General features: G+C 43.3%; 1 protein-coding gene and 1 non-coding gene across 2 annotated transcripts; one reads left to right on the top strand and one right to left on the bottom strand.

Moving 5' to 3' along the window:
- The first annotated feature begins 29,735 nt into the window (after window positions 1-29,735).
- On the top strand, window positions 29,736-112,712 carry LOC126442777 (uncharacterized). The gene is made up of 4 exons (XM_050090806.1): window positions 29,736-29,823; window positions 69,954-70,530; window positions 81,427-81,597; window positions 112,233-112,712. Exons 2-4 carry the CDS (start codon window positions 69,965-69,967, stop codon window positions 112,609-112,611), a joined length of 1,116 nt encoding a protein of 371 aa, XP_049946763.1. The 5' UTR covers window positions 29,736-29,823; window positions 69,954-69,964; the 3' UTR covers window positions 112,612-112,712.
- Trnaa-cgc (transfer RNA alanine (anticodon CGC)) lies at window positions 81,941-82,015 on the bottom strand. Its single transcript has one exon. It is a non-coding gene; the product is annotated as a tRNA-Ala (tRNA).
- Window positions 112,713-144,179: the final 31,467 nt, after the last annotated feature.

Here is a 144,179-nt window from a genome sequence, read left to right as displayed (position 1 = left end):
ATTCAACCGCTAAATTATTGCGTGGCAGGTTTACTAGTGTTTATTGCCTTAACTTTCGGTGGCGAACAGTTCGTAGCTCTCTCAACAGGCACTGCTGGCGGTGTCTACACCTCAACGTCGTGGATCACTGAAAATGCAAGTGAAGTTCATCACGACACACTTTTCTTCATTAAATAACGGAGGGTCCAAGTCCTCTTTACGTCAAAACCTATCATGGATCACGAAAAGTGCTAGTGAAGTTCATCGTGATATGATCTACTTAGTCAAATATCGGCGAGGTTATGTCCTCTTCGAGTCCGAAACCTATCATGGATCAGTAAAACTGCTAGTGTAGTTCATCAGGATCTAATTAAATATCGGCGAGTTTATGCCCTAAGTCCGAAATCCGCTGTCTTTATATTGCCAGTCTTTCAAGGGTTCTCCCTAATTTCCGTGTCCATAGGAGCCTTCAGTCTGTACCCCATCATCTCTTGCCTCTGGAAACAAACCAAACAGCAACCTACTTCTCCAACTGACAAGTTCGGTCACGCTAATGGCTTGTGCTAAAGTCATTACGACCGCCGCCTCTTGCATCCAGTCGTAACGGCATGCGAGTCGCCGCCTGACAAGATGCGCCGGAGCGATAACATCAGGGCCTCTTTAGTAGTTAAAGGCTTAGCCGCTCCGCCTGGCCGTGAATAGGGGCCGTCGGCACTTGTCAGCAGCTGAGAGTGGTGCGTCAGCACAGGACCGCCGTGGACGGCTAGCCACGCCACGGCTCTGCCACGTGTTGGGTGGGGTGGGGTGGGGGGGGAGGGGTGTGCAAGGCTCCGTTCATACCGCCTGGCCCGTGCGTGCGCGCCCTTCCGCGCTCGGCTGCAGCACCGGGGCAGGTTCTCCCGTGTCCTTGCCACCGGGACTCGGTAAGCCGCCCTTTCCTCGCCATCGCCTTGCAACATTCAGACAGAACAATCGTCATTCTGTTAATTGTTAGTGGTCATCATCTCCTCATTTGAGTACACCAAGTACATTTCTCAATTAACCTACAGTACAAAATTATTTACAGGTTTCAAAAAATGGTTCAAATGGCTCTGAGCACTATGGGACTTAACATCTATGGTCATCAGTCCCCTAGAACTTAGTACTACTTAAACCTAACTAACCTAAGGACAGCACAACACCCAGCCATCACGAGGCAGAGAAAATCCCTGACCCCGCCGGGAATCGAACCCGGGAACCCGGGCGTGGGAAGCGAGAACGCTACCGCACGACCACGGGATGTGGGCTTACAGGTTTCTGCAAATAGTTACCAATACAAAATAATTCTTAACCTGTACATATTACATTTTGTTTGTACACAGGCCTCTCTGAAATCTTACGCTAATCTGTTTGGCAATTTACAGTAACTGAGTTCAAATACAGGTTTCTCGATTCGTGAATAATAATTACAACACAGGAAAAAAATACGTCTCCAAAAGGCGTTACTGTGCGGAAGACGTTTTATAAAAATTGCTAGCCTATTTTTTTGGCTACAGGTCATTTACTTCTCTCTGACAACTGTTAAATTCTTATGGCTGCTTCCTTAGATACCAATCATATTTGAGTGCCCATAAAGGAGCAACCCTTCTGTCTCGATTGTTGAGTAGGGCAGGTATCTTGGGTTTTGGGGATTGTTGTGTAAACCACTACACCACCACCACGATCTACCTCTCTATCTTCCTTCCTTCTTGCATGCTCGCATTTTCAAACTACTCGAGTATTACTGCAGACATTTATATGTCACACCACAACGTTTTAGATATTCCTTTCACCATCAAAATTTTCTAATCTACTATTATGAGAGATCGTTAGCAGTACTGACAGATAGCTAGAAGCATTATCCCAACGTTTTTTTTGTTTTTTTTTGTTTTGTTTTTTTGTTCCTTTAACACACAGGTAAAGCCAACACTGGCGACGTAACTGCTCATCCATTAGGTATGACCAGTTTATCACACCATCAAACACTGAGTAGCTAGTTACACATCACAAGAAATAACATAGAATAAAAGGTTCATTGGAATGATACCGCCTGGAGTTATTACCTCTCATTACAGTTTCATGCTTTACCCGACTCAGATGTTTCCTCTCTGTTTTGTCAAGTTCAGTCCGCCAAGAACAACTTACGGCTGTTTTTTACTTGGAAAAGACTCACAGAACATTACACCAACAACTCTGGGTCATCACATCAGTCCTCTTTACTCGCAATTTCATCTGAGGCCATTCTAATCAGCATCACGTCCCTTTTAGTGCTGTTTATTCCCTGGGAACAAACATTCAAGCACAGAAACCGCATACCACATGCTAATAGTTATAAATCTAAGGGGACACTTTACATCTTGTATCTAGAGTATCATCCTCTTACGTCAAGATGTCATTCGTGACTGCAGTCGGTACTCCCCCTGTTACCTCTCTGGGGCTTCCTCTTCATTCAGTCGTGCCTTCATTCCTCTGGATGGTTTGCCTCCAGGAACCTTAACTTGCCTCCGTCTGATTATCCTTGCTACGGTGTGTCACATACTCCTTACCAAGTTCAGCTCGCTCTCGGGGTCTCTCAAAGTCACCACCGCGTAAGTCAGTAACACTTTATAGCGCTGCGTCTCTGCACAACACTAAAACACAAATACCACAACCACACAAAAAAATTCGGTGCCTTTTGCAACCGACAACTGGTCCCGTCGCTACCTTGGCGCGATCCTTTACTACCACATAAGCGCATCTATGGCGCGTTTCCCCATCAATATACTTTGCAAAGGTCTACCTTTCCCAGCGTAACTACTTCTCGTTTCCCTTACGAGTGATCCTCGCTTCTCCAGAGCAAATCACCACCATAACGTACGAATATCTTCCTTTGACACTCGTTTTTTCCACATAGCTTCTAGCTTATGACCAGGCAAGGACAGCAAGAAGAGTACCAAATCCATTGCCCAAGATATTGTGGAGTACTATGATTACACTACACTAAATGGTTGCCTGTAAACGATGACCCTCCTGTCCCTTGTTCTTACTCTATCCATTTTTTGACGTTGGATATGTGGTGCAAGCCTCTTGGCTTACGAGACCTGACAGTTTCGATTTCACTGGCGTTCTGATGTGCGACACGTCTCACCCTAAAGGGTCCTGAATACACGTTGAAAAACTTACTGCTAATATGCCGGTGTCTTTTGGATAATCTATGAGTCCTCACGAGAACCTTATCACCAATTTCCAGTACTAATTATCTAATGCGTCCCCTTTGTTGCCTTTTTCTACTTAACGCCTCCTTCCTGATATTTGCAATTGCTAACTCTACCACTACCCTGTGTTGTTGCCGCCTTTCTGGTGGCCAATCTACCAGTTCCCTAATTCTATTGGGAGGTGCCTGATTGTTCAGGACCAGTGTAGGACTGAGCTTCATCGTCCCGTATGGAATTTCGTTCAGGATTCCTTGGAAGTCTGCCAGATATTGATCCCCTGTTTTCGCGTTCCGTATTACTGCGGGAGTTACGTGGCTCCTCTGACCTCCCGCCTGCTGCGTGCCACGAATTCTGCTCGTTAGGACGGAACCGCTCTTCCCTAGGGCGTCCCCAGCCTCTGCTGCGTTGTCGCGGGCTCCAAGAGGCACGCCCACGCCTGTCATGTCCACGACCGTGATTATTATTACCAGAAAACTGAGGTCTCCAACTCTGGTTGCGCCTTCGCCCGACATTCTCGTCGCGCTTTCCTTCAAACCTAACGGCGTTTTGCTGCTCACTTATATTTCTTTCAGTACCCAACTCTTGCAGCAGGTTCTGAAAGCCACTAACTTCGTCCATGCCTGTTCCCGCAATTGTAATTTGTTTACGCGGTTTGCTCGGGAGTTTAGTAAGACAGATTCTATTGAGTTCCTTAGGATCATACGGTGCATCAAGGAAGTGATTGCTCTTGACCATGTCTTTGTAGTACTCTACTGGGTGTCTGAACGTACTGTCGACGTAGTTCTCTCGCGTTACGTTGCTCAGTTTCTCCCGCTCTTGCATGCTCCGAGACCAGACCTCGCTGAGGAAAGCCGCCTTAAAGTCCTCGTACGTTCGACAGTCCTTAAGCATTATTTGTAATCGGGGTAGCCGCTTCACCTCTCAGGTGACTGCGCGCGAATTTTACTCTTAGCACATCTCCCCAGGAGCGAGGCAGAGCGAGTGTCCAAACTGATTGAGCCACATCGAGGGCGCTACGTCGTGGGTCGCGTCGGGGAAAAGAAAATAAGATTGCACTGAGACAAAGTGTCTCCTGCATTCTTCCTCGTCAGTATCAAAATTCATACCATGATCAGCCGTCCGAGTAGGCGGCTCCGGATTACGCCTTAAATTACCGAGTCTCCCTTCAAAATCACGGTATTCCTCTTCTTCTCTGCGCCTACGTTCACTGCTGGAACGTTCTGCTCCCCTAGCCGCATTACTGACAGAATTACTGCCGTTGGCGCTTTGATTTTCCTGCAGCTTATTATGCAGGTCAGCTATCATGTCCCGATTGCATTTGCTAATATCCGCCTGCACCCTTTTAAACTGCAGAAGTGACTGAATTTCTGCGGATTCCGCGACAGGTACTGGCCGTGTCCTATCCGAGTCCGTTCCATTATTCAGCGCGATTTCCTCTACCGCACTCGTCAGGACGCCTACCTGATTGATGACCTCATCAGTCTCGTCTGCTTGCGCCGTTAGCTGCTCACCCTGAGCGGCCACCTGCTCGCTCACACGAGCAACCACTTCTCTCTGTTCCGTGCAGACGCTCTCCTATACTTCTCTAACTTGCGACTCGGAAGGAAGCACTATTTCTCGCAGGGACAGGTCACTTTCAAGCACTGTGACCCGGTTTTCGAGTCTGTTTGTGGCCTCGCTGACTTCGGTTTGCACAGACTGTAACTCCTTTAACATGGAGTCAGCCAGTGCCTGGTTTCCAGCAGTGGCTGTTTCGACTCGGGTTTCTAACGCTTCTAGGCGTTCCTGTTGGTGCCCTAGCTTGCGTTCTTGTTCGTCAAAACGGCTATTAATTGCGCCTATCTGTTCGTCTAATTTTCTTGTTAGTTCCTCGCGTAATGCCTTATTTGAGTTATTAATTTGTAAGGTCAAATTATATTATAATTGTTTGAGTCCAGTAATGTCTTATTTGAGTCTTCTAACGCCTTATTTACCCTCTTCTGATCATCGGCTTGCTGCTTCACGAATTGCAAAACACTTGCTAGCAGTGGGTTCTCGTGGCCCGTATTTCCCGCGCTAGCCTGTGCTGTGAAAGTTGGCTCGGATGCACATTCCTGAGTCGCACCCTCACTCGTGCTGGTGGCTTCCGAGGCCTCCTCCGCACTGCCTGCCTGGGGCCCGAGTCCCGTTACGAACGCACGAGGCTCCACTGTTTGTCCGTGGCCCGCGGTCAGCTCGCCCCGGTTTGGTACTCCGCACCAGCCGGCAATCCCTGCGTGCTGCACACACCACCGTTTTCGTCGTGCAACATATCCATCTCTGCTATGCTTTTCGCGCGCACTCTAGTAATAATCTGACTCATTACCTATGTTTACGGTTTTAATCACTGTCCTCTACACACTATACAACGTACAACAAAATAACCCAGAAATATCTAATTAACCGATCTCATGTACCAAAACACCCGTAAATTCAACTATAGGCCAAGACACAACAAAATCAGCAGAACACAACATAGATAGAAGCAAAGCTCTATTCAGCACAAGCAGAATTGTGCTCCACTATACAAGAAAAAAAATTATTATTTCATTCAATTTTGTTAATTTAATGCAACCTAATTACTGATCAAAAGGACCTGTGACTCGATATCCAGGCGGGGTCGCCACGTGCAACGTAACCATCCAGTACTGGTGGTGGTAAAAGTCTACCTACGTAGGTAGATTACCGTCGCTTCGACATGTCCTACCGCTCCTGCAAGCTACCATCTGTAGTAAATGGTTTCTTAAGTTCGTGTGGTCCACGAAATTACTGGCCCCTGCGAGTTATTGCTGGGTATTAATAATTTCTAGCGGAAGGTTTTAATGAACCGGTAAAAATTGGAATGCAACAGATAAAGCATTTTTTATAACCATTACAGAAGGCACCTATACAGGGCTTAATAGGCAGTATATAGCTTTTATTTGCTTTCATGACCCATAATTCGCCTGGGGTACCCACTGCCACCTATTTTTTATGATGGACGTAGTAAAATCAGTGGGCATTAAAATCCGATACTTTTCCTAGTGGCACGTGTATTTTACTTAACGCACAACATCGCCAGCAAATCAGATCGTTATGGGGGTGCACAAGAAACATCACTGCAACGCAGTTCAACCCACATGGCCAAGTTTCAGTAGCCAACAGAAACCCAGAAAAATATGGACACACACGATTATCCCTTCCCTATTTTACCCTCGCTCACTATCGTATGATTATTCATCGTGTACAATATATTTTCAGACCGAAACTACAATATATCAATGCGGCGGTTGCTCCAACCGACCAAGTGGCGCGAAACCAATTCACAAAGAAAACATACGGAAAATAAATAAAAATCCCCAAAAATATTACTGTAAATGGAAGAGCAGATTAAAATACATTGAATGAGTGAATTTCCCTTTAGCACAGAGCAGTAACGTGACCGTGAGCTTAAGGCACATGGTGCGTTGCCTGAACAAGGCACTGACGCAAGGTCTACTGAAATTCGAGTAAATTAAGAAAATCAATTCCCTTATGGTGTTCAGTGGTAATCTCGCACTAATCTCGCACCTGATTTCAACATCTGGACTTCATTACACAGCAGATTTGAGACAATCTAATACCTATGTTAACATTACCAAGACGGGAGCTGCGTCTCCATGTCTGTCCCGCACCACGACCCAGGAACAAGTGCTCTTCCAAGCGAATTCGCCTAACAGTTCCGCTTACAAACGTGGTGTGGATGGCGTGTCAACCTGACAGAGCCAGTACGCGCGCCCACGTGTCATCTTTGCCCTGACCTGCAAACTTGGTCTCTGCTAAACTTGTTCGCGCTTGGGGGGTTTGTACTACCCTAAGCCAGGACGACCATTCGTGCAGTGTTACAATCTGTGCCTAAAGCTTTCTGCTAGTTCACACATTCACTCATTTATACCGTCCAGGTCGCACAAATGAAAGCAAACTGGGAAACATGGGACACAACATAAAAAAATTCAATAAATAACACTGTTTAGTCCATTCTCTCGTTTTGGACACCAGCTGAGGTATTACCTGCAAGAGAAGAAACTCTTGCAAATAATTTCTGCGTGCTAGCAATTTAATAAAACATTGGAACGGTACAACAAGTTCCGTTTCAATAGGAACAATGATACATTTGTGGAAGTCTGTCGGTATCTCTCCTGTGTTGTAGATGGACCTAATACGTTTAAGCAGCATCACTTTCGTGCTGTCACCAAGGTTCTTCATTAGTTCTGCAGGGATGTCATCAATACCGGTTGCTTTGTTGTCTCGTAGTCCTTTTAGAGCTCTATAAAATTCTTCTTGCAGAATGGCTTCTCCCTTGTCACCTTCATCTTCTTGCTCTTCTCTTCCTATTACTTCCTCGGAAAGAGGTGTTCCGGCGTACAACACCTCTATGTATTCTTTCCATCTCTTCACTAAGTCTTCACCAAACAGCAATTTCCCCTCTTTATTTTCTATTGTGCCTAAGAGTGTTGTTTTACGTTTGTTAAAAAACTGATTTGCCTTTCTGTAGGCTAAATCAGTTTCTTCCGTTTTGCATATTTTCTTCCACTTCCCTGCACATTTCTGCAGAGTGAAAATTTCATTCCAGAAACATCCCCCAGGCTGCGGCTAAGCCATGTCTCCGTAATATCCTTTCTTTCAGGAGTGCTAGTTCTGCAAGGTTCGCAGAAGAGCTTCTGTAACGTTTGGAAGGTAGGAGACGAGGTACTGGCAGAAGTAAAGCTGTGAGGACGGGGCGTGAGTCGTGCTTGGGTAGCTGACTTGGTAGAGCACTTGCCCGCGAAAGGCAAAGGTCCCGAGTTCTAGTCTCGGTCCGGCACACAGTTTTAATCTGCCATGAAGTTTCAAATTTTCTTTTGCTTTCCTAGATTCTCTATTAACTAAATTCCTTAGTCTTCTGTATTCAGCTTTTCTTTGTTCATCAGTTGCATTTTTGTATAATCTCCTGTTTTCTATAAGCTCAATAATAATAGTGGTAATGCTTCATTAAAAAAAAGAAACAGAAAAACAGGGGATACTGGTAGTGGTCAAAATCACATGTACTTGTCTGCAATTGCAAGTCAAACCCTGATACATGAAATCAGCCCCTTGAGTATGGAGCATCCAAACTGACAACGCACAGACATCTGTTTGGATGTCTACCACCAGTGCTGGTGTTATGGTAATGAACTGCTAACTGGTTTTCATCAGTCATTTTTAGCCTACCATGCAGTCTCATTATCATTCTACATTTTGTTTGACCAGTACTTAATTAACAGCTAGTTGTCTCATCGTTTCCAGTGCAAGAAACCGCCTGCTCTAATCAAATAGTTTCTGAGTCGCTGAGTTACTTTTCTGTGATGGACATTTCTATTGGTAATTCGCACCTCTGTGTGATTGGCTGTTAAGAGGCGGTTAACTAGATTATGTGATCAAAAGTATCAAGATACCTGGCTGAAAATGACTTACAAGTTCTTGGCACTAGCCATCGCTAATACTGGAATTCAAAATGGTGTTGGCCCACCCTTAGCCTTGATGACAGCTTCCAGTCTCGCAGGCATACGTTCAATCAGGTGCTGGAAGGTTTCTTGCGGAATGCAGCCCATTCTTCACGGAGTTATGCGTTGAGGAAAGGTAGTGACGTCGATCGGTGAGGCCTGGAACGACGTCAGCGATCCACAACATCCCAGAGGTGTTGTATAGGATTCAGGTCAGGACTCCGTGTAGGCTAGACCATTGCACGAATGTTACCGTCGTGAACCACTCCGCCACAGACCGCGCATTATGAACAGGTGCTCGATGGTGGTGAAAGGTGCAATCGCCATCCCCGAATTGCTCTTCAACAGTGAGAAGCAAAGAGGTGCTTAAATCACCAGTGCAGGCCTTTGCTGTGAGAGTACCACGCAAAACAACAAGGGGTGCAAGCCTCCCCTCCCGCCATGAAAAGCCCGATCACACCATAACACCACCGCCTCCGAATTTTACTGTTGGCACTGCACACTCTGACAGATGACGTTCACCGGGCATTCGCCATACCCACTCCCTGCCATCAGATTGCCAGATTGTGTACTGTGATCCGTTACTCCACACAACGTTTTTCCACTGATCAATCGTCATATGTTTACGCTCCTCACACCAAGCGAGGCGTCGTTTAGCATTTACCGGCGTGATGTGTGGCTTGTGAGTAGCCGCTCGACCATGAACTCCAAGTTTTATCACCTCTGACCTAACTGTCATAGTACTTGCAGAGGATCCTGGTGCAGTTTGGAATTCCTGTGTGACTGTCTGGACGACCCTCTTCAACTGTCCATGGTCTCTGTCAGTCAACAGACGAGGTCGACCTGTACGCTTTTGTGCTGGACGCGTCCCTTTGCGTTCGAAAACATTGGACTTAGGGATGTTTAGGAGAGTGGAAATCTCGCGTGCAGACGTATGGCACAAAATGTCTTTTTCCAAAGTTGTTTCACAGAGGAAGACTGCACTGTAGTTCCTTCTCTAGATTGTCGCACAGATTACAAAATGGTAGATATCGAAATAGACGACAGAGGGATAGAGAAACACAATTAAAATCACCCAAAAGAGGAAAGGCCGCTGGACCTGATGGGATACCAGTTCGATTTTACACAGAGTACGAGAAGGAACTTGCCCCCCTTCTTGCAGCGGTGTACCGTAGGTCTCCAGAAGAGCGTAGCGTTCCAAAGGACTGGAAAAGCGCACAGGTTATCCCCGTTTCAAGAAGGGACGTCGAACAGATGTGCAGAACTATAGACCTATATCTCTAGAATTTTGGAACACGTATTATGTTCGAGTATAATGACTTTTCTGGAGACTAGAAATCTACTCTGTAGGAATCAGCACGGGTTTCGAAAAAGACGGTCGTGTGAAACCCAGCTCGCGCTATTCGTCCACGAGATTCAGAGGGCCATAGACACGGGTTCCCAGGTAGATGCCGTGTTTCTTGACTTCCGAAAGGCGTTCTATACAGTTCCCCACAGTCGTTTAATGAACAAAGTAAGAGCATATGGACTATCAGACCAATTGTGTGATTGGATTGAGGAGCTCCTAGATAACAGAACGCAGCATGTCATTCTCAATGAAGAGAAGTCTTCCGAAGTAAGAGTGATTTCAGGTGTGCCGCAGGGGAGTGTCATAGGACCGTTGCTATTTGCAATATACATAAATGACCTGGTGGATGACATCGGAAGTTCACTGAGGATTTTTGCGGATGATGCTGTGGTGTATCGAGAGGTTGTAACAATGGAAAATTGTGCTGAAATGCAGGAGGATGTGCAGCGAATTGACGCATGGTGCAGGGAATGGCAATTGAATCTCAATGTAGACAAGTGTAATGTGCTGCGAATACATAGAAAGAAAGATCCCTTATCATTTAGCTATAAAATAGCAGGTCAGCAACTGGAAGCAGTTAATTCCATAAATTATCTGGGAGTACGCATTAGGAGTGATTTAAAATGGAATGAACATATAAAGTTGATCGTCGGTAAAGCAGATGCCAGACTGAGATTCATTGGAAGAATCCTAAGGAAATGCAATCCGAAAACAAAGGAAGTAGGTTACAGTACGCTTGTTCGCCCACTGCTTGAAAACTGCTTAGCAGTGTGGGATCCGTACCAGATAGGGTTGATAGAAGAGATAGAGAAGATCCAACGGAGAGCAGCGCGCTTCGTTACAGGAACATTTAGTAATCGCGGAAGCGTTATGGAGATGATAGATAAACTCAAGTGGAAGACTCTGCAGGAGAGACGCTCAGTAGCTCGTAACGGGCTTTTGTTAAAATTTCGAGAACATACCTTCACCGAAGAGTCAAGCAGTATATTGCTCCCTCCTACGTATATCTCGCGAAGAGACCATGAGGATAAAATCAGAGAGATTAGAGCCCACACAGAAGCATACCGACAATCCTTCTTTCCACGAACAATACGAGACTGGAATAGAAGGGAGAACCGATAGAGATACTCAGGGTACCCTCCGCCACACACCGTCAGGTGGCTTGCGGAGTATGGATGTAGATGTAGATGTAGATGTGACATCTATCACCTGACCATATTCGAAGTTCGTGAGTTCCGCTGATATGGAGTAGCTGGCAGTAGGTAGCAGCACACTGCACCTAATATGAGAAACGTATGTTTTTGGGGGTGTCCGGATACTTTTGGTCACATAGTGTAGCAGCGCTGGCCCGCCGCTGGACCGAGTGACGTCAGCTGGAACGAGGGGCCGGCGCCACGTTTGAAGCTGCCGCTCCCGTCTCTCTAAAAACGTCGAGCGTCCACCGTTGTTTCCTTTCAACATACAATGGCCGCGCCCACGCTCTAATAACTGTGTTCCCCTCGTCTCTTTCAAAACTGTTGCTGATCACTCTAATCTCATTCAAAAAATGGTTCAAATGGCTCTGAGCACTATGGGACTTAACTTCTGAGGTCATCAGTCCCCTATAGCTTAGAACTACTTAAACCCAACTAACCTAAGGACATCACACACATCCATGCCGGAGGCAGTATTCGAACCTGCGACCGTAGCGGTCGCGGGGCTCCAGACTGAAGCGCCTAGAACCGCTCCACCACTCCGGCCAGCTAATCTCATTCATCTCTTTTATAAAGGAATCCCAGTATGTTTGACACGTGAGCTAGGGCTCTCGTGTTTTCGAACTGTAGTTCACGTCCGTTTTCCAAGTAAAGGTCAGTTATGGTCAACTTGACAAGCTCCCCTTGTTTAATATCTTATGCTCAGTACAACGCTCTGCAACTGTGAATTGTCTGACGCATGTAAATGCTGCCACATTTACAAGGAACGCCGCACATACTGGGCGCATGAACAGCTGTGCTGTCTTTAAGGGGGTAGGACGTCAAACGGCCCAACTTGTAGCAGGACAGGCACCACAGGACATTTTATTCAGAAATCACACTCATAGCAGTGGAAGTTCAAAAACATAACAAAATAATTTTCTTTTTACATGTGGAATTTCAACATTTTTCACCCACTATTGGCTGCATTTGTTGCTATAGGTATACTTTTCTTGATAAGTAAGAGAGATTCTATTATGAATTTGGCACAGCATATAAACCATACTTACAGCCGTATGAAGCTCTAGAGTTTACTTAATTTATGAAAAAATGAGTAAGCTGTTACATTTTAAAATTTACGTTTAGATAAAAAATCTAATTTTATTGTCAATTATCTCAGTTTTTACCAGAGTTTTTATAGATTTGGAAAATTCTAGATTTTCATACACCTGTAAGCATGGTTTGTACGCTGCGCCAAATTAACCGAAGAGTCTGTCTTACCTATGAAGAAAAGCCAATAGCAAGTGAAAAAATGATGAAATTTAATTACTTTATTTTTCTGAATTTATCAGCAATAACAAAATTAGGACGACGGTCTTCGTATTACATTCGCATGTTCTGCGCGGGTCCCTGGAAGCGCTGCCCCCTGTGTGAGCCCCCGTAGCAGACTGCAGTTGGTACCTGCCGGCCTCGCAGCCGTTGGCAGCACTGACTGCGTGCCACAGCCCTGCCGCTTCAGGCGTCTGTCGCATTTGTAGCGAGTCGTGCACAGTGTGACGTTCTGCGTTGGGATTTCGTGCTGCTGTTTCTGCGCCGAAAATTTCTTCTGCTACACCCACACCCTTAATAAGGTAAGGACGACTGTTTTCATGCGTTCCCACAGTATTGAATTATTTTCTTTGTTTTCTTTTGGTTTGTTTCTGCAAAGTCATGGCAGCTGTAAGGTTTCATTTAGGTTCACTATGGAGACTATCGCGTATAAAACAAACCGCGTTCGTTTATTACGCTCTCAAAATACTAACGAATTTCGTATTACAAATCTTGATATTTTAAAGTCCTACCGACGTTCCTATTAATTCTGCTGTTCTACGGACTTCAGGCATGAGTGAAAAGCATAGGCTCGGACGAGATTTCTACTCGTATTCGCGCCATTTTGTTGAATTTTTTTTCCCGAAATGTAGGTTCGTGTTTGTACACATGTGATCCATAAAAGGATTATTCTGCTTCTTAGGAATAACAGAACAGAATGATGGAACACTGCTCGTGCAAGTAGATAAGGTGCTATGGCAACTTCGACTATAGAGGAATTAAACAATTACTTTCCGTCAGGATAGTGCGTAGACCTTGGGACAGTCTGATCCTACTCCTAATGGCTTGAAATCAAACCAAGCTAGACGCATTTTGACAGTTCCATAGTGGAGCATTGAATCAGATATTTCCCGAAGCCGTCGGCTCCACGAAAACTGCCGAATTTAGTACAACTAATATGTTCGCGTCTTTCCCCCAGTCCTGCATTAGCAATCGTCAGCACGTTAAGTCACGCAAATGTACTTTAGTACACAACGCTGTTCCATTTAATTTCGATATCTTCACTTTTCTAGAGAAATGTTTTTGGTGACAAGGTAGTCTGTTGGGTAGTCAGTAAGACCAAATGTGTAAATGCAGAAATGAATGAATTCTTACGTTGACCTAAAATTGATCCTCTTGCTAGAAAAGTTGTCAAAATTCCCGGCGTTAGGGGCTTAGTCTTCACTTCTGTTAATAATCGTGCATCTCCAGGCAGTGACTGTGCCGTACACTTACCAGAAAAGTAGTCGGCTTTCTGCTAAGGGGGTATCTGGACGAGTGAAGCAGTATCCCACGTAAAGGCCCAGTACTGAAACAGTGTGGCAGTAAAACCAGCCAACCTCAGAATCCTTTCTGACAAGCGTTTGTCAGTGCTCAGAACGATATCAAAATACAGAGTATCAGTTACAAATCTCGCTGCAGAACTCAACTGTTACATATATTCTTGATGGAACAGTCCATAGCTGTACTTTCGGTTCATAGCGTGCACGCTGGACACTACGAACAGGCAGTTCACCTGTGGACTGTTCCATCAAAACTAAGCTGGGAGAAACTGAAGATTCACATACATGTTCTTGTCAAACCAAACGGGTGCTGCTGAGTAATACTTTATTAGGACAAATAAAGAATTATTCAACTGTTGCGGCTTTAAGAAGAACGCATTGTTACATCTGTAGTTGCCTACAGTATAAAGTGTGTTGCTGTTGCGTAGAGAAAAATACACAGTTTATATCATAGCAAGCGGATCTCTTGACATTAATACGTTAAGAGTAATTTCATCGTCTTTTGTGGAAGTAAATGAAATATAGCAATGCAGGTGGTTGTAGACAAACTTCCACAAAGAAGGGCTGATACGATAGCCACCTCCTCACCTCCCTGAAATATGGGTTGTGTTGACAAATTGGTCTGCATACATACATACGTACATACATACATTCATTGATCCTTGTTGCATAGAGCATTAATACATTTCGTAATGATGTGGGATGTCACTTTAACATAAGTTTTCTTTACACAAAATAGTAAATATTTTTATAGTTAATACTTCATGTCTAAAGATTCATCTATTCAGTAGGCGCTGTCATTCAGGAATACTTTCATTTTCTTTTAAATGTTGCTTGGATATCTGCCGGATTTTAATTCTATTTGGCAAATGACCAAATATTTTTGTGGCAGCATAATTCACACCTTCTTGTGACAAAGTGAGATTTAATCCAGAGTAGTGAAGATCTTCGTTACTTCTAGTGTTGTAGCTATGCACTTTGCTGTTATTTTTGAATTGGGGTGAGTCATTGACAAATGTCATAAATGAATATACGTACTGCGAGGGTACTGTGAATATCTCAAGTTCATTAAATAAATGTCCGCAAGGTCATCTTCGGTGGGCTCCAGCTGTTAGCCTGATGCTATGAATACTTTTCCTCTTAGTGACGAACTGCCCCCAAATACGATACCATGTGAATGAAAATAGGCATAGTAGGCTAATTTAATGATGTTCATCACCAAAATTTTGCAATAACCCCAGTAGCATAAGTAGCTCAACCTAATCATTTCAGCAGATCATTGATGTTTCTTCAAATTCAATGTCTCGTTAGTGTACACATCCAGAAATTTTGAATACTCTGCCTTAGCAATAGACTTGCTTTCATAGCCTATATTTATCAATGGTGTTACGCCATTTACTGCACAGAATTGCATACACTTTTTTCTCAAAATTTAATGAGTCCATTTGCAGAGAACCACTTAGTAATTTTGTGAAAGACATTATTTACAATTTCCTTGAGTGTGATTACTGTACTTGTATCATTAGCAAAAAGAACTAGCTTTGCATGCATTAATATATATTGAGAAGAGTAAGGGACCCAAGACTGAACTCTGTGGGACACCATTCTTGATACCTCCTCAGTTAAAGGACTCTGCTGATTTTTGCAGACAATCTGTAGTGCTAATTTCAGCCTTCTGCATTCTTCCAGTTAAATATGAATTAAACCATTTGTGCACTGTCCCACTCATGCCACAGTACTTAAGCTTGTGTAGAAGAAATTCATGATTCACACCATCAAAAGCTTTGAGAGGTGACAAAATATCCTAATGGGTGATGTTTGGTTATTCAGTGCATTTAATATTTGATCAGTGAAAGCACATATATAGCATTTTCTCTTGAAAAGCCTTTCTGAAAACCAAATTGACATTTTGTTAGTACTTCATTTTTACAGGTACGTGATGCTACTCCTGAATACATAACTTTTTCAAGACTTTTGAATAAAGCTATCAGAAGTGAGACTGGCTGGTAGTTGTTAGCATCAGACCTATCCCCATTTTGGAAATACGGAAGCGTCCGATCCCGCCCGTCTGCTTTGACGTCACAAATATGGCGGAAACGACCATAAACCACGATTCCAATATGGCGCATATAAAGTCGTTACGTACACATTATGAGGACGAAAATACATCGAAAAACAAACACACACACTTTCCACAAAAAGCCTAATGACACTAACGGGACAAGCGCGGGAAATGGGGTGTTTTTGGGTGGGGGCAAACTAAATATAAACTAATTTACACCCACCCCAATACAAAACAACACAGAACTCTCCAAATACCACTAAACACAAATCATCTGGAATCGGACACTTCCCTTGACCTATATAGCTCAACAGCAGCTCCCGATCCCATAAATTAGGATCAAACACTTTCCTTGGCCTATATAGCTCGAAAAACATCTCCCGATACCAATACCAACATACACAGCCACACATTGGGATCGAACACTTCCCTTGACCTGTGCACTGTTAATTTTATCCGTCATATCCATTGCTGAACAAAAACAACAACCGATTAATTTTACTAAAATTACCACACGATGTACAGCGAACACTAAATTAACTTTCACACAAAATCAGTTTACTCACTGAAACGAATTCCACCACAAACACAGCCAACACTCGAACAATTCTGGATAATGATCAAAAGCAAACTGAGCCCATTACACCACACAAACGAAAACCCTGAACGTACAACCAGAGCACAACAAACCACAACACGACGACATCTACAAACACGCCACACTCACAAACCAAACTCCGCGACGTCGTGACGTCACACACAACACCCTTACGTCACGGGTCAAAGCCGACGCGTGGGATCGGACGCTTCTGTCGACCCCTCATTTTTACGCAGTAAGTGTTCGGTAGGTTACTAGTATGTCAGTGCGGAAGAACCTTTCAGACATTCTGACGTATTAACAGCCATCAACGTCTATCTTAATCGTACTTAACCTACATAACTTTTATCTTAAATTGTGTACAGTGTCTCTGTAACCAGTACGTGTGCTCTGATTGTCTCGCTGTTCAATACGTACCGCGAAAATGGACGACACTGCTTCCTGCTTCGTAGTGAAACACGCGCCTGGAACACCGTTAATGGCGAGAAACAAGTAGTTAATGTTCTTCACAAGATTACAGACAAAAATCAGCTTTTGACTTTTTCGAGTAGGACTATGTATCAGAAATAAGGGAGGTGTTAACTACATGCGTGGCGTGATAGACAGGGTCGTAGACTGACCATCGTGTGTGCCGGCGGGCGGTGGTTCTACACTCCACGTGGTGCGCAATTTTCTTTGTTGGGTTTGAATACCTAAAGCATATAAATATGAAACTCATCACATCTACATATACATCTATATGGTTACTCTGCAATTCACACTCAAGTGCTGGGCAGAGGGTTCATTGAACCATTTTCATACTACTTCTCTGCCATTCCACTCTCGAATGGCGCGTGGGAAAAAGGAACACCTATATCTTTCCGTTGGAGCTCTGATTTCTCTTATTTTAATATCATGATCATTTCTTCCTACGTAGTTGGGTGTCGACAAAATATTTACACATTCGGGAGAGAAAGTTGGAGATTGAAATTTCGTAAATAGATCTCTCCTCAATCAAGACTGCCTTTGATTCAGTGACTCTCACCCCAACTCGCGTATCCTGTCAGTTACACTCTCACCCCTATTTCGCGATAACACGAAATGAGCTGCCCTTCCTTGAACTTTTTCGATGTCCTCCGTCAATCCTACCTGGTAAGGATCCCATACCGCGCAGCAATATTCCATCAGAGGATGGACAAGTGTGATGTAGGCTGTCTCTTTAGTGTCCTGCCAACAAAGCGCAGTCTGTCTCGCCTTCCCCACAATATTATCTATGTGGTCTTCCCAATTTAAGTTGCTCGTAATTGGAATTCCTAGGTATTTAGTCGAATTGACAGCCCTAAGATTTGTGCGATTTATCGTATACCCAAAATTACTCGGATTTCTTTTAGTACCCATGTGGATGACCTCGCACTTTTCTTTGCTTAGTGCCAATTGCCACTTTTCTTACCATACAGAAATTCTCTCTAGGTCATTTTGTAGTTGGAATTGATCGTCTGATGACTTTACTAGACTGTAAATTACAGCGTCATCTGCAAACAATCTAAGGGGGCTGCCCAGATATCTCCTAGATCATGTATGTAAATCAGGAACAGCAGAGGGCCTATGACACTACCTTGCGAACGCCTTATATCACTTCTGTTGTAGTCGATGATTTACCGTCTATCGCCACGAACTGTGACCTCTCTCGGAGAGGAAATCACGAATCCAATCACACAACTGAGACGATACTCCATATGCACGCAATTTGATTAATAGTCGCTTGTGAGGAACGGTATCGAAAACCTTATGGAAATCTAGGAATATCGAATCGATATGAGATCCCTTATCGACAGCACTCATTACTTCATGGGAATAAAGAACGATATTTCCTGAATCAGTGTTGGTTATGTATCAATAAGTCATTTTCTTCAAAGTGATTCATAATGTTAAAGTACAGTATGTGCTCCAAACTCGTACTGCAAATTGAGGTCAGTGATTTGGGTCTGTAATTAAATGGGTTACTCCTATTTCCTTTCTTGAATATTGATGTGACCTTTGCTACTTTCCAGTCTTCAGGAACAGACCCTTCGTCAAGTGAGCGGTTGTATATGATTCATAAGAAAGGCGGTGTTGTCTGCATACTCTGAAAGGAACCTGATTGCTATATCATCTGGACCTGAAGACTTGCCTTAGTAAAGTGATTTGAGTTGTTTCGCAACACAAATCTACTTTTGTCACTCACGCTAACAACTGTTCTGATTTCGAGTTCTGGAATATGTACGTCGTCTTCTTTCGTGAAGGAATTTCGGAAAACTGTATTTAGTAACTCCGCTTCAGCGGCACCACCATTGGTAACTTCTCCATCGCTATCGCCCAGTGGCGGTGTTGACTGCTTTCTGCCACTGCTGTACTTTACATACGACCAGAATCTCTTCGGGTTTTCTACCATATTTTGAGACAATGTTTCATTGTGGAAACTATTAAAAGCATCTAGCATTGACGTGCACACTATTTCGAGCTTCCGTGAATCTTAGCCAGTCCTCGAGATTTTGCGTTCCTCTGAATTTGGCATGCGTTTTTCGTTGCTTATGCAACAATGATCTAACGTGTTTTGTGTACCATGGTGGATCAGTCCCGTCTCTTAACTTAGGCGGTATGAATCTATTGCTGTCGATACTGTATCTGTGAATTTGAGCCATATCTTCTCTACACTTACTTAGCTTGGAAGGAATGGAGACACTCTTAGGAAAGCATCAAGCAGGATTTTTATCTGCTGTTGTAAATAGTTATATTTTGCGTTTGTTTTTAGTGGTTTTGGTTGATATGGTTTTGCGCCATATATGGCAATTAACTCATGAGTCACCAATTTTAAGAAAAATGCAGATCTTGTAGTTCACAATTACATATCAACGAAAATTTCTGGTTTTCATTGCAAGTATAAATTCTCAATTACCGATATTTTATAAAAGATTGCAAAAGATGGTTGAAGATAAAACGTTATATAAATAAGTTTCTTGGAGAAAAATTGTAAAGTCAAGTACGCTCTTCGCATATGCCCATTGTTTTGTAGGACAGATGTGATCTAACATGAGCCAGAGTGATAAATGGCGCAGAAAGATGGAAGACAATTTTGATGGCGTCGAGCACGCTGCACAAATGGACTATTTTTAGAGTTGTGGTCGTAACACTGCAGTCTGAACCCGGCAGAATTGATATGGAGCCAAGTTAAGGGATTTGTCGCGAGGAATAACAAGACACTACGCTGTCAAACGTACTGCAACTAATGCGCGAAACTTTGTGACACGTCGCTGCCTAACGATGGCGAACTGCAGAACAGCACGTCACGAAAGAGGAGGAGGAAATGTGGACATTTCTGTGGCTTGGGGTTCTGTCTCTGATAGACTCGTTATCAACGTAGCTGTACTGAAGTGTGTTCAGCGGTGTCCGATGTGGAAGGAGTTCAGAGATGACCAGACAACTGACTCCGATACCTTCAGTGGCTTAGTATTTTACTACATTGCGCTTTTACGCCACGCACAGCTCATGTAGAAAAATTACCCTCGTTAGTCACGAATTTTCATCACTCCTGCTTTTAATTAAAATACTATGTTCGCTAATATAGATGGCATGTTATATTTTCCGTCGGGTCACCTGAGTAGAAAATCACCCGAGTTTTGCCATATATTATTTCCTTCTGTTTAAAAATTCACATCCAAAGCTGTGTTGTCCTCTGCTCGTCTCTTTCTACGTCTGAACCGCCACTGCTGACACCAGTGCACGTTAGCTGGACCACTTGCCCGGCCAGCGCTGTCAGAGCTAAACGCGCCGGTAAAGCTGTTGTCCCGTATTACAGCACAAGTCGATACGCACAGCATAAAACGAACCCTCATCATCGTACTTGATTGCACTTGTGACCGCTTGGTATCTGCTCCACGTGAAACTAAATCCAAAGAGGTTCCAGGAAACGCGGGAGAGTACATAGTGTAATCTTTACATGAAGTTTATTGTGATGAACGGACTATAGTCCGATGTCCACATTTGCAATACATTCAACGCACTTTTCCGCATATATCATGCCTTCCAAATTAAAATCATAAACTGCTAGGGCACAACCACGTACCGTAAAACAAGACTCCCCACCGAGTGTCCTAGCGACGCCACACACTGGCTTTGACCTGTGCCGTAGTTTCACGGGACTCTCTCTCTACTCCCAGTGCAGAGGAAGAACACAGCACCGACGTTTGTTTCCCTCCCACATTGTTGCTTGGAAGGCAGGGTGTGCTGACACGTTTCTGCAGCTGAGACTGAAAGGGCAGTTTGTGATTTGGTGAAGTGTATGAATGTGCTGTGATGGAAACAAACTAAATAGTCCTTGTTACTACACGTATTTTACGCATACTGCGTTTTGGTGAGTGGTTTATCCGGCATTTTCGTCGTCGGTCAAACACGGGCAGTGGTACCAACACGAACGGTATTTTCTTACGGGTAGTGTGGACACATCTTGTAGGGTACTGGTCCATATTCCCTTTCACGAAATTCGTACAGCAAGAATCGTCATGTGCTGTTAAATGTGCATTCAGTCTGCCTCGGAAAACAATATCTTTACTATTCACTCTTTAGGTGTTTCTTCTGATGTGATCTTCTGATGCAAACCTGTAAAGTGTTATATGGAACCCAGAATTCAAATGATGGTTCAGTCATCAGTATGCAAATGAACAGAGAGTAATAAATTTGTCATCGGGATGGAAATTTCATTTTTAGCTACGTAATGCATACGAAGTTGTACGGAGAATTTTCCCGTCATTTAGAAGTCAGTAGCTTTTCTCATGACTTCAGTTGTGTCGTTTTGTTTGGTGGGAAACAGCAGTCGTAGTAGACACCAGGTTATATTCAGTTTCCGCGAAGCGTAAGTGGTGCATTTCGGAGTCATTATTTATTAAGTTGCACACCACGAAACTCTGTGATACATTTTAGGGTACATAGGTATTGGAAAAGTGAAACGCCCTTCGCAAGTGTGCAGTCCAGGCATGCAGTACGAGCATTGGACAGCGTCTCCAGTACTTGGAGCTGGAACAACGGTTCTGCTCGCTTGGTCGGCTGTCTTCCTGTGAAGACAAACAAAGGAAATGGCGGAAGACCAGACTTTATGTGGGCCGTCAAGACTGGTTAAAAAAAAGAAACTTATCACACCGTTACTCCGTGAGTTGACATTTGCACGTGACTATTATAATTATTTATGCATCAAAAAAGTTGTCATTTTTCATGGCTGCTACTGGATATGAGGTCCTAAATTCCGTATTATGAAACAGCACCGTTTCAAGGCAACTGTACATGGAAAATTTATAAAAACACGTCACTTTCTTTCGGATGTGTTATAATCAGAAGTCATATAAGTACGTATCGGCTGCTAAGGCCTTCATTACATTCAGTTTACGGTGCGGGGGCTGATCTTCCAGCGGTTGATTGTGAGGCAGCGGTTGTAAGCAGAGGGGGGAGGGGGGGCTACGGAGGTGACTCGCGTCCTACCATCTCACCTTCACGTTTACAAAGGTTCTGGGACTTCTTTATTAAGTTAATTGCAGTTAGTTCTTAAATATTCGATATTGTGTACATATAGTAGTTCCCTCTCTCTGCCGGCCGGAGTGGCCGTGCGGTTCTAGGCGCTTCAGCCTGGAACCGCGTGACCGCTGTGGTCGCAGGTTCGAATCCTGCCTCGGGCATGGGTGTCTGTGATGTCCTTAGGTTAGTTAGGTTTAAGTAGTTCTAAGTTATAGGGAACTGATGACCTCAGCAGTTAAGTCCCATAGTGCTCAGAGCCATTTGAATCATTCCCCTCTCTCTCCGGGCGTGTGCGTATCATCTGGCAAAGCTAATTACCATTCAAAATAAAAAGCGTAGAACTGACTGACACATTTGCAACAGAATAAAAAGGTGGCGTGGTCTCAGCTATACATAAAATGTAGCCATATGTGAAGTGTACAAAATACAATTTATGGGCTAGTTTTTCTAGGCCACTTCTTTCCCAGACAATCTCCCATCTTCAACCACTTATATTACGCTTTTCTTGATTTTATTACACCAAATGCTACATATAGTGACGTGTTTTCGAGATGTGCTAGCTGTGTTGTTTCGAAACGGCTTTGCTTACTGGACACAAGGTAAGTGAGCTGATGGTTTACCTCACTTGTTAGAATGGCTGCCCCCCTTTTTTTTTCTGGCTTCGGACGAACTCCACACATCAGTTTTCAGATGTTTTAAAAATTTTATTTTCTTGAAAAACCTGAATGAGCAGAATATTGGAATCTGTGCGGGCTGGCTTAAGATTCTTTTTGCTTGTAAATCAGTTATTGGTCTCACTTTTGGTGTTGATGAAGGCGTATTAGCAAAAGCAGTTGGCACAACTTTTTCAGTAAGTTTCGGAGCTAATTCTTGCCAACATTATAATCTCTCCCTTATCCACAGCCCGGTCCACATGAATGCAAAACTTATGGCGTCAAAATAACGTCACGTTTGCAGAAACTCCTCTGAACTGTAGGTTGCCCTTAACACAGCTGCAAGATCACACCGCAGCGTTAACTCTACGGAAGACGAAATACACTACTCGCCATTAAAATAGCTACACAAAGAAGAAATGCAGATGATAAACGGTTATTCATTGGACAAATATATTATACTAGAACTGACATGTGATTACATTTTCACGCAATTTGGGTGCATAGATCCGGAGAAATCAGTACCCGGAACAACCACCACTGGCCGTAATAACGGCCTTGATACGCCTGGGCATTGAGTCAAATAGAGCTTGGATGGCGTGTACAGGTACAGCTGCCCGTGCAGCTTCAACACGATACCACAGTTCATCAAGAGTAGTGACTGGCGTATTGTGACTAGCCAGTTGCTCGGCCACCATTGACCAGACGTTTTCAATTGGTGACAGATCTGGAGAGTGTGCTGGCCAGTGCAGCAGTCGAACATTTTCTGTATCCAGAAAGGCCCGTACAGGACCTGCAACATGCGGTCGTGCAGTATCATGCTGAAATGTAGGGTTTCACAGGGATCGAATGAAGGGTAGAGCCACGGGTCATAACACATCTGAAATGTAACGCCCACTGTTCAAAGTGCCGTCAATGCGAACACGGGGTGACAGACGTGTAACCAATGGCACCCCATACCATCACGCTGGGTGATACGACAGTATGGCGATGACGAATACACGCTTTCAATGTGCGTTCACCGCTATGTCGCCAAACACGGATGCTGTAAACACAACCTGGATTCATCCGAAAAAATGTTTTGCCATTTGTGCATCCAGGTTCGTCGTCGAGTACACCATCGCAGGCGCTCCTGCCTGTGATGCAGCATCAAGGGTAACCGCAGCCATTGTCTTCGAGCTGATAGTCCATGCTGCTGGAAACGTCGTCGAGCTGTTCGTACAGATGGTTGTCGGTCTTGCAAACGTCCCCATCTGTTGACTGACGGATCGAGACGTGGCTGCACGATCCGTTACAGCCGTGCGGATAAGATGCCTGTCATCTCGACTGCTAGTGATACGAGGCCGTTGGGATCCAGCACGGCGTTCCGTATTACCCTCCTGAACCCACCGATTCCATTTTCTGCTAACAGTCATTGGATCTCGACCAACGCGAGCAGCAATGTTGCGATACGATAAACCGCAATCGCGACAGGCTACAATCCGAACGTTATCAAAGTCGGAAACGTGATGGTACGCATCTCTCCTCCTTAAACGAGGCATCACAACAACGTTTCACCAGGCGACGCCGGTCAACTGCTGTTTGTGTATGAGAAATCGGTTGGAAACTTTCCTCATGTCAGCACGTTGTAGGTGTCGCCACCGGCGCCAACCTTGTGTGAATGCTCTGAAAAGCTAATTGTTTGCATATCACAGCATCTTCCTGTTGGTTAAATTTCGCGTCTGTAGCACGTCATCTTCGTGGTGTAGCAATTTTAATGGCCAGTAGTGTATTAATAATAATAGTAACCTCAGAGTTTTTCAGATGATCCAGTTATCTGTAATGTATTGTCTGCAAGAAGCTGCATAAATATTCAGTCAGATCTTGATAAGAATTCAAAGCGGTGGAAAAACGGCAACTTGATTTAAATGTTCATAAATGTAAGACTGTGCCTCCACAAAACGAAAAAAATGGTGTTCTATGACTATAATATCAACGAGTCACTGTTGGAATCGGCCGACACATAAAAAGTACCTGGTATGAAATGGAATGACGACATACGCTTAGTTGTGGGTATAGCTGGTGACTGACTTCCGTTTACTGGAAGAATACTGGCGGAGATCAGTCAGCCTACAAAGGACTTTGCTCACAAACCACTCGTACCACCGATTCTACAATGTTGCTCAAGTATGTGGGACCCGCACCAAATAAGACTAACAAGGGATACTGAACGTATACAGAGAAGAGCAGCACGAATTGTCATGGATTTGTTTGAGCCGTAGGAGTGTAACCGAAGTACGCAAGGAACTGAACTTCCAGACTCAGACACACCCAAACTATCCCGAGAAAGTGTATTAACAGTTTCAAGAACCGCCTTTAGATGGTAATGCTAGGAATATACTTACAACCCTCTACGTACCGCTCACATAGGGATCGTGAGGATAAGATTAAAATAACTACCAAGCGTACAAAGGCATTCAGTCATTCTTCCCGCGCTCCATACGTGACTGGAACAGGAAGAAACCCTGACAACTGGTACTGTGGCGCACACACTCTCTGCCACGGTCGTTTGCAGAGCATGTAGATGTAGATGCAAATGTAGATGCTGTTTAGCATCGTATTATCACAGCGTCTTCCGTAGTTTCGGGCAATTCTCGTTCTCATTTTCTTTTCTTTTTTCATCGCAGTGCATCTTAGTTTTCGTTACATCACAGACGCAGGATTTCTGCTGCTGATTTCTTCTGCACTTTCTCGAGCCGGCCTATTCATCCACAGTTGTTCCTACTTGTACTTCGGTCGATTCCCAAGTTGAGCTCCCATTTTCTCTTTCAAAATTAGCTAATGCTGTTTCTAATTTCAGCTCGCAAGTACTGTGGATTCCTATAAAATTTTAATGATTCCAGTTTAAGTGGATTGGCTGTAGCTATTTGTTATGATTTGCCTAAGGCTTCTGTGCATGTACTGTATTTGCAACATCGAGCGTTTCCTTAACTGTACTTTCCAGTTCCAGAACTCCTGCTGTTTATTCCCTCCAAAGTGTCTCGATAATGTCCGCACTTGGCGTACATACAGGATGGCGCACGAAATGTGTTACCATTTTGTTTTTGAATATAAACTTTGTCAATACAATCTGAAAGGAACATACACTACAATGACGAGCCGTCCATGGAGATTTGTTCTAACTGAGCACATGCTCAATATGTCCGCCATTGGGGAGCCAATTTTGTCCGTCATTGAAGCGACCTGGAAGCCTGAGTGAAATGATCTCCACGTCGAAATGCTCATGTAAAAACTCACAGTCCAGACCTCAATCCATGTGACTTTCTTCTTTGGGGGTACCTAAAGGAAAAAATTTCCCCGAAACGTCCACTTGATTTAATGGAGCTCAGAAAACTTATTTTTCAAGCTTGCACTGAAATTGCGGAAGACATGTGCCGTAGGTAATCACTAACTTCAGTATTCGTTTGAAGGAAGGTCGGAAACGAAATGGTGGACATATTGAATATGCGCTGAGTTAGAACAAATCTCCATGGACGGTTCTTCATTGTAGTATATGTTCCTGTCAGATTGTATTGACAGTAAAGTTCATATTCAAAAACAAAATGGTAACACATTTCGTGCGCCACCCTGTATGTTGCCAGTGAACATGGGCATTCGTTTTAGTAGATTAAAGAATTCCCTATGATCACCATCAGTCACATTCCCCATGCTCCTGTTCTAGCCACCTGGCAACCAGCCTTTCCCGCTCACTCTTTTCTGTTCTCCTTCTATCCCACTTAACCTGTTTCCTGCCTCTCCAAGTGCCGCGAGGTTTGAGGCGCCGTGTCACGGATTGCGCGGCCCCTCCCGCCGGAGGTTAGAGTACTCCCACGGGCATGTGTGTGTTGTTCTCAGCATAAAGTTAGTTTACATTAGTTTAAGTAGTGTGTAAGTCTAGAGACCGATGACCTTAGCTTCTTCAAATTGCGCAGTGTCGTCCTTGATTTTAAGTTCTGAACGTTTCTTCCATATCATCATCAATTTCTGAGCTCAGTGATTCTACTGTAGTCGTTAGGGTGCCATATTCGGCAACTAAATCTCAGTTCAGCTCCTCCTTTGACGCCAGCAAGTCTGCAGTCTGCCTTTAACTCTTCGCTGTGTGCTTATTTTTATCAGCGTGGCCAAATTGGCCAATCATGTTCTGCTCAGAGCTACATGCTCTGCTGCCCTCTGTTCACTTATCGTTCCTTCAGCCTCGCCCGCACTCACACTTAGTAAATTGTGCACTCGACCCGAAACACTGCTAGCTGTGAGTGGAACAGGCTGTGCACATCCTAAATCTAAACATCTCCGCTGCACCACTGAAGTCTGGCTCACTTATTTGCCTCGCATCGGAGGAACCTGCTGTTTCATTTTGCACATTTTCGTCGCTAAAAGTGGGGAGAATATGTCCCTACACTTCTCTGTACCTTCGAAGTCTCTTTTCTAGGCATTTCGTCTACTCACCACCTTTTTTCTTTTCTCCTCGTACTGCTTTTGGAGCGACTACACGTAACTATTTTTGAATAACGCAAATGAAAATCTTATACTGAAAAAACAATATCTGAAACAGATTCACTTAAATAACAAGCTAAATTTTTACTAAGTTCATCACACTGGCTAAACAGGAGCATTCATCACACGCAACCTAATAGAATGAAAATGAGCTTCACACGCAATTCCCAGCGCAAAATTATCGTCACACGAGCATTAATTACATTTAAAAAACTCCACAATGAAAAGGATTACGACGAAAAGCTCCCGGAGTACCATAAACACACTTCACACAAAATTCAAAACAAACAAAGACGACACTTTCATAAAGCAAGCAACAACGCTGATCAACCACAATGAAGTATTTGTGTGAGATCTGTAGAAAATAAAATTTACGTGTTAGTGCACCCTAACAATGTCACAGCATCAACGTAAGATCCCTGGGGTGACCGAAATCCTGTGCAAAAGGGTCTCGCCATTATGAAGGCTACCTGTTCTCCGCAAAATTTAGATTTAATGGCAAAGTCGGTGTTCCGAATGAAACCTGTTCCTGACTTCAAATACCAACAACCACCAGGCAAACAGAGGTTATTTTCGTTTTCGTTTCATTGAGCACGCACCAGACACACAAACTTAGATTGTGGCTGAAATTCGTTCAAGTACTGGAAAAATAGCCGAGAAAACCACCACCTGTCAGGCTGTTGTATGAGCTAAGGAATGAAATATCCTCGTACTGGATACACAAGACAACATATTACAATTTTATTGATTGATTGCTATTAAGGGAAGATAAGAACTGAATGATTTGAGGCAGCTTGACTAGGAAGCAGAGTGGCTCTATGAGGTGGTATGTAAAGAGCCACTCGACGTTTATGTCTGAATTAAAACACACGAAAATATTAAATGGTGCTTAAACTTCGACATATGGTACGTCTCTCTCGAATGCGGAACCCAATCTGCCAAATATGGGGTAGGATTTACTTGATGCAGACACTGACCATCCATACATTATATAGTTTTGAAGAATGCTTGCTTGTTCTGCTTTTAAGTACACTGGGACAGAGAGCAACTACTTTCGGCAGTCAACTTCTGAGGACAAAGGCCCATTGCAAGAATTCACTATAAATCCAATAATTAGACAGTACAATTACTGAATAAGAGCACCTCTACTCTGTACTTGACAAAGAATTTTATGTTCGTTTTTGGCCTCTAATATGAGACACACAGCTCGTGTGGGGAATGAAGTGGTTCTAGCACTACACATTCCACCCTCCAAAGGGACTTCACAGTTGAAAATATTCTTTCCACAACAATATTTGTGTATAGTACAGCAGGAGCAAAATTCACAAGCGTGTCTATATTTTTACACGAAGTACCTGTACTTTTAAGTGTGTGGAATATATCACACAGTCTCTTAACTGTTTCCAAATTAGCTTTTTCCAATTCCTCAAATTTCTGGGATACAATGTTCACGCATCGTATCTCGTCTGAAATGTTGCACATTAGTCTACTGCCTTAAGAATTATCAGAAAATTTAAAAGTTCAGCCCAAGAAACAGTTTTTTTTGTGTTATCCAATGAGATGATTTCAGAGGTTGAGGTGGAGAACTCTACTTTCCCAAACAAGTCACAAAAGTGTCTTAGAATTGGTAAAAGGCTCGTATTTTGACTGAGTGAAAGTACCTTCTTTTCCAAGTTAATTAAAATGGTATTATTTCTTGAAGCAAGCTGAAACTGTGGTTGTTTCCAACTTTTGGATTGAATTTAAAAAAAACATTTTCAATGGGCATTGTGTGAAATGAAGCCAAAGAAGTGACTGTCGGTTCTCGAAAATTTGTTTCAGCAACGTGGGACATGTATTCTGAGATAGAAAACAAGATTTCAAAGGTTCATACATGTCAATAACTTTTGTAACTCCTGGCAACAATGACAAGCATCTAGTTTTAATACTACCTAGAACTTTCCCGTATCCAGTATCAACGAAATCACAGAAAGATTTCAGTTGGTCCACACGTTGAGGGTAAATGTGTGTCGTGCTCAGTGTAACTTGTTTTAAGTTAGAGCAAGTAGTACGTGAGCCCAGGCACCGATGATCTCAGCATTGATATCCCTGTAACGTTCTTTAACGACAACTTGTCACACTCGTCCGTCATTTCTGGAGTAGGAAATGATCGATACGAATCGCGAAGCTCGCGCGTAAGTCACTGGCACTGAGCACGATGACGGAAGATGTTGTGTTCACACCTCTCCTCATCCCGTGACCAAAATGCAGCGTCTTTGTTTCATCTTTGCGTTGACCAAAAGCGGTACTGGGAAATCGGTTGACGAAATCGGGTTTTTTGGGGCGCCAGGCGAAGGGGGTGCGTGTTGCCAGCTGTATAGCGCGGTTCGAGATAACTGACTGTGGCGTGGATGGGACGCAGGCGGTCCGGCAGTGCCGACACAGACGTAGACGCCCCGCTGCAGCCGTTCCCTCGCCTGCCGCGCGAGCTGGCAACGCCGCCCCGTGACGTCAGCGCTGGGGGGGAGGGGGCAGCCGGCTGTCTGTCTGTGCGGCCCAGTTGTGACGCAGCAGCCTGGAGGGAAGCAGCGTGCCACGTTGTCCTGCCTACCCAGACAGAGCTTGTGTATCTTGTGTCTGCACAGGAATACCGCAGAAAGGTAAGGCAGGAATTTATGGGAGCGGCGGATGTTTTGCACGCTTTTGTGTGGTTTTTGTCTCGTAACTCACTGCTCTGGTCTAATACTTTGTCTTACTTTGAAAAATTACGACCGCTACGAACAAAGGGGGTGGCTAACAGTGTGTTAAATTACCGTTTTGAGTGTTCAGTGATTTATTGTTCGTTACTTATGGCCTTGCTCCAGTCTATGAAAGCTTGAGCGAGAATAACGTGGAACGAATGGAAAATAACGCCACATTCAGTCGGCTAGTGTAGATTTCCACGGTATTCACGTACAACAGGCATTTAAAATGAAAACCTCGCGTTCTTGATTATGTTCGTAGGACGCAAGTTTACGAAAACCATCAAACGCAGAACTTTGCAGTAAGCGAGTTTTAGTGCGACAAGGCGTGTAGCGGCTTGCAGGCGTAGCAGAAATTTATTTTTTAATGTTTCGCATAATGTGGCGGAATTCAGACATCTGAAATGTTGTCAAGATGTACTCATTCAGAGGTATAATCTTAAATTGCGATTGTCACACAGTAAGAGAAGTACCGCAGTTGGAAACATTGCGCGTCGCGAGGTAACGTGACTAAGGGCGCTGAAATACGCGGACGTTTGTCAGGCAGTATTTCAGAATGAGGGCAGTTACCGACTTCCAAGAAACTGCACGCAAGACTACGAGAACTGAAGAGATTTTTCCGCTACCCCCCGGCGACGTTGTAGCTGTTCATGGAGTCAACTTAGACATCAGATGTTGCAGACATATCCCCACACCCCGTAGGGTATCTGCAAAAATTACATCGTCGTACGGCCCATACATCAGTAGACATGACGTGTCAAAAATTTAGACGCGCGATAAACGGGCTTTTCTTTAAAAAGCAGCGCAAATTAAGCAGACTGTGTTTACCCAGTATTTCGGAATGAGCAGTTGCTTTCGAACACACATTAAGAACAATTTCAAACCGTTTCTAAACTTTATCTCGCTTACATGCTTAACGTCACATGTTACACACGTAAACTGGTCTGCAAAGTAATGAGACGTCGGAAGCTGTTTCGTGCGTAGGCGTTGCGGATCCTGAAGTCCGTTCGCGAATCACAACTCGTGGCGTGACGCCGACACGCTTGTGGCGATGAGACGCAGCACTCGCGTTCATTTTAGTATTTTCACAGTGTTCTGGAATTAAGGTTACGGTCAACGAGCAATCTGTAGCTTTCCCCAACACCCTCATTACACAGAGGCGTAGTAGTTGGCGAATTCTTGAGAATTTATCGTAATGTTTGTGCTTCACGAAATAAACATTTCGTATTTTTCATCGCTCTGTCACGTCTCCTCGTTTGTGATTTGCTGATGAAATTTTTTTTAGCACTCTACAACGCAGCATCGCTTTGTTGGGCTGTTCTCGTGTTACTATTTGTCTGATGAGAGAGCCCGGTGTGTCGACCAAGCAACGCGTCAGCGATCTGTGAGGCGCGCCGTGTTGTGTGCGGCCTGCGCTTCAGTCGTGTATTATGTGAGGGAGGAATGAATGTCGGTGATTCTGACGCCGTCACTTACCAGCTTCTTTATTTGACGTTGAAATGACACGATTAAAGTGCAGTGTAGATTTCTACGTGCAGCCTGTAACGGCGGCAGAATCTAGATTTAATTTGTGCCATTTCCAGTGCAACAATTGCGAGAGTCGAGGTAGATTTGTTCTTAGTTTCCGTCAGAGGCTGAATCACGTCAAAATTATAACATTTGTGGGGGCATTTGCTACTTATGTTTGACAGAAACCTACAGTAAACATTATTTCGTTTAGCCAGATACTGTTACAGAAGCCTTACCCGTTATTGATGGTAAGTCACAGTTTCGGAATCGTCGGTGGCCACTGATGTCGCATTTACAGACACTTCGGCATGACAAAGTACTGAAGACGACCCGTCTTGAAGAGTTCAAAAATGCCATGTGAGACTGCACATCGTCGTAAAACGCAAATTTGAATACCAAAACCATAAAATTGACAATTTTCTTGGCAAACTCAACACGACGACTGTTGAGTGTGCTCCCCTCATCCACTGCCAGCAAAGAACGCGTGACGTCACGGAAAAGTGACTGTCGTCACACGTGACGGACAGGATGATTTGATAAAAGTTGCACGAATTTTATGTATAATAAGTAACCCGGAATCGGTGCTGTAAATGCCCTTCACTTTCGTGACGTGGAACTATGTGTGGTGGTTTTCGTATTTATACTCGCCTATCACAAAATATACAACGCAATTGATGCACGCCGTATTAAAGAGCTGTTCAAAACGTATCGTGTGTAGCGAGATAAGATTTTCTGAATTGTAGAAAACTGTGGCATGCACGGATGAACAGTAGCGGCAGCCAAAAGTTTCCTAAAAAAGCCTCCATTTAATCGCGATTGTGTGGAATCAGCTCTTTAGGTGACACATAGATATCCAGTAATAAGGGAGTAAGGTCACTCGTGACTTGGGAATGTGTACAGTGTTTCCTGGTGCTTTCAATTCATTAGGTGTTCTGTCCACCAGTAAAATGTGATAGCCGCATAAAATTTCACACTGTGGTGTCTCACATGATACTTGGGCTGGCAGTAAACGTGACTCAGCGTGGAGACGGCGGCGAGGTGTCGCCCTGACACGCGGCTGAGGGTAACCTGCGTGCAGGAGGAACCGTGCTGTACCGGTGTGCGGACATTCGCCACGATTTTAGCTGCTCCGAAGGGCTGGGTCCCTTGTCTCCCCCTCCTCCTCGCCCCCCCCACCCCCCCCCCCCCCAGCGTAGTAAAGGTACTTACTGAGCCTTTCCGCTGGTTTACTTAACACAGGACCAGAATCTCTTTGGATTTTCCGCCACATTTCTAGAGATACTTTCGTGAAACTATTAAATGCATCTTGCATTGAAATTCGCACCAAATTTCGAGCCTCAGTAAAACTTCACCAATCTTGGAGATTTTGCTTTCGTCTAAATTATACTCGCCTTTTTCGGTGCTCCGGCGGCAGCTTTCTGTCGTGTTTTGTGTACCATGGGGTATCAGTTCCGTCTCTTATTAATTTATTTGGTACGAATCTCTCGAGTGCTGTTGATAACATTTCTTTGACCTTTAAGCCTCATATGGTCTTCACTTACATAGTTTGGAAGGATTGGGGAGTGTCTCTTACAAAGAAGTCTACCGATTTTTTAGCAGCTTTTATAAATAGATATATTTAGCGTTTAGTTTTGGTGAATTTCTTTGTTACGGAATTGATCCTCGCTACGACTGTGTGTTCACTAATCCCTGTATCCGTCGTGATGCTCGGGATTATTTGTGGCTAAGAGGTCAAGTGTGTTTTCGTAACCATTTCCAATGTGAATGGTCTCGTGAACTAATTGTTCAAAATAATTTAAAGAGACCATTTAGAACAATTACAGAAGTTGTTTTGTATAGGGTCTGAAAATGAACTTTTGACAACATATGGAAGGTAGATTGAAGTCGCTACCAACTATAATTGTATGAGTAGCGTACCTATTTGTGATGAGGCTCAAGTTGTCTTTGAACTGTCCAGCAACTGTTTCATATGAGACCGGGGGTCGGCAAAAGGAGCCAGTTATTACTTTATTCAGGTAGTCGAATATAACCTCTGCCCACCCTAAGTGACAGGAACTATCTGCTTCAATGTCACTTGTCAGTTGGAACAGGCATTACATTATTTTCCCTTACGTTGTGCTTCTTGTTTCTGTTGTAGTGCAGATCATTACAATTACGGTTTTTCCCTCCAAAACCTAGCATGTTTTCTCTGTGACTCTGTAAATACCAGAGCTAAACAATGTAGAACAACAACGTACGTTACAAGCATAGCATTCTGTATTACTACAGTTCCTTATCTCTAACATTTTAAAAATGTACGTAGACTTTAGATGACATGTCAATCATAGAAGTTCTTATCTCTATTTAGTAGCGTATTTTCAGTCATGTTTTGAACATTGTCCCGCTACACTTTATTAACTGTTTCGCCGCAAGAGATACCGGATTTTAGAGAGTAAATTAATATGGAGTATGTCGTTCTTCTTTTCAAACGTTCACATACCCATTTCTTCTTCCCTTATTGTCTTTTGGGCATGCAGTTGTAGTAATTAAAGTAGGCACATTGCAGTGACCAAAAAGAAATGATTAGCGTACATGCGCACTCTCTTTTACATCTTTCCGTTCTTGTTGTTCCCATACCAATACTGTTTCCATCTCAATAAGTAAGCGTGAAAGGAAGCTACCGTACAGAGGGATCTGTATTTATACTTGGCACAACTAATCACATACTGACTTAGTCGTCGGTATTGCTTTCGTTTCCCAAATGTTATAAATGTTGACATTTCGGAGAAGCAGCTCTGTATTTCCCCGAGATGTCGATGGAGGTCCCTTACGTACTGGTTGCATCGAGTAAGATGTGAAGACGGCGGTTCGAAAGCGGACAGAGGTAGTACGAGGAATTGCGTCCCTTACCTGAGGGATCGCTAGTCAAGCTACCTGGCGAAGGGGCAAGCGTGGCAAATGTCCGGCGTGGCAAATGTCCGGCATTCGCTGTACCACTGTGTGCTTGTAGTCTGAAGTTGAGCCACTCGCAGAGGTCCATCGTGGGCTGTAACTGCTGTATGGCAGCGAAACTTGGTATGCTAATGCGCCCTTGCGGAACCGATTTACACTGGAAAGAAATGTTCCCATATGTAATGGATTGGGAACGGAACGTGCACAGGAAGGGACAAAGAAGTGAGAAAGGCAGAATGTCGATATTATTAACCGCCACTTGCAGAACTTGTTCAGTATGAGCACCGGAGACTTCCGCGAGGTGTTGCACAGTGACAGATTCGCACCTGGTATTGGAATTGATTTCCTCCGGCGCCAACTGGTTTTGCGTTAACGCATTAGCATGTCTACAGTGTTTCGCTGCCTTACCATACTCACAGACCACAGTGGACTTCGGTCAGTAGCTGCATTTTACTTACGAGCACCCGGTACTTGAATGTCTCAGACGGAGAAAAAAAAATGGTTCGTGAAAATTTCGCTGTCGCCTTGGTGGCCCATGTGGTCATAAACCATTTAGTAGTTCATCAGTGAAAAAAATCTGCAGTTTTCTCAGACTTCCGTCGTGTGTTTCACTTTTCTCAAAGCATCAAGGCTCTGCAAGTACCCGTATTTCCAGTACAGGCGGCTGCCTAAACTGGAGCAGCTCGCAGCTGCTCATAGCGGCCGTCGACATTGACCCGTGGCGTAATGGTGTGCTGCGTGACGTCACACACACACACACTCACGGATACAACAGAACGCGTGGCTGCTATATTATTTTTTGTAAAGTGTGTTGTGGAGAAGTGATCCGTTGCTTGGCCAGAGTTCTGGTACAGGTTGTCAGGTTACAGTATGGTTGTTAGTCAGCGGAGCCAAAGAAATGAAATGTTACAGTAACGATTTTTGTGTGGCACGTATTTCACGCATGTTGGATTTCGAAGAGTGTTGTATGTCCGTTTTGGTGATGCACAGTTGGAATCGGCAGGTTCAGTGCTGGGCACCGCTTGTCCCTAGTGTGGAGGCAGGTTTACACCTGTGCAGCCTGGCCGGCCAGCCGACACGTGAGCACGGCGCCCCGCGGCAGCCAACACTCTCCGGACGAGTACAGACCGCGCTCTCCCGTCCACCGTTTTTTTGTCTGTTTTTTGTACTGCGTCTCACTGTTACGTTCCTGTGTTTCGCGCCCTTTCAAATTTTCGCAAGCCCATTGGCCGAGTGGTCTAAACAGAAACAAAATGGCTCTGAAGATCATCGTGCATACATACCTGTGGCGCGAGTTCTCGGTAACATCCAGTATGGCCTCTATTTTGTGTAATCAGTGATCGAGTGGTCTTCTGCTAATATTTCAAGTTCATTTGAGTCAGCCACAGTGCAATGAAACCCTATTTTAATCGCTAGATTTTCGAAAATAAACATTAACAGAAACAGGGCTGTAGTACAATTATAAACATTGACTTAAATATAGGAGACAACCGCAATTACGACACACACACACACAGTTTAATTACACAAACCCGTGACCAGTTTCAGATTTTCAAGCATCCATTGTTAAGTGCTTTTGCAAGCTGATCAGTACTTGCGTTAACCGCCTACGGCCAATCCAGCGATGCGAAATTTCGTCGTTTAGGTAGCAACAAACATCGATGCTCCCTGAAGGAATGAGTAGTCCAAACAACCACAACTGCAACATATCGAGGTAAGATGTACCCGGCACAGTTGTCTCACAGTATTAAAACGGCCCATTCAGCTTCGCCTGTCGCACAGCACAGGATACATTAACCCTCGGCGAATCTCCTTCATGCGCCGAAATTACCTGAGGTTTTTCAGTACTCCACTCGCTCACATTGCGGAGATAAACTTTTTCAGTTAAGTGTTAGTTGCTTTGTCGCTGAATATCAGCGTGGGGGCGAAATGTCCATCCTCAATTGATCCCTGCAATGTGGCGCAAATGTGGAGGCGCCGGCCGTAACAGTCCGCTTTTAATTGTTGTAAGGGATCCAGACGGTACGGTTTGAAGTGTAACCGCCGACGCACTGTCTTCCACACACTTTGCTGCGGTGTTAAGAGTTCGTGGCTTCTGCGTGCTGTTGACTTGTGTGGACTGCGTACAGAAATCTCGTTCAGCCCCCCCACCCCTTACACGGTTTTTTGCACCTGCCACATTTGGCCAAATACCTCGCATGTTCCAACACACGAAAAGTCTTCCCTTGCCTTGTCGGCATTTTGGCAAGGCGCTGAATTCGTAATGGCATGCAATCATATTCGTACACTTAATACTTCGGAAAAATGCGAATTCTGGAAACGAGTGAATCGTTCATGGTAGCCCTCTGTCTCGCCTTTTACCCGTCGTCTTTAGTTTCTGCACCAGTACGGTGCTGAGCAGCTCAACTCATGATATCGATCCCCTTGCTCATTTTACAAAAGGCCAAGAAGTCTTTAAATTCTTAGTCAGTCCGGTTGACAACATTGCATTTACGGATTATTTCAATAACGTACGTAATATCTGTACACGTAATGTGCCTCCAGGAACACCCGCGAAATGTTAACCATCAAAGTACTTCTGTGCCCTTACAATTAATCACTGCAGCGCCTAATTTTAATTCGCAGAATCTCTTACTTTTTGAACGCGCTTGGTTACACTTCACGTGCTGACTTTAATCCCAGTACATACACTGTGTACCTTACTGTTGGGAATCTTTCCGTAAGCAATGAAAGATAATATACGTAAATGATGAGTATATGCCTACTTCTACTGAACCCATACTACTCCTCTGTGGTACACAAGTTAATTACGTACGTACATGTAAACGATGCAGTTCCGCGTGTAACTGACGTATACGAAGACGCAGGTATCGTTAATACGTCGAGTGTAAGTGTTTGAATTCTAAAATTGGATGTAGAAGTTCGTTATGTGGAGAGCCAAGTACGGAAACCACTGCATCAGTGGCTTTATTCTTCTTTCAAAATAATGCTGAGAAATTTATACACAAGTGCTTTCTAACGCGTAAATACCTAGTGTATGGTGAGCTGTCAGTGTTGCTGTTCATTAACTTGTAATTCACGCCCTTCCTACCCTTAGCTCACTTAGTGTCACTGAAGCGTCGTTCCTTTCCGTACGTAAAACTGCGATTACAAGTTACGAAATGCCACAGTAGGTGAAGTAACGCCCTCTATAAAGCACTGCAGCACCTTTGCTTGTCTCGGAGTTGCACAGCTGATAACAATGAATTTTCGTTACCACTCACGAGTAATTCCGTCTCTCGTTTACTGACGATTAAAATGCTTAATACTTGGGCAAATCTGCTGATAGCAAATATCGTTCTCCTTACTGTTCATCAAAATATGTCCCCGACGTTCCATGTCTTCTTTCTTTCGTCGTGTAAATTTTGCCAACTCCAAGGAAACAAGACGACCGGCAAGTCAGGGATTTTTGTCTCCTTATCTATGAGTTTCAAACAGCTGTTTCTCTTTCTTTTTCTCTTACAGAAATTAGTATTGCGTATTTCTTTATACTTACCGCGTGTACAAACTATTTCCTCTTTTTTACTTATTTACTTAAAAATATGCGAATAATCGTTACCACCTAGATGGACGTAAAACATGAAAAATATATCTATGGACGGTTAGTCTCTAAATTGGCTAAAAGAGAATTACTACCATCTTTGTAGCCTCTTTCATGTAGGTGCTTTAAAAATATATTCATTACATGATGAACGGTGCAGTTTTTTATAAACTCACGCAAAGATTTATTAACGTGACTTTTCTCGACCGAAATATTTCAGACAGGACTAAACAAAACAACTATGGCGTCAACTCCTGACAGTTTTTGTGTGGTGATCCACAGTGCGGACCTTACTGTAGTTAGTTTCTTACTGTGCTTAGTTTGAAGCGTCAGAAATTAAACTTGGTATCTGAACCTAAAGTAAGTGCAGCTTGCGGGGATGACGTCATACAGCGATATTTTGCGCCGTTATATTGTAAGAATTCGTACATTTAACTAAGAGATTTCGAGGGATTTTTTCCTTGCTCCTGGTTCAATACAAAGCCACTAAATGTGGCACCAGTGCTCCGGTAGTATCAAACCGAATACGGCGACCGGTCAGTCTCTTCTGCATCAACGAATCAGAGCGCAGACAACAGCCACTTACTGGGAACCGCTGAAAGTGAGCAGCGCAAATATATAAGGGTTACTGCAGAAAAACAGCCGCCATAAAATAAGTTCTGACCATCGTACTCGGCGCAGCACAAGGGAGCAGACAGGGAAAATTTAGGTTCCTCTTCCGCCCACGAATGGCGTGTGGGTAGGGTGATCCTCGGTAAGGCGTCTTTATTGGCCGCAGTTTCTCGATTTTTCTCGTCGTTGTGATTTCCCTGCAAGCCTGGAAGCTTCGAGGAGACGCGCTGGCACGGCGGAACAGCGGTTTGTGGGCAGGAAGCGGGCGTCCGCGCAGTGCAGATAACTGCGGGTCGCCAGTCCAGGGTCAGCGTGTGACGTCACGCGGCGAGGCTGGTGGAAAGCGGCTGCAGTGAGAAACACAGCGTGACGAATGGGCGGGGGGGGGGGGGGGGCAGCAGCGAGACTGACGTCACGGCGCAGCGAAGAACGGCTTCGGTGAACAAAGTACCTTCCTCCATATTCCGCAAAGTCGTGTGAGTTTTGAATCTGTAGGTGGTTTCTTAGTTTTACTGCATGCCCCATCACGATATTAATTTTGTGGTGCTTTAGGTTTAGATTTGATTGATACACGACAAGTGTGTTGGAAAAGAGCACCATAACGTATTACGGTTATGCACATGAGGGTATACAGGTACATTCATGGCGGTGCATTTTGTGTGGTTCATATCGTTTGAAAGATGTTTCACGCTGATACGGAAAACACTGGGGCGTAAAATGTGTACGCCAAAGGAATTTTTCAGGCAGAAGAACGTTTCCTTCAGCTTGTATAAATCATACAGAAGTGTACATGTTGGCATAATTTGACAACAGTAATTGTATAAATTTTTCGTTCCTGTTTAGATATAGTAAAAGTTGTCTGTGGACTGGCGCGGAAACACCACACACACACACACACACACACACACACACACACACACACACACGAGTGGTCCTACAAGAGTTTAGTTTCTACCGACTGAGCTGCGGAGCCATGGAAACAGAATGAGGTGGCGGTGTTGGCCGGGAGATTTGCTCCCGGGGTTGCTCGGCCGGTAGGAGAAAGCCGTAACGTTTCACGCGACTTGGCCCATCTGCTCGGCGGTGAGATGAGCCGAAGTTACGGGGGCGGCGCAAACACCCAGACCCCGAGAGAAGGAAATTAGCGACTCTGTCGGGAATCGAACCTGGGACGCTAACCACGGACTGCGGACACTGCTGCACCGACCGTGAACACGAGTCTGTCTGGGATACGCTGTGTGGGGCTCACCACCTCTCTTCCCTGCTAGAAGCAGTCAGTGTTCCGAAATTCTTCCGTTCATTATCGCCTTAACAACGTCGCGTTTTGTCTCTTGGGGGGGGGGGGCGCCCAAGGGGGGGGGGGGGATGTGAAGATGTTCTACAAAGCAAAAATCTACTCGCATTTTCACCTAGAACATGCGAATTTCTTCTCAGATGGGTCTCTGATAAGAGCCATGCTGTCCGTTCAACGGAAAGAAAGATTGTGTTTTGCGGCATCGAATATCCGCTGACAGGCTTCGGGGTCACGTTATTCTGTTTACACTTGTTAATAAATGAAATGTCCATGCTAGTACTCGCAATTACGTAGGAAAATTATATTACAAATCGCCTACTTTCAAAAAGAAATTTATAGCTCAGATCCTCAATAACAGAATTGCGGAATTGTATACAAAGAAAGATGGGTTAAACGAGAAAGCTTACTTGTTGTATCTTGAAATATTGATGCACTATTCGAAGTCTTAAAATTATCGAATAGATGATTTTTGGGCACTGGCCAATGATTTCATTGGTAAACAGAAAGAAGAAACACGCTGCCAGTCATGCGAAAAAGCGTCAAATTTGTGTAAGGGTGTTATCAGAGGTAACCAACAAGGATGTTCGAATAATAAAGTTTTAAACCCACGTTCTGTGAACGTATTATTAGTAAAACTTATATAATATTTCCAACAGCTAAGACCCAGTTACTGTCCAAAGGGCTGAAATTCAATATCGCACCTGCGATTAAAGAACCGCACGTGATAGACAATTTCATAGCAGGCCTTAAATTAGGTTTGGAGTGTACCAAAACGCCAAAGAATGTTCAAATGCGGTTAGGCTAAGAATTCTGTGAAATCTTAGGAAATGAATTGTCTGTCGCTCGATCAAAGCATTACGTTATAGAACCGTGAAAAGTTTTAATCGTAAACTGGAGAATAATGGCGCCCTAGTTACGAAAGCCGATAACGGGAACTCGTTAATTATAGCTTCCGTATTTCGGTTACTTCGGCCGGCTTTAATTACAACATTATGTAAAAGTTGCATTTACAACTTAATTGGCGAAAAGTGGGTGTAATCATGAGTAACATGCGTTACATGATATTATTGTCCACTTATTTTGGTAGCTGTTCTGCTACACAGTATACAACTTGTCATCTGCAAACAGCAAAACGTAATTTATTTTAAATGCGAACATTTTTAGGTTAGGCTTTACCGTGACTGTTACTGACATTAAATGAAACAACAAGTTCACTGTTACCAGTCACCGTTTTATTTATTTCCACGACGCGTTTCGAAGGTTTAAACCTCCATCATCGGGTGGATTTACATTAGTATTACATTTGTGTGTGTGCTGTTACGATTTTTTGTTTGTTATGCATTTACGAACGGAAATAAGACTGTATCGCGTTTTCTTTCCGTAACTTACAGTTTTGAAGTTGTGGTACGTTTCCCTGTATTGTTGGCGAAGTAAATAGGCTTACTTCTGTGCCTTTGTTCGCGTGGCAATGCAGTTTGTCAAAACATGGGCGGAGTTTTCGCTGCCATTACGTGTTGTTGTGGCTGTGTGGCGTTCATTTGTTTCGTAGCGTGTTCTGCTGGGTGAGGCGCGCGAGCTTCAATTACATTTAGCGTTAGTGGTGTGTGTGTGTGTGTGTGTGTGTGTGTGTGTGTGTGTGTGTGTGTGTGTGATGAGTACTGGGGCAGAGAGAGAGAGAGAGAGAGAGAGAGAGAGGATTTTGTGTGTGTGTGTGTGTGTGTTACTTGTATAGTTCTTCTATTGTAGCGAAGAGGGTTTTGTTGCACAGTGATGTGTATTCATTGAGTACTTTACTTCCTTGGGCTCTTGATTTTTGGATGTGGTAGTTTTCTTCTGTAGCTAATTTTTGGTATAGGCTGCTGCTAGTTTTTAGGATGTGAAGGTCAGTTGTTGGGTAGTGGTTGTGTGCTACCAGGTGGTCTGCAAATGTTGAGTGTGTGCTATTGCTTTTCAGTGCTCTGAGGTGTTCATTATATCTATATAGTTCTGAAGGTCCTGCATGTTTGGCCCACATATACAGATTGACAGCAGTTGCAACTAAATTGGCTGTGTTGGTGGTATTTCTTCAGAGTCTGCTCTGTATTGTGTAGTTGGTTCTGTATGCTAGGTTGAGTCCTTGTTTCTTTAGTATATTACCCACCCTGTGTGTGACCTTGTTGTTGTAAGTCATTATGTGCCATTTGTTGCTTACTGTCTGCTGATTTGTTGTGTGATGTTGTCTTTGTGTGTGTGTGTGTGTGTGTGTGTGTGTGTGTGTGTGTTTGATGGTTATGTGCTGTTTGTTTTGTATTTTCTTGTTTATTTTGTCTACTCTCTTTGCGTCATATCCATTCTCCTGTGCAATTTGCTGTATCGTGTTCAGTTCTTGTGTGTAGTCATGCTTGTTCGTGGGTATTTTGTTCAGCCTGTGAAGTAAATATCTGAAGCTGGCTTCTTTGTGAGTTATGGGGTGATTGGATTGGTTATGAATAATGGTGCTGGTGGGTGTGGGTTTTCTGTAGATTGTGAATTCATGTTTGTTGTTTCTCTTGTGTATAGTGAGATCTAAGAAATTAAGTTTTTCATCTGTTTGTGTTTCTATGGTGAATTGTATTTGTGGGCAGATGGAGTTCATCATGAAGTTCTTTTATGTGAGACAGTGGTTCATCTACTAAGCAAATTGTCATCTATGTATCTGTAACAATATATTATATTGTACTGTTTTGGTATTACTATTTTGTCAAAGATTTGTTTTTCTATCTGACTGAGGAAAATGTCAGCTAGGAGACCACTGATTGGGGATCCAATGGGTAGTCCATCTTGTTGAGAGTGAAATCTGTTGTTGAATGTGAAGTAGTTTTGTTCTGTGATGAGCCTGAGTATGGCTAATATTTCTTGTATGTTTGTTGTGGGTATGTTTCCTTGCAGTTGGAGGTTTCTTTCTATTATGTTGATGGTTTCTTCTGTTGGGATGTGTGTATACATTGAAATTATATCACATGAAACCAATGTTGCTGTGTTTGGTATGTTTTCATTTCTTACTTTTCTAAGACATCTGTTGTCAGTGTATTTGTATATTGTCTGTAGCAGAGTGTGTGTGTGTTTGGCTAAGTGGTATTTTGGGTCTTTGGTGAAGTTTATTAATAGACATATGGGTATTCCGGGTTTGTGAACTTTAGGCAATGATTTTAGGGTGGGACCTTGGGATTTTTATGTATAATTTTTTTAATCTGTGTTTCTGTGAAAATTTGTTTTTATGTTTCTCAGGGTTTTCTGTAACTCACTTTGGTATCGGTTTGTTGGGTCACTGGTTAATTCTGTGATGTTGTTGCTTTGGATGAATTCTAATCTTTTGTGAATGTATTCCTGTTTGTATGACTACTATTGAATTACCTTTGTCAGATTTTGTGATGATGGCATTTTCTTGTGTTAATTTATTCTGTAGCATTCTGTAGGTTTTTTCTTCAGGAGTCCTAGTGTTTTCTTTTATGGTGGTTTCGTTCTCTTTGATTATGTTTCTTATTTCTTCAGCAATTAGTTCTCTTGTTAGGTTTGCATTGAATACAGGTGTGTTTAGCCTTTCTTGTTGCTTTATGATGTTTTCAGTTGCTGTTATGATATTTTCTACTGTCCTGTGTTATGTTTGGGACTCTTTTCAAGTAGGCTGCTTTCTTGTTCAGATAATGTTATGTCCATTAGATTAATCACTGTTTTGTGAAAGGTGTGTTTGTGGTATTGGTGGTGGTATTGGTGGGTGTTTGTGTGATGTAACATTCTCGTGAGTTTCTTTTGTTGGATTGTCTGTTTCCTGCCTATTATGGTATCTGTGTATGCTCTAACCCTGTACATTAGTTCATTATGTGATTAGCTAGTTCTATATGCAATCTGTATAATTCAATATTCAGAGTCAGTTTTTGGAATACAAAGACCGGATTTCTTGCTTTATTCACATGATTTCTGCCTCACGTTTTGTTTGCTGTGCTGCTGGTGACATGTTGTTTACAGTTATTGTTATATAGTTAGGTAAAATTTTATAAGCCAAACATAGGTTATTGAACTTAATGTTGAGTATGGTTTTATGAAGTCTGATGGTTGTTCTGATACTTGTTGAAGAGCTGCGATGGAAATACCTGGCTTGGTGTAGAAATAATCATCTTGTGGTGCAGTTCTTCTTGTTGTCTCCGTAATTGCTAAGAAAATGGGATGTATCACAGTTGGAAACTTGGCGTGTCTCGAGGTGACGTAACTCACAGTGCTGAAATACGTGGTCGTCATTCACCCAGTACTTCAGAATGATGGCAGTCAGCGACCCGGAACCAACTTCAGACAACATTTCAAACACTTGAGATAAATTCCCCTAATGTCACCCCGCCCCACACACATACACATACACACACCCACATAAACATGCGCGCGCACTGGGAGATTTGCATGTCGAACATTTAGTCGCGCGAGAGATTTTCTTTTGTTTAAAAAAGAGTGTCAACTAGCCACAGTGTATTCACGCTGTGTTTCAGAACGAGAGCACTTGCCCACATCGAACACACGTTAAGAATAATTTCAAACCGTTCCTAAACTCCCCTAATACATGCGTAACATAAGATATCACACGCGTTTAACTCATTTATAAAGCAGCCAGTCGTCGGGCGCTGTTTCGTGTGTTAGCATTGCGTGTCCTGTAATCGACTCGCGAATCAGAACCCGTGACGTCATGCCGACATGGTTGTGGTGCTCCGTTCATTTCAGGTTGTTGTTGTTGTGGTCTTCAGTCCTGAGACTAGTTTTATGCAGCACTCCATGCTACTCTATCCTGTGCAAGCTTCATCTCCCAGTACCTACTGCCACCTACATCCTTCTGAATCTGCTTAGTGTATTGATCTCTTGGTCTCCCTCTACGATTTTTATCCTACACGCTGCCCTCCAACACTAAATTGGTGATACCTCGATGTCTCAGAACATGTCCTACCAACTGATCCCTTCTTCTGGTCAAGTTCTGCCACAAACTCCTCTTCTCCCCAAATCTATTCAACACCTCCTCATTAGTTACATGATCTACCCATGTAATCTTCAGCATTCTTCTGTAGCACCACATTTCGAAAGCTTCTGTTCTCTTCTTGTCCATACTGCTTATCATCCATGTTTCACTTCCATACGTGGCTACACTCCATACAAATACTTTCAGAAACGACTTCCTTACATTTTGATCTATACTCGATGTTAACAAATTTCTCTTCTTCAGAAACGCTCTCCTTGCCATTGCCAGTCTACATTTTATATCCTCTCTACTTCGACCATCATAAGTTATTTTGCTCCCCAGATAGAAAATCTCCTTTACTACTTTAAGTGTCTCATTTCCTAATCTAATTCCCTCAGCATCACCCAACTTAATTCGACTACATTCCATTATCCTCGTTTTGCTTTTGTTGATGTTCATCTTTTATCCTCCTTTCAAGACACTGTCCATTCCATTAAACTGCTCTTCCAAGTCCTTTGCTGTCTGTGACAGATTTACTACGTCATCGGCGAACCTCAAAGATTTTGTTTATTCTCAATGGATTTTAATACCTACTCCGAATTTTCCTTTTGTTTCCTTTACTGCTTGCTCAATATACAGATTGAACAACATCGGGGAGAGGCTACAACCCTGTCTCACTCCCTTCCCAACCACTGATTCCCTTTCAGGCCCCTTGACTCTTATAACTGCCATCTGATTTCTGTATAAATTGTAAATAGCCTTCCGCTCCCTGTATTTCACCCCTGCCACATTTAGAATTTGAAAGAGAGTATACCAGCCAACATTGTCAAAGTCTTTCTGTAAGTCTACAAATGCTAGAAATGTAGGTTTGCCTTTTCTTAATCTAGCTTCTAAAATAAGTCGTAAGGTCAGTATTGCCTCACATGTTCCAACATTTCTACGGAATCCAAACTGATCTTCCCCTAGGTCGGCTTCTACCAGTTTTTCCATTCGTCTGTAGAGAATTCGCGTTAGTATTTTGCAGCTGTGACTTATTAAACTGATAGTTCGGTAATTTTCACATGTCAACAGCTGCTTTCTTTGGAATTGGAATTATTATATTCTTCTTGAAGTTGACGGTATTTCGCCTGGCTCGTACATCTTGCTCACCAGATGGTAGAGTTTTGTCAGGACTGGCTCTCCCAAGGCCGTCAATCGTTATAATGGAATGTTGTCTACTCCCGGGGCCTTGTTTCGAGTTAGGTCTTTCAGTGCTCTGTCAAACTCTTCACGCAGTATTGTATCTCCCATTTCGTCTTCATCTAGATTCTCTTCTATTTCCAGAATATTGTCGGTAAGTACGTATAGACCCTCTATATACTCCTTCCAGCTTCCTGCTTTCACCTCTTTGCTTAGAACTGGGTTTCCATCTGAGCTCTTGATGTTCATACAAGTGGTTCTCTTTTCTCCAGAGGTCTCTTTAGTTTTCCTGTAGGCAGTGTCTATCTTACCTCTCGTGAGATAAGCCTCTACATCCTTACATTTGTCCTCTAGCCATCCCTGCTTAGCCATTTTGCACTTCCTGTGGATCTCAGTTTTGAGACATTTCTATTCCTTTTTGCCTGCTTCATTTACTGCATTTTTATATTTTCTCCTTTCATCAATTCACTATTTCTTCTGTTACCCAAGGATTTCCACTAACCCTCGTCTTTGTACCTGTTTGGTCCTCTGATGCCTTCACTACTTCATCCCTCAGAGCTACCCATTCTTCTTCTACTGTATATCTTTCCCCCATTCCTGTCTTTGTTCCCTTATGCTCTCCCTGAAACTGTCTGCAATATCTGGTTTAGTCGGTTTATGCAGGTCCCATCTCCTTAAATTCCCACCTTTCTGCAGTTTCTTCAGTTTTTATCTATAGTTCATAACCAATAGCTTACGGTCAGTCCACAACTGCTCCTGGAAATGTCTTACAGTTTAAAACCTGGTTCCTAAGTCTCTGTCTTACCATTATATAATCTATCTGATACCTTCTATTATCTCCAGGATTCTTCTATGTATACAACCTTCTTCATTTCAGTATTTTCACAATTTTATGGAACTAAGGCTGTGGTGAGCGAGAGACCTGCTGCGCTCCCCTGCACCTCGGTTAGACTGAGGCGAAGGCTGGATTAGCAGCAGGCGGATTCTCGAACTGTTGTCGTGATGTTTTGCTTCGTGAAATCAAATATTGCATGCTTCTCTTTTCATCTGTGACGTCACGTCTCCTGCTTCGAGATTAGCTGATGAAAGGGAAGCTATCAGACACAACACTTTTTTTTTGTACTATGCAACGCTGCAGTGCTTTGTTTTGGCTGTTCTTGTGTTAAAATTTGCGTGAGAAGTCCATGGCGTGCTGACAAAGCAAAGCACAAGGGATATCTCCGAAACGCCTCGAGTTCTGTGTGGCTTTTTGTGCAAAAAATTTGCCGCAATCGTGCTTCGGCGTTAATAGCATCCTTTGTTAGGAAAGAATGGGCGACTGTGACGCTGTCACTTACAAACTTTTTTTACTTGAGGTTCAAATGACACGATTAAAGAGCAGTGTAAATTTTGACGTCCAGCCTACAACGACGGTAGAATTTTGTCATTTCCAGTGCAATAACGGCAAGATTAGGCGTAGACTACTATGTTATTAGTTTTCCTGAAGGGACTGAATGGCGTCAGAATTAAAACATTTGCGCATGTATTTGCTACATATGTTCGAGAGAAATCTATAGCAAATTTAATTTTTTTTTAGCCCTCTAAGGCTTATCCGTTGATGGTCAGTCACTGTTTTGGAAACATGGGCAGCCGCTGACATTACATATCTTGAGACTTACGCAAGACAAAAAGTAATGAAAATGACCCGTTTTGAAGAGTTCAGAAATGTCGTGTACAAGTTAAACTGCATATCGTCGTAATACGCAAGTGAGAGTAACAGAAGTATTAAATACGAAATTATAGCTTCGCAAACAGGTAGATAAACCCAGCGACTGCCCAGTCTGCTCCCCACATCCAATCGTGGCAATATTCAGAACTTGGTACCTCTACTTCAGCAGAAGCACCTTCCTCCGGGTTTTGTGCGTAAAACGTGCTTGGTGGTGCGTAGAGCTGGCCGCATCTTCGTCGTAGGTAGTTACAGAGTACACAGCAGGCAGGCACCGCATTCTGCATATTTTCTGTATCACTTTTTAAAGGACTGGAATGTGGAAGAGAGAGTCGGAAACACGTTCTCCACAGTTCTTCGACAACGGGATTGGCGATAATAGCAAACCACCTTCTCAGGATTTAGTACCTTGAGACTATAGGGATCAATAAAATCGTGCCTTACGCAGAAGGCATCTCTCCTGCAAAAACATACGGCAGTTTGTGACCTATGACACAAGATTCACACGGTATTCTTAACTTACTTTTCTTCGGTTTGTTGCAAAATACTGTGTTTCGCACAACGCCACCATCAGGTATCCCGTCATTGGTTCCAAAGCCTCCATAATTTGCGTTTACTGTTGCAAGCAGCACCATGTTGCAGTAGCCATTGTAGTTACCACTCTCCAGGAGGAGGGACGATTAATGCGCACGTGTTCGCCGTCGATATGATCAAGACATTTCGGAACTCTTTTGCATTGTAAATCCATCCCTCCTGAGACCTTGGGAACTGTAACATAGGAAGGAAAAACACAGCTACATATAACGTCAACCTTTTTTTTTAATTTACACCTACCTCCATGTGTTCATTTATCAAAGCATAGAAAATTGCGGCACAAGTATCTGGCATAATTTTCGAGAGACCCAGTTGTGAAATACCAACACTATGCTGCAGATGACGGTATGTAGGGCCAGTAGCTAAGTACCTTAATGTTGGTGCTGATTTCTCATGCGGTGCCGCAGCTCTCCCCATCTGTGTCTCCCGTCTTTGTAGTAAAGGGCTCACGAAGGGGGAGCAAGTGCTGGTAAGTTTCTCCATCCATTCTTAGGTAATTGTCGAAATCACCACACTCTAAAACTGGCAACATTTCTAGGTGAGACTCTCCTCTCTTCTTTGCAGCCATTTCTTCGTCGAAAATTTTGGTGTCCTCCTCCTCTTCTGGCTCAAGCAGCCGTATAGTTTCAGAACCGGAAGTGCGCATAGCGACAGCCAAACTACGTCGTCGTCCACCCTGCCCCGCTCCACACAGCAGACTGACAGTCGGTGCGCGAACAGCCGCGGTCGAGCGGTTCTGCCACCGAAAATCCGCGCGTTTTCTTCGTACGAACAATTTACCCGCGGCGGGAAATGCGCGCACTCCCGCCTACGCCCTAATAGCTTCCCCTGCCGGCAAACCGCGCATTTTCCCCCGCGGTAAAACGCCGTGTCGCATAGCGCCGACGCGTCGGGGAAACTGCCCGGGACGCTGAGCGCAGAGACGAGGGCGGGAGGGAGGGAGTGGGAGCCGCTCCACGCCCTCAGGAGTGGAGGGACGGCAGTCGGGCTGGCAGAGGCCGAACTACGCAGTGGGGTGGGCGAGTGCCAGTTTCTTCAGCTCTTCCAGGCGAATTGCGCTGCTGAACTCACGGATAGTAATATTCCCGTGTCACGACAGGGTGGCGAGCAAGAATATCACCGGATCGTTGCTGAACGGCTGTTTGAGACACTCGCCATTGGCCAATGTCTATTCTCAGAGTGCGTGTGTCCGTGACGTCCACAAATGCGCCAATAAGCAACTTACTTTCTGGAGTTGAGGTTTAAGAGTGCCGTTGGCGGCTGCTCCACACGTGGTACACCTTCGGTCGTACAGGGCGGCGCGAGGCGCGCACAGACTGTTTCTGCAGCGTCGTGGCGTGACCCCAGTCCAGACCAAATGCTGCCGAAGCTGCCGACACAGGCTGCTTGTAACACTGCAACCGGTTGTACGTAGCGTGTGCAATCAGATACCAAATTTGGTATATTACGTACTATGCCCCAAAACGGCAAATAGTCCTGTCCCGGAAAAGCCACGTATAACACTTCTGTCAAATACACCTACTGTTATACCATAACCTCAAAACTGGAGGCAGTTCGTATAATGAAATTATTTTTATTCAAGCAGTTATACTATAAAGAAGCAGAGCAGTGTTACCCTCTGACAGGAATTTCGTTATGTTGACCGTGTTGTACCTAACGGATGTGGTTTATCGGAAGTGAGACACAAAATTACGTAAATATTTAAACAGTAACAAACAATATCTTACCGATCTACACTGTTCAAAGAATAAAGAAAACGGTCGCCAGCCTAGTTGGACAAGAGAATGGTTGACATTCCTGTTCAACAAAATAGGTGTGAGTAACTTCACCGCATAAACACAACCTATACTTTGCCACACGCGAGTGCAATGAACTCTGGCACCTGAATACAGCATGTTCACGTTAAGGCTGGAGCTACCAAATCAGAACAAACTATTTCCATAAATATAACAGATGTTGCGGCAGAGAAGGCGGCGCGCCGGAGGAGCGCAGAAAGGCCCTGGTGCTGAAAGTACCCTCCACCACACACCGTAAAGCGGCTGGAAGTAGGTTACTTTCTCCTTTAGGATCACACCCCAGCTGTGCCGTGGGATTAAAATTTTCTCAGGTACTTCGCAAAGTGAGTTATGACATGGAAGTTGTATGCTTTGGGTTTTCCGCACTTTTGTAATTAAATCGCCCTTAATTCACTCACTCGGCTCGTACTGCTTCAGAGCGCAATTTCCAATTATTTTACACCTTGTCCATAATTCCTTCACGTCCATCATATCGAAATTAAATGATGCCTATTCAGTCTTAAGATACTAATACCTGCTTATCTACTATATCCATCATAGATATTCTCCTAGGCTTCGTGAAGCATGTGTTAGCTTCAGTAACCATCGTCCCCACGTTGAAATAGAAATCATTAATTCCTGTCCTTATAGTTGCAATATCTATAAAGTCAGGTCACTTTGTAGTTTCATCGTCTAAAACATTGCGAATGTGTGTGGGTTCCCGAAATGGCGGCTCAAGACAGTTCTCAGAAAAAGCGCAGTAGCACTTTCTCTTGCGATTCCACTTGGTTTTCTATCACATGGTCGCATCTTTCGATATCTGCTATTTTGACGTTTGTGCGATTATTAAAGGCGGAACTACGGACCAATATTCGTCAGTGAAACAGTTTTGGGAAAGGGCGTTTAGTATTTTGGGCTTTTCTCTGTAATCCAAGGTTTTGAGGTTTTCTGAGGAATTGGAAGAGAAGTTAAACGTAATGGACAGTGTCGTGGAAGGAAGATACAAGATCAACAACAAAAGCGATACAATGTAGCCAGATTATATTAGGCGATTCTGAGGAAATTAGATTATGAAAAGAGACGCTAAAGGTAGTAGGTGACCTTTGCTAGTTATGCTTAACTGATGGATGGTAGACAAAGTATGGCTCAAAAGGCTCTGAGCACTATGGGACTTAACTACTGTGGTCATCAGTCCCCTAGAACTACTTAAACCTAACTAACCTAAGGACATGACACACATCCATGCCCGAGGCAGGATTCGAACCTGCGACCGTAGCAGTCGCACGGTTCCGGACTGAGCGCCTTAACCGCGAGACCACCGCGGCCGGTAGACAGAGAAGATATAAAATGGACCCTGGTAAGGGCGAGAAAAGCGTTTCCGAAGAAGAGAAATGTTTAAAATTCGAATATAAATTTAAATATTAAGAAGTCTTTCCTGACAGTATTAGTGTGTAGCCTTTTCTGGAAGTGAAATGTCGACGATAAAAAGTTCAGACAGGAAAGGAACAAAGGTTTTAGATTGCAGTGCTACAGAAGAATGCACAAGAATTGATGTGTAGATCACGTAAGTAATGAGATACTGAATATAATTGCCGCGCAAAGAAATTTGTGACAACCTGACTAGAAGGAGGCATCAGTTGACAGGACACATTCTCAGACAGCAAGGGATCCCCAATTTAGTAGTGGAGGGAAGTGTAAAAACGGGGGTTGGGGTGGGCAGATGGTTTCGACCTATTTATTCACTTAAAGTGGGACTAAAACTTCTTGGTACCAGTACATCCTGTGAAGTTGGTAGACAGGATTTGAGTTCTAAATTCGTTGAATGCTGCACATAAGGCTCTCCTTACTATAATTTAGTTCTGCTGTGGGGTTTTGGCCGCGCGTAGTTTTGCAGTGGAGCTGTGTTTGCCTCCTAACGCTGGTGCGGAACCACGGCGGGTGTCGGCCCTCCGTCACCACTCTGGCCGGCGCACCCGTGCCGGAAGCGTGTCGCACAGTACTGCCGAACTCTGCCCACTGGAGCTCAAGACAGCCACTGGTGGTATTTTCATGCTGAGCCCTCACATAACCTGCCGGCCTCTGTATGTGTATTTACAGCCGTACGGAGTGATACTGAAAGATACAGTTACCAGTTTGATCTCTTGCTTCAGATGTTGTTGTGGAACATAACAGTGCAGTGATACTTTAGAGGTGATTAATCATCTACTTGTTGAATATTCTACTTTGGTAAAGTAAATAGCATCAAGGCTCGTCTGATGGACCCCATACAACCACTCACACGAAGAAACATCCGTACCTAAAGACAGGAAAGTCGCACGGGTCACACCAATACTCAAGAAAGGAAATGGGAGTAATGCGATGAAAGACAGCCTCGTATCACTGGAATCAATCTGCAGAATAATTTCGAAAATGAGTTACCTCAAAGAAAGCGATTTGTTCAGAAAAAATTTCTTGTAATGGACAACTAGCTCTTTTTTCACACCAAATAATGAGCGTTGTCGACAGAGGATCTCAAATCTATTCCATATTTATGAATTTCGGGAAGGCTCTTGACAGCGGTCCTCACATGCAACTTGTAATGGAACTGCGTGTCGCCGGCCGTTGTGGCCGATCGGTTCTAGGCACTTCAGTCCGGAACCGCGTTGCTGCTACGGTCGCAGGTTCGAATCCTGCCTCGGGCACGGATGTGTGTGATGGCCTTAGCTTAGTTAGGTTGAAGTAGTTCTAAGTCTAGGGCACTGATGACCTCCGATGTTAAGTCCCATAGAGCTCAGAGGCATTTGAACCATTTGAAACGGCGTGTCCAGGGAGTGCCTTCCCAGTTGTGCGACTGGATTCGTCATTTCCTCGCAGAAAGGTCGCAGTTCGTAGTCATTCGAGGAAAGTCATCGAGTAAAACAGAAGGTGCATCTATGGTGCTCCGAGGAAGTGTTGAAGGTCCTCTGCCGTTCCTGACGTACGTAATTGCTTTACTAGATAATGTGAGCAGCCATTTTAGACTGTATAAAATGACATTTACCGTCTGGTAAGGTCAGCAGAACATCGAAACGAAATGCAAAATGATTTGGAGACGGTAACTTATTTGTACGAATACTTGCAACTGATCCTACATAATGACGTGTTAAGCTATATGCAAAACCGATTGAAATTACCATTACGGACAACTTAAATTGGAAAGAACACACAGAAAATGTTGTTGTGAAGGCGAACCACAGAGCGCATTTTATGGGCAGAACACTTAGATACAATAGAGCTACTGGAGAGACGGCCGACACCACGCTACTAAATTGGTGATCCCTTGACGTCTCCTCGTTCGGAATGTTTGCTGTGGAGAAGGGATGCTTACCAGATGCGATTGACTGAGAACATCTAAAAAGTCCAAAGAAGGACTGTTAGTTTTTTTTTTTATTACTAAGTAGGGGAGAAAGTGCCACGGATATGACACGCGAGTTGCGATGACAATAAGTGAAAGACCATTTCGTCGGGGCGAGATCTTTTCACGAAATTTCAGTCACCAGTTTTGCCCTGCCAGTACCAGAATATTTCGCTGCATAGTGAAAAGACCATCGTAATAAAACAAGAGAATTAAAGTTGTCGTGGAACGTCTTGAAGTGTGCATTTTTCTCGCGCGCTCTTGGGAAAGTATAACGGGAAAGAATTAGTCGCAGGGTAATTCGATGAACCTTCTGCCAGGCTCTTAAGAGTGAATCGCGCCGTAATCATGTACACGGTGAAAATGTTGTGTGGCATAAATTATACGAATGATTCATCTGGAAAACTTTGTTGCATATTGCATGGTAAAATGTAAGTAAGTTCTTGATGCGAAATTGGACGAGAAGCGTATCTATATTTTAGGGGTATCTTCGATGTACATCACCTGCGGAAGTACGCAGTCTTACCTGTCGTCTCAGAATTAATTGGGGTGAAAGTCTGTCTACTTGACATGAGAATAAGGAGCTGATTTTTTATCTTTTTATTAATCAAATTTTTATTTGATGTTTATTATCTTTGTAGCAGTTTATCGTCGGCCGAGAACGAGTGGCAGCAAAGCTAAATACTCGAACCAACAACGATAGTGAATATTAATGAAAAATGCAAAAATAATTCCCAGGCCCGTCCTGTGTGGCCGCGGTCCAGCAGATGCCGCCACGTTCTGACACACCACGGCGGGGCGCGGATTTCTGAGCGGGAAAGCAACTGCTGGGAGAGAACCCACGACCCCTTACGCCAGTCCAGTAGTCAGGACTCAGTAGAGGACACGGCAGTCAAATACTGTCTCAACACGAGCAGAGGTCACTGGGAAGGTCTTGAAAAAAGTGTAGTAATTGGTGTGGTAGCGTCTTTTCTCGCATTATGAGATGCAATACCCACTCTTCACATGACGAATAGTACAGTGTTTCCAGTTGATGCAAAAGTTTATGAAAGTGGCTTTTGTGGAACGAAATTTGTCAGGCAGGACTATACAAAACTACTATGACGTCAACAGTTTTGTGCGGTGATCCACAGTGTTGGCCTTACACTGAAGCGGCGGAAATTAAACTTGGTATTTGACCATAAAGTAACTGCAGCTTACGGGGATGACGTTTTGGTATTCCGTTATTTTGCACCGCTGTATTGTAAGAAATTGCGCAGGTACATCGAGTGTTCGGTGGACTTTTTTGCTTTAGACATAAGTTTCAATACAAAGTGAGCAAATGTGGCACCAAAGCGCCGATAGTATAAAACCGAATACGGCGACAGCTCAGTGTGTTCTGCCTCAGCCAGTCACAGCACACATGACACCCTCTTATTACGAACTGTTAAAAATTACTACCGCTTACTGGAAAAACTGCTGCTGCAAAATAAATATTTCGACCGTCGTACTTGGCGCAGTACATAGGAGCAGACAGAAAATTTTAAGCTCTTGCATGGACACCAGGGCAGCAGGCAGTCAACTGAAACGCTATAAGATGAATGGCCAGATCATGCGAATTAATTACGTTATGTACTTGTGACCTATGAGCTTCTCGGTTAAGACTGAAATCAAAATAACTACGGAAAATACAGGCGATGACGTAGGGAGAAGCGAGCGACGGAGTTGTTTATTCGTTAGGCAGCGTTCTGTCGCAGTAAGCGTTGCGTGTGCTCGCTTCTCGGAAAAAGCAATGAAACGCTGCACGAAGCGCCAAGGTCGTGGCTTGCGGCTTTCGTTGCTGGCGGCGGAGGGGGTCACGTGACCTGAGAGCCGCTGCCCCGGCCCGCCGGTTGTGGGACAGCGAGGCGGCGCTCAGTCGCTTTCCCACGGCAGGGCGGGCGAGTGTGCGTGTGGGCGCAGCAGCAGGTGGGGACGACGCGCAGTCTCCCCGTGCTGTCTGAAGAGTGCAAGATTTGTTTGCAAAAAATGTTGTAACTATTGCCGGTACTAATAGTTGAATTCAGTATAAAGAGCCGCAAAGTACAGACAGCTTTTAGAATTGACAGTATGTACTCAGTTTAATCTCAAAACAAATTTTTTGGTTTTAGTGATCTGAAAAGGCAGCAACATGCATTTCACAACTCATTTAGGTACAATAAACTCAGCTTGCTACTAAGTGACAGAATAGAAATGAAAGAAAATTACTTGTTCCCTCAGACACGGCCTCTCGCGAAACAAATTTTATTGCACGCAACTTCCTGGCAGATTAAAACTGTGTGCCGGTCCGAGACTCCAGAACTCGGGTCATTTGCCTTTCGCGGGCAAGTTGCTGCGGAAGTAGAGCTATGAGGAGGTGTTTTGAGTTGTGCTTCGGTAGCTCAGATAAGCCGGCACGGTAGCTCAGCGTGTTCGGTCAGAGAGGTGTTTAGCCTCTGCAATAAAAAAACTGAGTCCAAGGATCAACAAACGAACCTGACCGAATGTCATGTGACGTAGTGACGTACACAACGATCAACAGCGAACAAAATGCAAAAAAAAAAAAGGTGGTAGAGCACTTTCTCGCGAAAGGCAAAGGTCGGGAGTTCGAGCCTCGGTCGGGCACCCAGTTTTAATCTTCCAAGAAGTTCAATATCAGTGCACACTCCGCTGAAGAGCGAAAATTTCACTCTGGAAATTTTATTCCATGTTTAGAAGTGAAACTGTGACTGAAAGTATTCTGGTGAAGTAAGTAGCATACTTCGGACTCCGTCTTGGCTAAATAAAATTCGTTTCTGTCGACAAGCCTACATCAAACTACAAATGGCCCACGTCGTCTGTACAAGCCTCTTACAAATAGTTACGTAGATGAACCCATTTCGTTAAATAAGGCGCCTCAAACGACTTCTGGAGGCAACAAAAATTTTATTCTCAGTATTTCACTCTGTTATCCGGCGAATTTAAAAGTTATGTCGTAAACTGCTCGCTAAGAGGTCCAAACTTGTGTTTAAAGCCCTCTTACAGCGAGACAAGTATTACGCTGAACGAGACAGATACGGAGATTGGCATCGCATCTCGTGGATCCCAAATAACCCACGATACGATCATCCATCGTCTGGGAATGACAGCACATGGCAACTTGCAACAAAGTTTGAACATTATCTCAAACCTTCTCAAAAGTTTCTCTCGCTTCCATGCATAACGTCAAATATTCGAGACAGTGGCGCATTTGTAAAGTAATCGATTACACGTGTAGTATAAGTGCGGGTTGTAGCCTCGACAGAATGGGCGTGGGGTGGGGTTTACACTGGTTGTGACTTGTGAGACCTCTGCACTGTACCTCATGCCGCTGAAGGACTTTCAGCAAACTTGCAAGTCTAACACGTAAGTCTGTATGTACGTGCCGGCAGGCCGCGTGGCAGTGTGTGACAGAGGGTACCACTGACTGCTCCCATCTGCCTTGGCTGTGCCGCTCGCGAGTGGTACGTGGCTGGCGTCATCGGCGCTAAGCCCGTGTGTAGGCTGCAGTTCCTCGAATTTTCTCGTCTCGCTCATTTCGCTGCAGGCCTGAAACCGTCGAGGAGACACGCTTGCACTGTGGCACTGCGGTTTGTCGGCAGGAAGCGGGCGTCCGCGCGGTGGGTGCAGATAAGTGCGTGTCGCCAGTTCAGGGTCGGTAGCGGCGGGAGGTGACGTCACGCAGCCACGCTGGTGATGGTCGGCGGCGGTGGGCGGGAAGCCAGCGAGGCGCAGAGTAGAATGGCCTCGGTGCACGAAATACCCTCCACCACACACTATAAAGTGCAGGTGGTAACTCATTCCTGCTACATTATGCATCGCAATATTAGTTTTTAGTACTTCATGTTTAGATTTGATTGCTACGCGTAAGGGGCGATGTAACGAATTAACAATTATGCAGATGAGAGTATACCGGTACATTCATAACAGGAAACACTGGGACCACTTAAAATTTACGGTATACGGGTGGAACAACAGTTTCCTTCAGGTCGTATAAATAATATAATTGTTTACATGCTGGCGTACTTTGACAACACAAATTGTACGGTTTTGTGGTGAATGTGGTTCGTCGATTGGCGGTCAGCGTCCTCTTTCCTGCTCCACGCTTCCGCAGAGCGTTCCTGCCGCCACTGAGTTCACGAGACTCCCACCAGAGCCCCGCTGGTGCCAGCCCACCCGTTGCTGAGGAAGGGCCGTCTTTAGGCCTGGGCGCGACACGACGCTACAGCGCGACGCGCACGAATCACGCGTGGCGCGCGTGTCCAACGCATGTCGAGACGCGTGCACGTGTTTTGCACGCGCCGGCTGACGGCGCTCTCCGCTGACAGAAACGAAGCGCGCGCACACTGTAATCTTTCTCAAACGATTTTACAGAAACTACTCAGTAAAAATATTTCATTTTTTACTTGCTTGTAGCGTTATATGGCAGCTTCGTGGCCAAGTGCCCATCATCTCGCTAATTGTCATACTTATTGCGGTATACACATTATCGTAAGACGCTACGCAAACTTCGAAAAGTCTGCAATGAAAAATACGGGTCGCTATGATTTTGCGTTTGGTTACACCATGTGTTGTTGCGTTTGAAATTTAGCAAATATGTTGAATTTTTGAAACTTCCTGGCAGATTACAACTGTGTGCCCGACCGAGACTCGAACTCGGGACCTTTGCCTTTCGCGGGCAAGTGTTCTACCATCTGAGCTACCGAAGCACGACTCACGCCCGGTACTCACAGCTTTACTTCTGCCAGAATCTCGTCTCCTACCTTCCAAACTTTACAGAAGCTCTCCTGCGAACCTTGCAGAACTAGCACTCCCGAAAGAAAGGATATAGCGGAGACATGGCTTAGCCACAGCCTGGGGGATGTTTCCAGAATAAGATTTTCACTCTGCAGCGGAGTGTGCGCAGAGCACTTGCCCACGAAAGGCAAACGTCCCGAGTTCGAGTCTCGGTCGGGCACACAGTTTTAATCTGCCAGGAAGTTTCACACAAATATTAATTGCCAATTCTGTTGGAGTTTTGGTCGAATGCCCGTAACCCATAGTGTCTAACACTGAGCGACTGGAGTGGAAACTTACCAAAGGATTTTATTCCTTCTCTTGTCTGAGCAGTGTTAAAATAATGACGACCGTTCCTTCAGGCGGAATAACACGCACCTGCCGGATGCTGGTTACTCACCTACGGCTGGGCAAACTGTGTGATAGCGAATGAAATAGTTGTTACTGAGAAAAGGAAAGAATTGATCTGTCGCACAACACACTGGTCAGTGGTTTGTCAGCAGCGGAGGATAATACGGGCGACAGGAATACAGACGCTGGCCATGTCTGCCTTGTGAGCTGCAGTTCGAAGAACGTTGTCATGAAAGTAGATCTCCCTTTGTCAGCAGTACATTTCAACAAATTAAATATATCTAAGCACCACACTCTTTTAGGATATTCCTACTTTCGTAATAATACCGACCATTTTTTTCCATTTGTATAATTAGTTTATTAATGCGGAATAATGTGCATGCAACAATTGAAATGCTTTTTGTCATCTTGGCGAGCCAATTGAAACATTGTTATTTCTGACTGCTTTTCGGGTGTTTCTAGCTTGCAGTGGAAATGTAATGTCCACAGGTACATACTATAATGTCTCTTATTACACCTATATCCAAGTAACGACAGTAAAAGCTACGTACTTCACATCTTCGACGTTTTATCAGAAGCAGAAAGAGGTCATACCTGTGGAAATAACGCCTCTTCGACTTCTTGCAGCAGATCGTAGAGATACGTCAGCATTACAGGCAGCAAGTAGCTACCATTATTTTAATTTGCTGCCTCGTTTCTAAATCAGTTGATTTTATTATTATTCCTTAGTTCCTTATTCACTACCCTCAGGATGAATCGTCTATCCCTTCTTACGACCTGAAAACATGGCGGAGGCAGAAGATAATAATGCCAGTGGCTAAGGGCTCACCAGTCACTGAACTGTCCATTGTTCTTGACAAAAGAAGAAACAAACCAAAAGAACTGTAGAGATCTTTGCAACTGAAAACTATTATGCAGTAACGTAAATAGATGGAGCTCTTGAACGGCGAAAGACGAAACACTACTCAGTGTTAATAAAATTCGGTATACCATAAGGCTGTATTTTTCGGACGGCCAATACTTCCACTGCCCATACGCGCCATGCCGGAGTGAGCACACGGCAGGACTGCCTTCCTCCTCCCCCCCCCCCCCCCCCCCTCACCCCCTCCCACGGTGCTCGCGTGACGCGCGTCGCCAGAAACTGTGCCGCAACCACAACGCCGCGCGACCTGGCGCAGGCGCGCGTCGCGTCCCAGTCGCGTCGCGTCGCAGTTTGCGCGGCTCCACTTGAAACTGTGATGTTACAAAAACGCGCGCTGCGCTGCGTCGCGCCACACGCGCTATACGCGTCTCAATTTGCGCCTAGCCTGGAACCCTAAAAATGAAGTGAATTGACCGGGAGATGATCCCGTTTGGGGTTGCTCGGCCGGTAGGAGAAAGACCTCCTGTTTCACTCGAATTTGTCGGGTTGCGCAGCGCTAAAACCGACCGGCAATGATGGTGGCTGGACAAACACCGAGCCCTGTAGAGAGGGAAAATACCGACTAAGCCGGGAATCGAACTTGGGACGCTAACCACTTGACCCTGGACTGCGGAAACTGCTGCACGAATCGTGAATGCGAGTCTCTGTAGGACACGCTGTGTCACGTGCTGTGTTGTGTTAAAGCGGTAACGGACGGCAGAATTTCTAAATATTGACTACGTGTACCAGATACGAGATCGACCACAATGTCGCATTTTGTGTGTGTGTGTGTGTGTGTGTGTGTGTGTGTGTGTGTGTGTGTGTGTGTGTGTGAGGGGGGGAGGGGGGGTGAAGATGTAAAAAAAAAAAAACAGTGCATCAAGTAACGTAGACAAGTAGGAACAGAACGCCTATTCTGCTGCCATTGCTTGTCTAATGTCGCACTCAACATGCGTATCTGGTTCGGGAGCTTTCCTGCATAATAACAAATAATAAAATGAGAAATAAAATCTATGTAGCCAACGTCGAATTTTCTCCCCAAATTGGAAGTTACTAAAAGTCCATGTCGATGAAACTTCTTTTCGTGTCGTCTGTGGCTGAAATAAATCCGATCCGATCCGTGAGCGGTACGTGATGCCTGACTCCTTTTGGCGAGCCAGCTGACCGGCGCTACGCACACGCTCCGCTCCCGGCACAGCCGGCTGCCCTGCCGCTCCCTCTGGGCTGACGCGATGCACACCGTCTGACACTACCGGAAAACCGTAACAGCAGTGCAGCGACATTTTAGAGATCGTTAATCCCTGAAAGTTCTCTTGAGAAATGCTTGAAAAAGTTGTTCTCTGCTCCAGATGCCACACATAGTTCGGTTACGGTTCTTCACAGCGGCTGTATAGCTGTGTTAGGTTACCCGAAATATACGCAGAATGACTCAACATGTGTCGAGGTGCGGCTTGCGCTAAACTGTAACTACGCAAGTTACAACGGAGCTGGACTTCCGTTTAATTAGGATGTTTACATGAGGCGTGCGCCTAATTTTCCCAGTTACTTTGGGAACGCGTATGTTCCGAGGAATAATGAAAATACGAAAAAATCCAGATACACTTGTAAACGAATTGTTACTGTGCGACTGGTTTTACACAGTAACGAAAGATAAAAGTATGGAATAAATAAACGGCATCAGCCATAAGCTTAGACGGAAAATAACTCGAGAACGGTCACCAGGTCAATTCGTGAGCAAAAATCACTGTATGATTATTAATTAATAATCTCTCTGCATAAAAGGGAATGTCCTGCCTGTCTGACCCATCATCGCCCAACCCAAACCGAAACTGGAAATCTCCAGGAGGTGCGTGTAAGAAGATTGCGCGAAATTTCGACCCTAAGGGGGTGAAATTGGGATGAAGGATTTTTGAGAAATGTCTCTATTAAGGTAATTTTGGAGCTAGAACTACAAAAACTAGTGTTTGCTTTCTCAGTCAGAAAATAAAAAAATACGTGTTTAAGTGTTTCTGTAAATTCAACCCCTAAGGGAGTGGAATAGGGGATGAAAATTTTTAAGAAAATATTTCGTTGCATTAAAAAGTTTCAAAGCTGCATTTATGAAAGCTGCTGTTTCACCTCTGGGTTAAGTATAAAGAAATATTTGTCACGGTATGGATCTTGCTACGGAAATATCTGCAGAGCAACGCAGAAGGCGCGATAAAGAAAAACTCTGGACTCCAGCTACCGGCTACCGGAATCGCATTTTGGTCAAAACTACATTCGGAAGAGACCATGCTTACACGGCCTTAATTAGCGTGAAAACCTGTAACGGTGTTGCAGTTTGTGCAAAACGTAAAAATCTGATTAAGTTAGAACAAAAAGGTTTCTGCCGGCCGTACAGACCACGCGATCGAAGCGGCAGTCGTTTCTGGACTGCAGTTACGAACCAATCAGGCGGGAACCGAGCCAGCAGCTCAGACGTCGAAACACGATTAATACCACGAGAGAGAAAGTCGGTCGTCAGAAAACCAGAACAGTTTGTGCCGAACATGCGTGTAAAAGTCGACGGTTTGCGAAACTGTTACCGCATTGAACAACTTTGCGTTACCCACTGTGATGATAGGTGCTACCGATGTCATAAATGAAAATGTTCAGAAGTACTCGTTTTCTGTTACAGTAAGTTATTTGTGGAAAGCTCGTAATGTTTCCTGTAGGAAGAATCAGTAATTTTACAGGATCGCACTCCCTTGCCTCTAGTGCAGTGTACTGCTGCGCCTATTTTAAATAAGCTACTACAAGAACTCAAACATCTTAGCAGTAATCCAAGCGCTTTCCAATCGAAACTGAAGAGTTTCTCATGGGTGAGTCCTTCTATTCTGCCGCGGGGTTCGTTGAAAAAATTCAGCTGATTCGTGTGTTACGTTGTTGTTTGCGTTTACATAATCTTATGGCGTGCCTTTTTTGGGGTTCATAAACATTTTATTGTATCTGTTGGTCGGAAACCTTACACACATTCTCACAATAGGTCTGGACTGTAGAATGACTCACACTACAGGACAGTAGAAACGTAAGACCAAAATGATGAAAGTACTCACAGTCCGTCAGTTGACTCCCTTGCAAACCTTCCAGCATTTCAGATACATATGCAGCTTGTCTTGGCGTAACCACAATCCTAGATTGAAGCTTTAATTGTACAAGTGTAGAAAAAAAGGCAGCGTCGAACATAAACAAACACCTCAAATAGCATGACTTTGGCTCTGTGAAGGAAGTCACACGAGCTGGAGTACAAAGTTATAAACTGATGTTGAAGAACGAGTGATCTGACACTCTCCAGTCCTTCAAGCGCAGAATCACCTCCTCTAATTATTGCTACAGTAAACCAAGAATTACCAGCAACTACTTCTGTAGTAGTACAAGAAAAATTGATCTTGCACCCTACAGAGACAACAGGCCCTTCCAGTAGTTGCTGTTGTGCTGTATTCTTTGGTGTAAGATTAAATGTATCCACACTCTGGTAAACAGGCAGTCTTGATCTTCGTGCATATCTTCTCCTGCGGTACGGCATGGCTGTCTGTACTGTGCGGCTGCCTCGAGTCGAATAACGTGCAGCTGCCTCATATGCAGTGACGTAACTACTGATAAGATGGGCGCGGCAGGAAGTAAGCGCGCTGATAAATGCAATGGCGGCTCTGTTAGAACTAGAGCGCGATCCCTCGTGCCCTGGTGGCAGCCAGGCAAAGCTCGTTCAAGGTCACCCGCCTTTCCAAGCTCCAGCGGCTAAGTGAAAACAGCCATGCATGGGACCGTTGCTGTTCACAATATACATAAATGACCTGGGAAGTTCACTGAGGCTTTTTGCAGATGATGCTGTGGTGTATCGAGAGGTTGTAACAATGGAAAATTGTACTGAAATGCAGGAGGATCTGCAGCGAATTGACGCATGCTGCAGGGAATGGCAATTGAATCTCAATATAGACAAGTGTAATGTGCTGCGAATACATAGAAAGATAGATCCCTTATCATTTAGCTACAAAATAGCAGGTCAGCAACTGGAAGCAGTTAATTCCATAAATTATCTGGGAATACGCATTAGGAGTGATTTAAAATGGAATGATCACATAAAGTTGATCGTTGGTAAAGCAAATGCCAGACTGAGATTCATTGGAAGAATCCTAAGGAAATGCAATGCGAAAACAAAGGAAGTAGGTTACAGTACGCTTGTTAGCCCACTGCTTGAACACTGCTCAGCGGTGTGGGATCCGTACCAGATAGGGTTGATAGAAGAGATAGAGAAGATCCAACAGAGAGCAGCGCGCTTCATTACAGGATCATTTAGTAATCACGAAAGCGTTACGGAGATGATAAACTCCAGTGGAAGACTCTGCAGGAGAGACGCTCAGTAGCTCGGTACGGGCTTTTGTTAAAGTTTCGAGAATATAACTTCACCGAAGAGTCCAGCAGTATATTGCTCCATCCTACGTATATCTCGCGAAGAGACTGTGAGGATAAAATCAGAGAGATTAGAGCCCACACAGCAGCATACCGACAATCCTTCTTTCCACGAACAATACGAGACTGGAATAGAAGGGAGAAGCGATAGAGGTACTCAAGGTACCCTCCGCCACACACCGTCAGGTGGCTTGCGGAGTATGGATGTAGATGGAGAAAGAATTTTCTACGCGTATCATTTTTTTCTGTTACGCAAATTAGCCATGTGGAAAACAAGGAGTAAATTTGTACAGAACGAAAGCAACATTTATTTAACGCTAAGTGTGTGTGTGGGGGGGGGGGGGGGGGTCAGCGTAAACACCACCAGTCCTGCACATTTGTTTTTTTTCCCTTTTTTAGTCCAAAGTGAGTTTGTGAAAACGTGCCTTCACATTTTTGAGGAAATAAAATTACTATTTCCGCTGGATGGGCAACTAGTTTAAATGTTCAGTTATTTTCTATTACTTTCAAAAAATACATTTTGATTAAAACTTAATCTCCCTTTATACTGGTTAAAGAAATCTACGCCAATTGGCATTTTTAATCGCAACAGAACTTCCTGTTTAACAGGTTTTTAACTTTTCCTGTAGCTACAATTATCTGCAGCCCCGTTACTCGGATTATTACAACTTCATTTCTATTTGGCAACGATCCTAACAAACTTTTACCCACAGCACGTAAATCATTGCCACTATCTGCCTAACACTGCACTTCTTCGTTACACACTTGCAGACTGATTACTGGCTGACTCAACACCTTCCCTTCATTGCTGGTGTCAGAACCCTGCTCCAAAAAATCGTTCACAAGCTCTCTTCTATCGAAATCTTCCCTGTTTCCAGAAATTACACAGATTTTTGCAGAATTACCCACATCACTTTTCTCCCCCATACTATTTATTCTGTTCACTAATGACAGCTCAAAAATTTTTTCCGGCGTTTCGCCATTCTCCGTGTTCTCCTTCCCCACCCCACCCCCCCAATCTCTCTCTCTCTCTCTCTCTTTCACGATTAGTTGGCTGACCGCCATTTTGGTCACCATTTTCCTGCCTCTCCCTTATAGCCTCACAAATGTCATTTATAGACAATAGTATTTCTTCTATACTGACATCACCAATATCCTGTAATTCTACAGCTTCTGTACTTATTCCTTCCCCAGAACATGACTAGACCAACTTGGTTGCTAAGGACGTTCTCCGCTAATTCATCACCCGTTTCGTCTGCAAGACAGTGCTTATTTTATGCCTGTCCAAAAAATCTCCTAGACCTCTGTTAAATGTACAGATGTGTGTATATAGCTCGTTTCGTCTGTTGTTACTACCTTCTTCTGCTCCTCACTCACAGTCCCAGCCTGTTTAGTTCTAACACGTACAAAGGGTTTTGCTAGCAGGTTCAAATTACTACTTCCCATCTTGTAAACGCTAGCCCTTTCACAGACGGCATTTAGTTTAACGGATTCTGTACCATTTCTTAAGTTTACCACCATTTGCTGTCACCTTGGCGCATCGTCATCCTCTTGCACCGGAGAATACGGCCGATAATTGTGCACCTGCTCCCCATTATTTCGCCTATCATTTGTTGGGTAGCGCCACCTCCTGCTGTTTCCGGGGTACACACCAGTTATGTTAACGTTTGCATTCTGCCGCGGTTCTGCATTATTTGGTGGTCTGATGTTACGATTTGCATGCTCCTCCTCATGGAACAACTTGTCAACTCTCTCCAAATAGCAATGAATTTATATAAACGTCATCCCTAGGAGCTGCAATAATTTTGTTTTGCCGGTTCATGGGCAATTTACCTTCCAGGCCCATAACAATTTCTTCTGTCTCGGGTTAAATATGAAAAGTTTGTCGTCCACTTTAACGCAAACTTTCTTAAGCTTTCCTTCCTGGGATTAAACGTTTCTCTAGCCCAGAAGCTATTTAGCAACTCCATTTGTTTTTGCTTGCCCCAATATTCTTTAAAAAACGCCTCTTTAAATTTATCTAGAGTATCGTACTGTTTAGTAGCGATAACCCCCCAAATTCTAGCCTCTTCCTAGAATTGAGAGGTAATGAACCCTATTTTTTGTCTGACCACAAACTAGGTAGAACTCCTTCGAAGTCATTCCAAAATTCTTTTGGATGTACATTTTCTGTTGAATCAAAACGTGAAAACTGCCTGTTAGCGACATATGATATTTCAGATGATGCTGCTACAAAACTACACCCACTACTGTTAGTTCCATATCTGAGGTTAGTTTTAACTTGGCATAATCTACTGCTGTGCTCACCAGACTTGTTTTCAACCTCTTATACCTGGTTAGTTAGCTGAAGAACATTTTCTTCTGTCACACCCATTCAGTCGGACACACTTTTTACTTCAGTCATACATTTGGCATATTTAGAACTGATTTTACTGCCTAACAGTTTGTGATCTTAACACACACTCACTCTACCGCCGTTATTTTGACCTAGTTTCTGCACTCTTTCTTTTATCACATCTGCCCTTTCTTTGTTTCCAATAGCAACTTTTTTCAAGGCATCTGTTAATTCACTTTCTACAGTTCTAGTGGATTGTTGGCAGTTATTCTCAACTTAAGAAATTTTGCCGTCTACTTTACTTTCTAATGACTTCAGATCATTTTCCCACATATCTTTTAAAACCGCAGTCTGCTTTTCAAGTTTTCCATTGATGTTCTGATCAGTTGTTTCAGCCCAATTAGTATGTCCATCTTTCATAGAATCCATTAATGCTGCAAACATATCTTCTTTGTTCTATTTTCTGCTTTACTGTTCCCTGTTTATCATTTTCCTTCGGTACTATTCCGAATTTGGTATCCACATTTGATTCACTAACACTACCAATATTGTCATCATGCAATTGATTGTTACCGATTTCATGCGTAATGCGACTTTTTTTCAAATTGCTCTGAGCACTATGGGACTTAACTGCTGTGGTCATCAGTCCCCTAGAACTTAGAACTACTTAAACCTAACTAACCTAAGGAAATCACACACATTGATGCCCGAGGCAGAATTCGAACCTGCGACTGTAGCGGTCGTGCGGATCCAGACTGTAGTGCCTGGAACCGCTCGGCCACTCTGGCCGGCTTAATGTGACTTTCAGGATCTTCATTGTCTCCACTAGTTACATCAACTGACGTACTTGAAGCAAAGTCTACTTCACCGTCCGTAAATAACAAAGAAACATCCTCAAAAACCTCCTCTTTTACTTTAACATCTACTCCTCCTCTCTGTTCAAGTGTGCTAGTTGCTCGGGAGCCCACACACACACACACACACACACACACACACACACACACACACACACAAACAGTTCTAACAAACTTATCTTTCATCGAATGCTGCAGCCTCGGCGTGCAGAAACTGAGTGTCAGACGTCCTCCGTCTGCCGCCGTCCCAGTTTCAGGGTCCCCGCTTGTCGTGTAAGTTGGCAGCGCTGCCCTGCCGTATTGCTGCTCGTTGATACCGCTATGAATGAATTAATTTACCTTCACTGTAAAGCACTTTTGAGACATGTAGCACATGTAGACATGAAACTGGCAAACAACTACTTCCTTCGGAGCTCATACTACACACGACCGTACCATTGAAAGGTTGGGCTCTGACTTCTTAGATTGGTGTAAGCATTCTCCGTTTGCAAGAGAAGAGATGCGTGAAGAATACTCTGTTCTGATTGCTCAGTCTACATTAAGGCCAATACAAAAATATTATTCTCCTGTGTTAGCGCGCTTTTTTCATGACTAACAAATCAATAAACAACACACTCGAACTGTACTTTTTTCCAAAATATTTAACATTCTGATACTTTATTTATACTTTCCATTATTAACTGTTTTCATTTGCACTGAAATTAGCTTCCCTTTACCATAAACTTACTTGACACACTATAATACAAAATTCCCCGTCGTCTTCATTCACAGTGTATTAAGAATTTCTCACGTTACTTCGTACGGCATTTGTCGCTATAACAATGATCTACATATTTACTTTAGACCACATTCACGCAGCATCCACACTACTAAAAACATACACAAAACTGTACAAACATAAAAGAAAAATCCTTCAAGAAATAAACATTACAATTCACAAAAACATTCTCTTGACTGCTTCTTGAATGTGTCTGTCCGCTACTGTACTCTGGTGGATGAAAATTTGAGCTACGTACTCGGCTGAACGCACTTCACGATCTTTCACTGTGAACGCATGAGTCAGTCCCCCGACACACAGGCTTCATCCCCTGCGTGAAGCAACTCCTGCAAGGGTTCATGCATGACTGCTTGTTAAATGACGAATAATACAGATTCAGGTCATAAAACAGTGTTGTTTCCTTGAATAACAGGAGAAGTAAAGAGAACATCTCGTTGAATAGAGTAATACTATAGTTCTGTACAGCCTATTTAGTATTTTGGTAGACGTCTATTTCAAACCATTTCCACACCAAATAACATTGCACTGTAGAAAAAATGATGGAAATAATGTCCTTGCCGCATCTGGAGCTTGTTCTCCAAATGAAATATGCTGAAAGAAAAGGTAAAGCTTGAAAATGGTATTATTAAAGATTTGCTGTTATTCACCAATGGCATCAGTCGGACAGAAAGGGTGTGATACTGCTGGAACCGACTAAGGATGGACTATACAGGGTGAGTCACCTAACGTTACCGCTGGATATATTTCGTAAACCACATCAAATACTGACGAACCGATTCCACAGACCGAACGTGAGGAGAGGGGCTAGTGTAATTGTTTAATACAAACCATACAAAAATGCACGGAAGTATGTTTTTTAACACAAACCTACGTTTCTTTAAATGGAACCACGTTAGTTTTGTTAGCACATCTGAACATATAAACAAATACGTAATCAGTGCCGTTTATTGCATTCTAAAATGTTAATTACATCCGGAGATATTGTAACCTAAAGTTGACGCTTGAAACATTGTCCTCACTTCATTGCACTGGCCCAAACAGCTGCAACATACATCGGTTTTCTACAGAATGATCTGCCAACGTTCCTCGAAAATGTCCCACTGGAAACGCGTCGACGTGTGTGGTATCAGCATGATGGTGCACCTGCACATACCGCAATTAACACTAGGCTGACCCTTGACAGGATGTCCGACGGGCGTTTCATAGGACGTGGAGGACGCATAAATAGGCCAGCCCGTTCTCCTGATCGTACATCTCTGGACTTCTTTCTGTACGGTACGTTAAAGGAGAATGTGTACCGTGATGTGCCTACAACCCTAGAGGATACGAAACAACGTATTGTGGCAGCCTGCGGCGACATTACACCAGATGTACTGCGGCGTGTACGACATTCATTACGCCAGAGATTGCAATTGTGTGCAGCAAATGATGGCCACCACATTGAACATCTATTGGCCTGACATGTCGGGACACCCCTATTCCACTTCGCAATTGAAAACGGAGACCACGTGTGTACGTGTACGTCATCCCTCGTGGTAATATACATGTGCGTCAGTGAAAAAGACCAATAAAAAGGTGTTAGCATGTGGACGTAATGTGCTGTTCCAGTCTCTTCTGTACGTAAGGTCCATCACCATTCCCTTTGGATCCCTACGTAATTCAGTGCTCTCAGATACACACGATCGAACAGCATAGGAGTGGTACTAAAGCGTCAAGTTTAGGTTACAATATCTCCGGATGTAATTAACATTTTAGAATGCAACAAACGGCACTGATTAAGTATTTGTTTGTATGTTCAAATGTGCTAACAAAACTAACGGGGTTCCATCTAAAAAAATGTAGGTTTATGTTAAAAATCATACTTCCGTGCATTTTTTTTATGGTTTGTAGTAACCAATTACACTAGCCCCTCTCCTCACGTTCGGTCTGTGGAATCGATTCGTCAGTACTTAATGTGGTTTACGAAATATATCCAGCGGTAATGTTAGGTGACCCACCCTTTATTTATCAACTGTCGCTGGAGACAGGTGTGGCTGTCACTCGTAGAAGTATCGTCAGTCACCTGTATGCTGAAACGGCTGCTCCGTGTTGCCGTGTTTCAGAATCGTCCATAATGGAAGCAGTTAAGGACATCACAGAGACGGTGGCTGTGGACCTGGGTGCCCTCCTGGACGCCGGGGACGACGCCATGGTGATACTCGAGGCAGGTGACACTCGGCTGGTGGTGCACAGGGCCGTCCTCGCGGACAGGAGCCCTGTGTTCGCGGCCATGTTCGCCCACGACACCCTCGAGGCCTGCACTGGCGTGGTGAGGATTGCCGACATCGGGGGCCCGGTGCTGAGGCAGCTGGTCTCCTACCTGTACACCCAGCGGGCCACCCAGCTGCCCGGCACGGCCCCCCAGCTACTGGCCGCAGCGGATAAGTACGGGGCGTCGGGGCTGAAGGCGGAGTGCGAGCGGCAGGTGGCCGCTCAGCTGACCGTGGAGACCGCGGCGGCCGCAGCCACCCTCGCAGTCCGCCACTCCTGCAGTGACCTCAGGCGAGCCGCCATCGAATTTATTAAGGCACGTACCCACGAGGTGATGGCCACTCAGGGGTGGGCAGATGCGATGCGGAAGCAGCCGGAAGACTTGAGCGAAGTGAGCCGGTTGCTGTACAATCCACCACCACAAACCAGGTAAGTGTGAGACAACCCACTGATTCGTGTCTCTCGGGTCTAGGTGTGTGTATTTCCAACTGTATAATTTTTCCCACTGAATTTTCATAGATGTGTGTCTGCTGTAAAATACACAATCATAGACAGTCATTTCACGATAGCTCACAATGCTATCATTACCCTCGTGTAGCAGTTTCAGTGAACCCCTAAACTGAACAGTGTTCATTACCAGGTATGTTAGCTAACAAAAATCATCAAAGAGCCAGTTTGTAGGCATTATATTAAACTACATGTATACAGAAAGTGGTTGTTTAGGTTTTAGCATCAACTGTCATGACAGAGGGTACACTCACTGTGTGAATAGAGCATGAGGCAGACTGCTGTGGACACAAAGCTGTATTGCCCAGCACAGGCTCAGGTGCAGTGATGGGTGTAGTTTGCAACCGGCAGCCTGTACTGGTTGCTGTAGGCCTGTTCCCATAAAGTAGTCTCTAAAGTTGTCCATTGCCTCTGTGGCTGATGACAATGAGACACCTTTGAATAGTGCCACACTGCATAAAGATGATGACCGAGTAAGTCACTTACAGCCGACACCTCGAGAAAGGTAGTGTACTGCAGAATGATTAGAGGAGGGCGGCAACTTATCTACAATTTTATATTGCTGATGTTGACCTGTGGAATTTTCTTCATGTAGTAAAGGAGACTATCAGAGCAATCACTATTCACACCTTAGTATTACAGCTTTGGCTCTTATGTAGTTGTCTGTCACTTTCTTTCCACGTGCAAGCCATATGCCAGTAACTATTCCAAGATAATTCTTAGTTTTCTCCAAATCCAGACAGTACATGGAAGATGTTAATTGCTCTAAAGGCACATAATATAAAAGAATGCTCTGCTGTGAGGGCTTGTATGGAAGATGTTCAGAAAACCAGGTGAAGTAATCATCGGTGCCCCAGTGGCTGACTGCTCACACCTCTTGCAGCCTGAGACCACCTCGCGGGATCACAGGCCAGACCTACCAGCAGTTCCAGCTGGTCCCATAAAATTGAGTCTTCCCACCTCATTTTGTTCGCCTCTGTACTCAGTATTACATAAAGCTCACGCAGTGCTTGGATACGTTCCCTTTTGTGACACACAGAATACCGTGCCTTACTGTGTATTCGACGAACAGGTGTCCACCCCTGTGTGTGTGTGTTTCAGTGGATCTGTGGCTTTACTATAGCCACCCAGTGAACACTACAGGCCTCCATTCTCCTGTGGCACACCTTAGGACATTATCTATCCCATCCATTGTTGTTGCTGTTCCACCTCTGATAGTCTGTGACGCTTTAAGTGGCTGTGCGACCAGAGTTACCATTTTTCTGCACCATCTTACAGTTACATATGTTCATACAAGTCTAATAGCCACTAACACTGATGAATGATCATTTATTTTTCATTTAGATTTTAATACTTATGTAGTATTTCAGTGTTCTGCTCATGGGTGATTCTAACGCCAGGATTGAAATCGAACAGAAGGGTATGAAAAGGTTATGGGTAAATTTGGAGAGGATATGGAGGCCAACAGGAACGGGAAACAACTCTGTGCCAGTATGGGCTTAGTAATCACAAACTCCTTTTTTAAACATAAGATCATTCACCGGTATACTTGGGAAGGCAGGGGAACCAGATCTGTCATTGACTATATAATAACAGATCAGGAATTCAGGAAGGCTGTGAGGGACACACGTGTATTCAGGGGATTCTTTGATGACACTAATCATTATTTAATCTGCAGTGAAGTTGGGATTGTGAGGCCAAAAGTGCAGGAGGTCAGGTCCATATGTAGGAGGATAAGAGTGGAGATACTTCAGGATAAGGAAATCAGGCACAAGTACATAACAGTGATCTCAGAAAGGTACCAGTTAGTTGAATGTAGTCAATTACAGTCATTGGAAAAGGAATGGACGAGGTACAGGGACACAGTACTAGAAGTGGCTGAAGAATGTCTTGGAACAGTAGTGTGTAAAAGTAGGATGAAGCAAACAGGTTGGTGGAATGATACAGTCAAGGCAGCCTGTAAAAGCAAAAAGAAGGCGTATCAAAAATGGCTACATACTACAACCCTGGTAGACAGAGAATGTTATGTTGAAGAAAGAAACAAAGCCAAAGAGATAATTGCAGCATCCAAGAAGAAATCTTGGGAAGACTTTGGAAACAGGTTGGAGACTATGGGTCAAGCTGCTGGAAAACCATTCTGGAGTGTAATTAGCAATCTTCAAAAGGGAGGTAAGAAGGAAATGACAAGTATTTTGGACAGGTCAGGAAAACTGCTGGTGAATCCTGTGGATGCCTTGGGCAGATGGAGGGAATATTTTGAAGAGTTGCTCAATGTAGGTGAAAATGCGATCAGTAATGTTTCAGATTTCGAGGTAGAATGGGATAGGAATGATGATGGAAATAGGATCACATTTGAGGAAGTGGAGAAAATGGTCAATAGATTGCAGTGCAATAAAGCGGCTGGGGTGGATGAAATTAAGTCGGAAATCATCAAATACAGTGGAATGTCAGGTCTTAAATGGCTACACAGGATAATTGAAATGTCCTGGGAGTCGGGATAGGTTCCATCAGACTGGACAAAAGCAGTAATCACACCAATCTTTAAACATGGTAACACAAAAGATTGTAACAACTACAGAGGTATCTCTTTAATCAGCGTTGTGGGTAAAATCTTCTCAGGTATTGTTGAAAGGAAAGTGCGAGTATTAGTTGAGGACCAATTGGATGAAAATCAGTGTGGGTTTAGGCCTCTTAGAGGTTGTCAGGACCAGATCTTTAGCTTACAGCAAATAATGGAGAAATGTTATGAGTGGAACAGGGAATTGTATCTATGCTTTATAGATCTAGAAAAGGCATATGACCGGGTTCCTAGGAGGAAGTTATTGTCTGTTCTACAAGATTATGGAATAGGAGGCAAACTTTTGCAAGCAATTAAAGTTCTTTACATGGATAGTCAGGCAGCAGTTAGAGTTGACGGTAAGTTGAGTTCATGGTTCAGAGTAGTTTCAGGGGTAAGACAAGGCTGCAACCTGTCTCCACTGTTGTTCATATTGTTTATGGATCATATGTTGAAAACAATAGACTGGCTGGGTGAGATTAAGATATGTGAACACAAAATAAGCAGTCTTGCATATGCGGATGACTTAGTTGTGATGGCAGATTCGATTGAAAGTTTGCAATGTAATATTTCAGAGCTAGATCAGAAATGTAAAGACTATGGTATGAAGATTAGCATCTCCAAAACGAAAGTAATGTCAGTGGGAAAGAAATATAAACGGATTGAGTGCCAAATAGGAGGAACAAAGTTAGAACAGGTGGACGATTTCAAGTACTTAGGATGCATATTCTCACAGGATGGCAACATACTGAAAGAACTGGAAGTGAGGTGTAGCAAAGCTAATGCAGTGAGCGCTCAGCTACGATCTACTCTCTTCTGCAAGAAGGAAGTCAGTACCAAGACTAAGTTATCTGTGCACCGTTCAATCTTTTGACCAACTTTGTTGTATGGGAGCGAAAGCTGGGTGGATTCAATTTACCTTATCAACAAGGTTGAGGTTACGGATATGAAAGTAGCTAGGATGATTGCAGGTACTAGTAGATGGGAACAATGGCAGGAGGGTGTCCACAATGAGGAAATCAAAGAAAAACTGGGAATGAAGTCTATAGATGTAGCAGTCAGGGCGAACAGGCTTAGATGGTGGGAGAAGCAAGGTTATCCAAGAGACTCATGGATTCAGCAGTAGAGGGTAGGAGGAGTTGGGGCAGACTTAGGAGAAGGTACCTAGATTCGGTTAAGAATGATTTTGAAGTAATAGGTTTAACATCAGAAGAGGCACCAATGTTAGCACTGAATAGGGGATCATGGAGGAACTGTATATGGGGGGCCAAGCTCCAGACTGAACACTGAAAGGCATAATCAGTCTTAGATGATGATGATGATGTAGTATTTTATGTGCTATTTGACATATCAGAAATCTTGTGTTTGAGATGACACTGTGCATTCCCTGAACCAATTATAATGAACATAGAGCCAGTGTTGTAAATCATTCAGTGTCTTTCTCTTTTATTCAATAAAGATTAACATCAAAATTCCTTGTTTAAACAACAAACATATTACAATTGTTTACATTCTTGAAAAAAATTTAAAACATTATATTATTCCAAACTCGTTATGCACGCTGTGGGAAATGACTCAAGCTCTTATGTTTGAAAAAATTTTTGTTAACGGGAATCTTTTTACTAGCAGTAATCTTTGTGTACATTTTAAAAATTCTCTTCATGATGTATAATAGATTCTTGTCGTGATCCTCACCTAGTTCATTGCCTCATACTTCCCACACTATTGGGTGTCAGTTACAGACAGATACACAATGTTTGGTTCTGGAACTGCCTCTGTCTTTCACTGATTCCACTCGACGCCCCCCCCCCCCCCCCACCAACCTCTCAAAATTATACTTAGTGTCACACTCAAATTTTATACACCACAGGTGCCTATGATTTTAACAATAATTAAAATAAGATGTATAAAACCACGTGTAAGCAGAGTTATTTTTTACTTCATACAGTGTCCACATCACACAGTGAAGTGATACAGTGTTTTCCCATTTTTTGGGGAGGATGTCTCACTATCCCATGTTCATCCTACTCCCCCCTTGTATCCATGCCAGCCCTTCTAGATAGACATCAAATTCTCACGGAATTTACCATTCATACCTACTGTATGTGGAGGATACTACCCCATGGTTTCATGTGTGCTTACAAGGTGAGGATGCTCACTTGAAAAATACTTAAATTCCTGTCAACCGTATTTAATGAATGAAATTTAGATGAATGTGGTAATACTGTTATGACACATAGCTGTTGCACAACCACAGCCTCTTTCTGTTGTCAAATCACGGGTTTCACCGTGCCTTACTACCCGCTGTACTGAATTCCTTCTCCAGCTCAATTTGAAACACGCTGTCAACCATTTAGTTACCTGTACCTTTCAAAGACCAGTTTTAAAACAGGCTTTGAACGATGTCTGATGATCAAAGTATCACATTAATTACAATCGAAATGTTTCACAATCAGACGAGTGTCGTGCCTGTCAAATTTATATGTGTGTGTTACCATGCTTGGAAGCAGCCAAATTTCCTGAACTGCATTCCACCTGGTTTGTACGCAGCCACATAACTATCTTGTGCTTTGTCTATTACAGTCCATATGAAAACCAATACCACAGTAATGTAAATATCAGAAAGCCCTTTACCAGAGATGGCAGTCCTCAGTGCTTGTAAACTCAAGTTAATTACAATAAATGACATTTCAAAAAGCAAGATTCAGCTTCAAACTACATGCTTTTGTAATGGACTGGGATCCAGGACTCCAATCCGGTCGCTACAGATCTTAATTATCATTTTAACCGCATATAACATCATATGCACTTTTTCAAACTTGATATGATGGGGCATAAAGTTTTGTTTTGGGCAGGGATTGTGAATGAAGCACAATAAACTGTTATAATTTTATGTATCAAAATTTTTCACCGCTAGAGGGATGATGAAACTGAAATGATTATACAACAAAGTATTCCCCTGCTGCATTTTGAACCCAGCATATATCATGTTGTTTTCTAGCCACATATAGATACACAATGTCAGTTTATTTCACCACCAGTGAGATATGCTCATGTCTGAACTAGAAATTATGCGAGGAAAAGTTCTGTGCTGACTGGGACTCTTAACCCTGTATGTGTTATCACCACTGGCTACACACCTGTCAAATACTTTTCCACCAGCCACTAGGAGTGGAATTTATAAATCTGAAATGATAGGATAAAAAGTTCTCTGCCTGTTTCAAGGTCAAAATTGGCACCAATTGTTATTGTTGACGTTGCATGCACAAATGCTAAAAAATCATAATTGCTTTCCACATATTATTTGCAGTGCTTATGCTACAACTTGAAATCACACAGCGAAAATTTTTGTACCCAATCAGTATTTAAAACCAGACCTTCCCTTTTCATTGAAACCTGGAAAACTGTGGAATGTTGGGGACTCAACAAAATGATGGAACTGTATTGTCCGAAAAGTGTTAAAGATGGCAGAAAGAGATATCTGGGTTAGATTCCCATTTCAGCACCAACATTTTCAACATTGCAAGTTCAAATAAGTGTGCCATGACTTTTCATGACAATTGTTCCAGGGATGAAATAAAATTTCTGGTGCAAGAAAGGTTAATGGTGAGCTTCCACTAGCCGGACGTCTGCCTCTGTCATGGCCCAACATACACCGACTCTCCTCCAGCAGGTAGTGAAGGAGCGTCGGCTTTATTGTAGATTAGGAAGGAAAGTGGAACCTTACGTTGTTCAACAGAAGTCACCGGAGGCAAAGAGGGTCTGTTAATACTTGTTAAGTGTTTGGCTGATCAGTGACTCGAACACAGAGCTTAAGCAAATGAAGCTAGAGCAATTTTAACAGACCACCAAACTACTTTCAATGCAGTGCCACTGTTTTGCCGTTAACGAAGTATGCTCCTCACTGGATGAGCGTTCCATTTCCCTGGAGGTTCATTACAGCCTTTACAAAACATTCTTTTCCTTGTTAATCCATATCAATGGCCACTAGTTGCCTCAGCTACCTAATGTGTACTTTAGAGTTGTTTTTGTAATCACTGAAATAATGTCACATAATTGTCAGCTGCACTACTGGCATTATTGTAGGCTACAGAAATTTCTGCAGGAAGTGTTTTTTCCCACCTGAGCTGCTGTGATCTTGTAAGAGTTTAGGTTACACCAACACTAGATCGTACAAAATAAACTCAGCGACAAGTATTAGTCAAAGTTCCAGAATGTTCTCCAGGGATCATTGTCACATTTATAACTGCAGTAGCGTGACATTGTGTCAAGGAACGTTAATTAATTTCTAGTTCTTTATTATTGTGATAGAGGCTTATAGTTTTACTAAAAGAAGAGATGCATTTGATATATAAGGTAGTCAACCATAGGCAGTGACTGTTGTTTGAGAATGCTTCCATTGTTATTCTTGAAGTGGCTTCCCTTTATTATAATTTCAGAAGGAATTTATTTTTTACTTTGAAGTGGTATTAAGCTACTAAGCAGCCATGTTTATCCACTATAATAGTATTTTGAAGAGATCATTCATTATTATAATTTCTTATGTTATTATTAACACCGTCAATCTTGGCAAAGATGAGGCTTGTCTTCAGTAAATGTAGCTTATGTAGCACAGATAATCCCTCCATCCATTTTCCATGTGGAAAAAGGGGGCCTAAAAATGTACCGTGCAAGTGCGTAAGAAAGTCCATCATTTTTCCTCATGTAGCATACTACATTGATGCATGTAGCCTAAAAGGACCACCCATAATTTAACTGAAACAAGTAGATTCATGCATAATATCATAGACTTTTGTCTGACGTGTTCTCATGCAGGTTGGAATAAGTATATTTATCAATCATAATTTTTTATTTGTAGCTATAAAATATTCTTGGAGTGACTTATTGAATATTGTACACTTGAAGGTCATAAGGATTGTTGTTTAAACCTTCGAAAATGCTGCATGAAGTATTTTGTGCATCACAGTATATTGATAATTTTTACTTATGGACCATCTGACAGCAACTGAATAAAACAGAATTTTAGTGCCATACGCGTTTCGAGTTTATTTTCTGCAAGGCGTTATCAGTGGCCTGGAATATGTACATATGTTAGCTATTTAATTTACATTTTTGTCACTGTGCCTATAGGTTATAAACAGTTCTGGTGGTTGGTATTTCCTATTAAGTAGTAATGTTTTGAACTGTACTTACAGGTTGTGTGGACAATTTCTTACATATTACACTCCCATTGCATTTTTGGTGTTCTTCTTATGAATGCCAATTTGCAGTTTTTTCCCACACTCCACAGCACTATGAACTGAAAGATTGTTTCAATGCAATGTTTTGGTTTCTGTTGCCGACTGTCAAATGTTTTTACCAAAGATCGAATGTTATTGCGAAACTTTCGAGTGTAATTATTGAAGTATCTGTGACCTGTTTGTGTACGCATTTGTGTGTGTGTGGTATTTTTTTTTATTTTGGCTCTGCTTATGTGTGTAGGTCATGGTGTACCATCTGGTTCTTTTCTGTGTGGTGTTGTCAGTGTGTGTTTGTAAGTTTTCAGCTTGTGAGTCCTTTTGTATTCTGGAAATGTGTTTGTTCTGTTCTATTGTTTTGTGCGTGTATGTGGTAAGTGTGTCAAAGAAATTACGTCGGGAAATAATTTTTTCATTTGCAGTTGGTTTGTTTTGATGTGGTGGTTTACCAGTATGGCTCAATCGATTACTGCCAAATGTCATGAAATGTGACCAATTAGCCATCATGCGGCACTTTAATTCAATAGGAAATGTTGAGGAAGAAAGAAAGAAGTAATTAAGTGTCAAACATCCCATCGACTGCAAGACCATTAGAGACAAAGTAGAATCTACAGCTCTCAAATGTTGGAAAGGAAATAGATAGTGCCATTTCAAAGGAATGGTCACAGTATTTGCATTGCTTAGTTTAAGAAAATAAAGGAAAACTTAAAACAGGATGGTTGGATGGACATTTGAACTATTTGGCTTTACCTTCAAAAAACAAAAATGTTTGGTCCTGACAAAAAACGTAAAATCAAAGGCTAATGTGAATCCTCAGAATGTAACAGTACACATCTGGTGTAATGAAGCTCTTTTGTGTTAAGAAATTCTTCCCACGGATATGTCCATAGTTATTAGCATCCATTGTATTCATGGTTGTCTGCAAAGATTTTCGTTGTGTCGTGTACATAAAACCAGAGGAGAAAAGCAATTTTGATTTTTATCTCCTCTGCATGTCTTGTCAACTATGACACCTGGTGTCGATTTCAAGTCTGTCACACAAAACTTTAAATGATTGCTTGAAAAGTTAAAACATGTACCTCGTAGCAAGTGGCGAAAAAGAATTCGATAATCAACATCATCTTGTGTGCAGTCAACAACGATAGTGCATGCAGCACACGGGGATAGATTCCCAACCTACACAGAATGTTCCGTTAGGTTATTTCCAGTTCATATATGGGCACATCCTGCTACAGCTAAACTAAGCAGATGTTTAACATGTATTTGTGGTTAGAAAACAATGAGAGGTGGTGGATTCAGATCCCAGTAAAGGAACAAAATACTTTTTCTCGACAGTTCAGATTCTCATTTTGCTATATTTGGATATGTAATGTATTATTGCACTTAGTTAACAATCCTATTAGTTGCTAGGTTTGAATCATCGAACACAATGCCAAGTCATTTCAACATTTCAACATACACCCACACACACATGCTTACCTGTGGCTGAAATGATATTTAAGATCTTTTGTACTTAGTTAACAGAGACAATAGGTGCTCAATTGGAATCCTGGATGGTAGTCTTAATACAAATGTTTTCGTCACTTAATTTCAAGTTGAAAATTAGTTTCCAAGAAGTCATTTATTGCAAGAAACTTGAGTTTACAAGCTGCCATCTAATTATAACAGGTTTCGATATTCACATTATCGTGATATTAGTCTGATTGTGGACTCAGTGTTACAAATCAGTTGCTTCAAGTGGGGTCTTGTAGTAATCATTTTGTAGGGTGGAATGTCCATATCAAAAAGAGATCAGACGAACTGCAAGACAGTAACATTATGTGGGTGCATGTGTCGTTCCCCTACACTGTCAAGGAATATGGGACTTCATCATCATCATACAATTTAGGTGGAGTGGAATTCAGGCTGTTTGGATAGTTTTGATGGCGATAGCACCTGAGCTAACATGTCCAGTAATTCTGTAATTATGTTTTGTGCAAGTATTGGGCGTTGTATGTACCTTCTGGCTGCACCTAGATTTGAACTACCTGTTGTACGGGGTTGAGCAACTGCCGTGGAAAACTCAGATGGTACGACTGATTGTTATTAGCTTACTGGTAATTCATTTATTTATTTATTTTATTTATGCATTTATTTTACCTGGCAAGATTAGGGCCTTCAGGCCCTCTCTTACACCTAACCAGGCATACTCAGATTCAACAAATTTCAGTTTCTACAGAACATTAAGGACATATAACATGCTATACAGTATTAGTGTTACAGAAAAAATTAGAGATTATAAAAGTAGTACAATGATAATTATAACAATCAAAAAATAATTATAATAATCAAGAATAATAATAATAGTAATGACTATGTATAGGAAAGTAAACATATTTTTTCTTTTATGAATGTCAGTCCTATTGCTAGTTGGGAATTTTCTCGTTATATTCTTGCAGCTTGTGAGTTATTCTCATCAAGCAGAGACATAAGACGATAGAATGGGGTGAAAGAGATATAGAAAAGGTAGATAGGTTAGAGGAAGAGATATAGAATGGTAAAATTCGAAGCTATGATGGAGAGGAGAAAGAAAAAGATGAGAGGGGCACGACAATGGTGGCTATACCGTCCCTAATATGTAAGTCTTGAGTTCTCTCTTGAATGTTAAGTGGTTCTGGATAAGACGCAGATCACAGGGGAGCGCGTTCCATAGTCATATGGCTGAGATGGAGAATGACACAGAGAAAGATTTTGTGTTATGTAAAGGTACAGCCAAGATGCTAGACGTATCCGATCTGTTATTGCGGTTGTGGAATGATGATAGGTGTTTAATGTGAGATGATAAGTATTGGGGGCACCTGTGGCTAAGAAATCGATGAAGTAAGCACATCGTGTGGAGATCGCGTGCCTTATGTGGGCGTATCCAACCTAGCTATTTGTATTAACTGGAGCCCTATCCCCTGTGTGCTGGCCACAGTGAGCCACCTCCACATCCCCACGAGGACACGCCCAGCCAGCTCACACCCTGCCTCTCTGTATGTGCAGTGCACCAGTCGTTACAGAGCCGAGGACCACCACCACCAGCACCACAACCACAACCAGAACCGCCACCGCCACCACTGCCACTGCCACCTCTGCCAGCGCACCTTGCCGGACACCTGCTGCTGCGCGGCCCACGACTCCTCCACCTGATGAGGCCACTGTCTCTCAAATGTGGTGAGTTCCCTCAAAACACACACACACAGCATTATATGGTAGATAAGATATAAATACTGAAAAGCAAAGTGTAAATGCTCAGTCTAGATTTAATGAGGGCCAGCAAAGTGAACTGGGAATAAAATCAAAATATACAATCAGAGGTGGTATCCCCACGACTAGATCATAGTATCATGGGAGAGAGGTTAGTTAAGAATAGGTTGGTAGGAAAAATAGTTATTGTCAACAGTTCAGTGTCTTATTCACAAAGACCAGCAAACCAATGCCAACAATATTTCAGACAGATTTTCACTCTGCAGTGGAGTGTGCGCCAATATGAAACTTCCTGGCAGATTAAAACTGTCTGCCAGACCGAGACTCGAACTCGGGACCTTTGCCTTGCGTGGGCAAGTGCTCTACCAACTGAGCTACCCGGGCACGAGTCAAGCCCCGTCCTCACAGCTTTACTTTTGCCAGTACCTCGGCTCCTACCCTCCAAACTTTACAGAAGCTCTCCTGCAAACCTTGCAGAACTAGCACTCCTGAAAGAAAGGATATTGCGGAGACACGGCCTAGCGACAGCCTGAGGGAGGTTTCCAGAATGAGAGCCGTACTTGGGTAGCTCAGTTGGTAGAGCACTTGCCCACGAAAGGCGAAGGTCCCGAGTTCGAGTCTCGGTCCGGCACACAGTTTTAATCTGCCAGAAAGTTTCAATAATTCAGACAATGTCATGCCCACAAAATTTAGTGATGGGGAGAGTACGAGTGCACTGAATGTGTAAACTGTCAGATGAGATAAATGTCTATTACTTTAGATGTATTGTAATGGTCTAGTAGAGGTCAGACTCATACACACACATTTATGAGACCATTTTTGGCGCTTGTCAGGAATGAGAGAGGAGAAAGAACCCAGTAATTTGCTATAAAGTTTCTGTTAGTCACAAGAAATATACTCGGCAATCACCAAACAGAAGCAAACGCCAGCAGAGCCTCAGCTTGCCAGGGTGTGGACCACCTTGGTTGCCCCACTGTAGTCTGCTGTAACAGCCAGTCTCGGTAACCACAGACATGTTGACAATGTGTGTCTGTCTGAGCAGCAGATTTGCAGTGCCATGAGCTCCCAGAGTCCACAATTACATGCATTCCTATCTCTGTCTTTCCCTACAGTTTTTAACCTCAGCAACCACCTCTAGTTCCACAGCGGTTATTCTCTGATGCCTTCAAATATAACTTACTCTGCTGACCCTTGTACTTGTCACAGTTTTCTTCATATCACACTATCCTCACCTATTCTGCAGAGATGTTCGATAGTTCTTCTGTTATGAGTTCACCTAGTTTAAACATCCATCAATAGCACCGCATTTACAATGCTCTGATTCCCCTCTTGTTTTTCCATAATCCATGATTAATTTTTATGCAGTACTGTGCTCCAAGCATACATTCAGGTATGTCTAACACAAATTAAGGCCTATCTGTGACATTAGTAACTTTGTTTTGCGAGGAATCTCCTGTTATTCCATGCTACATTACTCCTTATAACAACCGTGCTTTGACCCTCAGTGTAAATTAGCATCACGTGTACCAGAGTCCGTACAAGTGGTCTACTGTGTGGTCCTTAATTCTGTTAACTTTGCCACCAATGTTATTTCTGCCACACCCCAATACTTTCCTCTTTCTTCCATTCATTAATCCTGATTTGGCACTCATTCAACTGTTTATTACATTCACCAACTCTGGTGATTGTCTGACTTTCAGTGAACACAGAAATATCACCAGTGAATTTTATCAATGAAATCCTTTTCACCTTCAGTTTTAATTAAATTGCTATAAGTTTCTTCAGTTCCACCAATGTTTCTTCAGTGTTCATCTGAACATTTGTGGAGATTACCTGCATCCTTATCTTTAACCATCTTTAATTCAGAATACCAATTCTTGTTGATTATTGTACATATTCTATGTTACCTTCTGTTCCATGTATCTTATATGTACCTTTTAAAAAAAATTTCATGCACTTTCACTGTTTCATGCTGTCAAATGTCATGTAAAGATCTGCAAATCCAATAAAGATCTCTTGATTTTTCTTGAACATCCCTTCCACTATCCCTCGATCCTTTACTCCAAATTCAGTTTTCTCAAACAGATTGTCCCCTTTGTCTTCCATTCTTCTGCATGTTGTTGTTATTTTTTCAATAAGGTCTATTCATGAGCTGTTTAGCTATTGCACTTACAGGCACTTGGTTGCTTCTGTAGTGCCTGGATGGTGTTTCTCTGGGAGTCCATTGTTATGACTCCTGTCTCATGGATTACGCAGACAAATGTGAATACTCACGTGATTGCCATTTATTATCGCATCATCTAGAGCCTCAAAGAAGTTAAAATTCCTATTCCATTCCTGTCTCCTTCAGTATCCTATTATTTACACACTGAATTCTCATAACAATTCTCTTAAAATTTAGTTCACGAACTGGTCTGAGCATGGGGGTCACAACCTGGACTACACGCCACTGTTAAGCACTAATGAAGGACTGGATCTCTTACTTAGATTGCACATAATTCACTAAGGTCAATCCAACACATTTATTTCAAATACATAAATGAAGTTACATTTGAATCTGTCTGACATTAAACAGCAATAAAAAAAAAAACAATTTCAATATCAGCTGATTTAGTGCGTGAAGTGCGAGTTAAGCCAATAACCAGGTAAACTAAATTTGAATCTGTCTGGCATCAAACGGGAATAAAATACTTTTTTATATATGTTTAAACTACAGGATTAAGGAATTCCAAATCTTTCCCCTTACTAGGCGGAGGCTGAGCCAGAAACACAGAATGCCCCACAATCTCAGTTTTGCTGTGAAATCTTACAGGACACCCAAAAGCAGTAACAGACAAGGGGTCGGCGCCCACAAATAACATAGGCCAAGAGTCAGGCCGGGAGCACATCCCACGAGAACTTGTTCACACTATGCTCACCACAAACTGTACACATTCCGACCGAACATCTGCTTGTGGTGGCTCCCAGAAGGACGAAGCAACCAATAGCCCCACACCGTGCTTCTCACACAGGCACCACAATTTGTACAAACATCTAGGCCAACTCCGGACTCCCCTCTCACTGCGAGGCTTGGCACAATTTATACGAAATGCCTTCCAGGCAACCAGTAACCGCCGCAGGAGTTTCACTATTCACAAACAGCCCCAGCGTAACAGACATCACACATGTGCTTACGCCCGAGCTACAACTCAGCCAGTCTCACCGGCCGCCCCAAACCGACTGCCTCTCGCCGTCTCGCGCGCCCCAGCCGAAAACGCAAAGATGCTCATGCCCGGGGACGCACCAAAGATAAGCCAATTGCTGATGATCGACCAGCGATCTGGCTCAGTCATTATCATAACTGAATTGTGATCTGAGTGCACATCTGTTCCTGGATGCACCTTACAATTCAATACCTGACTCCAGAGTGTGTGTCTGGTTGTGATGTACTCCAGCTGGAAATGTCTTTACCAGCTAAAGCTCTGCCTCCCTCCTTAAGAGCTGAAAATGCTGAGATACCGAAGCAACCGCACAAATGCCTTGCAGCAAGTGAGCCATCCACATGTGGTGGAATGGTGCAGGAGGGCTCCTCCAAAGGGAGTGCTTGTAACGGTACCACCGACCACCATAAATGGCAGTCAGTGATTACATTAAACCTCTCTGAGGAATTTTTGAGAAAGTTGTGACCGTGAGATAACCTAATGGGAACAGAACAAACAGACTGGGATTCGTTTCCGAAACACCCCAGCAGAGTATAACCAACACCAAACATCTGAGTGAGGAACAGATGTTCTCGAGCACAAAAGCAAGTCTTATTAATTAAATATTAGTTATGTATTAAAATTAGTCACCAGCCTAATTAGGAATTCTTGTCAAACAATGTAATAAAGCAGAAGGCAGTGCTAAGGCTAACCTAACTTTCCTTGACACACACACACACACAAAACTCTTTCTTTATATCTGTTCACATTACAACAGAGTAACGTAGCCTTGCAGATAAATGTAGTACTAATTTGGAAGTCAAACAAATGGCCAATGAGATAGCAAACAGTAGCATATCCCCACAACAACATGTACCTTGAATCAGGGCTTAATTTCGGTCAGAACACATTCTGGCACCTCGCAGAAACTCCCTTTCTTCTAATTCTCTCTTTTTCCCCCTTTTTACAGTACAGCACTGGAGATTTGAAATAGTATTAAATCAAAACGTAACTATAATTTAACGCTGCACCAGAACAAGTGAACGTGACAATGGGTCGCCAATGTGATGTGATGGGCAGGAGGTAGAGTGTGTGTGTGTGTGTGTGTGTGTGTGTGTGTGTGTGTGTGTGTGAGAGAGAGAGATATAAGTGGAGTATCATTCCAAAGTTGTGATTGGTACATAGCGCCTTTTGTTTACAACTGCCAACAACCTCAGCGATGTAGTAGCAAGGCGTCTCATGTATGGCAATGAGAAATAAATAATGTAAGCCGTGTTTGAATGTGAATGTCTTTATAATTTGCTTTCATGAAATCATTTCATTCCATGTTGCAATTTATGTCACAGCTAAAAATGAAATGTGCGTATGGAACAAACATGACTAAAAGTTGGCAGTCTTTTGAGCCGATACGTCCCTTTGTCCACGGCACTCTTGACCTTTGTCTTTATCTGCCCGCACCCTTGTTAGAACATGGTTGCCACTATACAGTAGAGAGAAGCTCCCACAGGGGGCAAATTTGAACTCCCAATGCAGAACGGACATGTATATGTTTGACCCATAAGTCTGTCTGTCTGTCTGTCTGCCCCAACATAGTTCTCAAACGAAAGTTCCAATTTTAAAGCCGTTTTTTTACTTGACAGCTGGTTTAATCAGGACGGTTCTTAGATGAATTTCTGAAAGTCTGTTCAGCCATTTAAATGTCATGGGCTATATGAAGTAAAAATGTTTTCCGCCAGCATGCTCTCTTGAAATACATTACGTAGTCCATAAGAATTACATCACGTTACGTAGTGCCAAACTGTAGAGCTCAAAAAGATGTACCTAAATAAAAGATTAAGGTTGAAGAATAATGACAATTTTTGTCTTCTGAAATTACCTGTTTCAGCACCCACAAAGCAGAAAAAGTGAGTGTGACTCAACTGTGAAAGACAAACATATGCTCTTGCTGACTTTTCGTGGTTCTTTTTAAGATCTACAATTCATTAAAAAATCAAATGATTTTGCTGTAATAGTTTATGTAGCGTACTGTAAGGGAGCACGAAGGCAGCCCACTTTTTTGCGACTTGACTTGCAACTATAGCCACAGCTTATTTCTTGTGCTACCTAAAGTAGTGAAATATATACTAATAGATAGTAAATGAATATGTCTGTGAGTTAAAGAAAGAAACATGTAAATCCCATAAGTGGTTCTCACGTCACAATCGCCTATCTGTATGTCTGTTTGTGAATTCAGTCTTTGTAGTCCACGATTCAGACAGGTCGTGTCTACTGCTTTTTCAGTTTGAATCAGTTTACCTTGTTAGCCATCGCTGCCTCACAGAGAAGCCAACAGACAATCCAACAGGCACTTTAGGAATTAAAGTTCAACGATATTACTCAGTCACTCTATGTAGGTCAATCGCTTGCAGTTCAGTTGTTGTTCTGCTCAGAACCGACAGCACTGTTTCGGTTAGTTCGTAGTGTTTATTTACACAGCGAGACTGTGATTGGACACGAGAGTTTAATAGTTACGTATATCTCTACAAAAATTAGTGACTTCTTTTAATCTAAAAGACAAGAAGTTAGTGAGAGCAATGAAAACCACAGTTTAGATGTAGAATCCATGTCATCAGCTGTGGCTGGAGAAGATGATGCAAACAAAAAATCAGACGATCCTTCTCTTATGTCATTGTAGCAAAATGAAAATTTCTATAAGTTGGTGGATATGGATACAGACAAAACATCTATAGACAGTATTGATAATTGTAATGATGATGAAAAGCCAGATTGTCGGTCTGTCGAACAATGTACAGATTATAAAGCTAAAAACCCACGGTTAATTATTTAAAAAAGGCCAAGTTTGTAGAAGTGTATCTACACTAGGTAAAGGAACAACAAGTTTTTACTGAGCGTGTTTTTGGACATCTTATAAGCAAGCAAAGTTAAATAGACCGTTTTATGAGTTTGAGACAGAAATTGATCTCCAAATTAAAAATGGTTTGGATATGGGCCGAATACTATGTTCAAATGTTGCTTGATTAATATAGTGATTCATATTTCCGACCAGATGACATCAGATCTAATAAATAATTTAATAAAAAGTGACTCCAAACTTTCACTTCTTTTGGATAAAGCCACTTCTCTTTCACACAAAAAAGCTTTGATTGTATAGTTCAGAACATTGTTAAAAGCGAAAACGCCATGACAATTTCTTTGACACTTTTTGAGCTAAATGACACAACAGCATCTGGTATCTTGAAAGAACTTTTAAAGCAGTTTGAATCACTAGGACTAGGCTGTGAGTTTTTGAAAGACCATTTAATCACTTTGACTTGCGATGGAGCTTCTGTCGTGTTAGGAAAAAGTCTGACCTTGCAAAGCTGATGTTTCCAAACTTATTCATCTGGCATTGTTTGAATCATCGTTCAGAACTCACCGTGCACAACACGATAGAAGATGTGGTGGGAATTAATCATTTTAAAATATTCATGGATAAAGTTAGAAATATCTTCAGCTGCTCTCCGAAAAACAGCAGTGAGTTGGCAGTTGCTGCTAAAGGTTTGGAGCAAGAAATTTAAAAATTGGTCATGTGTTTGACACTCGTTGGGTGGCCTCCAGTTTATTGACAGTAAAAGCTGTGTGGAAAGATTGCAGGGCTCTGTACAGTCATTTTTTAGAAGTATCACAGGACACGAAACGAGACTCAATACAACGGTCTTCTTACAAAGGGCTCTGTAATACATTGTCATCTACATCTTTCGTCTCCAACCTAGCTGTAATGTCTGATGCCTTAGAAGAGTTGGCCGAGCTATCCCTACAGCTTCAAAGATCAAGTGTTAAACTTGTTCAAGCTCACAACGACATTACACTTTTATTAAAAGTGTTTGAAAGTCTGGTTGATTCAATGGGACAACATGCAAATGTAGCTAACATTGCACTGGAAAATATGAACTTTCAAAGTGTTAAACTTTCTCAAAGAACAAATATTTCTAAGATTCCTGATAAACAGTTTTATCGCAGCTTGGCAAATAATTTGTCATCCAGGTTGCATCTGAAAGCTAAGATGATGTTATGAATTACATGAAGGCCATTCACCTGAAATTCTGGCCTAAAAACATATTGATCACTTACGGAGAAAGAGATTTTCGAATGTGTGACAGATTTAAGATTAATAGTCCTCTGAAATAATGAAGGACTTCAGGGAGTACAAACGGGGTCTGAAACCAGTACTAAGCGGAGAAATGCCAACTGTTCTTGTACAGCCACCAATGTTCAAAAATTTTGTATCAATAATAAACAGCATTGCAGTGTCGATTGCAGAGTGTGAACGTGGCATTTCTGCAATGAACTTAATTATGACACCACTGAGATCGTCACTCTACATCAGCACTGTTTGTAGTTCATTACGCATCAGACTTCTGGGACCACCTGTAGCTAGATATGAAAATGGGTGTCTTGGATGGCGAAGGGATATCATTCTGCAGTTGCTACACAGTCAAAAGCACGAAGTGATAAAGTGTATAATGAGGATAATTCTGTATTATGAAATGTTTTTCTTAATCCATCTCCATTGATTGTGTTTGAAATAATTTCACAGTGCTTACTTTTTCTTCCTTTATTTGAGCCACTGAGTATGAACTTAGTTAAAACTATCAGTTCGGTTAATAATACATCCTAAAAAGGTACTTTTTAACAATAAATACACAATGTATATTCTGTATAAACTGACTGGTCATATGCCACTGACTTTTGTCAGGATAACAGATGTTTGTCATTTTAAGTTAATACACTATGTTGAAAGTGTAATAAAATTTAAAGGGAAATATTTAAACAAAGTTGTATACCCTTAGGTCAAAGATATATACTGCATGTTGACAGGACTTATTTTATGAGTGAAGGGAAATTAAATTCATATTTCAAACTACAGAACTGTAATCTCAAAATTAATGCTCAGTACAATTTATTATTAATGTGATATTCTTGATTTGGAATCATTTGTAATTTTGTCATAAATGAGTTAACAGATCAATACTCAATCCGACCGATTCAGTTTATTGGTCATTAGCGGTTTAACTGTTGAACGGCAAATAGAGCTAAAAATCTACTGAGATGTGGGATTCTTGAAGTTATGAACTGCTGCTTGAAACAGTGTAACATCTTCGTGCAGCCCGCTGAAGTAAAATTGTTTAAATAATGGTTTCATGTACAAACCAATTTCTTTATATACACAGTATGTTATTGGAAATGAAAAAGTAATTTTAACAGAGCTATAATGGAACTCAAGAAGCTTTGACATTTTTGTAAAATATTCGCCAAAGATAGATGATTGTTATAAGTGCGACTTTGACTGAAATGGTAGGCTTCACTGTGAAGCTGATTTTAATATAAGTGCATGTTTATTTTTGTAATAATTCTCTCCCAATGCCAAATGCGTTGATTGCTTTTCCTACAAGATGTATTCTACATGTAAAACGTTTTTCGGTCAGATTGCAGCAAATTTGTTAACATTTATAATAACAGGTCCCTTTTGATTGTTTGTGGTTTAATAAGTAAATATTCAGTTTGCAGCGGCTACTCATGAAATGTGTTTTTCTCAGTTAAGACACTATGGGCTTATGGAAAAGAACAAATCTGTCATCTCTATGACGAGTTTATCATTTCCCAATTATTATAACATAAAGAACACTTGCCCACGAAAGGCAAAGGTCCCGAGTTCGACTCTCGCTCCGGCACACAGTTTTAATCTGCCAGGAAGTTCCATATCAGCGCACACTCCGCTGCAGAGTGGAAATCTCATTCTGGGAACAATAGTGGTTTTTCAGTTCAATTTTTACATGTTGAGTCTCATGTTAATTAAATGGTAAAGACCTTTCTCTTTGGCTAGTAACATAGGAACTACTTAATTATTTTACAAGTGCAGAAGTTAAGTCATACATATTTTTTAATCTATTAGCTAACTTTTTACATTCAGAAGGGAATTTATTTATTACCTGTATAAATAAAACTTGTGATTTCTTTTTCACTCACTATCATGAAAGTTTCAAATGACAAAATCTGACTGAAGAACATTACATATAGTCTTTCCCCATGGCAGTGTAACATGATGTGGGGAGGAGAGGAGGAAGATTACAGCAGCCTCAGGGTGAGGAAGAGGGAGGGGGGAATGTTTTAACTCTATCTTGCATTGTTATCAACTCAGGCATGACGCAACGATCAGCTGCTGTGGTACAAAATGCTCACAGAATTAACGTTGCGTGAAGACGTGGGAAATCAAAATTGTACTAGACCCAGATGGAGCAGGAATATCTTAGTCATTAACTGCTAAATGCCTTGTTGATAAATACTGAACACACGTTCATAGAGCAGCTACCAAAAAACTGTTTGAACTTTGTGGCTGGCAGCATTTGAAAACGTGATGTCGTGAGTATGACTTGGTGCCAATAAGTGTGAAGCAGAACTATGTAGCAAAGTGACACTGGTACGGCAGATGGTGGAACCTTGTGGTGTTATGTTTTTGATTATAAGATATTATGGTTTAAAAACCTGAATTTCAGAACTGTATTTAAGAAAGAATTTCTCATTGTAAGTCTTATCACAAGTCTCTCTCCGTGGCCAGTGGGGGGAGTGGTAGAAGGGGGTGCCTTATGGCACCTAAAAGTTTGAAAATTAAGCCCTGCCTTGAATGAATTAGATACAGCAGTTAATAGAACCAGTCACCAACACACGATACTAATAGCAATACGGAACAGGGTAGAGCATGAAGTGATTAATTTAAATCAGGAGGTCTATTATTATCATACCATATAACATCATTGCTAGTACACGGTCTCTATACCTTTATGTTACCCAGCTTGCATTAAAGTAGCTAATGCAGTAAATATTTCTTTATTGAGCCCAGTTTGAAGCAATTAAACAGAATGCAAATCTAACTACACTGGCTCTGCAGGGACCTTTGCTTTGCTTCATTAACTAACTAGTTTAGTACATGAGGGCCTTAAAGTTTCATGGTTTGAACAGCCATGCTCATTAACAAATCTTCACAAGTGTGTATGGAAAATGGTGAGTATTCTCATCAATATTTATTCATTAAGTGAAGCACAACAAACTATAACTCTTCAAATAACAAATGTGCTTTGAAAAGTAGTCTTTTAACCCTCTCAAAATATAGTTGGCTAGGCAAATGCCAACACCATTAAATTCAAGTTAAAACACCTTCTCATGGAATGAACAGTAATAAAACTTTGTAATTCTGATCAAAGTGCATAAATGCAACAATTAATAATCTTTTTCACTTCTAATCAGTATTATTATTCTTTTATCTAACAACTTTACTATTTTTGGACAGCTTTTACGTAAGGCAAAGTATTTAAGAAAATTAATGCAGATTGATTTAAAAATGCACTGGAAGTGGTGTATTTCTCAAATTATTAAACTGAACTTGAAACACAATAAGTCCACACATTAGAAAGCAATCACAACTATTTTTACGGCTGCTTAATAGTCTTTTCATAATAAATTAGCACACGCGGAATTAAATTCACTAGGATAGGATTCTCAAGGTTTGTGATTTGGGATAATCACAGGTGTAATATAGAGCGTTCAGCAGCACCACGATTGTTATTAAAATCCACCAAATTTCACAAATACCTGGTCCATTTACAGAGTGCCAAATATAAACAATTTGATGGAAGGCTGGTGGCACTGGTGGTATGATTTGCAGTGGCTGTTAACATGGCAGTGATGTAGTCATGGTAGTACTGTTGGCCTCGCCCTGTTATAGATTTTCTGAATTATATTTTTGAACGGCCGAAAACAATGCCATGATAATGGTATCACCAAATGCAGCATCAGAGGTCCATATATAACTCTCTTAAGTTCCTCTGCCTCATATTTACATTCATAAGCATAAATTGAACATTGTTCAAAAAGTTCACATAACTGAAATATGTATACATTGTCTAAGAATTTCCGTGACAGGTAAAACACTCTGCATATGACAGATACAGCACTCTACATAAGCAACTCTACAAATAGAAATAGAAATACAAAGTAGGTCAAACATGGATGTTACATATGCCCCAGGGTTCACTGAAGATTCCTGCTAGGCAAACATCAATAACACCTTAATCGTACCAAGCAGTCGAAAATAATAATCACTTCATCCAGAGTTGAGCATGAAAGGAATACATTGCAAAACACATTAAAACACTATACACTTCATTACCAAAACAAGACATAAGCAACATTATTCAATTATGTACACCTGTCACAAATGACTCCCATTTTGTGAAACAGTAAGTTGAGTAGTAAGCAAAATTTATCTGTATTGCCAAGAATATTGAGTAGCATTTTGTAAGCATTCAAGAAATGTAGGTATACACATACAAGAATACCCCCTACAAATATCACAAGCAATTTGACATTGTACATGCAACACATCCTATAGCATGATTTTGAATTTACAAATTTACAATGCTGATTCTAATAATAGTAGTCCATTCTTAGATATTTACATAAACAAACATATTTAAACTGAACCTACTATTCTTTTCTTACTGCCTTTATTTGAAACACAGTCCGTCTTTGAAAACTGTAGCAAAACACATACAACACTAACAGATATGAAAATAAAATAATTTTGCTACCTGCAATAGCATCTTGCACTGCATTTGACAACATTAACAAATTATATATCACATTAATGAATTGGCTGCCCATTTTGGGTTTTGGCAGTCATTACAGACATAGTTTTTTTTCCCCACTTTGGCAAGTCTTCCGTGCTGCCCATTCTGTATTTAAGGCATTCCACATTTCTTTTCAATTTGGCAACATTTGCTTGTAGCCCTTTCAGTACAGGGTTTCACATATTTTGCAACAGGTTTTAAAATCTGAAACTTCTAAGATAGCAACAGCAATTTTACATAGGTAACAACATTTTTATAAGAACATAAATTACAGTTAAATACAGTATAGTAGCTTCATAGGATAGATACATTATTTCATCTACAGCATAATATACATTTTTAGTCAGGTATGATTTCTTCATTTGTTCATTCCTAGGTATATACAGTTTGAGATCCACTACATTATGGGCATCAAGGAGCTTCTTCGACTCTGGGTAGATTAAATAGTAGGCATTGTTGTGAGGTGTGTCTTGTACTGTGAATGGCCCATTATATATATACATAAATTTAGAAATTTTGTGGTTAAGTTCACTTGATTATTCATGGGTCTTCAGAAGAACATAGTCTCCAATTTTGAACATGGCAAATTTCAGGTTGCTATTGTGCCTTTTAGATCTCGTTTTGGCTTTGTTTTTTCTTTTACCAGTTCTTTCTTCTGGGCTAATCCCAAATCTGTAAATAGTGGGAACTCTAGTTTTTCCTCATTTAAACATTTGCTCCTAGTAGTGAGCAGAATTTCCCCAGGTGTGAACTCAGTAAACCCATGAGGCAAGGTCTTCATTAAACTCTCAAATTCACATACAAATCTGCTCTAAGCTCAGTGGTTATGGTGACAATAGGTCCTACATAACCATCCTATTTCCCTCGTATACCGCTCAACAGGGTTGCTTCCTGCATGGTAGGCCGAAATATATTTAGTTTCTACACCATTCTGCTCCATTCCGTCTTTCCAGGTTTTGGAATTAAATTGTGGCCATTATTGGACAGTACTGCACTGGGTTTTCCAATGCTTCTCCAATACTGAATCATCCACCTTTTTCAGGAGATACAATTATATAAATTTAGAAAATACTTCCGAAATCACTAAAATACATTTACAATTACCAGAAGTTGTGGGGAGGGGTCCATACAGGTCCACAGACAGTAAATCCATGGTATCTTTAGGTAACATGTTCTGCAGTGGGCCTTGATTAGTTCTATTGGTTACATTAGCTCTCTGGCAGATGTCACAAGACCTAATACGTTCAGTTACCTTTCGACTCGTACTATTGGCAATCACTATAACACTAGCCAATTTATCTAGACACTCCTTTGGCCCAATGCTAGTGAAAATAATCTGACGTCTGTATCAAATTGGGTAGGCCAACACACCATGCATTCTTCAGTAATGAAGCCTTTCCTCTTATACAAGATACTTTTAAAAATCAAAATTTACTTATACAGATTTCCAATTTGGTTGCTCATTTTGATGATATCACATGGTTTTGCAAATCTGTTCAAATTCATTTTTTCCCTCAACTTCTTCATGTAATTAATTTGGAAAGTTCCATCTCCATTGCATTCCTTGGGTACTTAATCAGTACCATTGGGACAATTCATTGCCACATAATTTTTTGTACCCTTTACATAGCAGATTTCATAATTAAATTGTTGCAGGTATAAAGCCCATTGGGTGAGCCTGCCATTAAGAAGGCAACAATCTTTAAGGAATGTTTGAGCTTTGTGGTCAATGTGTGATGATCTTAAAACCCCACCAATCTATAAATTTCTATAGGTCCCATAATATGGCCAAGGCTACCTCCTCTGATATGGTATAGTTCCTTTCCTTTCCTGTCAATGCCCTGCTGGCAAAAGCTATAGTTTTATGTGCTAAATTTCCTGTACCATTTATCTCGTGGAAAATTACAATACCAATCCCATAGGTGCTAGTGTTAGTATTCATATTGAATACAGTACTGGGTGATGTAAAACATTATCATGTCAAAGTTTAATCTTTAAAGATTCACAATCCTGCCGACTCTCATCTGTCCAAACAAAAGCACTAAATCTTTTTATAGATTGTTCAAGTGTGGATTATTGAAGGGTTTCCTCTTAACAAATTTTCTGTAAAATCCACACCAACCTAAAAAGGCTTACAACTGTTTCCTATTTTTTGGTGGGGGAAATTTTTCTAAGGCACGTAGCTTTCTCCAGGTCCTTATTAATGCCGGTAGTAGTAATTATATGGCTCAAGAATTTAAATTCTAATTTTACAAGTTCACATTTCTGTATTTTTAAAGTGATACCTCCTGCTTGAAGAGCAACAGTTTGGAGCTTTTTTTGCCAGTTTTCATTGGAGATAAATAAATCATCTACATAAATACGAGGGCAGTTCAATAAGTAATGCAACACATTTTTTTTTCTGAAACAGGGGTTGTTTTATTCAGCATTGAAATACACCAGGTTATTCCCCAATCTTTTAGCTACACAACACTATTTTTCAACGTAATCTCCATTCAATGCTACGGCCTTACACCACCTTAAAATGAGGGCCTGTATGCCTGCACGGTACCATTCCACTGGTCGATGTCGGAGCCAACGTCGTACTGCATCAATAACTTCATCATCCGCGTAGTGCCTCCCACGGATTGCGTCCTTCATTAGGCCAAACATATGGAAATCCGACGGTGCGCTATCGGGGCTGTAGGGTGCATGAGGAAGAACAGTCCACCGAAGTTTTGTGAGCTCCTCTCGGCTGCGAAGACTTGTGTGAGGTCTTGCGTTGTCATGAAGAAGGAGAAGTTCGTTCAGATTTTTGTGCCTACGAACACGCTGAAGTCGTTTCTTCAATTTCTGAAGAGTAGCACAATACACTTCAGAGTTGATCGTTTGACCATGGGGAAGGACATCGAACAGAATAACCCCTTCAGCGTCCCAGAAGGCTGTAACCGTGACTTTACCGGCTGAGGATATGGCTTTAAACTTTTTCTTGGTAGGGGAGTGGGTGTGGCGCCACTCCATTGATTGCCGTTTTGTTTCAGGTTTGAAGTGATGAACCCATGTTTCATCGCCTGTAACAATCTTTGACAAGAATTTGTCACCCTCAGCCACATGACGAGCAAGCAATTCCGCACAGATGGTTCTCCTTTGCTCTTTATGGTGTTCGGTTAGACAACGAGGGACCCAGCGGGAACAAACCTTTGAATATCCCAACTGGTGAACAATTGTGACAGCACTACCAACAGAGATGTCAAGTTGAGCACTGAGTTGTTTGATGGTGATCCGTCGATCATCTCGAACGAGTGTGTTCGCACGCTCCGCCATTGCAGGAGTCACAGCTGTACACGGCCGGCCCGCATGCGGGAGATCAGTCAGTCTTGCTTGACCTTGCGGCGATGATGACACACGCTTTGCCCAACGACTCACCATGCTTTTGTCCACTGCCAGATCACTGTAGACATTCTGCAAGCGCCTATGAATATCTGAGATGCCCTGGTTTTCCACCAAAAGAAACTCGATCACTGCCCGTTGTTTGCAACGCACATCCGTTACAGACGCCATTTTAACAGCTCCGTACAGCGCTGCCACCTGTCGGAAGTCAATGAAACTATACGAGACGAAGCGGGAATGTCTGAAAATATTCCACAAGAAATTTCCGGTTTTTTCAACCAAAATTGGCCGAGAAAAAAAAATGTGTTGCATTACTTATTGAACTGCCCTCGTAGTTAACCTGAAACTCAACTCCTCTCCTAACATAGTCCAGAGCTCTCATAAACACTGCCAGAGAGGTATTCAGTCCAAATGGAACTACTTTGTATCGATAACATTTCCCGGTAAACAGGATTGCTTTATATTCATACGATTCTAGACTTAATGGGATTTGCCAATAGCCAGCAGTCATGTCGAAGCTGGTTTAATACCTCATTATGAAATTTTTGCAACATTTTGTCCAGATTTTCGGGCCTGTGTACCTCTCTTTTTACTTTGTTTAGAGTTTGTGCATCAATGGCCACATGTACTCCTCCATCCTTGTTTACAATGATAAGTTGACTGATATATTCGCTGTTACTGTGTTATATCACTCCTCATTCCATAATCCTATCTGTTTCATTCTGCATGGCCTGTATCTTAGAAAAAGGTACTGAATACGGTTCCACGAAGAATGGATCATGATCCAGAGTTGCAATACAGTATCCAAAATTTTGAGCCAGTCCGGGTTAACCGAAAATGATCTACTGTTGCTTTCTAAGATAGTAATAAATTCTGCTTTCTCAGGGCCGGCCAGAAATTCTGCACGCGTGCGGTGCTCCTGCACATTTGCAACTTCCGGGTCACAGCGTGTATGCAGCAGCCTCAGCATTCATGTAGTGCACGTTTCTATGCACAGATGTCGCTTTATCCACTTGCTGGGGTACTCTGTACCAGCGCATTTTAGTGCTCTTTCCACAGCTTGCAAGCCAACCATGGGAAGGTATTTTGCGTATTAAAACATTTAAAATACTGTCAGAGTCTACTCATTGAGATGTCTACTTTTATGTTACCAGTTTAACCCAGTAAGAAAAGTAATACAGTTAACAACCGTGGGTTTTTATTAAGGCAGCTTGACTGACGGCACGCAAATACGCGTAATGTTTTTGATCTAGTATTTAAGAAAGAGAGCAGTCAGCGACTTCCAGCGAACCTTATTCATGATTTCAAATAACATTAAACTAATGCAAGGTTTCCTATAACTAATTCTCGGTGCCCTCAGTTACACTCACATAATTTCTGTCTCACTGACCTCTGAACAGAATAATAACCGCAGACCTCTCGATCACCTGCTATTTCAATACTATTATCAGTTCCGTCTAAAATCTGCATAATAACCGACAATTAGATGAAGGTTATTGTTTATCGACTTCAGCTGAGCGTAGCCCTTCACACATAAAAAAAACCCTAAATGTAAGTATACATTGGAACAATCGGTTTAATGAGCAATTTTCCTGATAATAATGTACCATGGAGCAGAATGATGCAATAATGCACAGTTAGTAAACAATAATTTTTTATTATGAAAGGAATAAATCCAAACACATTTATCACTGGTCATGAGAAATGATATATTTAATATCGGGCATAAAAGCTCAGCTCATTGACGAACGGAAGCAGTTGTGAAGATTTTCATCACTATGCTTGATATAAACCTTGATTTATTCATTTTCATCACCCAGAAAAACCTTTCACAAACATACGTCAACCCGAACATGGACATAAGTCTCGCGGCATCTTTGTGCAGGTGTGGAAATTCTCGTTGTGAAAAATTTTCGTAGAATTATTTTGTACTTCGCACTGCAAAGAACTTGTCCTTTAGTCTTGCATTGCACTGTAGGTCGATCAGTTCCATCTGTAGAACATTCGGAGCATCTCTGACGACGAGAACGGTCGAGCAAAGAGGCGAATGGCAGGAGGCAAACTCGTATCATCTGCAAATTGTGCTCGAAATTGTTTCTTAATTTTTCCAATTATTGATACGTATTCTTGTAATCTAGCACTTTCATGGACCAGTCCAAGAGTCGGGAAATGTGCAGTGTTTTCTGTCATTAGCTGGCGCTCCCAACCGCAAGCTTCCTTTCAAAGGCATTTACTTTTTCCAACATGTCAAAAATTAAATTATTTTTACCTTGCAAACTGACGTTCAGGCTGTTCATGAGAGACGTAATGTCCACAAGATATGCAAGGTCTGATATCCAACAAGGGTCTTCCAACATAGGTTCACTTTTCCCCTTCTCATGTAAGAATGTTACTATGACCAAACGTAAATCAAAAAATATTTTCAGCATTTTACCTAAACTGATCCAGCGTACTTCAGTATAGTAAGCTATGTCACCATACTCCGCTCCTGATTCCTCAAAGAACCGCCGAAACTGGCGATGCTTATGCCCATGTGTCTTCAGGTAGTTCATAGTATGCACAACAATTTGCGTGACGTTTGCTAACGTTACTGATTTTGCACAAAGCGCCTCTCGATGCAGAATGCAGTGAATTCCATACGTCCCATTTGTGCGCCCTAGCTTTTGGCGCATCCGTGCTAGGAGTCCTCTCTGATGGCCTTGCATTGATGGTGCTCCATCTGTGGTCACTGAGACTCACCGCCGGTCGTGGTGGCCGAGCGGTTCTAGGCGCTACAGTTTGGAACCGCGCGACCACTATGGTCGCAGGTTCGAATCCTGCCTCGGGCATGGATGTGTGTGATGTCCTTAGGTTAGTTAGGTTTAAGTAGTTCTAAGTTCTAGGGGACTGATGACCTCAGAAGTTAAGTCCCATAGTGCTCAGAGCCATTTGAACCATTTGAGACTCACCGATTCCATTCCATACCGACACCATCAATCGCTTTCTCGACAGCTGGGAGTAAGTCCGCACCTGTAGTAGTCCCTTTCAAAGGTACTAAGTCCAAAACGTCCTCTGTTTCACAAAGTGCGTTATCGACACCTCGTATGTATATCACAACTTGGGCTGTATCTGTAAGATCTGTTGCTTCATAGAGCGCAATAAAACTAACGAAAATTAATTACAGGTTTCTTGACATTTTAGAAGAAATCAAGGCCTAAACCAGATAGTGAAATTCGTCACTTGATCGTATTTGTTTTTCAAAGATTAAATTGTCTCTCGTTTCTTCGTGTTCTGAATCGCATAATCGAAAATGGAGTTCACATGATGCTTCTTATGAGGAAGTTGGCGTATGTATCATAGTAATTATTTATGCGTAGTAGCTTGTGATGCTGGTCGGAGATGTACGTCCAAAAATCTCCTTTGCTCCTTTCTTTACTGGACAGCAGGTAAAATACCGCGTGTCCCTTCAACCAGTTGACGGCATTTTTCTTTGAGGTGGGGTATAATTCTTCTTCCGGGTATAAAAGCCACGTTGGCGTTATCAAATACGGCGGTTTTCTCTGCATAGTTGCTAATTTTTTTCTGATTGACAACCATATATTATTTGCATTTCCACAGGCAAATTGATGTTCATCTGTGTCAATCAAGTTGCAAGTGGTACGCGAAGGGGAATCTGCCAGATGAATGGAATGTAGTCTGGAGTTCGTAGAAAATTTCCTATTCACAAAATAATACCACACGGCGGCTCGGCACTGGACCAACATTTTAGACTCATAAGGCACCTGAGAAACTTTGGACCGATTTTTCACGGGATTTTCCGAGTAGTGCGTCCTAATATTTTAACCACGTGAGGTGTTAGGTGTCTTTGACCACGCAAAATTTCGGACAAATCCCCGACCACGTGGTCGTGCGGTCTCCTTGTGAGTTATGGTGGGGAGGTGGCTGACCTCCACGTGGCCTGCGTTTACGTTTAGTGATTTTGCTGTCTCCTCTTCGTTTATTGCTGTCACGTCAAACGAAAAGAAAACTGATCTCTGTGGCCGGGAGCTATCAAGTGAAGTAAAATACATTGATATGAGTACAGCAGACTAAAATATGTTATTAGTTTCAGAGATTTTATTTTATTTCCACCTTCCTGACAGTTGGGCCTTAATCGCCTTGCAGAACAATACTTCAGCTGTTTGCTGCATTTCAAAAGTGCACGTTTTCATCCATCCAATTATTATGTTACTAGCACCTGCAAACACGATTTAAGTTTTGACAGAAACTTGTCCAGTTTTTAGGTATAATCTATCCTGGTTGCTTACATGCTTCAGTACTCTCCCCATAAAATTCTGCAGGAATGCAATTATGCGACACGAAATCCAAAGACGAGAGTATGTTCGATATCTGGCCGTAGGGTTTACACAAATTTGTGAATAGACCCGAAATACTATGAGCGTAGAACCGCAAGTGGAGAGGCACATCCTGCAGAAATCTGCGCACTGTACCGTGTTGGCCGTTCGTGCAGCTGCCTCTTAACGTGATCTCATTTCGGGGATAACAGAACCAAGTCAGGAGCACGCCTTAGGCAGCCAAGGTGGCCAGTGACTGTCGATATGGACCGAGAAAGAAACGTTTCCAACAGGTTGTAATCGACCTCCACGGAATCGGAATTTTCCATTAGTGCGGAAAGGCCTTCATTACGACACAGTCATGAACCAATGCTCTGTGCAGACGGGTGTTCATTTGGAATGATTCTTGTGATGGTCAGGGCTAGCTTCTCACATAAGTCAATCAATTTAAGAAGTGCGAACAGCACATCTTCACCTCTGGTGACGGCATTTGAAGAATGTAGTGTTGCACCGTGGTTCCAAACGAACATAAGAGACGTCACTTTGCTACTTGTTGCGCGAGAGTCCTTATAGGTTGGGCCATGGCGGAGGCCTAATCATGCCAGGTTGAAAGTCAGTCACCAGTGAGCTTTCTTACGCGAGAGTGTTTTTTGATGAATGTGCCACTCATCGTGCAAGATCACTGGGCAGCTGATTCTTATTTTATTTCGGCATGAGATGTGCAAAATGTCGGTGCTGGACTGAGATTCGAACTCGGATCTCCCTTTTCGTCACGTCTGATGGCTTTGTGTTGATACCTTCCACCGTTCGCCGCGCGGTCTGCGCGGCTGCCCCCGTCAGAGGTTCGAGTCCTCCCTGTGGTATGGGCGTGTGTGTCGTCCTTAGCGTAAGTTAGTTTTAAGTTAGATGATGTGGCGGAGGGTACCGTGAGTACCTCTATCGGTTGTCCCTTCTATTCCAGTCTGGTATTGTTCGTGGAAAGAAGGATTGTCGGTATGCCTCTGTGTGGGCTCTAATCTCTCTGATTTTATCCTCACCGTCTCTTCACGAGACGTAGGAGTGAGCAATATACTGTTTGACTCCTCGGTGAAGGTATGTTCTCGAAACTTCAACAAAAGCCCGTACCGAGCTACTGAGCGTCTCTCCTGCAGAGTCTTCCACTGGAGTTTATCTATCATCTCCGTAACGCTTTCGCGATTACTAAATGATCCTGTAACGAAGCGCGCTGCTCTCCGTTGGATCTTCTCTATCTCTTCTATCAACCCTATCTGGTAGGGATCCCACACTGCTGACCAGTATTCGAGCAGTGGGCGAACAAGCGTACTGTAACCTACTTCCTTTGTTTTCGGATTGCGTTTCCTTAGGATGCTTCCAATGAATCTGTCTGGCATCTGCTTTACCGACGATCAACTTAATATGATTATTCCATTTTAAATCACTCCTAATGCGTACTCCCAGATAATTTACGGAATTAACTGGTTCCAGTTCCTGAGTTGCTATATTGTAGCTAAATAATATGGGATCTTTTTTTCTGTGTATTAGCAGCAAATTACACTTGTCTACATTGAGATTCGATTGCCATTCCCTACACCATGCGTCAATTCGCTGCAGATCCTCCTGCATTTCAGTACAATTTTCCATCGTTCCAGCCTCTCGATATACCACAGCATCTTCTGCAAAAAGCCTCAGTGAACTTCCGATGTCATCCACAAGGTCATTTACGTATATTGTGAATAGCAACGGTCCTATGACACTCCCCTGCGGCACACCTGAAATCACTCTTACTTCGGAAGACTTCTCTCCATTGAGAATGACATGCTGCGTTCTGTTATCTAGGAACTCTTCAATCCAGTCACACAATTGGTCTGATAGTCCATATGCTCTTACTTTGTTCATTAAACGACTGTGAGGAACTGTATCGAACGCCTTGCGGAAGTCAAGAAACACGGCATCTACCTGTGAACCTGTGTCTATGGCCCTCTTGAGTCTCGTGGACTTCTAGTTTCCAGAAAAGTCATTATACTCGAACGTAATACGTGTTCCAAAATTCTACAACTTATCGAGGTTAGAGATATAGGTCTATAGTTCTGCACATCTGTTAGACGTCCCTTCTTGAAAACGGGGATGACCTGTGCCCTATTCCAATCCTTTGGAACGCTACGCTCTTCTAGAGACCTACGGTACACCGCTGCAAGAAGGGGGGCAAGTTCCTTCGCGTACTCTGTGTAAAATCGAACTGGTATCCCATCAGGTCCAGCGGCCTCTCCTCTTTTGAGCGATTTTAATTGTTTCCCTCTGTCGTTATTTCGATATCTACCATTTGGTCATCTGTGCGACAATCTAGAGAAGGAACTGCAGTGCAGTCTTCCTTTGTGAATCAGGTTTGGAAAAAGAGATTTAGTATTTCGGCCTTTAGTCTGTCATCCTCTGTTTCAGTACCGTTTTGGTCACAGTGTCTAGACAATTTGTTTTGATCCACCTACCGCTTTGACACAAGACCAAAATTTCTTAGGATTTTCTGCCAAGTCAGTACATAGAACTTTACTTTAGAATTCATTGAACGCCTCTCGCATGGCCCTCCTCACATTACATTTCGCTTCGCGTAATTTTTGTTTGTCTGCAAGGCTTTGGCTATGTTTGTTTGCTGTGAAGCTCCCTTTGTTTCCGCAGCAGTTTTCTAACTCGGTTGTTGTATCACGGTGGCTCTTTTCCACCTCTTACGATCTCGCTTCGCACATACTCATCTAACGCATATTGTACGATGGTTTTGAACTTTGTCCACTGATCCTCAACACTGTCTGTACTTAAATCAAAACTTTTGTGTTGAGCCGTCAGGTACTCTGTAATCTGCTTTTTGTCACTTTTGCTAAACAGAAAAATCTTCCTACCTTTTTTAATATTTCTATTTACGGCTGAAATCATCGATGTAGTAACCGCTTTATGATCGCTGATTCCCAGTTCTGCGTTAACTGTTTCAAATAGTTCGGGTCTGTTTGTCACCAGAAGGTCTAATATCGTCACGAGTTGGTTCTCTGTTTAACTGCCCAAGGTAGTTTTCAGATAAAGCACTTTTAAAAATTTCACTGGATTCTTTGTCCGTGCCACCCGTTATGAACGTTTGAGTCTCCCAGTCTATATCCGGCAAATTAAAATCTCCACCCAGAAGTATAACATGGTGGGGAAATCAACTCGAAATGTTTTCCAAATTATCCTTCAGGTGCTCAGCCACAACAGCTGCTGAGCCAGGGGGCCTATAGAGACATCCAATTACCATGTCTCAGCCTGCTTTAACCGTGACCTTCACCAAAATTATTTCGCATTTCGGATCTCCGTCAATTTCCTTCGATACTATTGCACTTCTTACAGCTATAAACACACCTCCTCCTTCACTGACCAGCCTGTCTCTGCGGTATACATTCCAATCTGAGTTTAGAATTTCATTAGTAGTCGCATCTGGTTTCAGCCAACTTTCTGTCCCTAGTGCTATGTGGGCATTGTGACCGTTTATTAATGAGAGCAGTTCCGGGACATTTCTATAGACGCTCCTCCAGTTTACTAATAACTTATTAATATTGTTATTCCCCATTGCGTTTTGCCTACTACTACCACCTTGTCGCGTCTCAAGAGGGGCCTTGTCGGGCCTAGGGAGGGAATTCTCTAACCTAAAAAACCCACATGTGCACTCCACACGTACTCCGCTACCCTTGTAGCAGCTTCCTCACGCCTGACCTATTCAGGGGGACCCTACATTTCTACTGCCGATAGCGGAGGTCGGGAAATTTGCACCCCAGATCTCCGCAGAATCGTCTGAGCCTCTGGTTTAAGCCTTCCACTCGACTCCAAACCGGAGGACCGAGATCGGTTCTGGGAACGATACTACAAATAGTTAGCTCAGATTCCACCCTGCGAGCGAGGCTTTCCGTCTTCACCAACTCCGCCAACCGCCTGTACGAACTGAGGATGACCTCTGAACGCAGACGGCAGGAGTCATTGGTGCCGACATGAGCAACAATTTGCAATCGGGTGCACCCAGTGCTCTCTATCGCCTCCTCCACATCTCGGATGACACCTCCTGGCAAGCAGACAGAGTGAACACTGGCCTATTTCCCAGACCTTCCCGCTTTTTCCCTAACGTTGGAGCTCCCAATAACTAATAAACCCCTCTCGCCGTGTGCCTGCTCGGACCTTGCTGAAGGAGCGGCCACATGTCCACTCACAGGCAGAGCGGGCGATGCCACACGACCAGCCTCCACATTTACCCTCCGCCTCGTGCGCCGCTGAACCCGCCACTCCCCTTGGGGAGAGGGTGGCCCAACCGCGCCCGGTATCCGCGAAGATGTCTCGACAGCAGGGACAGTGGGTGACGCATGTGTAACACCTGGGGTGTACCATGCGACGCACCAGACTCCCCACTGCCGCTACACTCCGAGGCAGCAGCCTGAAGACGGCTGACCGCGGCCATCAACACGCTCAGCTGTTCGCGAACAGTGGCCAGCTCCCCCTGCGTCCGTACACAGCAGTCACACATCCTATCCGTCGTAAGAAATCAATTTACTGTAGATAGTTAATCAACTTTTAACTAGACTGCTAATTCACTAAAGGCAGCTGATAGTTGACTTAACTGTGGTTACCGGACACTTCTTGTAGAAAAGAATGAAAAAAGCACTACCTGTCTAAGGACTGTATTCAAAACACTAGCACTACTGGCACTATGGCTGACTAAAGGGACTCTTGAGATCAGTTACTGCCCTGAATGGTGGTTACAAAATTAATGGTGCACGTTCTTGCCTGGAGAGTGAAAATGATAATGCATGAGGTGACTGGCCCGTATCGAACTACGGTGGGTAGAGGCAGATAAAGTATTCAAACTGTCCGTGAATATAGCGACATCGTATCTGCGGCACATGTTCACACGCTCGAGTGCGCCGTAATGTCGCTCGATTTCGGGAATGCTTTCGATAGGGAGAGTCACCAGTGCCTTCTTGAAACAATGACAGTACTGGATTTTCTGCAATATTTTGTCAAGGTAATTGGTATAATGTTGAAGAACAGCAGTTTGCAAATCATGATCAGTGGTCAGCTAACAAGGCAGCTCCCACTCAAGAGCTGTGTACGCCGAGGTGGTCCTGTGTGGAGGGCCTCGTTCGCCACTGCCGCTGAGGCCCTGCTAGCCGCTCTGCAGAAACAGCTACGAGGGCTGCACGCATGCACACACACGCATACCGGCAGAATATCGTCTGTAGGCCATACACAGGTGACGTGGATGTAGTGATCGTTGGCGACAGCGACTGGGAGAAGGCACTGCAGGTCATCAGCAATTCCGAACTTGCATCAGGTGCGAAGCCGAGCAATATTAAATCACACGTGGAATATCTCTGCAAAACACGGGAGACCTTAATGTGTTGCCCCATATGGAAATTTTGGGTATCAACTACAGTTACATATGAATCGTACTACAGCTGCAAACTAGGAACATCCTTGCCAGTCTGCCAGCTAGCGCCAAAGAACATAGTGCGAGAAGACTTGACGATATCCAAAAGGCACACTTTTCAAATACACTCCTGGAAATTGAAATAAGAACACCATGAATTCATTGTCCCAGGAAGGGGAAACTTTATTGACACATTCCTGGGGTCAGATACATCACATGATCACACTGACAGAACCACAGGCACATAGACACAGGCAACAGAGCATGCACAATGTCGGCACTAGTACAGTGTATATCCACCTTTCGCAGCAATGCAGGCTGCTATTCTCCCATGGAGACAATCGTAGAGATGCTGGATGTAGTCCTGTGGAACGGCTTGCCATGCCATTTCCACCTGGCGCCTCAGTTGGACCAGCGTTTGTGCTGGACGTGCAGACCGCGTGAGACGACGCTTCATCCAGTCCCAAACATGCTCAATGGGGGACAGATCCGGAGATCTTGCTGGCCAGGGTAGTTGACTTACACCTTCTAGAGCATGTTGGGTGGCACAGGATACATGCGGACGTGCATTGTCCTGTTGGAACAGCAAGTTCCCTTGCCGGTCTAGGAATGGTAGAACGATGAGTTCGATGACGGTTTGGATGTACCGTGCACTATTCAGTGTCCCCTCGACGATCACCAGTGGTGTACGGCCAGTGTAGGAGATCGCTCCCCACACCATGATGCCGGGTGTTGGCCCTGTGTGCCTCGGTCGTATGCAGTCCTGATTGTGGCGCTCACCTGCACGGCGCCAAACACGCATACGACCATCATTGGCACCAAGGCAGAAGCAACTCTCATCGCTGAAGACGACACGTCTCCATTCGTCCCTCCATTCACGCCTGTCGCGACACCACTGGAGGCGGGCTGCACGATGTTGGGGCGTGAGCGGAAGACGGCCTAACGGTGTGCGGGACCGTAGCCCAGCTTCATGGAGACGGTTGTGAATGGTCCTCGCCGATACCCCAGGAGCAACAGTGTTCCTAATTTGCTGGGAAGTGGCGGTGTGGTCCCCTACGGCACTGCGTAGGATCCTACGGTCTTGGCGTGCATCCGTGCGTCGCTGCGGTCCGGTCCCAGGTCGACGGGCACGTGCACCTTCCGCCGATCACTGGCGACAACATCGATGTACTGTGGAGACCTCACGCCCCACGTGTTGAGCAATTCGGCGGTACGTCCACCCGGCCTCCCGCATGCCCACTATATGCCCTCGCTCAAAGTCCGTCAACTGCACATACGGTTCACGTCCACGCTGTCGCGGCATGCTACCAGTGCTAAAGACTGCGATGGAGCTCCGTATGCCACGGCAAACTGGCGGACACTGACGGCGGCGGTGCACAAATGCTGCGCAGCTAGCGCCATTCGACGGCCAACACCGCGGTTACTGGTGTGTCCGCTGTGCCGTGCGTGTGATCATTGCTTGTACAGCCCTCTCGCAGTGTCCGGAGCAAGTATGGTGGGTCTGACACACCGGTGTCAATGTGTTCTGTTTTCCATTTCCAGGAGTGTATGTACGTGGTTTTTAAAGTCAACTGTGTAGCAAAGGTTTTCCCAAACCACGTGAAACAGCAGCAAGATTTCTGTCAGCTCGTGGTTAACATTTTCAAGCTAAAGTTTGACACGCTGACTCCTTCAGCAGGAAATTGCCCGGGGGAGGGAGAGAGAGATTAAATCTCACAATCTCTCAGATGTTGGGAGAATATCACAAGCTGTATTCGTGTGTTCCACACACGAGATGCGGAAGAAGACTCACACGACCCTGGTGTCTCACTTAGACGAAATTACTCCCACTGTCTTGAATCCAGCCATAGATGCACGGCTTTTATCATTTTGAACAATTTTGATTCGAACTCAGTTACACTCGAACCAGAGTTCGCCCGTCGAATATGGTAAAAGTTAGGAACATATACGTGCAATTAACGGAAAAGGAATGCGGAAATGTGGCTGTACAAAAAAAGTAGCTGCACAACAGATGGAAGGTCATTTGGATAAACATCAGCACCCCTCAACTACCAACAAGTGTGAAACCTGCTCGGTAGAGGGCAGTAAACAGGAAAGTAGCAACCAAAGGGAAACTTCAGGCAGTCCACCTGGGTGATTCGCCAACACGTGATAATTGGGACCTGATAGCAAGCGAAGAAGACAGGTTTGTGAGCACTGAAGTGGAGGATATCCAGGGACTTATCAGACCAACGTTGGCCACGATAACACCAACATTATTTGCAATATCTTGCCTGACGATTTTTTGAATTCTAGCAAGGTGACTTGTCATTTAGAATAAAGAAATGCTGTAAAGTGGCTAAAAGGACAAACAACGTGTCACCTGCTAATAGAAGGAAACAAAACAGAACAAAACGCACGCCGGGCACAAGCGGACAACGGGTCGGCGCGTCTCCTCCACTCCGGCCGCCCTGGGTGTGCATCGCAGAGGCGAAAAACTGCAGGAGAAACTCCGCAAAAATATTTTAGTACGTATAGTTACGTGAAACAGTGTGCAAACTGAATAGAAACAGACGTAAACGCAAGAACAACGTAATGAATCGTGCTTAACCTCTTTTGTCTTTAACACTATTTTTTACTGAGTTATTCATTTATTTTTAAGGAAACAGAAATCAACACTAAAATAAGTGGATCAGAAGCACCCTATTTCGTGTTGAAGGCATCTCGCAGGAAAATTTTGTCCTCACGACAAAAGACATGGTACTTCTTAGTACATTTTATTTTACTTTATTCCGTATGCCACAACTTGCTTTAACCAGAAGACGGGACTGCCCTCATTTCTTCTTTTCTGTGTTACATACATCGTTACCCGAAGCATCCAAAATGGCAGCACGGAGCTTCCAGCGAGTGGATTGCTCGGAGTTAAGAGAGGACCAACATGGCAAAGAAACCTCGCGAGAATTATGCATTCGATTAGGAAGAAGATACTGCGAAATAAATTGGAAAGCCAACCAGAGTGAACACAAACTTCGAAGCCGTCGCCCGCAGCTGACATAGTTTCTGTGCAGACGTAGTCTTCTGGATGAAGTATTAAAAATAAAAATAAATAACCCACGAAAACAACGGAGTGACTCGGAGACATGTATGGCGGGAGGCGTCGTGGCCAGGCACCGGAATGGTTAAAAAATTAAATGAAAGAAAAGGGGTTAAGGGCGCGAGTTTCTAGTCTGCACGTAGTGTGTTCGAATCCCGCAACTTACATGAATTTAAATTCGTGATAAAGGTTGCTAGTTAAAAAAAAGTTGAAATGATTCTAGCTACCTATGCTGAAGTTCTGGGTTCGTTTCTTACATCCGGCAGTCATTTTCATCCAACAGAAGTAGCAGCTCTCCCACCTCTGGTAACCTGGAGGAGAGTCGGTACAGGCTGGGCCCTGACAGAGGAGGAAGTCATGGCGGGTCGAAACTCTGTCACCAGTTACCTTTCTTATGCCATTTTTTTTTTTTTTTTTTGTTTTTGTCTTATGAATGAGCCAATCGCTGTGCCAGGTCACACGGGACTTGACTCTACCAGAGCCTGAGATGTAGAAAATACTGGTGGTGCACTCAGATCTCCCTTTTCGTCGCGTTTGATCAGTTTGCAATGATGCATTTCCACTGCTTCATTGTTTCCACTTGCCTGCAAAGCTATAAAGACGTTCACAAAAGACATGTCTGTGGGGTTCGAATTCTGTCATGGCACTTTAAGTTGCAACACATGCACACCAAAATACATGTGAGGTATTATTATGATTTTTAATGCCTTTCTGCGCTTTATCAAAAATAATGGTGGGTTCTGGATTCGACACCCTAGTCAGACACGCAGCTTTTCGTCCTATCATGTCAGTTTCAGACATGCCACTCACAGCTACTCGTGAAAGAGGATAGTACAGTCAACGTGTCTATGTAGTCAACAACTGTGTGTCCTGGGTTCGATTCCTAGTCAGCGGAAAATTTTCATAATTGTATTTACAATACAGACATGCACAGATTTCGCTGCTAATGAAGTAAATCATCATATAACGCCTACGCGTGACTAGAGGTCAGTGTCGATAGGTGTTGGTTTCGAATGCCCATAACACAAGACACTTTCGTCTCCTGGGTTTAGTTTGTCATCTCGTTGCTGGTTAAAAATGACGATTTCTAACGTTTGATTGCGCTCAGTTAACCATGCGATTAAGTGCTGCGTTCGAATCTCCAGGAAACACACAACTTTATGGCAGATCATTTCGAGTTTGACCTTGCACACTCTTTGTTACTTGTGACTGAAACCATACTTGAGATATTTCGTCTTTACTTGCTGGATTGCATTCCCGGATAGTAGCGCAGTGAGAAAACTTTCGTCGTGTCATTTGAAGGAGGATGCTGGTTTCTGAGGTTTGATTTATTACAATAAATTTGAATATGCAAGCGTAATGGCTGTGTAATGTCAAATAACACGTTTTCTGGTATTTGCATTACCAAAGTGTCAGTTTGCATGTAAGCCGATAATCACACAGAGCAGTTGTCTCTTGTGGCCTCATGCAGTGAACATTTTGTACAGGCAAAGACTGTACCGAAAACAGAGCAGAGGAACAATGTTATGAGGACTGATTACAAATCAGGCGAAACACAATTCAGATCGTTCCGTAAAGTTTCTGGCGTGCAGCCGCATAAATTCAGCCTCTTCTCCTAATATTTCGGCCGAACACCGTCCCGCCATCTCCAAAGTGAGTTGTGGTGACTGACGCTGCCGCACTTGGTCCGTCCTTTTAAACCCGAGGACCGAACCACTGAATTTATGCAGCTGCACGCCAGAAACTTCATGGAACAGTCCTTACGCCGCAAAAACATGAAGATGGACGACAACTGAGGTCGTTCAGATGATTTTGAGCATGATAGCACATGTCAAATACATGTGCATATGCTATGAGGCCGTAAAAGTCACACACACACACACACACACACACACACACACACGTGCATATGCTATGAGGCCATAAAATGACACACACACACACACACACACACACACACACAGTTTTTTTTTATGGGGGGGGGTGTTGCCGAGTTGGTGTTTATCTCTCACATGTTTTGAATAAATTGTTGTCTGTGTGTCAGAAAGTTTCAGTGTTTGGTGAGGCTGAATGAAGGAAACTGCCGGTAACTGCAGTGAAATTCTTTTGCCTGCATACCAGGAAAGTGTCTGTTTGAAAACCAGGAGACGGGATTCTTCTTGTGTGTGATGTCTGGCAGTGAAGCTGCAGACAGAGACCAGTACCAGCTGCAAGAAGCCTGTTCTGTAGTGGAGGTGAGCGACTGGTTAGGTGTTGCGTCCCGAGAGCAAAGGAGCTGACTTGCAGGAATGAGTGTGACAAAATGTGGTAATGAAATTCTTTGAGAGGTTGTACAATGCTATTTGTAATGGACGATGAATGAAGATTTTCTTATGAGGGGGGTAGAACAGATGTACTGTAGTTTAATACATACACACAATTGCGCACTGTTTTGTACTGTGGGAGGGGGAATACGGTAGGTTTGTTTCAGGACAGATTTGTATTCGCAACAGTTGTTTCCTCGTGTGGCTGTTTTCCTCGTTCTGCGTGTTGTGTGTTTGTAGCAGAGAGTGGCAGTTTGTGTGTTTTGTGCAGGAGCCTCTCTGCAGAGGAGAGGGGCAGGAGGCTGTTCCGGGCGGCTGAGCGGGGGGCAGTGGGGGAGCTGAGGGCGCTGATCGCCGCAGGGGCCGAAGTGGGGGCGACGGTGTGGGGGTGGACCGCCCTGCACTGGGCAGCGGGCAGGGGAGACGTCGAGGCGGTGTGGCTTCTGGTGGGAGCGGGGGCGGCGGTGGACGCCAGGACTGACGGTGGGTGGACGCCGCTGCATCTTGCGGCACTCAATGGCCGCGCAGAAGTGGCGGCTGCGCTGCTCGACGCGGGGGCCGACAGGGGGGCCACAGCTGGTGGTGGGGAGACACCGGTGGACCTCGCCAGGCGGTGCAACGACAGGCGGCTGGTGGAGATGCTGTCATGAGGCAGCCCATCCATTGAACTCTTAGCAAAAAAACAGGAACTGAAAGAGTTTGTAGGAGAGCAATATTCATAATTTTTTAAATAAAGATCCAAAAAAGTCAATCCTATTGTGACTCACTAATTTCAGCCCTCCTCGAGTAACATACAGCACACAAATACTCTAAGCAATGCTGTAGCAAAACCCAGACAACGCCAGATAACAACAAAATAATTCAGGTAACAATGTACAATCCTTCTCTTAAGAAAAAGTCTAGAGTACACTTCCAGACTAAACTTGGCAAAAATCAACAGTTCATTGTGAAGAAACACAACTGCTGTATAATATGTGATCGCTGAAAAGTATTTCACACCACTCTACAAGGTGCTACATCAGACTATTCTAATTTGCAACATACCGAGAGTAACGCTATATGAGTTCTATCACCAGAATTTTCGCTCCTGATATCAGACTCAATTTACTTCTCCATATTCAGCAAACATTCTACTCTACCGTACCTGTTGTGTTTAATAACAATGACATAGTAGTAGTAGTAGTATTCACACTAGATAATGCGACTATCATCTGGAACCATACAGTCAGTACACATTTAACTAAACACAATGAGACCACAACATGACATGCATACAAAATTTGAAGGAAATCCTCTATCTGGTACTGTTGTCTCTAGTTGACGTAAAAGATTGCAAGCAGCAAAGTAATTCTAGTTGTATTGGAGACAGAACACCGAGGCCAGAGTTTCAGCACACGAAAGCAGTTTCGCAACGACGCACACGAATCTCGACAGTCATCGGTCACAACGGCACAGCTGAGACGGTGACGCAAGTCGTGGAGCTACAGGTAATAAAATTACACTTACCTTGACTCATACAATACATCGAGTAAATAAGTGTAGTGGAGAGTGTACGGCTGTCAACTCAGCTGCTCTCACCTCACTTCATTCCCTGTGGCCGCAGCTGACGCAGCTCGCCGCTGCCCGCCAGTCCGTGACTCCTGCCACAACTGTCAGCGGCCTCTCTGCTTGTGAGGCGCCAGCAGGCAAACGGCAGAACAGTCCGTGAGGCCGTCACTCACACTTCACTCACAAAGAGTACTGACAAGGCGCAGAAGAAATGCTCACACACAACATTGCCTTCACGAATCTTTTCAACAGTAAAATTTCTTCTCAGAGACCCTCGTTGTTCACGTCTACACTGTAGCAAGATTCGTCGTTTCCCACAAGCTCTTGGACCGGAGAATCGTGTTCGCTTACGTAGTTCCACGGGAAACGGAATGTGTCCGTGTTGCAGGTGGCTGCACGCGGTACAGTCAAGTTCCCTACAGCCGTGTAATAACGTGGCAAACATTTAGCTGAAAACTGTTCCTCGATCTCTGGTTGAAATCGTCCCCTGCTGCTTCATCAACAAAGCGTTTTCTTCTGCCTTGCCGTTTCTCTCCGTCATCAATCATTACATTCAGTCTGCGTAAATAGTATGCCAACATTTCTCAGCTGATTTAATTCTTCCGCGAGACTGTTGTTAATACTACTTGAAACATATGTTTCTCCGGTTTGAAGTACAACTTTACGTATGTTTATTGCAGCTAATAATTTCAAATACTTATGAATGCTCCTTAGTTCAATGTGCTGCCCCGCAGTCCAGGTTATTAGCAAGTTCAACCGCCCATTGTAATCCTGGCAACTCCTCGGCAAATGGATGCATGGCACCTACCCACACAGACCCTCTCGTTGGCGATATTTTCTTTTTAAAACTTTCCATAGCTGCCACTTTCATTTTAAATGAGTTTCTTAGAAACAGTAGTTGTACTGGAGACAGAGGAGAAACGTAATGGGGAAGTATCGCAGTTCACTCGAGTGCTTCTTTTTGCCGCGTCTTCCCCACATGTGGGACATGTAAGCTCACGTTTCGTTGCTCCGTGTGCAACTATGACTTCCATATCGGACACAATCTTACACACCGCCGTGATATTAAACGCTCTTTAAGGAGGTAACAGAGAGCCATGTTATGCATCTCGCCGAAAGTTCGGCAAGCGCCTGACGCCCTCCACCTGGTGTTGCCTGCTACTGCGGCTCACTGGAACGGCACAGCACGCTACAGCAGCGGGGAAACAGCCCAGAACTCAGTCCCCTTTCCTCGCATCGTCAAACATGCCGGAATTCACTGCTCATATCGCTGTACAACCGCACGCCAAATAGTCTGAAACGTGTTCCTGTTTAAACTCGTGTTTGTAAATGTCTGGTTGGTATCTCAGAAATTGGTAAAATTTATTTTGATTTGTAAATAGGTTAATCTCAGAGCAGGGCAGCAGAATTGTTTTAAAATTAAATTTTGAAGCACATGTATGTGAAGCACACGCTACACGATGCGAAATCCAGACTAGCCAGCACGTCAAACAACTCGCCTGCGAGAGAGCATGGCGTATTCAATGAAACTTACAAATGCTATTTGATGACACAGCTTAAAATGTTGGCCCTGAATGTTGTTAATGTTTATCTTTAGCCTTGCAAACAATCACTGAACCAGCAGTTTTACGGTAATTACAGAGCAAATGAACATAAAATTTTACACATCCGACTTTGTGTTAAAACTCTTTGGAAATTCACAAGGTAACACATTTCTCAAATTATTTAGCTATTTGAAACCTCTGAAATGATGTATTTTCTCAGATATATCCTGACAATTACACTATGTGACAGTGGGCATGAACTCACTGGCGTACCTGTGCAACCTAATTACTATTAAGATAATGATAGAACTGTCAAAAACCAAATTCCATTTATCGTACCAGCTAGCTATATGCAATGCAAGGCGGTATCTTATCACGTTTCATAATTGTGTTTCTGCAGCGCACAACACGCAAGTAAGCAAACACATTCATAAAGCTAAAGAATGAAAAAAGAGGAATTGAAGTTAACGACTGATAAATGAGGAAAAAAAACAAGTATAATTATGTTTCATTAAGCCACCACAGCAACACACCGTTTCATTAAGTTCTCACGACTACACATGTCAGCACACTCCCTGGTGCAAACGTTTACATACTATGGGTAAAATACTTAAAACAACTCACCATCCGCCAACCGCAGAATGTTTTCTGATTTTGCATGTAGCGTTGATAACTACAGTGCTGTGCTATTATCCAAAGTACGTCGTCCACCTTGCCACCATGATTGCTTACATCGTTTCATATTTGAAATGTTTGCTGGTATGTTATTGGTTTTGGGGTAATTTCTACCTTTTGTATTTTTACTGATACGTCTATGGCTGACAGACTCCAGCTGTTTCAGCACAATATGTCTGCAGAACTGAGTCTGAATCCAGTGCTGCACTACCCAGACCGTACATGAGAAAATCATTACGAAATATTATCAGCCCTGTATATGTTTACTTACAGCTGCACAGTAAAGGCTGATATTAGGAAAAATACTTTGTTTTTCTCGCATCTACAGTTATAGAACAGTTCTTACAGGTAGCGACAATCTCTAGGAGACTAGAGAACAATCAGGTGAAGAATGGTTCAACCGTAATTTCGAAACTGTAATGTAATTCAAATGACGCAATGGATATATAATTGTACAAAAAATGTCTTAGAGGTAAAGTGGAAAAGTAATTAATATAATCGGTGTTGAGCGCACTGCCATAGAAAAAATGGAAAAATCTACAAAGTAATGGCGCTAAATGACTCTGGAAATATTCTAGAATTTAGTTTTAGGCCTCTTTCGTTTGCCAGATTCTTAAAATACAATGTTGTGTGTATGTCTTGTTTTCTCCTCTTCAGCTGAATGTAGCCCAGTGAACTGGAGGTTGTCCCATAACGAAACAGCGGAACATAATTTCTCAGCGGTTCTATAATTACGTGTTTTGTGATGCTAAATCCAAATTTCATGTTGTGGTGCATTGTAGGAGATCGGCTAAACAACGAAAGATCCCACAAATTTTCACTCTTTTCTCAGATTTTCGTTCGTTTCACGAAGACTATGTGTTTCTCGGAGTTGAAAACACGGCACAAAATTACAGCAGTCAAACTCTTCTACAAAACGCACCAATCAGGTCTGATTTTCTGACAACGAGCGCTGACGGCGCTAGAGCGCGCTGAAGAACGGCGTCTGCCGAAAATTCGGAACGCCCCTTTAACAGCCTTCGTCTGTTGTTCTCTGGTATTACGGCACACTACAACGATACGGCACGCTTCAGCAGAAGGGAAACAGCCCAGAACTCCATCTGCGTTCTTTCCAACACCAAACACAACGGCATTCACCGCATACATCTGGTGACGAAAGTAACGTCATATCTTTTGAAATGTGTTCGTATTTATTTAAACTCTTGGTTTTAAGTGTCTGGCTGGTACCTGAGAAATTGTTAAATTTATTTTGATATGGAAATACGTAAATCTCAATACAGTGCAGCAGAACTGTGTAAAAATTATATTTTGAGCGGAAGTATGTGAAGGACACGCTACATGATGCGAAATCCTGTCTAGCCAGCACGTGAAACAATTCGCCTGCGAGAGAGCAATTCTTTTACAATATAATTTGCATGCGCTACTTGTCTACAAAACAAATGACTCAGATTAAAATGTTGGCTCTGAATACTGTCAATCTGTTAATCACACTTGCAAGCAATGACTGTACCAGAACTGCTTTTGTATTTATAGTGCAAATCAACATTAAATTTAACGCATCTGAGTTTGTGTCAAAACTGTTTGAAAATTCACAAGATAACATCTTTCTGAAACAATTTACCGATTTGAAACTTCTGAAATGATGTACCTTCACATATTCATTCTGGTGTGTGACGGAGGATACTCTGACAAGGGAACCTCCCCATCGCACCCTCCTCAGATTTGGTTAGAAGTTGGTACAGTGGATAGGTCTTGAAAAACTGAACGCAGATCAATCGAGAAAACATGAAGTAGTTGTGTGGAACTATGAAAAAACTAAGCAAAATAGGCAACATCAAGGATAATCTGAGCTCAGGAGTGCTGTGGTCCCGTGGTTAGTGTGAGCAGCTGTGGAACGAGAGGTCCTTGGTTCAAGTCTTCCCTGGAGTGAAAAGTTTAATTTTTTATTTTCAGACAATTATTATCTGTCCGTCCGTCCGATGCGAGGTAACTGCGCCGTAGTATGGGGACGCCACACCTAAACAAACATCGAAACACACGACGTCAGTCGACTACAGCGCACGGAAGAGAGAGTATTCCTGCTAACGAGGCTCCCTGGCTGGCAGTTGACTGTTCGCTACTTTGGACTAGAGTGCATTAAATACAGGAGATGTATTCCGTGGGCAATATGAATCCAGCAAATATAGCTCGCGACTTCAATAACAAGGTCAATGAATATTTTCCGAACTGTAAGGAATCGGAAAGTTCCTTAAGGGATCGAACGATTGTCGAACATTTGTATGATTATTTCCTACATTTGTTGATAAACAGTACGTGTGGTGATGATACCTTGCTGATTGCTGCAGGCTGTATGTACCAGATGATGACATTGTTGACGATCCGTACGAAGGACACGAAGAGGAAATACTGCGACTTCAATCTGATTGTATTTCTTTGGGTTACATGAAGGAAATGCCCCAATGCAAGTTACTGTCCAAACCAATTAAAAGACGCAAATATTGATTATAGAGTGAAGTAACAAATAAATTTAAGAAATTGAAAGGGATGGAGGAAAAAAGTACAATTAAATATTGCAAAGAAGTCGTGGAACGAGGTGGAACCCGAAGACAGAAGTTCAGTGAACTAGAAAACCATGTACACCGACAATTCATTAAAGCCAGAAATGAATTAAGTGCAGTGCATGATACAGACCTACAGATTTGGGGATTGCATTACGCTAAACAAATCGGTCTGGACTTCAACGCTTCATCTCACTGGCTTGTCACGTTCAAAAGAAAATACAAAATTACGAGCAGGAAGATTACGAAATATGTAAGCAAGAACTACGCGAATCAGCTGGAAGAACTTTTAGAGTGTTCCAAGACGTTTGCTACAGAAACTAACGTCAGATTCCAAGACGCATATATTATCAACACAGATCAGTCCGGTTTTAACTATGAAATGAAATCGACCCGCACGTTATTGTTAGTTGGACAAGGCGACACGGAATGTACTGCAGACCAGCTGCATGCCGCTTCGCATAGTTATACCATACAATATGCTCTGAACAAAGCAGGATTTCTTTTACCTACATTTTATTTACGTTTGCAGGAAAAATATGGTGTATTTGGACCGCAAGTTCAGCAACAGGTGAACAGGGAACTTGCGCAAACGCCGAATGTCTTTGTGAATCGCAGTGCGTCAGGAAAAATGGAGAAAAGGCTAGTGAAAGACTTTAATGAACGTGTGATTGCTCCTTACGCGGACAAAGATTTTGCCTTACTCCTTGACAGCTATACAGGAGGGAAGGATCAGGCATTGTACAATTTTAGTCTGGGAGTAGACGTGATTACCATTCCTCCAGGTTGTACACCTCTTGTGCAACTGTTAGATGTGTTTGGTTTTCGGCAAGTGAAATACTTTGTGAAAAGGTTGTATGATTTTGCGAAGCTGCACAGGTACACAGAGCAGTATTATTTACGTGATCTTGTGTCAATTATCAAAGTTCAGGCACTCACACATAATCAACTTCGCTCTCCAAAATTCCAGGACATATTCAGATTTGCTTCGACATATGGAGGATTTGACGGTCTACACACGGAAAAATTTGAAAACGTTAAAAACATATGTTTTGACAGCACAAGGAAAACTGTGCGACTGTGAAACTGATGCAGTTTATGTGACAAACTCTTATGTTTTCATCACTTTTTTTGGGAGTGATTCTCACATCCACAAGAAAACCTAAATCGGGCAAGGTAGAAGAATCTTTTTACCCATTCGCCAAGTGTACAAGTTAGGTGGGTCGACAACATATTCGTGTCATGTGGCGCACATGCCGTCACCAGTGCCGTAACCAGTGTTTTCCTGTGGAGGAATCGGTTGACCTATGACGTTGCGATCAAATGTTTTCGGTTCCCATTGGAGAGGCACGTCCTTTCGTCTACTAATCGCACGGTTTTGCGGCGCGGTCGCAAAACACAGACACTGAACTTATGACAGTGAACAGAGACGTCGATGAACGAACGGACAGATCATAACTTTGCGAAAATAAAGAGAGTAAACCTTAAACTCGAGGGGAGACTTGAACCGAGGACCTCTCGTTCCGCAGCTGCTCACGCTAACCACGGGACCACGGCGCTCCTGGTCTCACGCTATCCTTGATGTTGCCTACCTTGCGCATGGACTACTCAGTTTGTATATTTTACTTATTTTTTTCATAGTTCCACACAACTTCTTCCTGTTTTCTCGATTGATCTGTGTTCAGTTTTTCAAGGCCTATGCACTGTGCCAAATTATAACTAAATTTGAGGGGGGTGCTATGGGGAGGTTCCCTTGTGAGTACCACAGGTGTTTCAGCCTTGTCCTGTTCCAGTTGCGAATGTGTTGTAGTCTCATCAAAAAGTTTGAACTCGACTGAGAAACTTTACGCCCACAAGAGTTAACAGCTTTCTTATAGCTCAAAGTATCAGTTACCATTACGATTAGCAGAAGTGCCAACCGCATCCTTCACATACTTCCGATCAAAATTTAATTTTTGTACAGTTCTGCTGCACTGTATTGAGATTATGAAATTGCATTGTCCTCCTCTTCCAAAAAGCTGCTTGACAACTGTAGTGGACAAGGTTCATTCTCAAGCTAGGCTTACTGTAACTCAGGAACCAATCGAGAACGGAGCTGAAATTGTGCCGTTTGTATTGACTCTCTTCACAGCTATCAATGATTCGGAACGGAGGACTCTAGAATATTCGTTAAGTAAAAGGCCGTGCCAGGTTAGTCCTCAGGGACGGTGCGAGAAATATCTTTGGACTACTCGTCTGTTAAGAGCTCTGTCTGGTTTTTCGTCCTTTGGCGACAGACCGACGTTGGGCGGCCACTGCTCCCAGAATCCGCGCAACTCGTGATGTGTTTATTGCAACCGATCCAGCGCCGTCACGCATGCAGAACGCTATAATCTCTAGAACTTGGCTTTGAATTGTTCTCACTGTCTCAACATGGTATTAGTTAAGTGCAGGAGCGTCTACCGAAAGTTCTCGGAACTAATCTCGCTTATAAGCAGTAACAATGGTCACACAGCAGTAGGGACGGAAAGCTGGGTGAAACGCGAAGTCAGTAGCAACGAGATTCTAAATTCCGGTCGCACCGTAGGTCTTAAAGAGAGGTCGATCGCTGGTGTCTAAAGCAGTGAAAAGTAGGATTACATTAGAGAGATCAGTGGAGATCCCGAATGTAAAATGATTTGTATCAAGAGAAGCGTTAAGTTGGCTCAAATGTGGTAATGAGACGCTTCTATAGACTGAGCAGCAACAGTGGCGGAACAATTTGAGCGGAAGCTGGAGAATATTTCGCGTGAATTTGCTGGCCATGTTATAGTTTTAGGTGGAAACTTTATGCTGCCATGTATACAGGGAGATTCAGGTGTCTAAAATTGGTGGTAGAGCCAGAAAATCATAATAAATTAATCCAAGTGCTTTACCCAAAAACTACCTCGAGCCATTAATCTGAGAACCGACTGGTGAAGATAACATCTTAGGCCTGCCGGTAACAAAGAGACCCGAACTTCTCGAATGTGTTAGGGTAGAACAGGGCATCAGTGATCCCAAGACCGTTAGAGAGTCACTGAATACGACCGTAAACAGGAATACAAAGAAAGGTGGGAAGGTCGTTATGCTCAGCAAGAGCGACGAGAAACAGGCTTCAGACTACCTGAGCAGTCAGCACCAAAATTTCCTCTGCAGCACCAACAGCGTGGGGATCAATGGAAGAAGTTGAAGAGTATCGTACAGTACGCTTTAGCGATGAGTTTAAGGCACTGATTTCCATACAAGTGCGTCTCGGCGCACGCCAGAACACGAGAGAACAGTCTACAGAAATGACAGAGATCCGAATGTCAACAATGGAACTCGAGCCAAAGGAAGAGTTCTTTGTGGGAAGAGAGGCACGCCTGTAACATGTTGCGTTACTCTGTACGTGACGAAAACCTGCGTAAACATTCGGTATGGTGGTTTAGGCAAAAACGTTTACGGCACTTTTACCCACGTACAAGTAGCTTCAGGGGGCGCCATTTGCGCCGCGGGGAAACTCGTAGGTGGGGGCGCGACGCGGAATGCGGGCAGCGAATCCGGCCGAGGGCCGCGCATGCGCAGAAGCAGCGGGCGGGGCGGGAACAGGCGGTAGGGGCGCAGCGAACAGGGAGAGGGGGAGGGGGAGAGAGAGAAGAAGAAGACCGGCCACGCGACGGGGAGGCCGAAACTAAATAGGGATTGTCACTTCGCGTATAAAATCTGTAACACCGTTTAGCGATTAGAGCTCCAGTTCTACTCAACAGTTTAAAATTGAGCCGTGATTGCAGACACCAGCGTCCGGCTGGCAGTTACAAAGATATTTTCTCCCGATCTACCAGTAATTTCGCAGTTGTATCTCAGCACTTCACATCTACCTAGTGGCAGTATACGGTGTACTAACACTATACACTATTTCGATGACAGTTGTTTCACTTATGAGACAAAACGTTACGTTGCAATATAAAATTTCTGCTGAAAACTTCAGCCATACGCAATGTCATAACAATAACAAACTACACAGTTACAAGTATGTGAAATACGGAAATGTTTTCATTACTCGAAGTATGTCGGTACAAAATCCCCCTGATGTAACGCTGCGTCCAGCACACGGCAGGCCGAGTACAAAGCCAGACCGCCCGACACACACACTGCCTGCTACTGCCGTGAAAGGAAGCAACACCCGTGCTGTCGGCAACAGACCTACAACGAATATGATTACAACGATACTACAGAAGTTGAGTGCATTTGTCAAATTCACGACTACAGCCACATTTATGGCGCAGACTTCTAGAAAATTGACACAGCAAATAGGACACCCCGTTTCCATTTCTCATTTAAGTGCCAACACGAGATATTTCTGCATTATGGGCATTTTCCAAAAAGCGTGAGAATCCAGTTTAGCGGCAATATCATGTCCGGAATCCAATCGAGGGTGGAACGGAGTGGAGTACAGTAGAAACAGACCAACACTTCACCACCACTTACACACGTAATTTCATTACCGCATCCTACACAATGCAGGAAGGCCATCCTTGCATAAAATATTGCCCGGTTTCGGCCGACAGTTGTGAATTCTGTATGTCTGCAGAGACGCCCACACGGCCGTACCTCTTTAATACACCGACTCTCGTCCGCCGACCCAAGTTTTGTTGTTTCGCGTCCTCTGCTATTTATACCCAATATTGCGGTAGTAACTGCATTACACATTTCGTACCACGTCGCACGCAGTCTTCCACACCGTCGCCGTGGTGCTGAACACCCTGTGTAGAGGCGACACAGCTCACTCCTGTACCCAGTCGCTGCCTGTAGCGAGGTGTGAGAGGTTACGGCAAAACACACACCGTGTTCTGCAGAACTGAAAGTAGTGCCGTTAAGTCGATCTCATGTCGTACATAATTCGCGCCGCGCCAACTGAATGCATCAAAGTGAAACACGCATCAATGGCAAACACCTGTAAGGACTGTGTGAAGAACAAAATTGTTGTCAACCTCTCAAATGAGCGTTAAGTGGTGCAGTATGTGGTTCGTTGGGACTGAAATGCTCGATAAAACCGACTGCTGGTTCTCCGAAGTGAAGAAATCGTAGGCAGTTAAAATTTCCATGCCGCAAGTACGGAAAGCGTTCGTGTTCGGGATGAAAGAACGTGCTGAGAAGTGTGTGGTAAGGAATGCTTAGATACTGGTAGCCCTGGTGGAAAGCAATCCGATGATATCCTTACTGACTGCGAAATACGTCGGTGGAAAAAGGAAGATGCAGAATAACGTGAAATCCGGTCGTTAATAATCGGGACGTTTAATATACACACTTTGGACCTATTCCTATGAAGCAATAGAAAAGTCAATCAGTGACAGAAACACCATCTTGCATGACATGGTTTCTGATATTGCTAACGACATAAGGAGCGAAAGAATTTGTAGCTTCGCCAAGCTGGACTATCCGCTCCCAAAACATCGCAGAAATTCACGTCTAGAAAGATAATAAAGAAGGTACCTAGAAGAAGGTCTTAAAAGTATATAATTCATATTTAGGTGTTGGTACGTTTTGTCTGATATTTAAAGAATACGATCGCTGTTCACAGTGACTCTACCGTGAACAATGAAACCAGTCTCTGAATTTGCGATAGAAGGACGCTTTCATTGAGAGGCGTGAAGAGGCGGATTTGGAGTCGGTATCTGCACCCACATGTCTATACAGGGTAATACACATTATCACTCTGGGTGGCTCAATGTCCATTGTTACCTGTGTCAATCGGCTGGAAAGTGCAGGACTTGTGGAAAGGTCAACGTCACCCACACACAAAGTAGTGACAGACTCATCGACATCTGGAAAAATGGCAACATGAGTGTTGTTACAGTTGTAATGCGTCACGCTTTTCCTCCGCTTTCAGGAAGCAAATCCCTCTTCTTTGCAGATATGTGTTTAGCTGAAAGAAATGAAACTAAAAAGCTACCGTCTTTCCCAACCAGAATTAACCATCGAAGTGTTGCCAGAAAACAGTTCCACTCTTCCGCTAAACAGCTACTTTCTACATTCCGCGTCATACGCTGATAAAAATTAAGTTCAGCTTGTGTCACATCTGTAACGAAAAAAGTAGTTTCTATTTCTGGCGACAATTTTGTGCGGCCTTTCGTCTTGCTACGGCTGCTCACGTCCGTCTGAGCAGCTGCCAGGGAGCGCCGGGAAACATGCGTCACTGCGCACGCGCGGCGGCGACTGCGTAGCAAGCCCGAGGTTCCTGTGAGCAGTTGCCAGCGCGTTCGTGCGCATGCGCAGAGCTGAATTCGCGTATGAGCAGTGCCTTCTCCCGCTCCTGGCTGTTTCCCGTATGAGCAGCAGCATCGAGTAGCCAGATGCTACCCAGAAATTTTTTTTAATAATGCCAGATCGCGCTTGCGCAGAACAAGCTGAGTTACAGTGGGGGGAGGGGGGGGGGGGTCATTCTCCACGTGACCCGTGTGTATGTTTCGTGTTTACAGCTTCCACATCAAATGAAAACAAAACGGATTTGTGTGTCTGACAGCCATCAAGTGAATTAATATACATTCTCATGATAATGAAAGACTAAAATAAGTCAGTAGTTTCAATTTTCTGATTATATATTATTTCCACGTTATTAACAATCAACCATTAATCTCTTAATGAAGCTATTTCTGTCAGTTCTGAGGAGAAATTTGCATCTATTAATTTTCCGGAAGTCTCGGAACCGAGGTGATGCTTTTAATATATAGAACGTAATAGTAAAAATGTTAACCAGATGTAATTACTTACCGAATGAAAGAAGGAGGTACTGATTTCTGTGTGTTTAAAAGCGTTCTTTCGGGCAGAGCATCTTCATTTTGAAATAAAACACAGTTGTTGACAGAAAAAATAGTGGAAGCCAGAATAAATTCATAAATGTGCTGAAAAACAACAGGAGAACAATGCTATTAGTGCAGGTGATAAGGGGATCTGTAGACAGCATTGGGGGTAGCAGAATGTAATGTTAAAAATGTAGCCAGATGTAAGTACTTACCAGAGTAAAAAAGGAAGTAATCAGTTCTCTACATTTGAAAGCCAGCTTTGCAGCAGCGCGTCTTCCTTTTGCAAATAAAACGCAGTCGATGGCAGAGTAAGTGGCGGCACGCATAAGATGCTCATTAACCTGCTGATAAAAAGAAGGTCAACAAAGCCATTGGTATATTTCATACAGGAATCTGTAGACAGCATTCGAGGTTCCAGGATGTAATATTAAATTCGTTAATAAGATGTAATCGCTTACCAGATGAAAGACGGAAGTACTTATTTGCCCATTTCTCAATGCCAGTTTTCGAGTAGCTCATCTTTATTTGGAGTTAAGGCCCAGCAGGTGGCAGAGTAAATGGTGGCAGCCAGAACACACAGCTTAACCTGCCGAGAAAGAGCAGCAGAACAAACCTGTCACTGAACAGGTCTACTGGGAGTCTGTTATTTGCACTTCTGGATTTTGTGCGTACTACGTGTGTCTCAGACGCTAAGAGACACTTCTGAATCGCTTATTATTCGCTCGCAGTCTTTGCTCAGAGCAACTGTGTCGCTGGAAGGTGTGCTCGTTTTTGTCATCGCTGCTGGAATGAAGGCAACATTTTTTTTATTTTGTGGCACTGCAGTCGCGCGTAGTTAGATTCATTGTTTAATTAGACAGCCATGTGAGGGGAATTGAGATTTTTCATTAAAGATTGTTTAATTTTCAGTGTAATAATTTTTTCCTGTCTGTCAATTACTTGTCCAACATTTGTTTGTGAGAGTAAACGCTTGATATCAATGTTGTCCTTTTTCAATGTTAATGCACGTTGTAGCATAAATTTCATAGAATTAATAATGTATCAGTTAATGTAAAAACTGTTTGTCAGGGCACATTTCACCTAAGAGCATTGTCCACATCCTCGGTCCAAGTCATTTTTGTTTAAAGGAGTCTCTCACTCAGTGGTGTGTACAACACAGTTTACTTGCTGTCTGAAGAATTGGCACTAAGCTCTCAGCAACTGTAGTCAGAAATTCACAACTGGCGCGCAGAGCAGCAAGCACTGCGTTTCCAAGCAACTACATTACGAGGTGAGACATTTTCATTTCACGATCTGTTTGCTACGAAAATGATCAGCGCACAGGGACCATTTCATGTACAACATTATTTGGCAGACCATTGAAGCACAGGGACAACTTTGTTTAATTCAAGAGATTAACAGTAAAGTTCAGGGTTTAATGAGTTTGCACATTTTTACAATATGAACACAGTAACAGAGCGTATCATCTCGTTGGAAGACATAAGACACACGCTATTGCAGGACAAAGAAACAGCAACAAATGAATGTGTACCATCCGGTTATAAACGTACCAACTGACTCACATAATTTCACCGCAGCAACTGACTACGGCTCTCCAGTTACACTGTTTTGTGATGCAGCATGTAATAAACGCAATGCCAATAATTCTTGCTCTACGATCCCATTACAAAGGACTAAAGTACAGGACTAGTTTCAGGAACAGCAGTAGGTGTAAATCTACAGAGACACTTAAGATTTACTCTTCATGGCCACACATTTTATGCAGAATTTTTGATCATCCCACATTTAATAACGGAAGTTATGCTCGGTTTGGATTTCTTGACAGAACATGAAGCGATTTTCGACTTTAAAGACTCTTCTATTGCACTACGCAACAATAACGAGCAAGTTGCATTACAGTTTCAGCAGATCATTTCAATGGACGAACAGAACAGGAAATTAACTTATTCGAGCTTTTTCCTCACACAGGCTGGCTCTGAGCACTATGGGACTTAACATCTATGGTCATCAGTCCCCTAGAACTTAGAACTACTTAAACCTAACTAACCTAAGGACATCACACAACACCCAGCCATCACGAGGCAGAGAAAATCCCTGACCCCGCCGGGAATCGAACCCGGGAACCCGGGCGTGGGAAGCGAGAACGCTACCGCACGACCACGAGATGCGGGCTTTCCTCACACAAACAATACACAATGGTATACACAATTTTTCACTGACACGTCTTTTGCTACCGACAATGGAAATGAAGAATCGAAGCCAAGACAGACACTTGTGAAGCAGCAACAGACGAACCAAACAACACACTGAATGGGACAGATATTTCAGCACACCATCAATTCATTTCCTAATGATTCAACTTCGCTCTCGGCACATTTAGTTTCGAAGAACAAAAATCCGCCAGACAAAGTAAAAGATCTTGTTTTATCACACAAGTCACAGTGCTTACTTCCTCGTGAACTGACTGATACTGCAGTTACCAATACAAAAAAGACAGTTGAGAAAAAGGACATGCTACAAAACAAGGTAAGTCACAATATAAAATTCGAAGCTGGACAAAAAGTTTTAGTTCGAGCACACCCATTGTATTGTAAATCAAACAACAGGTGTCAGAAATTTGTATTCGTGTATAGCGGACCATTTCGGACTCGACGGATCCCGAACTACATCTCGAAATACCCAGAATGACAGTTTCGACAGTTTGCAGCACCTCACCAATATAAAACCCTTCATTGAACAATTATTTTATTTTGTACTCGTTAATGCTGACAACTCCATACCGATATATAACAGTTACGTTCTGGCAAGACTTACTTCATTTTCTTATGACGTCAACCGTTTGTACGTAGTAGTTAGGCTTTTCCTACAGGTTTCCTTTATTCACATGTATGTGTAAATCAGAATAACATTTTTTTTTCTCATACTGTACTATAAGTACAAGCCATTTTGCGTGTTTATTTTCACTGTCTCATGACTTTCATGTAATGGATACAATGATTGTTACAGATCATGTGCCACGTCATGTTCTAACATAACGGACCCCGATATTTAGCATACATCATTTTAAAACCAAAGACGTTTCGTAAAAGAAGACAGAAACGATTTTTTCGCCAAAGACAAAGGCATCACGAAATATAAAAGCAACATGAGAAAGAATAACACCGAATTTTGCGCGTTATAATGCATTTTCTCTTACAGGGTAACGTACAGAAGTATGCAACAACGGATTCCAGACAGTACTGATAAAACAGGTAGAGTATATATTTTTTCACAGGTATAACACGTACCGTCAGTAATCGGAGGAGATATTCAATTTCAGCGTCTTGCACTGAGATACTCAAACCTCGAGATATAACCAGGGTTTCTTCACTGACTGTAACAATTTTATTGTAGGTGTCGTATGTGAAGTGAAGACTTAAGGCTTAATTATAGATGAAGTATGTGTAGCAATGATTTATGGATTTTTATGATGAGATAATATGAAGCTGTGGTCTGTGGGTCTTGACGGCACGTCGCAGCTTGTCCATTGACAAACAGTAATGGTACCGATTAACTGTGGAGCTATGTTCCAAAAAGTCAATGAAAACGACACCACACTGATTCCAGAAGAACGAGGTCATCGCCTTTCACCCTGCTGTTTGTGAACGTCTTTTTTTTCTTCTCCCGAGGGGAACCCGGACGGCGCCGTTCCATGGATTGTACTTTGCTCTCAGGTTCGGACGAAAACAACCATGTTTAATCCTGTGCAATGACGCCGTCAAGACACTGTTTCCACTCTTCAGTAAAGGTCTTCATGAGACCCTAGCACACATTCTTCCTCATCGTTTTCATTCCGCTTGTCAGTAATCTAGGCACCCAACGTGCAGAGACTTTTCTGTACCCTAGTGACTGTACCAGTGATACCACACTACCCAATGACAAACGAGTCATTTCAGCAATCTGTCGTGTCGTCAAACATCTGTCATTTTGGATGATTTGATCAATGGTCTCCTTATTCACGTCACTCACTGCCGTCGATGGTCTACCGCACTGTGGATTGTCCAGTAGAGAGAAATCAACTTGTTTAAAACTCTGCAACCATCGGTGGATACTGCTGCGATCCACAGTGTCCTCCCCATTAACAGGGAGAAACTTCCTGTGAATCAATGTGGCAGAGTCATCGCCTGTTTTGAAAGGGGAACTCCATCATCGACCATAGTCGCCACCTGACATCTACTTCACGGTCCATTATGGCTCACCTGTAAATGAAAGGAAATACTTTTATATACCAACTTATAGCTGAATGTTCCAAGTATGTTCACAAAAAATTTAACTCTCCTCCTTCAAAAAATAAAAAAATTAACGACCACTGTGCAAAACTTTTTGAACGCCCTTTGCAGATCTACAATGAAGCGCGAAAGAAACTGTTATGGGCATGCGTATTCAAATACAGAGATATGTAAATAAGGAGAACCCGGCGCTGCGGTCGGCAGCTCCTATGTAAGACAACAAGTGTCTGGCGCAATCATTAAATTGGTTATTGCTGCTACAGTGGCAGGATATCGACATTTAAGCGAGTTTGTACGTGGTGCTGAAGTCGACGCATGAGCGATGGGACACAGCATCTCCGAGGTAGATATGAAGTGGGGAGTTTTCCCCGTACGATCATATCGCGAGCGTACCGTGAATATCAGGAATCGGGTAAAACATCAAATCCCCGACATCGCTGCGGCCGACAAAACATCCTGCAAGAACGGTACCAACGACGACTGAAGAGAATAGTTTAACGTGACAGAAGTGCAACACTTATGCAAATTGCTGCAGATTTCAATGCTGCACCATCAACAAGTATCAGCGTGCGAACCATTCAACAAAACATGATCGATATGGTCTTTTGGAACCAAAGGCCTACTCATCTACCCTTGATGACGGCACAACACAAAGCTTTACGCCTCGTCAGGGCCCGTCAACACCGATGTTGGACTGTTGATGGCTGGAAACATGTTACCTGGTCGGACGAGTATCATTTCAAGTTCTAGCGACGGATCGATGTGTACAGGTATGGAGACAACCTCATGAATCCCTGCATGTCAGTAGGGAGGGTTGAAGCTGGTGGAGGCGTCTGTACTTGGAGTGATATGGGACCCCTGATACGTCTATATACGACACTGACAGGTGACACGTACGTAAGCATCCTGTCCGATGACCTGCGTCCATTCATGTCCATTTTGCATTCGGACGGACTCGGGCAGTTCCAGCAGGACAATGCTACGTCCCACACGTCGTGAATTACTACAGAGTGGCTTCGGGAACACATTTATGGGTTTAAACACCTCCGCTGGCCACCAAACTCCCCATACATGAACATCACTGACCACATCTGGTATGTGCTGCAACGTGCTATCCAGAAGATATCTCCACTCCCTCTTGCGGAGTTATGGTGTTCATTCCTTCCAGCACTGCTTCAGACATTAGTCGAGTGCATGCGGCACTTCTGCGTGTTCGCTGGTGCCTTACATGGTGTTAGGCAGGTGTACCAGTTTCTTTGGGCACTTGAATGTGCATCAGTTCCCAATTCATTATTAAAGACTCGCAAGTCATGAGATTTTTGTGTCGGAATAGTAAACCAGTATGCCTGGTCATCTGCTACAAGTCTCTTAGTGTAACTCGATGTCGTCCTAAGTCCACGTTGCAGGCGTATTTGTGAAACAAATACTCTTTTTGTGACGAATGCGTGTCCGCAGTTGATGACTGGTAAAGTAAAGGGAAAAGTGAGCGAGTCACGGGTGGGAGACGTCACGCTTCCTGCGGTTTAACCTTCCTGCGGAAACACTTCCGCTGCACGTAGCGCACACTCAGTCAGTGCTCCCTGCGGTACGCAGCGCGTGTGTTCGTTCCCACCTCTGCGTGAGTAGCTGACAATGGACCCAGCGGGCGTAGCTACGTCGCTGCTGGTTTTGCTGGCAGCAAATAACTCCTCGATGCTCGACTGTGTCTGTAACCACGTCGCCAGCGTCACCGACGAAATGAGTTACGGCGATGGACTGATGTGGGAGACGTACTGCCAAGACCTCGGTGAGTACATCTTCGTACAGCGTCGATTCACTCGACGTTACGCAATACACTGTTATTATCTGCAAACAGGCTGTTTGACTTACACATAGTGCTGTCAAACGTTCACAGCCCACCAGCGAAGGAGTACACCATACGTCTACATCTGTATGATCACTCTACAGTTCATATTTAAGCAGTTCATCGAACTACATTGTCCCCTCAAGTTACGTGGCTGTGTTCCACTCTCGAACAGCTTCCGGGAGAAATGAACATTTAAATCTTTCCATGAGAACCCTGATTTCTCCTCGTCTTCTCTGTGTAGGTGGCCGCCAATAAAGATATTCCCACACTCTCAGGAGAAAGCTGATGATTGCAGTTTCATGAGAAGAACCTGCCTTAACGTGAAGCGTTTTTTTTTCATGACAGCCACCCCAATTCCTGTATTATATCAGTTCAAATGGTTCAAATGGCTCTGAGCACTATGGGACTTAACTTCTGAGGTCATCAGTCCCTTAGAACTTAGAACTACTTAAACCTAACTAACCTAAGGACATCACCCATGCCCGAGGTTCGCGCGGTTCCAGACTGTAGCGCCTAGAACCACTCGGCCACCCCGGCCGGCCATTATATCCGTGGCATACTCTCCCCTATTTCGTGGTAATACAGAACGAGTGATCTTCTTTGGACATTTACGATGTCCGTCAATCCTACCTGGTAAGAATCCCACTCAATACAGCAATATTCCGGAACAGGGCGGACAAGTGTAGTGTAGCCAGTCTCTTTAGTGGACCTGCTGCAGCTTTTAAATCTTCTGCCAATAAATCGACGCCTTTGGTTAGCATTCCCACACACATTACCTATGTGACATTTCCAGTTTAATTTACTCTTAATCCTAATCTCAAATTGTTTAACTCAATTAGATTTCTTTAATTTATCGTGTTACTGAAATTTCGCGGATATATTTTACTATTCATGTTAATGACTTCACACTTTCCATTATTTAGAGTCAGTTGCCACTTTTCAAATCATACAGAGATCTTCCCTAATTCATTTTGAAATTGTTTTTTATCATCTTATGACTTTACGACAATCGTAAATAACAGCATCAGCAGCAAGTGGCTTGTAATGAAATAGCGTGCTGACGGAATATCGTTTCAGTTATGCGACTGGATTCATAATTTCCTGTCAGAGAGGTCGCAATTCGTAGTAACTGACGGAAAGTCATCTAGAAAAATACAAGTGATTTCTAGCGTCCCCCAAGTTACTGTTATCGGCCCTTTGCTGTTCCTCATCTACGTAAACTGTTTGGGAGACAGTCTGAGCAGCCGCCCTTGGTTGTTTGCAGATGATGTTTATCGACTAATAAGGTCATCAGAAGATCCAAACGAATTGTAAAACGATTTAGAAAAAATATCGGTATAATGGGAAAATTGGTAATTCTCGCTAAATAATGAAAAGTGTGAGATCATCCACATGAGTGCGAAAAGGAATTCGTTAAACTTCGGTTACACGATAAATCAGTCAAATTTAAGCACCGTTAAGTTCAACTATATATCTAGGAATCACAATAACGAACTATTTAAATTCGGAGGAACACATAGAAAATGTTGTGAGGAAGGCTAACCGAAGACTGCGTTTCATAGGCAAAACACTTGAACATGTAACAGGTCTACTAAAGAGACTGAACTCTGCGATGTCCGTCGTCCTTTTAGGATACTGCTGCGCGGTGTGGGATCCTTACCAGATAGGATTGACAGAGTACGTGGAAACAGTTCAGAGAAGGGCAGCACGTTTTTTATAATCGCGAAATATGGGAGAGGGTGTCACTGAAATGATACAGGATTTGGGCTGGAAATCATTAAAACAAAGGCGTTTTTCGTTGCTACGGAATCTTCTCACGAGATTTCAATCAGCAACTTTCTCCTCCGAATGTGAAAATATTTTGCTTACGCTGATCTACGAAAACCATAATAAAATAAGGGAAATCAGAGTTAGCACTGAAGGATATAGGTGTTCGTTTCCTCCGCACAGTACGAGATTGGAATAATAGAGAATTATTTTGAAAGTGGTTCGATGAACCTTTGCCAAGCACTTAAATGTGACTTGCAGTACCCGTGTAGATGTAGATAAAGATGGAAAAATCTTTGTGGACTGTTCAGATTGTCTCCTAAATGATTCATGTAGATCAGGAACAGCAGAGGTCCCATAAATATTCCTTGGGAATTACTCGATGAGTTTCCGTCGATTACTACGAACTATGACCTCTCTGACATGAAATCACGAATCCACTCAGACAACTGAGACGATAATCCATACACACGTAATTTGATAACATTCCGCCTGTGAGGAACACTGTCAAAAGTCTTCTGAAAACATAAAAATATTAAATCAATTTGACATGCCCTTTCGATATCAGTTATTACTTCGTGAGGATAAAGAGCGTGTTGTTTCTTCACAAGAACGATATTTAGTGAATATGTGTTAGTTATCTCTCGATAAAACGCCTTCTTCCAGGTGATTCATAATGTTCGAGCGCAGTGCATCTTCAAAATCATACTGCAAATCGTCGTTACTAATGTGGATCTGTAATGCACAGGGTTACTCCTGTTTCCGTTCTTAGTATTGGTGTGACTCGAGCAACTTTCCAGTCTTCGGGTACGGATCTTTCGTGGAGCGGGCGGTTGTATGCGACTTCTAAGTACGGAGCTGTTGCATCAGCGTAGCCTGGAAGGAACCTGACTGGTATACAGTCGGGACTGGAAGAGTTCCCTTTATCAAAAGATTTGAGCTGCTTCGCTACAGCGAGGACCACTACTTCTAAGTTACTCATGTTGACAGTTGTTCTTTATTCGAATTCTGGTATATTTACCTCGACTTCTTCGGTGAACGAATGTCGGGAAACGATGTTTAGTAACTCTTATTTACTGGCAATGTCATCACTAACATTACCATTGTTAACGCGCAGTGAAGCTACTGATTGCGTCTTGCTGCTGCTGTACTTTACACATGACCGGAATCTCTTAGTTTTCTTTCAGATTTTGAGAAAACTATTCAATACATGTCCCATCGAGGTTCCCGCTAAATTTCGAGCTTCTGTAAAACTTTGACGATCTAGGTGTTCTTCCGTTGTTTTAAAAATGTGCGTGGTTTTTTCTGATGCTTCTGCAACACCGTTCTGATCTATTTTATGTATCATGGGGAAACTGTTTGATACGTATCTCTCAACTGCGGCCCATGCCATTTCCTAGCATTCAAACCCCATCTTGTATGTATTTACATATTGCGATCGAAAAGAGTGGAGACTGCGTGAAGCGGACTTTTATCTGCTTGTTTAAGTAGATGTATTTTGCATGTACACTATGTGCTCAGAAGTATCCGGACATCCCTAAAACCATACGGGTTGCATATTTGATGCATTGTGCTGCCACCTACTACCAGGTACTCCATACCAGCGACCTGAGTAGTCATTAGACATCGTGAGAGAGCAGAATGGGGCGCTCTGCGGAACTCACCAACTTCAAACGTGGTCAGGTGACTGGGTGTCACTTATGTCATACGTCTGTCCGCGACATTTCCACACTCCTAAACGTCCCTAGGTCCACTGTTTCCGATGCGATAGTAAAGTGGAAACGTGAAGGGGCACGCACAGCACACAAGCGTACAGCCCCACCTCGCCTGTTGACTGGCAGAGACCGCCCACAGTTGAAGAGCGTCGTAACGTGTAATGGGCAGACATCTATCCAACCATCACACAGGAATTCCAAACTGCATCAGGATCCACTGCAGGTACTGTAGCAGTTCGGCGGGAAGTGTGAAAACTTGGAGTTCGTACTCGAGTGGCTGCTCATAAGCCACACATCACGCCGGTAAATACAAAACGACGCGTCGCTTGGTGTAAGGAGCGTAAACATTGGACGATTGAACAGTGGGAAAACGTTGTGTGGAGTGACGAAGCACGGTACACAATGTGGCGATCCGATGGCAGGGTGTGGGTATGGCGAACGCCCGGTGAACGTCATCTGGCAGCGTGTGTAGTGCCAACAGTAAAATTCGGAGGCGGTGGTGTTATGGTGTGGTCGTGTTATTCATGAAGGGGGATTGCACCCCTTGTTGTTTTGCGTGGCACTGTCACAGCACAGGCCAACACTGACGTTTTAGCATCTTCAAAAATCGTTCAATTGGCTCTGAGCACTATGGGACTTAACTTCTGAGGTTATGAGTCCCCTGGTACTTATAACTACTTAAACCTAACTGTCCTAAGGCTATCACACACATCCACGCCCGAGGCAGGATTCGAATCTGCGACCGTAGCCGTCGCGCGGTTCCAGACTGTAGCGCCTAGAACTGCTCAGCCACTCAGGCCGGGTTTATGCATCTTCGCGCTTCCCACTGTTGAAGAGTAATTCGGGGATGGAGATTTATGCTTAAAACACGATCGAGCACCTGTTCATAATGCACGGCCTGTGGCGGAGTGGCTACACGACAATAACATCCTTGTAATGGACTGGGCTGCACAGAGTCATGACCTGAATCCTACAGAATGCGTTTGGGATGTTTTGGAACACCGACTTCTTGCCCAGCCTCACCGACTGACGTCGACACCTTTCCTTAATGCTGCACTCCGTAAAGAATAGGCTGCCACTCCCCAAGAAACCTTTCAACACCTGAATTAACGTACGCTTGCGAGAGTGGAAGCTGTCATGAAGGCTAAGGGTGAAGTCCAGCATTACCACGAACTTGTAAGTCATTTTCAGTCAAATGTCCAGATGCTTCTGATAACATGGCATATTTTTGGTGGGTTTAGGTGTTACGGTATTCAGTCCCGCTACAACAACCTTGTAGTCACTAATATGTGTATCCGCCATTGTGCTCTCTATTTGCTCACCATTATTTGTTGCTAAGAGTTAAAATATAGTTTCGCAACCATTAACACTTCGAGTGCGCTCCTGAACTAACAGTTCGAAATAGTTTTCTAAGAAACCATCACCTATAATTGAACGTATGGGGTGCCTGTTTGAAATGAGACTCAAGCTTCCTTTGAAGGACTACATTTATTAGGACTGAGTTTTTTAGAGCAAACTGACACTTCAGTTTCAAGTCCACAGATCTATGGACTTTGTCAAATCTGTTTTTCAGGCGAGACGATATCTTGAAGTATTATTGGAAATGTCTGCAAATTACCCGTGTAGATCAATCAGAACGAAAGAAATTGTAGAAGGTAGTTGAAGATTGCGATCTTTTTGCAGGGGCAAGGAATCGGAATTCGGTGCATGCGCAGTGATAGCCAAATGTAAATTTCCGTGTCATAAGCGAAAATGGCGAACGGCATTCTGCGTGTTATAATTTATCAGTTATCTGTCTGTCATGACAGTACTGAGAAGGTATCATCAGGGATTCAGTTAAGCGCCTCCTAATGCCGACAATACGAGCATTCTCAGGCGGCATCGGCAGTCTGAAGGGCAGAACGTTCGTACAGAGAAAGAACAACCGGGCGGCGCGAAGCAGATTATCGCTAATGTGTTCTCCATGAAACCCGCACATAACACCTGTTCAGCATGAACGCCTTTTTGATGTCTTTTACACTGAAAAGCTAAGGAAATGGTACGCCAGCCAAATATCGTGTAGGGCCCCCGCAAGCAAGCACAAGCGCCGCAACACGGCGTGGCATCGACTCGACTAATGTCTGAAGCAGTGCTGCAGGGGACTGACACCGTGAACCCTGCAGGGCTGTCCGTAAATCCGTAAGTGTACTAGGGGACGGAGATCTCTTCCGAACAGCACGTTGCACGGCATCCCAGATATGCTCAGTAATGTTCATGTCTGAAGACTTTGGTGGCCAGCGGAAGATTTTAAACTCAGGAGAGTGTTCCTGGAGCCGCTGTGTAGCAGTACAAGACGCGAGGTCGTCACATTGCCCTGCTGGAATTTTCAAGTCCGTCGGAATGCACAATGGACATGAATGGATGTGGGTGATCATGCAGGATCCTTACGTGCGTGTCACTTGTCAGAGTCGTATCTAGACGCATCGGTGGTCCCATATCATTCCAACTGCACATGGTCCACATGATTAGAGGGCCTCCATCAGCTTGAACAGTCACCGCTGACGTACAGGATCCATGGACTCATGAGGTTGTCTCCATACTCGTACACGTTCATCCACTCGATACAATTTGAAACAGAGTCGTCCGACCAGAAAACACGTTTCCAGTCATCAGCGGCCCAATGTCGGTGTTCTCCAAACCACTTTCTTTGGCGCTCCAGTGTATATTCTCTGCAATTCCTGTCGGTATGTACTGTAGTGCAGCTACAGCCGTTTGCAACAGCTGTATTAGTTTTCCAGTGCCTTCTGTTATTTCGAGCAGTGGTTTGTAGTGCTACCAGTGTTTTCCAATGGCGGGTGAACGTGCTTAGCTGACATGGCGAGTCAGACTGCGTGGTGCTTACAGCAGGCCATAGTTGTGGGCTGGAACGGTCCTTGAGAAGATCTCCTGCCTGCATACAGTCATGTAGATCGCGGATCACCCAGAGAAGGGACTCCAAACTTAATAATCTATACACACACACACACACACACACACACACACACACATACACACACACATACACAGACTCACACACAGACACACACACATACATACACACACACACACACACACACACACACACACACACATATATATATATATATATATATATATATATATATGTGTGTGTGTGTGTGTGTGTGTGTGTGTGTGTGTGTGTGTGTGTGTGGATGTGTTTACACACACATATATATATATATATATATATATATATATATATATATATATATATATATACTCCTGGAAATGGAAAAAAGAACACATTGACACCGGTGTGTCAGACCCACCATACTTGCTCCGGACACTGCGAGAGGGCTGTACAAGCAATGATCACACGCACGGCACAGCGGACACACCAGGAACCGCGGTGTTGGCCGTCGAATGGCGCTAGCTGCGCAGCATTTGTGCACCGCCGCCGTCAGTGTCAGCCAGTTTGCCGTGGCATACGGAGCTCCATCGCAGTCTTTAACACTGGTAGCATGCCGCGACAGCGTGGACGTGAACCGTATGTGCAGTTGACGGATTTTGAGCGAGGGCGTATAGTGGGCATGCAGGAGGCCGGGTGGACGTACCGCCGAATTGCTCAACACGTGGGGCGTGAGGTCTCCACAGTACATCGATGTTGTCGCCAGTGGTCGGCGGAAGGTGCACGTGCCCGTCGACCTGGGACCGGACCGCAGCGACGCCCGGATGCACGCCAAGACCGTAGGATCCTACGCAGTGCCGTAGGGGACCGCACCGCCACTTCCCAGCAAATTAGGGTCACTGTTGCTCCTGGGGTATCGGCGAGGACCATTCGCAACCGTCTCCATGAAGCTGGGCTACGGTCCCGCACACCGTTAGGCCGTCTTCCGCTCACGCCCCAACATCGTGCAGCCCGCCTCCAGTGGTGTCGCGACAGGCGTGAATGGAGGGACGAATGGAGACCGTAGGATCCTACGCAGTGCCGTAGGGGACCGCACCGCCACTTCCCAGCAAATTAGGGACACTGTTGCTCCTGGGGTATCGGCGAGGACCATTCGCAACCGTCTCCATGAAGCTGGGCTACGGTCCCGCACACCGTTAGGCCGTCTTGCGCTCACGCCCCAACATCGTGAAGCCCGCCTCCAGTGGTGTCGCGACAGGCGTGAATGGAGGGACGAATGGAGACGTGTCGTCTTCAGCGATGAGAGTCGCTTCTGCCTTGGTGCCAATGATGGTCATATGCGTGTTTGGCGCCGTGCAGGTGAGCGCCACAATCAGGACTGCATACGACCGAGGCACACAGGGCCAACACCCGGCATAATGGTGTGGGGAGCGATCTCCTACACTGGCCGTACACCACTGGTGATCGTCGAGGGGACACTGAATAGTGCACGGTACATCCAAACCGTCATCGAACCCATCGTTCTACCATTCCTAGACCGGCAAGGGAACTTGCTGTTCCAACAGGACAATGCACGTCCGCATGTATCCCGTGCCACCCAACGTGCTCTAGAAGGTGTAAGTCAACTACCCTGGCCAGCAAGATCTCCGGATCTGTCCCCCATTGAGCATGTTTGGGACTGGATGAAGCGTCGTCTCACGCGGTCTGCACGTCCAGCACGAACGCTGGTCCAACTGAGGCGCCAGGTGGAAATGGCATGGCAAGCCGTTCCACAGGACTACATCCAGCATCTCTACGATCGTCTCCATGGGAGAATAGCAGCCTGCATTGCTGCGAAAGATGGATATACACTGTACTAGTGCCGACATTGTGCATGCTCTGTTGCCTGTGTCTATGTGCCTGTGGTTCTGTCAGTGTGATCATGTGATGTATCTGACCCCAGGAATGTGTCAATAAAGTTTCCCCTTCCTGGGACAATGAATTCACGGTGTTCTTATTTCAATTTCCAGGAGTAAACATAGCGTCGTAAATGCATAACTTAAGAGCTACAAGCAATTCTTCATCTTCGATACTGTGAAGCACCCCCCCATGGACCTTGCCGTTGGTGGGGAGGCTTGCGTGCCTCAGCGATACAGACAGCCGTACCGTAGGTGCAACCACAACGGAGGGGTATCTGTTGAGAGGCCACACAAACGTGTGGTTCCTGAAGAGGGGCAACAGCCTTTTCAGTAGTTGCAGGGGCAACAGTCTGGATGATTGACTGATCTGGCCTTGTAACAATGACCAAAACGGCCTTGCTGTGCTGGTACTGCGAACGGCTGAAAGCAAGGGGAAACTACAGCCGTAATTTTTCTCGAGGGCATGCAGCTTTACTGTATCATTAAATGATGATTGCGTCCTCTTGGGTAAAATATTCCGGAGGTAAAATAGTCCCCCATTCGGATCTCTGGGCGGAGACTACTCAAGAGGATGTCGTTATCAGGAGAAAGAAAACTGGCGTTCTACGGATCGGAGCGTGGAATGTCAGATCCCTTAATCGGGCAGGTAGGTTAGAAAATTTAAAAAGGGAAATGGATAGGTTAAAGTTAGATATAGTGGGAATTAGTGAAGTACGGTGGCAGGAGGAACAAGACTTCTGGTCAGGTGAATACACGGTTATAAATACAAAATCAAATAGGGGTACTGCAGGACCAGGTTTAATAATGAATAAAACAATAGGAGTGCGGGTAAGCTACTACAAACAGTATAGTGAGCGCATTATTGTAGCAAAGTTAGACACGAAGCCCATGCCTACCACAGTACTACAAGTTTATATGCCAATACGCTCCGCAGACGACGAAGATATTGATGAAATGTAAGATGAGATAAAAGAAATTATTCAGATAGTGAAGGGAGACGAAAATTTAATAGTCATCGGTGACTGGAATTCGATAGTAGGAAAAGGAAGAGAAGGATAAGTAGTAGGTGAATATGGAATGGGGGTAAGGAATGAAAGAGGAAGCCGCCTGGCAGAATTTTGCACAGAGCCTAACTGAATCATAGCTATCACTTGGTTTAAGAATCATGAAAGAAGGTTGTATACATGGAAGAACCCTGGAGATACTAAAAGGTATCAGATAGATTATATAATGGTAAGACAGAGATTTAGGAACCAGATTTTAAATTGTAAGACATTTCGAGGGGCAGATGTGGACTCTGACCACAATCTATTGGTTATGACCTGTAGATTAAAACTGAAGAAACTGCAAAAAGGTGGGAAGTTAAGGAGATGGGACTTGGATAAACCGAAAGAACCAGAGGTTGTACTGAGTTTCAGGGAGAGCATAAGGAAACAATTGACAGGAATGGGGGAAAGAAATACAGTAGAAGAAGAATGGGTAGCTTTGAGGGATGAAGTAGTGAAGGCAGCAGAGGATCAAGTAGGTAAAAAGACGACGGCTAGTAGAAATCCTTGGGTAACAGAAGAAATATTAATTTAATTGATGAAAAGAGAAAATATAAAAATGCAGTAAATGAAGCACGCAAAAAGGAATACAAACGTCTCAAAAATGAGGTCGACAGGAAGTGCAAAATGGCTAAGCAGGCATGGCTAGAGGACAAATGTAAGGATGTAGAGGCTTATCTCACTAGGGGTAAAATAGATACTGCTTACAGGAAAATTAAAGAGACCTTTGGAGATAAGAGAACCACTTGTATGAACATCAAGAGCTCAGATGGAAACCTAGTTCTAAGCAAAGAACGGAAAGCAGAAAGGTGGAAGGAGTATATAGAGGGTCTATACAAGGGCGATGTACTTGAGGACAATATTATGGAAATGGGAGAGGATGTAGATGAAGATGAAATGGGAGATATGATATTGCGTGAAGAGTTTGAAAGAGCACTGAAAGACCTGAGTCAGGACAAGGCCCCCAGAGTAGACAACATTCCATTAGAACTACTGACGGCCTTGGGAGAGCCAGTCCTGACAAAACTCTACCATCTGGTGAGCAAGATGTATGAAACAGGCGAAATACCCTCAGACTTCAGGAAGAATATAATAATTCCAATCCCAAAGAAAGCAGGTGTTGACAGATGTGAAAATTACCGAACAATCAGTTTAATAAGCCACAGCTGCAAATACTAACACGAATTCTTTACAGACGAATGCAAAAACTAATAGAAGCCGACCTCGGGGAAGATCAGTTTGGATTCCGTAGAAACACTGGAACACGTGAGGCAATACTGACCTTAAGACTTATCTTAGAAGAAACATTAAGGAAAGGCAAACCTTCGTTTCTAGCATTTGTAGACTTAGAGAAAGCTTTTGACAATGTTGACTGGAAAACTCTCTTTCAAATTCTAAAGGTGGCAGGGGTAAAATACAGGGAGCGAAAGGCTATTTACAATTTGTACAGAAACCAGATGGCAGTTGTAAGAGTCGAGGGACATGAAAAGGAAGCAGTGGTTGGGAAGGGAGTAAGACAGGGTTGTAGCCTCTCCCCGATGTTATTCAATCTGTATATTGAGCAAGCAGTAAAGGAAACAAAAGAAAAATTCGGAGTAGGTATTAAAATCCATGGAGAATAAATAAAAACTTTGAGGTTCGCCGATGACATTGTAATTCTGTCAGAGATAGCAAAGGACTTGGAAGAGCAGTTGAACGGAATGGACAGTGTCTTGAAAGGAGGATATAAGATGAACATCAACAAAAGCAAAACGAGGATAATGGAATGTAGTCGAATTAAGTCGGGTGATGCCGAGGGAATTAGATTAGGAAATGAGACACTTAAAGTAGTAAAGGAGTTTTGCTATTTGGGGAGCAAAATAACTGATGATGGTCGAAGTAGAGAGGATATAAAATGTAGACTGGCAATGGCAAGGAAAGCGTTTCTGAAGAAGAGAAATTTGTTAACATCGAGTATAGATTTAAGTGTCAGGAAGTCATTTCTGAAAGTATTTGTATGGAGTGTAGCCATGTATGGAAGTGAAACATGGACTTTAAATAGTTTGGACAAGAAGAGAATAGAAGATTTCGAAATGTGGTGCTACAGAAGAATGCTGAAGATTAGATGGGTAGATCACATAACTAATGAGGAAGTAATGAATAGGATTTGGGAGAAGAGAAGTTTGTGGCACAACTTGACCAGAAGAAGGGATCGGTTGGTAGGACATGTTCTGAGGCATCAAGGGATCACCAATTTAGTATTGGAGGGCAGCGTGGAGGGTAAAAATCGTAGAGGGAGACCAAAAGATGAATACACTAAGCAGATTCAGATGGATGTAGGTTGCAGTAGGCACTGGGAGATGAAGAAGCTAGCACAGGATAGAGTAGCATGGAGAGCTGCATCAAACCAGTCTCAGGACTGAAGACCACAACAACAACAACTGTGAAGCAGGTCTCATCTACTGCAGGCTCTTTGCTTTCCACATTTGCGGAAGTATGTCCAGTAACATTTACTATGAAATGCAAACCTGTAAAGTTATAAGCAATTGTTCATTAGAAGAGTTGTGTTTCCAAGTAGCGAAGATGAGCACGTGTTCATAGCTCTCTTAAGGTGTGCATTTTAGAGCCAATGTTTACTGGACATCTTTTCTTGTTTTGGTCCATACTACTACTTCCCAAAATGTGGAAAGCAAAGAGCTTGCAGTAAAATAAATTTGCTTCATAGTATCGAAGATGAAAAACTGCTCATAGTTCTTAAGGTATCCATTATCGACCCTATGTTTCCTGAGACTTTTTTGCTTCTAGTATCGTGTACTTTCAACTGTATGCGTTTACGCTATTAGTTGTGATACACGGTGTATAGTGTTCGTTTCATTGTAATTCATACAAATCTACAGTATTATTCCGATCTTCATGAAATTTTGCACACTTTACCTTCAACGGAAGAGGATGGTCACTGTCTGCATAATATCTCGTAATCTGGCTCTAAATATATGTGTATGTGGTATATATAGAGGAAAGGTTTTTACGAAATAACTCTCAAAGTTCTTTGCCGATTTACTTCAAATTTCTGCATGATCCCCTAATGAACGTTTTAGCAAGAGCTGGTATTGTCGTTTGGAGAGCGAAACCGGTGGATAAATAGTACTAACTGCGACCTGTGGCTCTTTTCAGAAACTTGTATACGTACCTACGCACGAGCAGTGGCGGATACAGAAAAACCTCAAAGAGGGGCCTAAAGATATCTTGAGTTACCTTTACTTTTAGCTTAATATTAAATAATCGCCGGCTGGAGTGGCCGAGCGGTTGTAAGGGCTACAGTCTGGAACCGCGCGACCGCTACGGTCGCAGGTTCGAATCCTGCCTCGGGCAATGATGTGTGTGATGTCCTTAGGTTAGTTAGGTTTAAGTAGTTCAAAGCTCTAGGGGACTGATGACCTCAGAAGTTAAGTCCCATAGTGTTCAGAGCCATTTGAACAATTAAATAATCAAGTCACACGGAAAGTTTAAGAAAGTTTCATTTAAACTGATTATACACATATACAAGAGCATGCCATCTTACGATATAAAAAAGTTACAAATGTGGTTCTCTTCCTTAAATGAAGAATTGTATGCGCAAAGTGATTAATTGCCATAACATACATTATTGGGCAACATGAAAATCCATGTTGGCTGCGGCAAGTTGCACACCAAAAACCGTGGTCG

The sequence above is a fragment of the Schistocerca serialis genome, unplaced genomic scaffold (genome assembly GCF_023864345.2).
Source record: "Schistocerca serialis cubense isolate TAMUIC-IGC-003099 unplaced genomic scaffold, iqSchSeri2.2 HiC_scaffold_1407, whole genome shotgun sequence".
Classification (NCBI taxonomy): Eukaryota; Metazoa; Arthropoda; class Insecta; order Orthoptera; family Acrididae; genus Schistocerca; species Schistocerca serialis.
Note: the sequence above shows the minus strand (reverse complement) of the source record. Positions and strands in the feature narration are given on the sequence as shown.

What these genes read in the sequence shown, in the direction of transcription:
- LOC126442777 (XM_050090806.1), top strand. Translation starts at nt 69,965, where the DNA reads ATGGAAGCAGTTAAGGACATCACAGAGACGGTGGCTGTGGACCTGGGT. An exon ending in AATCCACCACCACAAACCAG is followed by an intron (nt 70,531 to 81,426) that starts GTAAGTGTGAGA and finishes CTGTATGTGCAG; the next exon opens with TGCACCAGTCGTTACAGAGC. An exon ending in GCCACTGTCTCTCAAATGTG is followed by an intron (nt 81,598 to 112,232) that starts GTGAGTTCCCTC and finishes TGTTTTGTGCAG; the next exon opens with GAGCCTCTCTGCAGAGGAGA.